Below are 139,437 nucleotides of genomic sequence, written 5' to 3'. Positions count from 1 at the left end.
AGTAGGGCAGCAGTCAGCAGTAGTGCACCTCAACCCTATGTATTGTGGACCTATACCAGTCCTTAAGGAATAGCAGACTGTACCTCACTCAACCCTATGTACTGTAGTACCCTAGACCTTACCAGTCCTTATAAGGACTTTTGTGGAACAAGTAGGTTGTGAATGATTAGCAGACTGTACCTCAGTCCCTATACTGATAAAGGACTACTGCAGCAGTAGGGCAGCAGTCAGCAGTAGTGCACCTCAACCCTATGTATTGTGGACCTATACCAGTCCTTAAGGAATAGCAGACTGTACCTCACTCAACCCCATATACTGTAGTACCCTAGACCTTACCAGTCCTTATAAGGACTTTTGTGGAACAAGTAGGTTGTGAATGATTAGTAGACTGTACCCCAGTCCCTATACTGATAAAGGACTACTGCAGCAGTAGGGCAGCAGTCAGCAGTAGTGCACCTCAACCCTATGTATTGTGGACCTATACCAGTCCTTAAGGAATAGCAGACTGTACCTCACTTAACCCTATGTACTGTAGTACCCTAGACCTACCAGTCCTTATAAGGACTTTTGTGGAACAAGTAGGTTGTGAATGATTAGCAGACTGTACCTCAGTCCCTATACTGATAAAGGACTATTGCAGCAGTAGGGCAGCAGTCAGCAGTAGTGCACCTCAACCCTATGTATTGTGGACCTATACCAGTCCTTAAGGAATAGCAGACTGTACCTCACTCAACCCTATGTACTGTAGTACCCTAGACCTTACCAGTTCTTATAAGGACTTTTGTGGAACAAGTAGGTTGTGAATGATTAGCAGACTGTACCTCAGTCCCTATACTGATAAAGGACTACTGCAGCAGTAGGGCAGCAGTCAGCAGTAGTGCACCTCAACCCTGTGTATTGTGGACCTATACCAGTCCTTAAGGAATAGCAGACTGTACCTCACTCAACTCTATGTACTGTAGTACCCTAGACCTTACCAGTCCTCATAAGGACTTTTGTGGAACAAGTAGGTTGTGAATGATTAGCAGACTGTACCTCAGTCCCCATACTGATAAAGGACTACTGCAGCAGTAGGGCAGCAGTCAGCAGTAGTGCACCTCAACCCTATGTATTGTGGACCTATACCAGTCCTTAAGGAATAGCAGACTGTACCTCACTCAACCCTATGTACTGTAGTACCCTAGACCTTACCAGTCCTTATAAGGACTTTTGTGGAACAATAGGTTGTGAATGATTAGCAGACTGTACCTCAGTCCCTATACTGATAAAGGACTACTGCAGCAGTAGGGCAGCAGTCAGCAGTAGTGCACCTCAACCCTGTGTATTGTGGACCTATGCCAGTCCTTAAGGAATAGCAGACTGTACCTCACTCAACCCTATGTACTGTAGTACCCTAGACCTTACCAGTCCTTATAAGGACTTTTGTGGAACAAGAAGGCTGTGAATGATTAGCAGACCGTACCTCAGTCCCTTTACTGATAAAGGACTACTGCAGCAGTAGGGCAGCATTCAGCAGTAGTGCACCTCAACCCTATGTATTGTGGACCTATACCAGTCCTTAAGGAATAGCAGACTGTATCTCACTCAACCCTATGTACTGTAGTACCCTAGACCTTACCAGTCCTTATAAGGACCTTTGTGGAACAAGTAGGTTGTGAATGATTAGCAGACTGTACCTCAGTCCCTATACTGATAAAGAACTACTGCAGCAATAGGGCAGCAGTCAAGTATAATATTCTTTCTATATTTGGAAGAAAGAATATTATACGTGTACAAGCCTATTACCATACCAGTCCTAAAAAGAACCTTTGTGGACCCAATAGTAACAGCTACTGATTAAACTGACTGTCCCTCACTGCCTCACACACAGCTTCTTCCTGTCCCTATTTAAACTGTCAAAACAGAGGCTGCTGGAACAATAACTTGAATAGCACTTTTGTGGACCTAAGGCCGCGTACACACGCGCGGACTGTTTGCCCAACCTTGTTCGTCAAACAGTTTCGGCAAACAGTCCGCTCAAAATTTGCATGAGCGGACTTGCCCACACACGAGCGGACTGTTTCAACGAACTGTTTGCCAAACAGTTCGCTCAACTTTTGAAATGAACGGACTCGCTCACGTAAGGAGGAGGCAAATCCGCCCATTTCGAGCGCGTGTACAGGTAGGCGGGGCCCGCGAAGGAGACGTCGCAGGCTCCGCCGCCTGGAATGGGCTTAAAGGGGACCCCAAACGCCGAAAAAAATCGGCGTGGGGGTTCCCCCAAAGTCCACACCAGACCCTTGTCCGAGCACGCTACCCGGCCGGCCAGGAAAGGGGGGCGAGCGAGCGCGCCCCCCCTCCTGAGCCGTACCAGGCCCTCAACATGGGGGGGTGCCTTGGGGAAGGGGGGGCCGCGCGGCCCCCCCACCCCAAAGCACCTTGTCCCCATGTTGATGAGGACAAGGGCCTCTTCCCGACAACCCTGGCCGTTGGTTGTCGGGGTCTGCGGGCGGGGGGCTTATCGGAATCCGGGAGCCCCCTTTAAGAAGGGGGCCCCCGGATACCGGCCCCCCACCCTATGTGAATGAGTATGGGGTACAATGTACCCCTACCCATTCACCTGTGAAATAAAGTACAAAAAAAACACAACACAGGGAAAAAATATTTTATTGCACAGCTCCGGGGGTCTTCCATCTTCGGGGGTCTTCTCGCCGGACTCCTCCGCTATCTGTGTGTAGCTCTTTTACTAGCGGAGGAGTCCGGCTTTCTTCCTCCCCGCCGCCGGCCTCTTCTCCCGACTTCGGGGGTCTTGTCCCCCTCTTCGGTTCTTCTGCCGGGCCACCGCGCCTTCTTGTAGCTCTTTTGCAGGCGGTGGCCCGGTCTTCTGTCGCCGCTGCCTTCCGTTCTTCTGTCGCCGCCTTCGGTTCTTCTGCCGCCGCCGCTGCCGTCGCCCGCCGCCGCCGCCTTCCGTTCTTGTTCTTCTTCTTGTTCTTCTTCTTCTTCTCCTGGAGATGTTGACTCGACGAGCTCTCCGGCCGGAATGCCAGGGACACGCTCCGCTGCCACTTATATAGTGACAATGGGGCGGTGTCACATGGTATATGTCACATGGGTTGGTCACATGGTGACCCCGCCCCCTTACGATGTCATAGTCCCCATGTGACATCAACCCATGTGACCAACCCATGTGACATATACCATGTGACACCGCCCCATTGTCACTATATAAGTGACCGCACAGCGAGGCTCTGGCATTCCGGCCGGAGAGCTCGTCGAGTCAACATCTCCAGGAGAAGAAGAAGAAGAACAAGAAGAACAAGAACGGAAGGCGGCGGCGGCGGCGGCGACGACGACAGCGGCGACAGAAGACAGGGCCACCGCCTGTAAAAGAGCTACAAGAAGGCGCGGTGGCCCGGCAGAAGAACCGAAGGCGGCGACAGAAGAACGGAAGGCAGCGGCGACAGAAGACCGGGCCACCGCCTGCAAAAGAGCTACAAGAAGGCGCGGTGGCCCGGCAGAAGAACCGAAGAGGGGGACAAGACCCCCGAAGTCGGGAGAAGAGGCCGGCGGCGGGGAGGAAGAAAGCCGGACTCCTCCGCTAGTAAAAGAGCTACACACAGATAGCGGAGGAGTCCGGCGAGAAGACCCCCGAAGACGGAAGACCCCCGGAGCTGTGCAATAAAATATTTTTTCCCTGTGTTGTGTTTTTTTTTGTACTTTATTTCACAGGTGAATGGGTAGGGGTACATTGTACCCCATACTCATTCACATAGGGTGGGGGGCCGGTATCCGGGGGCCCCCTTCTTAAAGGGGGCTCCCGGATTCCGATAAGCCCCCCGCCCGCAGACCCCGACAACCAACGGCCAGGGTTGTCGGGAAGAGGCCCTTGTCCTCATCAACATGGGGACAAGGCACCCCCCCATGTTGAGGGCACGCGGCCTGGTACGGCTCAGGAGGGGGGGCGCGCTCGCTCGCCCCCCTTTCCTGGCCGGCCGGGTAGCGTGCTCGGACAAGGGTCTGGTGTGGACTTTGGGGGAACCCCCACGCCGATTTTTTTCGGCGTTGGGGTTCCCCTTTAAGCCCATTCCAGGCGGCGGAGCCCGCGACGTCTCCTTCGCGGGCCCCGCCTACCTGTACACGCGCTCGAAATGGGCGGACTTTCCGAGCGGGAACAGTTTGCTCATTTCGAAAGTAGCCTACACACGGGCGGACTGTTCGCTCAAACACAGTTTCAGCGGACAGTTTTTCGGAATTTCCGAAAGACTTTGTCCGTCCAACTGTCCGCTGAAACTGTCCGCTGAAAGCCCACACACGGGCGGACTGTCCGCCCAAACACTGTTCAGCGGACAAGGTTGGGCGAACAGTCCGCCCGTGTGTACGCGGCCTAATAGTAACAGCTAATGATTAAACTGACTGTCCCTGCAGCACACAGCATCCTGTCCCTTTCTCTACACTGACAAAAGACACTCAGGCTGCTGCAACAATGACATGAATAGCAGTGCCTCAAACCTATATCCTGAACTACACCTAACACCTATACCATGATACCAGTCCTTAAAAGAACTTTTGTGGACCTAATAGATAGCGATTTGGGTCACTGAAGTCTCTCCCTGCTCCACTCAGCAACCTCTCCCTATAGTGACAGAAGAAAGAATGTAAAATAGCCGCCGGATCGGGTCTATTTATAAGTTAGGGGGAATATCCAAGTGTCCATGTGCTGTGATGTCTCAATTGGCTGTCCTGTACCCCATGATGGATGTGTCATCATAGGTCAAAGTTCTTTTACACAGTAAACACGGAAGTCCACCGGGCGAACGGCGGCAATAGTCCGCCGATCGGGCGGACGGCGAACAGCCGAAATTTGCCGCGAAACGACCGCCGGGCTAACCGTTCGGCCATCCCTAACTGCAAGTATGAAAAGTTGATGTGACAGATATATATAAGTAAGTAAATAACCATCTTCCAAAATTTATAATTCGAATAGAAAAGATTATAATAGAATAGAAAAAAATATAATTTAATAGAATAAAATAGAAAGACTATACAACTATCTTCTGAAATTCGAATTTGAATAGAATAAATTTGAATTTCGAATAGTATGAATTCAAATTTTGTAATTAATTCATTTTAAATTTGAATAGAAAAGATTATAATAAATTAGAAAATAGACTAGAGAAACGATAGAACAGAATAGAATAGAATATATTCTAATCTTTTCTATTTGAATTAGAAATTTTGGAAGATGTTTAGTTACTTACAGTATATAAATCTGTCACATTAACTTCTCATACTTGCAGTGTACCAGTGTAAAAAAACCCACAAATCTTATTTAATTTATATTTATCACATCAATGAAGTTGTCAGCATGCCTGATTGAGAATTCATGGATGTCGATCGCAAGGCAAGTGCATATGCTGTATGTCATTGTCCACTTGCCACAAGTTCTGTATTGTATTTGTCCACTTGCCAAGTCAACTGCCGCAAGTTGTGTATTGTCCACTTGCCACGTGACCTGGCACAAGTTGTGTATTGTCCACTTGCCACGACACCTGCCACGAGTGCCACGTGACCTGCCATGAGTGCCACGTGAACTGACACGAGTGCCACGTGACTGTCCACGAGTTCCACGTGACGAAGTTCCACTTGCCACGTCTCCTGCCACCAAGTGACCCCAGATATGGGCAATATGCCAAGTACTTTTCTGCAGCAGAGAATTACATTTTGCGACCCGAATTTGGGTCCACATATCTCGGGGTCACTTATAGCTAGAAACACCAAATTTGGTATGCAAACACAATGGAACTAGCACTATAAAGTTTCCAAATTTGGGGTTTCTAGCACCAAGTGACCCCGAGATACATGGCCCTCCGTTTGAAATAGTTGATTTGAATTTCGTCCGAATTCGGCTGAATTCGTTAGCATTGTAATTCGGTAGTTCAGATGCATCCGAATGTCTGAATAATGAAAATTTGTCCAAATTTCGATTCGGAACGAAACCAAATGCACATGTCTACTTAATCCCACTGAGCACTAAACTTAGTAATAATCCTGATTGGATCCTGTGGCTTACTCGCGGGTTGAGGGCAATTACCCTTATCAAGAAGGGCCCGTCTATCAACCTGTATAGCCCTCTTTTTGGCCTTCCTAATACAGGAAAGGGAGTATGCCCTCTCCCTGAATCTGCCATACAGGTCCCTCGACTCAATTCCAAAATCCTGTTCTTGAGAGCAAGTCCTCTTTATTCTGAGGACTTGACCAACCGGTATTCCCTGAATGAGTGATCTAGGATGGTCCCTAGTAGCCTGTAACAAGGTGTTTTCTGCAGTTAGTTTTCTGTAGGTTTTAGTAGAGATCATACCATTCTGTACTCTATGGTTAAGTCAAGGAATGGGAGAGTCAGGGAATGAAAGTAAAAAGTGAGTCTGATGTTCCATTAATCATTAATGTGGAGCTCCTGAGGAGTACCGGTCCAGATCATGAGCACCTCATTGATGTACCTCAGCTACATATGACTGTGGCTGAGGTACGATGACGAGGAGCACACAACCTGTTCCTCCCACAAGCCGAGAAGCAGACATGCATAGGAGGGGACCCAGGGTGCTCCCATAGAGGTCCCCAGGAACTGAAAGCAATTGTGCTCAAGTAAAAATTTGAGGATTTCAACAATAAATTTGTTCTGTTGTTCCATACATGGGAATTTCCTTTTCAGCAAGAACTGAACAGCCCTAAGACCTCACATGTGGGGAATCGACGTATATAGGGATTCTACATCAATCCCCACAATGAGGGCACCTTCAGGCAGAACCATGGCGTCCAGGCGTAAAAAAGAGCATCTTGTGTGTCCTGTACATACGAGGGAAGGTCATGGATTGGTTCCTTTATCAGTGCATCAATAAATTTACCAGTCTTCTCAAAGGGGCCATTAATAGCAGACACTATGGGTCTGCCGGGTGGGTCAGTTAAAGATTTATGACGTTTCGGTATGATGTAGAAAGTCGGGGTATTGAATTGAAGTACCCTTAGATAATTGAATTCCTTTTTAGTGATTAGATTTTTCTACAAACCCACATTAAGCTTGTAGTTAAGGGCCTTTTAAAAGCCAGCAGCTACAAATACTGCAGCTGCTGACTTTTAAATAGTGACACTTACCTGTCCAGCGCGCCCGCGATGTCGGCACCCAAAGCCGATCGCTCGCTCGTCTGTCAGGTCCTGCCGCCGCCATATTGGGTATGGGAATCAGGAAATGGAGCCTTTCGGCTTCATTTCCCGGTTCCCTACTGCGCATGCGCGAGCCGCGCGGCGCAATCCGGACGGTCCCCGCTGCCTCTGGGAGCTGTGTGTTTCCCAGCAGGCAGCGGGGCACTTGCTGAAGGGGGCGGGCGCTTGCGGAAAGGGGCGTAACGTACGCCCCTTTCCGCAGAGAGCTAGCCCGGAAGTGGGTGCAGTTACCTGGATTATCCAGGTAACTGCACCCCCCTCCCCCCTGAAAGGTGCCGATTGTGGCGCCGGAGGGGGGGGGGGATTCCGATGAGCGGAGGTCCATTTTAGGGTGGACCTCCGCTTTAACAATCACCAGGAAGGGATTGGGGGGAAGCTTGTGGTAGGTGGATGTATCAAGGAGCTATTTCTTTTTTGTTTACAAACTTTTTTATTAGGTACAAAAGATGGTACAAAATATGTAGTACATTAGTATAAATCAAATCACAGAAAGTTCAATATACACTTTAGCATATAACATACATATGTGGTATAAATAACTTTCATTGACAATAAAAAAAAGGACGAGTTTTTTTATTTTTTTATTTTTGGGGGTAACACTTTCGTTATAAAGGTAAGCAGCTAATTTTGAAGACTAGTTGTATATGGGAGCATTATTCAGGGTTGAAAAACTCATTGCTATATTCAAACCAGGGATCCCATTTTTTATTGTATATATGCGTGGTGTTTTGAACAGTATGAAATATTTTCTCCATTAAATTAATGTTCAAAATCCTCGTCTTGAGATGTATTAGTGGAACTGTAGATGATTTCCAGTGATATGCAATTAACCAGTGGATTGCTACACATATAGTATGGATTAATCTCATATTATGGGTGGGGAGATCTATAATGGGAGAGAAGAGGAGGCAATTGTGTAAGGATAAAACTATATTTTTATTTGAGATTTTGGAAGCAAACTTTTCTAATTGCTTCCATATATGGGTGATCTTATCACAAGACCAAAAGATATGTGAAAAAGATCCTATGGTTTGGCATTCTCTAAAGCATGTAGGGGAGGAGGTAGGGAAGATGGTGTGGAGTTTAATTGGGGTGTAGTACCATCTAGTAAATAATTTTAAGGCCGATACCTTAACAGCTATCGATTTAGTGTATTTATGTAAATTCTTTATACAAATAGGGTCCCTATAGGACTATAGGGTCCCTATAGTTGAGTGAGGTACAGTCTGCTATTCCTTAAGGACTGGTATAGGTCCACAATACATAGGGTTGAGGTGCACTACTGCTGACTGCTGCCCTACTGCTGCAGTAGTCCTTTATCAGTATAGGGACTGAGGTACAGTCTGCTAATCATTCACAACCTACTTGTTCCACAAAAGTCCTTATAAGAACTGGTAAGGTCTAGGGTACTACAGTACATAGGGTTGAGTGAGGTACAGTCTGCTATTCCTTAAGGACTGGTATAGGTCCACAATACATAGGGTTGAGGTGCACTACTGCTGACTGCTGCCCTACTGCTGCAATAGTCCTTTATCAGTATAGGGACTGAGGTACAGTCTGCTAATCATTCACAACCTACTTGTTCCACAAAAGTCCTTATAAGGACTGGTAGGTCTAGGGTACTACAGTACATAGGGTTAAGTGAGGTACAGTCTGCTATTCCTTAGGGACTGGTATAGGTCCACAATACATAGGGTTGAGGTGCACTACTGCTGACTGCTGCCCTACTGCTGCAGTAGTCCTTTATCAGTATAGGGACTGGGGTACAGTCTGCTAATCATTCACAACCTACTTGTTCCACAAAAGTCCTTATAAGGACTGGTAAGGTCTAGGGTACTACAGTACATGGGGTTGAGTGAGGTACAGTCTGCTATTCCTTAAGGACTGGTATAGGTCCACAATACATAGGGTTGAGGTGCACTACTGCTGACTGCTGCCCTACTGCTGCAGTAGTCCTTTATCAGTATAGGGACTGGGGTACAGTCTGCTAATCATTCACAACCTACTTGTTCCACAAAAGTCCTTATAAGGACTGGTAAGGTCTAGGGTACTACAGTACATGGGGTTGAGTGAGGTACAGTCTGCTATTCCTTAAGGACTGGTATAGGTCCACAATACATAGGGTTGAGGTGCACTACTGCTGACTGCTGCCCTACTGCTGCAGTAGTCCTTTATCAGTATAGGGACTGAGGTACAGTCTGCTAATCATTCACAACAGACTGTAACTAACTCACCCCAACTAACTGTAGTGTATGAGAAATTTGACTCTTGTTCCCATTTAATCATGTATGGGAGATTGTTTATGTCTGTAGTATTGGATAGGTTAAAGTATACTTCAGATATAAAGCCACGTTTTCTAGGTGATTTAAGGCAAAGGTTTTCATAAAAGGATGGAGCTTGAATATTCGTGGTTTTATAGTGTTTAATAAAAAATTGTTTAATCTGGAGAAATTTGTTGCATTCTGTTTCTGGGACTTGGTGTTTTGCCTTGAGGGAAGAGAAAGAAATGAAATTTGAGCCTTCTATGAAACAGAAAAGAGACGTAAGGTTATTATTAATCCACCATGTAAGATCTGCAGGATCATGAATGTAGAGGTAGAGTTTTGGGTCTCCTATAAAGGAAGCATGTGGAGGGGTTTTGGAGGTAAGAATACATTTTTGGTTATATAATTTCCACAATTGGTACGACTGAGAAACAATTTGACTCAAAGAGTCAATAACTAGGTTGGGAATTTTGTTTCCCCAAAGTAAACTTAAAATGGCGAATGGTAAAATGGAGTTCTTTTCAAATACAACCCATGGAACTTTTGGATTCGGAATGTGCCATTGTGTAATTTGCCTCCTCTCTCACAGTACGGTACTGCGTAACGTACGGTGTTGACAATCGATGGCTGGCAGGTTAGCCTCTACTCCATCACACATCCAGGGATTTCCTATCCTTTTCACAGTGGCATCTTCACCTCACTAGGTCTACCTTTAGTATAGGTATACCCATCATCATCTGTTTTTTGGGTTATATATTTCTTCTTTGCAGTTTACCTTTCAGTTTTTCTATACCGGGAGTTGTTCACAGTGCACCTTATCACATTTCTAGTTCCTTTTCTTCTTTTCTTTTACATTCCCCCCTCCCTCACTCTTTATCATATTATCCACATGCTTATCATATATATATTATTACTTGCTACAGCACACCCTTATGGTTTATATCGAATATCACAGCGTTGGAAGGGGGAATTCGGCTGTGCACCTCTCTCATTCTTGTCCCCTGGATGGCTTCATCCTGCTGCCGCTTTCGTCACTACCTCAGCTCCTGGGTGGACAGTGGTTCTTCATCCCCCAATATATTTGATCAGAATCTTTTTAACATTTACCTGTTTCTATCAGTATACCATATAACTACAGGTAAGAGTGTTAGGATCACAGGTTTTGTTCCCTCTCTTCCTATATCAATTAAAATATCATTAATTATTTATATATCATTTTATTATAGATATTTCCAACCAGCTGCTCCTGATGAGTGGATACAAATCCACGAAATGCGTCGAGCTTCTATATTTGCTGCTATATCACAGTATCCATATTTATACCATGGGTCTTTTCAAAGGGCTGAGACATTGATTTATCTTTTATTATAATATGTTCATTATGTCTGTGTCTATTTTGGGTGTACTGCTGACATTCATCGCTATCATGTGATGAGATATTGTATGCTATTCATTTTTATTATGAGATATTGTACCAATCATGTTTTGTTTATTTATTTTGTATCATTGATTCAATTAGTTACTTATCAATACACTGTATCTACCTATACAGTGTCCTATTTATTTTGTACCATACTTACTGATTTAATTAAATACTTTATTAAATATTGCTCTATGCCCATTACTGTCACTACAGAACATTGTATGTACTATAATTAATGTCTCAACCTACCCTGAGTGATGTATTTCATATAAAGTCCCCTTGTCCCTTTTGTCCCTCATTTTTCCCCTTCCTTTTTAAATTGTGCAATTTGGGTTAATCTGGCTGACAGGTAATATAACCAGTCCTCCTTGTCTTTGGGATCTATAAAGAATACATTTTGATAGGTGCGGGTGAGAGTCTGACCAAATGAATTTATTAATATCGGATTGGAATTTTGTAATAAGTGCTTTATTGAGTCTGATAGGGAGAGCCCTGAATAAATATAGAATTTTGGGGAGTAGCCTCATTTTGATTGCTGTTATCCTGCCCAAGAATGACATTTTATATGTTTTGCACATTTTTAATGTTGCTCTCAGCTTATGCATCATTGGAATGTCATTTTTAGTCCCTAAATCAAGAAAAATAGGAGTAAGGTGAACACCTAGGTAGGGGAGAGAATCTAAAGAACAGGAAAAATTGAATGAGGTACGTAGGGATTCCATCAAGGAGCTATTTCATGACTTCTTTTTCTTATTGGTCCTGGGTGAAGAGTACATTGCCACCCTTGTTACTACCTTTCAAAACAATACCGGTAGCCTTCAACGCCCTTCTCTCTTCCCTAGTTAAGTTATCAATGCTCCTATATTCCCAGTTGACCTTAGACAGGTCCTTCTGAACTTGGTTAAGGAAGAGTTCAATCCATTTATGTTTAGAAAGTGGGGTAATGTGATTTAATTGACGATTTAGAAGGTCGAACAGATTCACCCTCCCCATTCTCATGTAGAAGCAATACAAGGGCACCCATGGTCGCCTTTTCTTCTTTATCAGATTGATTTATTTTTGTTTTATTGTGTCGTGCATTGCGCCAATATCTAAATATGACTTTTCTGAGAAAGAGAGAGATATCCTTATATACCTCAAATTCCTTCATAGCTGATTTGGGTGAATATGAGAGGCCCTTTTGTAAAAGAGAAAAGATGATGTGCATTTAAAGGGAAGTTGGTTAGATTCACAACCTTCATGTCCTGTAGGAAATCAGGGCCCCCAGGGCTACTGATGGTCAAGGGATCAATTACTTCCAGTGTGTCCTGCTTATCAGTTCTCTTTGACTTTTCTGTGATTCTTTGACCTTTCCTTGTCCTGGAGATGTATGTGTCTGGGGTTTCCCCTTTGTAGTTTGTTTGGTTTTGCCTTTGTTTAGGCCTAAATTGTCTATAGGATTCTGACCCTTCCCTAAAAAAGTCACAGATTCATCTCTATTTGCCTTCGCTATCTGTAGAAGAATGAGACCTACGGCTGGGGTTGGACTTTTCACCTCTCCCTCTGCTCTTACGCGATCTGCTTCTACCCTTAAATGTGGTGGGGTCAAAGATATCCCCCTGTTCCCAATCCAATAGATTATGTTTGAATTTATCTTGTTTATTCATTTTTTGATTTTTTTGTGTATTTTCCACTTTTTTCTCATTCAAAGGGTTCTAATACACATACACTTACATCTATCTCAGCTTTAATCCAACTGTATTTGCTCCTTGTCTACAATCATCTGCATCACTTCAATAGCACATTTTACACAACCAGCCTTCCAGATTTCAAGGAAGCGCAGGGTGTGAAGGTGTCCTGTTGGGTAGACCCATTCCCTAAGATCTCTGGGGATTATCCCGTGTTCAATATGCAATTTCAATGAGGAAATATCCGATTTTCTATTCAAATATTTAATTGTACGTTTTTTATGATTTTTAAATAATGTCTGAAGTGAGTCATCACCACTACTGGGGACAGATTGCTCACATGAGAATGCAGACTGTATTTCCAAGTCAATTCCCACATGAAGGAAGTATGCCATGCCACCGCAGATATTAAAGGTTTTTATGGTCTTGCAGAAAATACCTCAATTCTTCCAGTGCTGTAGATAATTGCCAGGAGCTCCCAATCTCCCACATAATAATTTATTTCTGCTTAGGCAAGTTTTATGACAAGAATGCGACTGGATGGATCACATCTTTGAGACCTTTACGCTGTGATAGGACTGCACCAACTGCACTTTCTGATGCATCCACTTCTAGGATATAAGGCATGGTGGAATCTGGGTGACTCAGGACAGTAGCAGCACTAAATAACTTCTTTAAAGTCTCAAAAGCACCTTTTGCATCAGCAGTCCAGCAGAAAGGGAATACCTTCCTTGGTGAATTGTGTGATAGGACTGATGATGGGCGAGAAGTTTATAAAAAAATTTGCAGTAAATGTTGACGGATCCCGCAAACCATTGCATGCCCTTTTTATTTGTGGGGGCTGGCCAGTCCAGGATCGCTGACACCTTTTGTGGGTCAATCTCGATTTTATCTGTAGAAATAATTAGGCCTAGAAATTAAATGTTTTGTTGCTCAAAGTCAAATTTTTCGGCCTTGGCATAGAATCCATGCTGTCAGAGCCGACGCAGCAAACTTTTCTTATGTCCCCAGTGTACCCCTAATGACACAGAAAATATCAGGATGTTGTCCAAATAGACAATGGCAAAGATATCTAGAAAGTCTCTGAAGATATTGATGAAATACTGGAAGGTGGCTGGTGCATTGCATAAGCCGAATGTCATGACTTAGTACTCAAAATGGCCAAATCAAGTGCGGAACGCAGTCTTTCACTGATCGCCCTCCTGCATATGGACCAAGTTATAGGCCCATCTTAAGTCCAATTTTGTAAAAATAGTTGCAGATTTAATTCTCTGGAATAGTTTAGGTACCAAGGGCAGAGGGTAGCGGTTTTTCACTTTACTTTTATTTAGGTCATGATAGTCCAAACATGGTCATAGAGAATGATCCTTCTTCTCCACAAAGAATATGCCTGCACCAACAGGTAGTAGGAAGGATGAATCCTTTCTTCAGTTTTTCGTCACTGTAGTCTTTTAAGGCCCCAAGTTCCCATTCAGACAAGGGAAAATACCCCTTTGACTACAGAGAGAAGCTCAATGGGGCAATTATAAGGTCTGTATGGGGGGAGAGTATCTGCCCCCCATTTACTGAAACCGTTCAGGTACTCATGGTAGGGCCTTGGAACTACTTGGCATACAGTGCCTTGAAAAAGTATTCATATCCCTTGAAATTTTCCACATTGTCATGTTACAACCAAAAACTTATTTTATTGGAATTTTATGTGATAGACCAACACAAAGTGGCACATAATTGGGAAGTGGAAGGAAAATGATAAATGGTTTTCATTTTTTTTTACAAACAAATATGTGAAAAGTGTGGGGGGCATTTGTATTCAGCCCCCCTGAGTCAATACTTTGTAGAATCACCTTTCGCTGCAATTACAGGTGCAAGTCTTTTTGGAGATGTCTGTACCAGCTTTGCACATCTAGAGAGTGAAATTTTTGCCCATTCTTCTTTGCAAAATAGCTCAAGCTCTGTCAGATGTAGAATGTCTGTGAACAGCAATTGTCAAGTCTTGTCACAGATTAACAATTGGATTTAGGTCCTGGATTTAGAACTTTGACTGAATCATTCTAACACATGAATATGCTTTGATGTAAACTATTCCTTTGTAGCTCTGGTTGTATATTTACTGTACAGTACTGGAAAGTGAACCTCTGCCCCAGTCTCAAGTCTTTTGCAGACTCTAATGCAGACACATGACCGGTTTTCCTGTTGGAATAAACTCCAAAGGTTTCTTCGACGGAGTTCTGCTGAAACTGTCGTACGTACACACGATCACACCAAAGTCCAATCGTTAAGAACACAGTGACATACAGCACGTAAGACGGGACTAGGAAAAGGAAGTTCAAGACCCAGTGTGTCACCCTTTGGGCTCTTTCTGCTGATCTTGTGTTAGTAGAAGTTTGGTTAGAGACGATTTGCGCTTTTCAGACTCATGCTTATTACGATCGTTCTACTGTTGTTCAGTTTGTGCTTGTGGGTTTGTATCTGGTTTTCAGTGCGTGTAGTCAGTTTGTATCTGTATTTCAGTGCATTCTTGTCTGCATTGGCAGCTGCTTTGCCAGTACTCTGAGCCTGGGTGATAGAGGATGAGGAGGATGAGGAGGGCTTGGTCATCCACTCTACCAAGTCTTCGGCATGTTGCAGCTCAATGCGTCCAGCTGCCGAAAATAAAGACAAGCGTGTCCCATGGCCACGTGCTGATGAGGATGCACTGCGTCCATGACCAGCACTGTTGCCTCTAGACACAGAGCCTGCTTGCCCTCTTTTATTGGCTCGTGACTGTCTGCCTCTCCTTGTTGGCCTTCCAGACATACTAATGGCCTGCAGGGAGATGTAGCTGCACAAAGCTGGGACGTATATACTGATTATACTGCAGCTAGCAGAATCAACTGCCTGCCTGTAGTATTATTACTATGAGAACACCAGCATTTAAGGTAGCTTTAGGTGCACACTGAGCAGATGACACAGTACACTGACTGTAATTACTGCAGTTGCTTGCGGTATAGGATCAGCAGAACACCAGCAATTGGGGTAGCTTTAGGTGCACACTGTGCAGATGACACAATACACAGACTGCAATTACTGCAGATGCCTGCCTGTGGTATAGGATCTGAAGAACACCAGTAATTGGGGTAGCTTTATGTACACACTGTGCAGATGACATAATACACCAACTGTAATTACTGGAGCTGCCTGCGATATAGGACCAGAAGAACACCAGCAATTGGGGTAGCTTCAGGTGTACACTGTGCAGGGAGAACAATATACCGACTGTAACTGCTACAACTGACTGTGGTATAGGTCCAGAACAGCACCAGCAATTGGGATAGCTTCAGGTGTACACTGTGCAGGTGGCACAATACACTGACTGTAACTGTTACAGCTACCTGTGGTATAGGACCAGAACAACAAAAGCAATTGGGGTAGCTTCAGGTGTACACTGTACAGGTGGCACAATACACCGACTGCAATTACTGCAGCTGCCTGTGGTATAGGACCAGAACAACAGGTGTACACCGTGCAGGGGGCACAATACACTGACTCTAACTGCTGCAGCTGCCTGTGGTATAGGACCAGAAGACCACCAGCAATTGGGGTAGCTTCAGGTGTACACTGTGCAGGTGGCACTATACACCGGCTGTAATTGCAATAGCTTAAGACACTGTCTCTCCGTCTGTCTCTCTCTATGAGCTACGCAACACACTACGCAAGGCTGCCGTGCAGGTGGCCTTATATAGTGTGGGGCGTGTACTAAACCCACTGAGCCATAATTGGCCACAGGCATCCTGTCTGTGGCCAATTATGGCTCTCTTCGCTGACAGCGCTGTGATTGGCCAAGCATGCGGGTCATAGTGCATGCTTGGCCAATCATCAGCCAGCAATGCACTGCAATGCCGCAGTGAATTATGGGCCGTGAATGCCACTTGAATTTTGAGTGATAATGTTCGGATTTCACCGAACCCATGTTCAACTCGAACACTCAGCTCATCCCTAACTAGAAGCTATCCATTTGCCTGCTCAAGTGGCAGTGATTAAATGCAAAGGTCACTTAACTCTGAAGATTATGTTGCAAGAGGTAATTCGTTGGCAGACCAGGTGGCTAAAGAATTCGCCCAGCTGCCATTGGCTGATGTTGCTCCACTTGATTCAATGACACTCATGGTACCACTGTCCCTTCCTGAAGACACCTTATTGAGAGAATTATGAATGACATCCTCACAGGGGGATGTAGAATTCTGAAAGGAGAAAGGGTTATCATTAGACCAAAAATGGTCTAATGAGAAAAAGAGGGGTAGTAGGTTTAACTGGAACATAGTGCCCCATTAATAATAATTCAGTTCCATGGTATTGGTGATAGAGGCAAAGCAATTATCTTGCAGGAGATCAAGAAAAGGTTTTGTATTAAAAACCTGTAATAGTAGGAGAGGAAGACAGCTGAGCAGGTGCCTGACTTGTGTTGGGAACATTGTACAAGGACCAAGACATGGTAAGCATAAACATTTACCACCCGCAAGCGGTCCATTTCAGGAACTCCAGGTTGATTTTACTCACATACCGAGAGGACAAAGGAGTAAAAGTAAGAATCTATTAGCAATAGTGGATAAGCTAAGGAAGTGGCCAGAGGCATTTGACACAAACAAGGAAGATGCCAAAACAGTTGCCAAAATTCTGTGCAAGGTAACGATCCCAAGATGGGGATGCTTGGTGAGTATTGACCAGCCTTTGTCTCAGCAGTTACTCAGCAGATAGTAAACTGATGGCCATAGAATGAAAGTTTCATATCCCATGTCACCCCCGAAGTTCAGGGGTCGTTGAACCGGACCATTAAGGACAAACTGAGAAAGTTCACGAGAGACATGTATGTAAAATGGGAAAGTCACCTCCCTGCAGTTCTTGCTGAAATTAGGATGACTCCAAAAAAATTACCAAATTGTCACCCTTTGAAATTTTGATGGGTAGACTATTCTCCACCCCTTGGACAACACAACCCATGGGCTTAATGCCTGGTGATCTGCAATTGAGACCAGAGGAATTTGTGGTGGTAAATTTAATATGTGTTTTGCTTTACCTTCACAGGAACCAGGAGACAGAGTGCAGGGATGTGCAGTCAGGGGAGGCATCCCTATCTATTCCTATAAACATTGCTCTTTCAGCTTCTTTGTACCATTTTAAATAATTATATTTATTTATAACAAACCCAACACAACAAGATATTATTACTGTTTCTAAACAAATAGTTTTTATCAATACCATAATTAATGAAAAAAGAAAGAAAGAAAGAGTCTACATTTTATGAAGCTTAAAAGAGTATAATGTACTAATTTCTATATTTGATTCCAAACAAACATGCCCGAGTATTCAATTTGGGCTTGAATATAATTATGAAACATTTTGGGAGAAATATGCAACCTAGAAGTCCAGCACTTGAAGCCAATATGGCGAATATCTCCACAGCCACCATAAATTTCCCTTTAGTGCTCAGATAGGCTGGAATCATGGCAATCCAGACACTGCAGAACACCAGCATGCTGAAGGTAATGTATTTGGCCTCATTAAAACTGTCCGGTAATGTCCTCATCATAAATGCTACAACAAAACTCACAGCTGCCAGAAACCCCATATAACCCAACACAGAGTAAAACCCAATAACAGATCCTTCATTACACTGAATGACGATCTTGTCCTGATAAGAGTGAGTGTCCATTTCCTTATAAGGGTGAGATACAGACATCCAAATAAGACATATTATTACTTGAATAGAGGAACACACAAGTACTATGGAATTGGCCAGTGTGACCCCAATCCATTTCCTCCAGTAGCTGCCTGGCTTGGTGGCTTTGAAAGCGATATAAACCATGATTGTTTTAGCAAGAAGAGAGGAGACGGCTATGGAGAAGAGGACTCCAAATGTTATGACGCGGAGTATACAGGTTATATCCAGTGGCTGACCAAGGAACAAGAACACACAGAGGAAGCTCAACAAGATGGAAACAAGGAGAACAAAACTCAAATTTCTGTTATTAGCTTTAACAATGGGAGTGTTCAGATAGGATATAAAAATCCCAATTACTAAGAAAGTCACAATGGAAAGTAAAACAGAAATGAATATAAATATTATAGAGATATCATCTGCGTAGGGGAGAAATTCCAGAAGTTTTGGAATACAACGATCCTTTTTCTCATTGGGCCATTCCTCTTCTGTGCATTTAATGCAATTCTCACTATCTGCCAAAGAGCAAAAAAATATCAGTTGTGTTAAATAATGAAATTGTAATTCTAAGGGAGGAAATACTTCTTCTTCTCTTTAGACCAGTACAAATTTAATTTTGATATACAGTGGGGAAAATAATTATTTGCTCCCCTGCTGATTTTGTAATTTTTGGAGAGAGATACACAGCTCCTTCTAAGTGTAGCATTAAAAGAAACCTTTTATCAACCATATGAATATTACTCACAGTGGGAGTATAGCAAAAGTCATGTAGATACTGTGGAGGAATCATATCACTCATCAATCTGGATGGAAAGCTGCCAGAGGGATCTGATCGGGTAAGTAGAGCAGGGTACCAGTGGATGAGTCTACTTCCTGATAGCAGTGGAACGCATGGTCAGGCAGATGCGATGTCATCAGTCAGAGATGATGCAGGATGTGGGAGGCGATGCATTTGCAGAGCATGTTCTTCTTCTACAGGCCATAGGGAGGGCCATATTGAAAAAGGCTATTTATGGGCAAAGCCATTTTTTGCAATATATTATATTATTATTATTATTATTATTATTATTATTATATAGCTTTTATATAGCGCCAACAGTTTGTGCAGCGCTTAACAAAATGAAGGCAGACATTACAGTTACATAACAATTTGGTACAAGAGGAATCAGAGGGCCCTGCTCATTAGAGCTTACATTCTAAAAAGAGAGGGTCAATTGATACAAAAGGTAATAGCTGTGGGGGATGAGCTGATGGAGGAAGAAAAACAGTGTATTAGTTGGAAAAAGGATAGGCTTCTTTAAAGAGAAGGATTTTCAGGGATTGTCTAAAAATGAATAGATTAGAGCACAGTCGGACAGATTGGGGTAGGGAGTGCCAAAGGATGGGAGAAACTCTGGAGAAATCCTGGAGGCGAGCATGGGAGGAGATGACAAGGGAGCTAGAGAGCAGGAGATCTTGGCAGGACCGAAGAGATTGGCTTGGTTGGTATTTTGGGATTAGGTTAGTGATGTAGCTGGGGGCAGAGTTATGGATGGGTTTGTAAATTATTGCTAATACTTTGAATTTTTTTCATTGAGTGAGTGGAATCCAGTGGATGGATTGGCAGAGAGGGGTGGAGGACACTGAATGGTTGGATGAGACTCGCAGCGTCATTCATTATGGACTGAAGGGGGAATAGTCTATGTAAAGGTAACCATGAGTAGGGAGTTGCAGTAGTCGAGGCGAGAGATAACCAGGGAGTGAATAAGAAGCTTGGTGGTGTAATTAGCTAAAAAGGGGTGTTAAAAAGGGGCACTGACAAGTTGCAGTCGTGCGACGTTGTGCTCAAACAAAACGTATGCCCTTTTTTCCCACCTATAGAGCTTTTTTTTGGTGGTATTTGATCACCTCTTTTTTTATTTTTTGCGCTATAAACAAAAAAAGAGTGACAAAAAAGCAAACACACAAACAATATTTTTTACTTTCTGCTATAATACATATCCAAACATTTAAAAAAAATGTATTCATCAGTTTAGGCCAATATGTATTCTACATATTTTTGGTAAAAAAATCCCAATAAGTGAATATCGATTGGTTTGCGCAAAAGTTATTGCATCTACAAAATAAGGGATAGATTTATATACTTTATTTTTTTTCAAATGTTTTTACTGGTAATGGCAGCAATCTGACATTTTTAGTGGGACTGTGACATTGTGGCGGACAAATCTAACCCCAACTGACACTTTTTTGGGGACCAGTGACATTTATACAGCGATCCGTGCTAAAAAATGCACTGATCAATGTATAAATGACACGGGCAGGGAAGGGGTTAACACTAGAGGGCGATCAAGGGGTAAACTGTGTTTCCTGGGTGTGTTCTAACTGCGTGGGGGATGGGCTCACTGGGAAAACACAGAGATCGCTGTTCCTGATCACTAGAAACAGCAGATCTCCATGTTACCCCCTGTCCGAACAGGGATCTGCCTTGTTTACATAGGCAGATCCCCGTTCTGCCTCTCTGTACCGCGATCATGGGTGACCGGCGGACATCGAGTCTACCAAACCCACGCATGCACTCCCCCCGGCATGCACACGCCCACAGTATCTCTTGCAGGAAACAACGTACATGTATGTAGTTTCGCACAGCCGGGCCGCCCTGCCACAGTATATGTGCGATGGGCAGTCCGGAAGTGGTTTAATGATAGAGACAAATTCAGAAAAAACACATGATACAAATGTTATAAATTGAGTTGCAGTTCAGTGAGTAAAATAAGTATCGGATACCCTACCAACCAACAATAATTCTGGCTCCCGCAGACTGGCTACATTAGGTGCTCAAGTGGTACACAGATTAGTCCTGTCAATGTTAGAAGGTGCTCCTAACGACAACTCGTTATGTGTTTTAAAGGCACCTGTCCATGGAATCTATTGCTTCCATTTATTGTAAAGGCTACATTCACCTTTTTGGGCAGAATTTCACTTTTCATAATAAATTGAAGAGTTTTCAAAAGTAATTTTTGCCCAAATCATTCCAATGTGCTTAGCCTTCACTTAAAGTACCTCATCTATAGAAACTTTACATTTTCCCCTGTCTATTTGGATTTTTCCTTTACATGTTTTTTGATTCCATCACTTCCTTTAGATCACCTCCCATCATGCACTGCCTTGTTGCATCACAGGATAGGGCTTGGTAGGGCGTGTTCACTGCTCTGGACCACACCTCCCTCATTACTATACCACCTCTTCTTTTATTTCCACTCACCTTCTGTACAGTTTTATTGTACAATATCCTTTAGATCTACCTATCAGCTATGTAGTTCAAGGGTCTGCATGATTTGATACAAATTGAATGGATTGTTCAAGTGGGTCCACCTATTCCATTCCATTTCTATTCAGGTTTAACTTTTTAGATAGATAGATAGATAGATAGATAGACTTTACTATAGATAAATAAATAGAAAGAATATGTAGTGCTGACATCCTTGTGTATTGATATGTGTTTGCATACTTTAATATATAAGTCTATGGACATTACCATGGTTCAGCATTTAAAGCCATCTAGTGACTAAATATGGGTAATGCACTATTATGAGTATTTACCTCAGAACAAATACAAAAGACTTATACAGGAAGTAACTGTTGTATTGATTGAGAAGGTTGACCTTATTACCCAGGAGTCTGTGTGACCTATCCATGAACACTCCCTTAAGCAGTGCATGCTGGGTAGGAGATAAAAGGGACCCGAGCGGCCATTTTAGGGCTCTTGGGATCACGTTGACTGCCTGTGAGGATCTGCGAAGAGGTTTCCCGGAGACAGCAGGCCACAGCCATTGCGGAGCGCAACCCCGCTTGTTTGTGAAGTGACCTGACGGTGCTGGAGAGACAGTGATCAGATTGAGAAGGTCCAGCGACACTCATCGGAGCATCAGAGGACCGGATACATCCAGCGGAGCGGTACGGAGAGACAGGCCCAGCTGACAGAGAAGCAAGCTGCAGTCATCGGACCAGAGTTACCACACGGAGCTCCGATCCAGTTGTTGAGCGGGTTAAGGCCCACCGTTTGTTAACTTTTACACGCAGTTAGACTCACATACAGGCCTCACTGGAATTCGTAGTTCCACGGAGGAAGAGCAGAGCAACTGACACTGAGCAGGCTTGAGGCCTATCTACTCTGGCGCTTCAAGCGTTGTAAATTAGTTATTGGAGCCACACCAGGAGCACCTCAACCTAACTTTTGATAGACTGTGGATTACAAATCGCAAAGGAGTTACTTTAGCTAGCGAAGAAAGAAGATCGCGGACTAAGTACTTTAAGTGAGATCTCATGCATAGCTTTTAAAGTAGGGGGAGCTCCCAGGTATAAATATAAATATATATATTATTTTAAATTGTTCCTATTGAAATATATTGTGCTGTCATCCTATGTTGGGATGACAGCACAATTTCTGTAACCACCTGTTTTGAATATTCTACAGTAAAATATAATTCTGGTTAAGTATCCAGTGTTATGGTATACTGTTTTTCCCCACAAGGTGGAGCCAGTGGATCCTGAGGTTACAATACAGGTATTTTGCATTTGTATTATATTATACTGTATTGCATTGCACGCAGCTGTGCCAAGGAGATTGAGTCAAGTTAGCGGGGTTATTGGTAGAATGCAGGCCCAAATCAAACCAGCAGCTCCTTCGGGGGTCAGTGCTACAAATATATATATATATATATAAATAGATATATATGAGAATACAACATACCAGTGGTATTGGATATCTCTCCCTCTGAACATGGGACACAGTCATAGCAACAAGGGTGGATAGATTTTCCTTGCATTTTTCTGGTTCCTGGTTGACAATTAATCGAGCATTGAGATTCTGGCTTCTAAGCATCAGTAAAAGAAAAAAAATTGGTTTAAAAATTCATTCATCTGTATTATTCACTGTTTCCAGAAAAACTGAGATAATAGGGGCTGACTAAAAAATAAATAGAATATTTAATCTGCAAGAGAAGTTGCACATTGCAAGGGAGTTTCCCCAAAATTTTGCAATTTAAAGGAGAAGTGTAGTCTAAGCTCGTTTGGCTCTACTTTTCTTTTGGTTCATAGGAGCCATGTCCCCAGTAAAACAACAATATAGTGTGCAGTCAGCCTCTGTCACCTGTCCCAATGTCATCAGTGCTCATGCTGCCACACACCATAGCAAAGTCCTAATCAAAGTTACACACACACCATGATCACCGCCATACCCCATACCAGCATCATGATCAAAAAAAATCCCTTAACAGCACCATGGTCACCGCCATTTGCCTTATCACCACCCTGATCGCCCCCATACCTCATACCAGCACCATGATTACCATCACACCTCATATCAGTGCCCTAATCGCCGCTATACACAATACCAGTGCCCTGATCACAACCACAACATACCAGTGTCCTGATCACTGCCATATGCCATACCAGTGTCCTGATCATCGGCAAACACCCTACCAGTATTCTGATCACCACCATATGCCATGCCAGTGTCCTGATTACTGCCATACCCCATACCACCATCCTGATAACCACCATAACCCATACCAGCATCCTGGTTACCGCCATATTCCATACTAGCGCCCTGTTCCCCACCATACCCTATACCAAGTGTTCTTATCACCACCATTTGCCATACTAGCACTCTAATACCTGTCATAATCCATACCAGCATCCTGATCACCACTATACCCCATAACAGTGTCCTGATCACTGCCATACCCCATACCAGCATCCTGTTCATTGCCATACCAGTGTTCTGATCACCGCCATATCACCAGTGTCAACAGAGCTATTGTGCCCAATTGTTTGCACTGTTCTGGTCCTCCAGGAGCTCCAAAAATGTGATAGATGGTCGGAAAATTAGATGTGTAATTAGTCTAATTACGCATCTAATCTAGTCTAATAGACTCCAGATCTCTCCATAAAGAGGATCTGTCATATCCCATGCTGTCACAAGTGATGTTGTGCATCCCTTGTAATTGCAATAAAGTTGATTAAAAAAATCAAAGTGACAGTGTATAAATGTTTTTCTTTTAATAAAATAAATAATACTTTTTTTTTTAAAGCACCCCATCCACTTGTGTTCACACACAAATGCAAACACCTGTGTCAGCCTCACAAGTATATGTAAACACTTTGCTACAATGTAAAGTAGTGGGTGTACAGCTTGTATAACAGTGTAAATTGGCCGTCCCCCCAAAATAGCTCAACACACAGCCATTAATGTCTAAACCGCTGGCAACAAAAGTGAAAAGTGAAAATGTCCAATTTGGGCCCAATTAGCCATTTTCCCTCCCCAGTGTCATGAGACTCATTAGTGTTACAAGGTCTTAGGTGTGAATGGGGAGCAGGTGTGTTAAATTTGGTATTTATTTATCGCTCTCACTCTCTCATACTGGTCCCTGGAAGTTCAACATGACACCTCATGGCAAAGAACTCTCTGAGGATCTGACAGAAATAATTGTTGCTCTACATAAAGATGGCCTAGGCTTAGAGAAGATTGCCAGGACCTTAAACTGAGCTGCAGCATGGTGGCCAACACCATAGAGCATTTTAATAGGATAGGTTCCACTCAGAACAGGCCTCGCCATGGTTGAACAAAGAAGTTGCATGCACATGCTCAGCGTCACATCCAGAGGTTGTCTTTGGGAAATAGATATATGAGTGCTGCCAGCATTGCAACAGAGGTTGAAGGGGTGGGGGGTAAGCCTGTCAGTTCTCAGACCATACGCTGCACACTGCATAAAATTGGTCTGCATGGTTGTTGTCCCAGAAGGAAGCCTCTGCTAAAAATGATGCACAAGAAAGCCAGTTTGCTGAGGACAAGCAGACTAAGGACATGAATTACTGGAACCATGTCCTGTGGTCTAATGAGACCAAGATAAATGTATTAGGTTCAGATGATGTCAAGTATGTGGCAGCAACCAGGTGAGGAGTACAAATAAAAGTGTGTCTTGCCTACAGTCAAGCATGGTGGTGGGAGTGTCATGGTCTGGGGCCGCATGAGTGCTACCAGCACTGGGAGGCTAAAGTTCATTGAGGGAGCCATGAATGCCAACATGTACTGTGACATACTGAAGCAGAGCATGATCCCCTCCCTTCAGAGACTGGGCCGCAAGGCAGTATTTCAACATGATAACAACTCCAAACACACCTCAAAGACAACCACTGTTTACTAAAGAAGCTGAGGGTAAAGGTGATTGACTGGCCAACCATGTCTCCAGACCTAAACCCTATTGAGCATCCATGGGGCATCCTCAAATGGAAGGTGAAGGAGCGCAAGCATCCACCAGCTCTATGATGTCGCCATGGAGGAGTGGAAGAGGACTCCAGCGGCAACCTGTGAAGCTCTGTTGAACTCCATGCCCAAGAGGGTTAAGGCAGTCCTAGAAAATAATGGTGGCCACACAAAATATAATAAAATATTTTCAAAAATGTGAGGGGTGTACTCACTTCTGTGAGATACTGTATATACAGTGAAAACTGATAAATACATGAGTATATATATATATATATATATATATATATATATATATATATATATATATATATATATATATACATATATACATAAGTGCAACTTGTCTGTAAACTAATTTAGTATAATAAAGTGCAAATAGTCCAGAAATCTGCTCCAATGAGCCAATTATAAGTCCAAAAGAAAAATAGTCTCATCCAAGTGTTGATCCACCATGATGTGAATGAAATAAATCCATACCCAAATCCATCCCTGCGCGTTGCGTCACAACCACGTGACTTCATCGTGATATAAAGTGCAATGGGTCCGTAAACTAGTGTTGATGTGAATAAAACAAATCCATAACGTGCATGTGTCAATCCCCCACCTGTGAGATCTAAATGCTCAGCTCACGTTTCGATCCCTGTTACACTAGTGGGTCATAATCAGCTGTTCCCCTCTGGGGAAAATTAAGGTCTCTGCAGCGATCTATCTCCCCATTTCTCCAAAATTCTCCTGTCAGCTCTCCTGTCACAGGAACAGATAGCATATGGTGATTCCATATGAAAAACAAAGAAAAATATCTAGTGCTCTCCGCATGAATATTGATCCCAAAACCAAGAAAAAAATAGTAAACTCATATAAATTAGCACTTAATCAGTGCTAGCTGGTACAGACATATCAGTAAAACACTTCCGAGATGACCGTGGGATGATAGTCAATCAAAAGACTCCATCCCAATATACATGTATCATCCCTGGGCATGGACTTTCACCACTGGTGAAACAGGGGTCATAATGTGAGCTGAGGATTTAGATCTGGTGGAGGATTGACACATACACTTTATGGATTTGTTTCATTCACATCAACACTTGGATGAGATAGTTTTTGTCTGGATTTATAATTGGCTAATTGGATTTGCACTTTATCATACTAAATTAGTTTATGGACACATTGCACTTTTCTTCCCCTGATGAAGCAGTGTTAATTTTGGCAGCAAATTTCAATTTAGTTTTAGTCTTAGTCTTAGGACTAAAATGGCATTTTAGTTTTAGTCCCATTTTAGTCTTCTGCAGTTGTTTTAGTTTTAGTCATATTTAGTCAACTAAATCTCCAGCACATTTTAGTCGACTAAAATGTTCTACGTTTTAGTCTACTAAAATCTCCAGTAGATTGTAGTAGACTAAAACTCATTTTAGTCGTCTAAAACCTAATGGGTGTAATTAAATTGTAATGAATTAATGAACATTTCTCTACAATTTCCAAACTCATTATATACTGCTGGAGTGAAAAATCGAATATGTTATTTATTATGGTATTGAGGTATGAACATGCACTACAGACCAGTGTTAATTTTGACCTCAAATTTCAATTTAGCTTTGGTTTTAGTCTTTTGACTAAAATGGCATTTTATTTTTAGTTCCATTTTAGTTTTAGACATATTTTAGTCATCTCAATTGTTTTCGTTTTAGTCGTGTTTTAGTCGACTAAAACAATATTCATTTAGTTGACTAAAATGTTTTAGTCGGTTTTAGTCAACTAAATTAACACTGGCAGAATTCAAACATGATAATGACCCCAAACACACCTCCAAGACGACCACTGCCTTGCTAAAGAAGCTGAGGATAAAGGTGATGGACTGGCCAAGCATGTCTCCAGACCTAAACCCTATTGAGCATCTGTGGGGCATCCTCAAAAGGAAAGTGGAGAAGCGCAAGGTCTCTAACATCCAACAGCTCTGTGATGTCATCCTGGAGGAGTGGAAGAGGACTCCAGTGGCAACCTGTGAAGCTCTGGTGAATTCCATGTCCATGAGGGTTAGACCTGGAAAATAATGATGGCCACACAAAATATTTATACTTTGTCCCATTTTAGACATTTTCACTTAGGGGTGTACTCACTTTTGTTACCAGCGGTTTAGACATTAATGGCTGTGTGTTGAGTTATTTTGAGGGGGCAGCAAATTTCCACTGTTATACAAGCTGTACACTCACTACTTTACATTGTAGCAAAGTGTCATTTCTTCAATGTTGTAACATAAAAATATATAATAAAATATTTTCAAAAATGTGAGGGGTGTACTCACTTTGTGAGATACTCTACGTGAGGCTAAAAAAATGGTCAATGTTGGTAAATTGAGTAAGTTTATTATACCATAGATGACAAAAACATCACATGAAAGTTACATACATATAATTATAGTCCTCATATTGACATACTGCAAACAATATAAAACATGATAAAACAATATGAGGACTGTAATTATATGTATATAACTTTCATGTGATGTTTTTGTCACCTATGGTGTAATAAACTTACTAATTTCTTCAACATTGACCATTTCTTTTAGCCTCTCAAATATTCCTCATTTAAAGTCTCAGTATGTAAACAGTAAAAAAAGGTAGGACAGACCATATTGGCCCCATAAAGAATGAGGAAGGACATCTTTTTTACAAAGGATGGGGAGATGATGAAGGTATTACATTTATTCTTCTCCTCTGTCTTCACGAGGGAATAAGGGGGCTTCAAACCCAAAACTGCAGTGTTTATCCTTATGACACATCACAGGAAGCAACTCCATGGTTAACAGAGGACATTATTAAAATTAGAACTGGGAAACTTAACATTAATAAATCCAGATGACTTGCTTCCGAGGGTACATAGGGAACTCAGTCAAGTAATTGCCAGACCATAGTTCCTAATTTTTACTGACAGTCTACTGACTGGAATGGTACCAGCTGATTAGAGAAAAGCCAATGTAGCACCAATATTTAAAAAGGTACATCCCTGGGAATTACAGACCAGTTAGCCTAACATCAATAATATGTAAACTCTTGGAGGGGATGATAATGGACTATATACAAGATTTTAATAATGAGAACAGTATCATTAGCAATAATCAGCATGGATTCATGAAGAATCATTTTTGCCAAAGCAATCTATTAACCTTCTATGAGGAGGTGAGTTGCCATCTGGATAAAGGAAGGCCTGTAGATGTGGTGTATCTGTATTTTGCAAAAGCATTTGACACAGTTCCCCATATAAATTTACTGCACAAAATAAGGTCACTTGGCATGGACCATAGGGTGAGTACATGGATTGAAACCTGGCTACAAGGGGGAGTTGAGAGGGTGGTGATAAATGGGGAGTTCTCAGAATGGTCAGGGGTGGGTATTGGTGTCCCCCAGGGTTCTGTGCTGGGACCAATCCTATTTATTTTGTTCATAAATGACCTGGAGGATGGGGTAAACCATTCAATCTCTGTATTTGCAGACAATACTGAGCTAAGCAGGGCAATAACATTTCTGCAGGATGTGGAAACCTTGCAAAAGATCTGAACAAATGAATGGGGTGGGCAACTACATGGCAAATGAGTTTTAATGTAGAAAAATTTAAAATAATACATTTGGGGTGGCAAAAATATGAATGCAATCTATACACTGGGGGGAGAACCATTGGGGGAATCTGGGATGGAAAAGGACCGGGGGGTCCTAGTAGATGATAGGCTCAGCAATGGCATGCAATGCCAAGCTGCTGCTATCAAAGCAAACAGAATATTGGCATTAAAAAGGGGATCAACTCCAGAGATAAAATGATAATAATCCCCCTCTAAGACTCTGGTCTGGCCACACCTAAAGTATGCTGTCCAGATCTGGACACCAGTCCTCAGGAAGGATGTACTGGAAATGGAGCGAGTACAAAGAAGGACAACAAAGCTAATAATTATTCTGTAGGATATTAGGTTGTGAGCACTGAACATATTCTCTTTGGAGAAAAGACGCTTGAGACGGGATATGATTTAAATTTATAAATACCGTACTTTTGACCCCAAAATAGGGATAAAACTTTTTTGCGGAATGGAGTTTAACAAGACTCGTGGCCACTCATTAAAATTAGAAGAAAAGAGGTTTAACCTTAAACTGCGTTAATGTAATGCCACGTACACACGCATCCGGCGGACTTAGTCTGGCGGACAAACTGCCGGACTGTCCGCCGGAATGTCTGAACGAGCAGACCTGCCCACACACGGGACTTTCCGCCGTACTTTTGAAATTAACGGACTTGCCCACACGTGGAGGAAAGTCCGTTCATTTTGAACGCGGCTCCAGGTAGCAGAGACTAGCGAAGGAAGTCAATGTTGCTGCCTTTGGCGGCGAGATTGACACATCGCTGGCCCCGTCACCTGGTATGGACATAAAGGGGAGGCCCTACGCCGAAAAAAAGGCATGGGGGTCCCCCCCAGATCCATATTAGACCCTTATCCGAGCACGCTACCCGGCCGGTCAGCAAAGGGGGTGGGGAAGAGCGAGCGCCCCCCCTCCTGAGCCGTACCAGGCCGCGTGCCCTCAACCTGGGGGGTGCTTTGGGGAAGGGGGGCGTTCGGCCCCCCACCCCAAAGCACCTTGTCCTCATGTTGATGAGGACAAGGGCCTCTTCACGACAACCCTGGCCGTTGGTTGTCGGGGTCTGCGGGCGGGGGCTTATCGGAATCCGGGAGCCCCCTTTAAGAAGGGGGCCCCCAGATGCCGGTCCCCCCACCCTGTGTGAATGAGTATGGGGTACAATGTACCCCTACCCATTCACCTCTGAAAAAAAAGTAAATAAAACACAACACACAAGGATTAAAAATAATTTATTGCACAGCTCTGGGGTCTTCTTCCGTCTTGGGGGGTCTTCTCGCCGAACTCCTCCGCTATCTTCTGCTCTTTTACTAGCTCTTTTACTAGCGGAGGAGCCCGGCTTTCTTCTTCGTTGCCGCCGCCGTCCGGGGGTCTTCTTCCAACTTCGGGGGTCTTGTCCCCCTCTTCTTTCCAGGCCTTCGCGCCTTCTTCCAGCTCTTTTACTGGCGGTGGCCCGGTCTTCTGTCGCCACTGTCTTTGCCGCCTTCTGTTCTTCTCTTCTTGAGCTGTTGACTCGTCGCTGTCTCTGGCCGCAATGACAGGGACGCGGCGTGCGGCAACTTATATAGGGACATTGCCAGGTGATGTCCCTGCACATTATGATGTCACAGTCCCAGCATCCTCTGGGACTGTGACATCATAAAGGGGCGGGGACATCACCCGTTGACCCTGCCCATTGTCTCTATATAAGTCGCCACGCAACACGTCCCTGTCATTATGGCCCGAGACAGCGACGAGTCAACATCTCAAGAAGAGAAGAACAGAAGGCGGCGAAGACAGCTGCGAAGACAGCGGCAAAGACAGCGGCGACAGAAGACCGGGCTACCGCCAGTAAAAGAGCTTCAAGAAGCCGCGGAGGCCCGGCAAGAAGAACCGAAGAGGGGGACAAGACCCCCGAAGAGGCGGACAAGACCCCCAAAGTCAGAAGAAGACCCCCGAACGGCGGCGGCGACGACAAAGAAAGCCGGGCTCCTCTGCTAGTAAAAGAGCAGACGATAGCGGAGGAGTCCGGCGAGAAGACCCCCCAAGACGGAAGAAGACCCCCGGAGCTGTGCAATAAATTATTTTTAACCCTTGTGTGTTGTGTTTTATTTACATTTTTTTTCACAGGTGAATGGGTAGGGGTACATTGTACCCCATACTCATTCACATAGGGTGGGGGGCCGATATCTGGGGCCCCCTTATTAAAGGGGGCTCCTGGATTCCGATAAGCCCCCCGCCCGCAGACCCCGACAACCAATGGACAGGGTTGTCGGGAAGAGGCCCTTGTCCTCATCAATATGGGGACAAGGTGCTTTGGGGTGGGGGGGTGCGCAGCCAAAGCACCCCCCCATGTTAAGGGCACATGGCCTAGTACAGCTCAGGAGGGGGGGGCGCTCACTCTTCCCCACCCCCTTTGCTGACCGGCCGGGTAGCATGCTCGGATAAGGGTCTGATATGGACCTAGGGGGGACCCCCACGCCGTTTTTTTCGGTGTAGGGCTTCTCCTTTAAGTCCATACCAGGTAACAGGGTCAGCGATGTGTCAATCTCACCGCCGAAGATGGCGACATTGACTTCCTTCGCTAGTCCCGGGCTACCTGGAGCCGCGCTCAAAATGAACGGACTTTTCTTCGTGCGGGAAAAGTCAGTTCATTTCAAAAGTACGGCGGACTAGTACACACACGGCTGTATTGTCCGCCGGACTGCGAGTCAAAACTACTTTCTAAGTCCGCCGGACTTTTGGGTAAAAAAAGTCAGCCGGAGCCCACCGGACAATTCGATCGTGTGTACGCGGCATTAGAGCAGCAAGGATGTGGAGTTCCCTTCCACAGGCGGTGGACTCAGGGGGGGGGCATTAATAGTTTCAAGAAACTATTAGATAAGCACCTGAATGACCGCAACATACAGGGATATACAATGTAATACTGACATATAATCACACACATAGGTTGAACTTGATGGACTTGTGTCTTTTTTCAATCTCACCTACTGTGTAAGTATGTAACTATATGAAGCCTCTGCCTTAAAGTGACAGAGAGCAATCATATATGTTTTATTTTGCCAGTGTATTGTTAGATTAAAATTGAGAGAATTTTTAAATTGTGTTTAAATGGAAATGATCCAAAAAATGCACTGCATGCTGTTTACTTTTAACCACTAGCCAACCAGCCGCTGCAGTTATATTGAGGCAGGTTGGCTTGGCTGTGCCAATCCTTGTAGTTGTACACTGCTCCTTTAAGATGTGACAGCAGGCACGTGCACGCTCCCGGGACTGATGTGCGTGCCCGGCAGGCGCGATGACTGCCGGGCACCTGCTATTGCTTGTAACAGAGGGACAACCGAGATCTGTATGTGTAAACAATCAAATCCCGGTTCTCTCAGGGGAGAGGAGAGAGATTGTGTGTTCATACTAAGTATGGACACCGATCTTTCTCCTCCCCTAGTCAGTCCTTTCCCCCCACAGCTAGAACACACCTAGGGAACACTTTTAACCCCTTGATTGCCAACTAGTGTTAACCCCTTCCCTCCCAATGACATTTATACAGTAATCAATGGTAATTTTTAGCTCTGATCGCTGTATAAATGTCTATGGTCCCAAAATAGTGTCAAAAGTGTCTGATCTGACAATATCCGCAATATCGTAGTCCTGATAAAAATCACTGATTGACGCTATTAGTAGTAAAATCTACCGTATATACTCGAGTATAGGCCGACCCGAATATAAGCCGAGGCCCCCAATTTACCCCCAAAAAAACTGGCAAACTTATTGACTCGTGTATAAGCCGAGGGTGAGACATGCCTGTCCATCCCTGTGTGTGTGTCCGTCCATCCCTGTGTGTCCGTCCATCCCTGTGTGTCCGTCCATCCCTGTGTGTCCGTCCATCCATCCCTGTGTGTGTGTGTGTCCATCCATCCATCCATCCCTGTGTGTGTGTGTCTCCATCCATCCATCCATCCATCCCTGTGTGTGTGTGTCTCCATCCATCCATCCATCCATCCATCCCTGTGTGTGTGTGTGTCTCCATCCATCCATCCATCCGTGTGTGTGTGTCTCCATCCGTGTGTGTGTGTGTGTGTGTGTGTGTGTGTGTGTGTGTGTGTGTGTGTGTGTGTGTGTGTCCAGCCTACCTGTGTCCCGAGCCTTTGTCCCGAGCCTCCGTCCCGTGTCGTGCCTTGCCTTCGTCCCGTCCCGTCCCGTCCCGTCCCGTCCTGTCCCGTGCCGTGCCGTGCCTTGCCTTGCCTCCGTCCCGTGCCCTCTTCGTCGGCGGCCATTGTAAAATTCAAAAGCCGCGCCTCCTCCTTCGCCTGTGATAGGCGGAACACTGAATTTCCCAGCAGCCTGTGTTCCGCCTATCACGGACGTCGTATCATCCTCGTCCGTAGTACGAGGATGAGAAGATGCCCGTGATAGGCGGAACACAGGCTGCTGGGAAATTCAGTGTTCCGCCTATCACAGGCGAAGGCGGAGCCGGAGGCGCGGCTTTTGAATCATAGAATGGCCGCTGTCTGTCTGCTCGACACGCTGATCGAGCGGGCAGACAGCGATGACTCGAGTATAAGCCGAGGGGGGCACTTTCAGCCTCAAAAAAGAGGCTGAAAATCTCGGCTTATACTCGAGTATATACGGTATCCTCTATTTTGTAGACACTATAACTTTTGCGCAAACCAATCAATATACGCTTATTGCAATTTTTTTTACCAAAAATATATAGAAAAATACATATTCATCTACAAATGTGTTTCTTTATATAAAAAAAAAAAATCGGGATATTTATTAAAGCAAAAACTACTAAGTATTGGGGGTTATTTACTAAAGAAAAATCCCCTTTGCACTGCAAGTGCACTTGGAAGTAAAGTCGCTGTAGATACGAGGGGGACATGTAAGGAAAATAAAAAACAGCATTTTATCTTGCACATGATTGGATGATAAAATCAGCAGAGCTTCCACTCATTTCAGATCTACCCCTTAGATTTAGAGCCACTGCACTTCCAAGTGCACTTGCAGTGCAAAGTGGATTTGCCTTTCATAAATAACCCCCATTGTGTTTTTTTCAAAATTGTCGCCCTTTTTTTATAGCACAAAAAATAAAAACCGCAGAGGTGATCAAATACCACCAAAAGATCTATTTATGGGGAAAAAAGGACATAAATTTTGTTTGTCGCATGACTGCACAATTGTCAGTTATAGCGATGCAGTGCCGAATCACAAAATATGGCCTGGTCAGGAAGGGGGCAAATTCTCCTGGGGCTGAAGTGGTTAATGTCTAAGAACTAAATATTTTAAACGTGATGTACCATACTAATGTGCCACTAAACTTGTACACGATAAACGTGATAAAGTGCTTAAAATGCAAAAGATATATATAATGCAGGTGATTTTGAAATTTTTGCCAGCACCACAAAAATAAGTGATTTGTAGTGAAGCAGCGCTAAATAACTCTACAACAATACTAAAATGTAAAGTGATAATAATAATAAAGTGCTAATACTATTCGTGGATACCTCTAAACCAATCCTAAGGTATAAAGTGCTAATAATAAAGTGCTGATAACAATCTCACTTCCCAAAGTGCAATAACAATGACATTAGAAAATCATAAAATCAGCAGGGATGAGTAATCCAAAATGTATCCAAAATAACTACAGGTACTAAGCAATAGTCTCTATAGAAGTGCAGCAAAGAAAGGAAAAAAAGTCCAAATGCAGGTAATATAAAAGCTTGTGAATATCCTTCTCCAATCCACACCCTGTGTGTGCTAGCCTCTCACCTCAAGGGAAGACCCCAAATGGCTCTAGTCATGCATCAAACAGATGTATAACAGCGGTGCTATACATCCAAGGGCGGACTGACCAATCGGGCACTGCCCAATGGCCCCATGCCACTAAGGGGCCCCATCAGGGTTGCCTGCCTCAATAATACCTGGGACAGTATGGAAAAATCTGTGTTTTTAAAAAAATCCCAAGATTATAGCTGCCCCGCCTCTCCAGTACCTTTTCATTGTGTGTATGTGTATTCTGTGTGTGCATACTGTGTGTGTATATTGTATGTCTGTGTGTGTATACTGTATGTGTGTGTGTGTATACTGTGTGGCCTCATAATCTCCTATTGCCCAGAGGGCCTATAATCTTCTCCTATTGCCTGGGGGCCCTATAATCTTCTATTGCCCAGGGGCCCCATGAGTGGTCAGTCCTCCCCTGTATACATCCGTTTGCTTACTCATCCCTTTTGATTTTTTTCTGATGCCATTGTTATTGCACTATTTTGCACATTGGGAAGTGAGATTGTTATCAGCACTTTATTATTAGCACTTTATACCTTAACCACCTTCAGACCGGACCATTTTGCTGGTAAATGACCAGAGGTCTTTTTACAATTTGGCACTGCGCTGCTTTAACTGGTAATTGCGCGGTCATGCAATGTTGTACCCAAACAAAATTTGCGTCCTTTTCTTCCCACAAATAGAGCTTTCTTTTGATGGTATTTGATTGCCTCTGCGATTTATATTTTTTGCGATATAAACGTAAAAAGACCGCAAATTTTGAAAAAAAATGATATTTTCTACTTTTTGTTATTAGAAAAATCCAATAAACTCAATTTTAGTCATACATTTAGGCCAAAATGTATTCAGCCACATGTCTTTGGTAAAAAAAAAGTCAATAATTGTATATTTATTGGTTTGCGCAAAAGTTGTCACATCTACAAACTAAGGTACGTTTTCTGGAATTTACGCAGCTTTTAGTTTACGACTGCCTATCTCATTTCTTGAGGTGCTAAAATGGCAGGGCAGTACAAAACCCCCCCAAATGACCCCATTTTGGAAAGTAGACACCCTAAGGAAATTGATAAGTGGCATGTTGAGCCCATTGAATATTTTATTTTTTTGCCTCAAGCGATTGAATAATGCCAAAAAAAAAATTTTTTTTTTTTTTTACACAAAGTTGTCACTAAATGATATATTGCTCACACATGCTATGGGCATATGTGAAATGACACCCCAAAATAAATTCTGCTGCTTCTCCTGAGTACGGGGATACCACATATGTAGGACTTTTTGGGAGCCTAGCCGCGTACGGGGCCCCGAAAACCAAGCACCGCCTTCAGGCTTTCTAAGGGCGTAAATTTTTGAGTTCACTTCTCACTACCTATTACAGTTTTGAAGGCCATAAAATGCCAAGATGGCACAAAACCCCCACAAATGACCCCATTTTAGAAAGTAGACACCCCAAGATATTTGCTGAGAGGCATTTTGAGTCCATGGAATATTTTATATTTTGCCACAAGTTGCGGGAAAATTACAAACTTTAATTTTTTTTTATTTTTTTTTCACAAAGTTGTCACTAAATGATATATTGCTCACACATGCTATGGGCATATGTGAAATGACACCCCAAAATAAATTCTGCTGCTTCTTCTGAGTACGGGAATACCACATATGTGGGACTTTTTGGGAGCCTAGCCGCGTACGGGGCCCCGAAAGCCAAGAACCACCTTCAGGTTTTCTAAGGGCGTAAATATTTGACTTCACTCCTCACTACCTATTACAGTTTTGAAGGCCATAAAATGCCAAGATGGCACAAAACCCCCACAAATGACCCCATTTTAGAAAGTAGACACCCCAAGCTATTTGCTGAGAGGCATGTTGAGTCCATGGAATATTTTATATTTTGCCACAAGTTGCGGGAAAATTACAAACTTTTTTTTTTTTTTTCACAAAGTTGTCACTAAATGATATATTGCTCATGCATGCCATGGGCATATGTGAAATGACACCCCAAAATAAATTCTGCTGCTTCTCCTGAGTACGGGGATACCACATATGTGGGACTTTTTGGGAGCCTAGCCGCGTACGGGGCCCCGAAAACCAAGCACCGCCTTCAGGCTTTCTAAGAGCGTTACAGTTTTGAAGGCCATAAAATGCCAAGATGGCACAAACCCCCCCCAAATGACCCCATTTTGGAAAGTAGACACCCCTAAATTTAGGGGTACACTAGTGAGACTAGGTAATAAATGGCGGGTGCCCTGAAACTATAAAAAAAATAACTAACCAACCAGCGTCACCTGTAACAGTTATATGGTGATCACTGGTGAAAGGGTTAACTAGGGGGCAATCAGGGGGCTTTATGCGGTAGTATATGGGGGTCCCTGGCGCTATAAAAAGCTGCGGCGAACCTAAATACCTACCTGCCTAACTAGCGTCACCTGTGACACTAATACAGTGATCAGAAAAACGATTGCTTATTAGGCTGGGTTCACACTGGAGTGATGCGGGAACGCCACGAATCCGCGGCGGGTTCCCGCATCACATGCCTCCCAGCGGCAGTTCACACTGCCCTATGCGAACTGCTGGGAGTGTCAGTGAAATGTTAATGACACCCCCAGATCAGTTCGCATATCGCAGTGCGATCTGCAAACTCGGATCGCATGGTGTGAACACCCATGCGATCCGATTCTGCTGCGGACCAAAAAAAGGGTGCCGTGCGAGTTTGCGGCGGGTGCGGTGGGTGCGACACGAATTCAGCCATACTATCTGTATGGCTGAACTCGAATCGCACAGAGATCGGATGTGATTTGCACTGCAGTGCGGTGCGAATCACATCCGTTCTCATAAACCGCTGCAATGTGAACCCAGCCTTAGTGACACTGGCGACGGGGGGGTGATCACGGGGTTAAACCTTTATTGGGGGGGTTAGGGGGGTACCTTAGAACTAAAGGGGGCTAACCCTAACTGCCCTAACAGTTATTACAGTCACAAATAACACCCGCCGGGTGATCAGGGGGTTAAACCTTTATTAGGTAATAAATGGCGGGTGCCCTGAAACTATAAAAAAATAACTAACCAACCAGCGTCACCTGTAACAGTTATATGGTGATCACTGGTGAAAGGGTTAACTAGGGGGCAATCAGGGGGCTTTATGCGGTAGTATATGGGGGTCTCTGGCGCTATAAAAAGCTGCGGCGAACCTAAATACCTACCTGCCTAACTAGCGTCACCTGTGACACTAATACAGTGATCAGAAAAACTATCGCTTATTAGGCTGGGTTCACACTGGAGCGATGCGGGAACGCCATGAATCCGCGGCGGGTTCCCGCATCGCATGCCTCCCGGCGGCAGTTCACACTGCCCTATGCGAACTGCTGGGAGTGTCAGTGAAATGTTAATGACACCCCCAGATCAGTTCGCATATCGCAGTGCGATCTGCAAACTCGGATCGCATGGTGTGAACACCCATGCGATCCGATTCTGCTGCGGGCCAAAAAAAGGGTCCCGTGCGAATTTGCGGCGGGTGCGGCGGGTGCGGCGGGTGCGACACGAATTCAGCCATACTATCTGTATGGCTGAACTCGAATCGCACAGAGATCGGATGTGATTTGCACTGCAGTGCGGTGCGAATCACATTCGTTCTCATAAACCGCTGCAATGTGAACCCAGCCTTAGTGACACTGGCGACGGGGGGTGATCACGGGGTTAAACCTTTATTGGGGGGGTTAGGGGGGCACATTAGAACTAAAGGGGGCTAACCCTAACTGCCCTAACAGTTATTACAGTCACAAATGACACCAATGCAAAAAAAAAAACAAAAAAAAGCAATTGGTGTCACTGTGACTGAGGGGGGGCAGGAGTAATTGGGGGGGTGATCGGGGGGTAAAGGGGGGGTGTGAGTGTGCCTGGCATGTTCTACTGTATGTGGGGTGTGTTGGTGCAACTCACCGAACCTCTCTCCTCGGTGCCGGAACGAAAAATACCGACACGGAGGAGAGAATACATCACTTCCTCTCCTGTGTTTACATTACAGGAGAGGAAATGATGTCACCGGACATTTTCATTCGCCGGGAGCGATCGCGAGGGGGTGGCCATGAATGAATGGCCGTCCCCTCGTCCGGGATCGCTCCCGAACGAATACCGACCGCCGCAGGCACCGGGCGGGGGCCCGATCGGGCCCCCGACCGGCGGGCAGGCAAGGACGTACATGTAAGCCCTTATGCCTGCCCGTGCCATTCTGCCGACGTACATCGGCGTGCGGCGGTCGGCAAGTGGTTAAAATTGGTTTAGAGTTATCCATGAATAGTATTAGCACTTTATTATTAGCACTTTACATTTTAGTATTGTTGTAGAGTTATTTAGCTCTGCTTCACTACAAATCACATAAGAACTATATATCCCATGGTACCATGCTGCCTGCAAGCAGTGATTCCTGCAATGACTCCGTCTCCTGAAACTCCTCCCTCTCAGAACCTCTTTAGCTAAGAAGGCAGGCTCTGTGGAATGTGTGACACAGCAGTGTCTACTAACAGAATTCAAGGAAGAATTCAAGGAAGGAAATGTGTGGGGATCTTCACAAAGTAAGTTTACAAACTGTAACATTAATAGGAGCAGAGTAGAAATAATTGAAATATGAGGTGGAAATGAATAAATGTTTTTACATTGTAACCATATATATAATTTTAATAATAAATCCACGTTGTGATAACCTGTTGCACATGTTCACCTAGGAGTCATGGGTTGATTATTCCTGTGTGAACTATTTTACTAATTTGTGTAAAATGGACCCTCGCGCCACTATGTGCTAGACGTGAAATAAATCTACGTGCATAACAAAATATAATGTAACAATCTGTGGAATAACGAAAGTGCAAGTGCTACTAAATAAAACAAAAAATGCAGCGGGACAAAATAGTAAACACAAACTATCACTTGAATAATGAAAAAGAGAGTCCTGCGCAAATGATGCCACAAAAAATAAATAATGTATAAAAAAGTGTGAAGAAAACAAGAGTCAATGTAAATATTTCAAAAATAAACACACCAATAGTGTAAGTGTGTAGTGAAAAAGCACTGGAGAAAGAACAGGACCAAATGTTCCAAAGGATCAGGCTCCCAGAACTCTCACCTCAGAGATGGAATAGTAAGGCAAAAGAAAGTAATTCCAATGGACTTCTCCTTCACTTCTCTGTGCACAATCATCAACTGGTATAAACTTCTACCACTAGAGGGCCGATTCAATCTCCTATGAGTAATGCTGCAGCATATGTATCCTCGTGGTATGAAACTTAAAGAAAACACAGAGGGGAAGGGGGAAGGGAGAGAGAAAGGGGACTCCAATAGTGTAGTGGTTTCCAAAACTGAATAAATGTATTTAAGAGAAAGCAAATGGACTCTCACATTTAAAAAGAAAATATCAAACAGAAAGAGATCTGGCGTGTACAGCCAGTCTTACGTTCGTTCCGGTATTCCTACGGCCACTCCCTCGGGAATACCGGAACGAACGTAAGACTGGCTGTACACGCCAGATCTCTTTCTGTTTGATATTTTCTTTTTAAATGTGAGAGTCCATTTGCTTTCTCTTAAATAAATTTATTCAGTTTTGGAAACCACTACACTATTGGAGTCCCCTTTCTCTCTCCCTTCCCCCTTCCCCTCTGTGTTTTCTTTAAGTTTCATACCACGAGGATACATATGCTGCAGCATTACTCATAGGAGATTGAATCGGCCCTCTAGTGGTAGAAGTTTATACCAGTTGATGATTGTGCACAGAGAAGTGAAGGAGAAGTCCATTGGAATTACTTTCTTTTGCCTTACTATTCCATCTCTGAGGTGAGAGTTCTGGGAGCCTGATCCTTTGGAACATTTGGTCCTGTTCTTTCTCCAGTGCTTTTTCACTACACACTTACACTATTGGTGTGTTTATTTTTGAAATATTTACATTGACTCTTGTTTTCTTCACACTTTTTTATACATTATTTATTTTTTGTGGCATCATTTGCGCAGGACTCTCTTTTTCATTATTTTACTAATTTATTTAAGTGGCAACCATGATAAAAGAATAGGCACATAATTCATGAATTCAAGCTTATGAATTTTATAGATTTTTTTTTATAAATAGCATAAAGCAGAAATAAAGTTTGCTATACTCACCTCCCCACCAGTCACACAACATCCATAAGCAATATCTGCAACATATTAGCCCGGTCTTCTCCCAGGCATGGTATTTTCAGCTCAGCAAACATTCTAAAGATGTTTGCAAGTCGGCAGGTAAGAGGCTTTTACTGCAGGAGGGACATAGGGGTTGATATTTCAAGGGAACTTTCACCTTGCAAGGAAGTTTTTGCTTATCTTAGCGAATGAGGTGAAGCTCTGATGGCTTCTAGTATCCAATCACATTCGAGCAAAATTATCAAAAACACCAGTTTATCCAGTTCCATGTGTATGTTACCCATATCTCTGTATATTGCTTTCACTAAAAAACACACACAAATATTTTTTTTTTAATTATTGACACTCCTCAATGACGCCACCAGTAGTGGAAGGGAGTTCCAAATCCTTACCGTTCTAACAGTAAAGAACCTCTTGCACAGTTTAAGATTACACAGCTTCTCATCCAACTTCACTGAGTGGCCATGTTTCCTCTTAATGCCCCATACACATGAGCGGATTTTTCGATATCAAAGGTCCGACGGAACAATTCGGGCAGACCATTCGATCGTGTGTGGGCTGCAGTGGTCTTTAGATTTGTAAAAATCCGACAGACTTTAGAAATGGAACATGTTTCAAATTTTTTCGCCGGAACTCCGCCGGACCCAGTTCCTACCGAGAAATCTGCTCGTGTGTATGCTAGTCTGACGGACAAAAAACGACGCTAGGGCAGGTATTGGCTACTGGCTATGAACTTCCTTATTCTAGTCCGGTCATACGTCATCACATTCGAATCCGTCGGACTTTGGTGTGATTGTGTGTGGCCAAGTCTGTTCATTAGGAAAGTCCGTCAGAACTCTGTCAGAACTCCGTCAAAAGTCTTTCGGACCTAGTCCCTCGAAAAGTCCGGTCGTGTGTACGCGGCATAAGAGACCTAGGACTAAATAGTTTTCTCCCTATGTTATAATTACCATTTAGATATTTGTATATTGTGATAATATCTTCTCCTAAACATCTCTTCTTCTCCAGGGAAAATACGTTTCATGTTTGTAGTCTTTCCTCATAACTGTGGTCCTCTAGCCCCCTTATTAGCTTGTTGTCCTTCTCTGGACTCCCCTTAGTTCCGGCACATCCCTCCTAAGGACTGGCCACCAAAACTGCATGGCATATTCAAGATGTGGCCAGACCAGAGTTTTCTAAAGTTGTAAAATTATAGTTTTTTCTCTTGCGTAAATACTCTTTAATGCATGCTAATAGTCTTCTAGCTATGAGTAAGCACTTCCCGTAGCATGAAATGCATCAGTTCTTGTTTGTATCACTTTGCTGTGGCTTGTACAGTGTGATCCCGATTTTTCAATAAAAGGCAAAATAAATTTTCTTTGGAGTGCGGCTGTCCAGAGTTTTCCGTTCATCTTCAATAGTCTTCTAGCCTTGCTTGCTGCATGCAACTTAGCATTGCATTCTGTTTCTGAGTCTGTGATCTACTAGGCCCCCCAGATCCCTTTTTATTTTCAATTCCACCAGAGCTTCTCTTCTAGTGAGTAACTTGCATTAATATTTTTAGCCCCATGAGCATTACCTTACATTTCTCAATAGTAAACCTCATTTACTAGCATTACTTTACATTTCTCAATAGTAAACCTCATTTGCCATGCAGTTGTCTACCCCTTTATTTTATGTTTCTTGTAATTTCTCTATATCCTGTTGTGAAGTTATTGCTCTTCTTATCTTTGTCTCATTAGCAAACACTTTGATTGAACTATTTATGCCAACCTCTACATCATTTAAGAACAAATTGCACAGAATTGGACCCAGCACAGAGGCCTGAAGCTCTCCATACTGTTTACTACCAATGATACTTGCTACTAATGGCACTATTTTTATCGGCAGATTTTTGGATATGGTCTATTATCATCCCATCCAATAATTTCTATACTACTGATGTTAGGCTGACTGATCTGTAGTTTCCCTGTATATATCTTTTTTGAACACTGGTACCTTGTTAGCTTTTTGTCAATCATCTGATATAATACCAGTCAGTAAGCCATCCCCAAAAATTGTGAATTATGGCCTGGTTATAACATGGTTACATTTTTTTAAAGCAAAGTTCCATCCAAAAATTGAACTTCTGCGTATCTGCTTCCTCCCTCTGGTACCACATTTGGCACCTTTCTGGGGGGAGGGGGGAACGGGTATCTGTTTTATGACAGGTACCAGTGGTGGCTGGTGCTCCATTTTTTTTGGGGGGGGGGCGAAAACCAAGTCCCAATCCCCCATCACTTGCCTGCGATAGGGCCTATAGACAGACAGATCAATAGATACATAGACAGACAGATAGATAGATAAATAGACAGACGGAGAGGTGTATAGATACAGATAGATAGATAGAGAGATGGATAGCTACAGATAGATGGACAGACAGACAGACATAAAGATAGATAGATAGATAGATAGATAGATAGATAGATAGATAGATAGATAGATAGATAGATAGATAGATAGATAGATAGATAGACAGATACAGAGACCTGGTGAAGGTGAGGATATACTGTAAACCATGGCTGTAGCAGGACACAGTGCTGGGACCCCTCATGGTATACAGGAGATATGTGATGAAATGCCCCTTCAGATTTTCAGGTGAATGGCTGGAGGGTGATTCCTGGGCAGAGAAGAAGCAGGACACCCTCCCCCTCCCTCCACCTTCAGTCCGATCACAGGATGAGAAGGTGGACAGCAGTACAAGGTGCTGCTGTATATGGGTGGACAGATGCTCAGAGTGTTAGATCACAGTACTTGGCTAGGCTGGCTTCTTCATTCACCGAGCCGATTTCTTGCTGACACAGAAACAGGAAGTGATGCCACTGCCCAGGGAAAGCACCGCCCATGTCCTACGTCGGTGCCAATCAACAGAAAGACATCAGAAGAATGACACATAAAGGAGTGTTGAGGCGCACTGCATAGCGCCACAAAACATCACCAAACCCCACAAATGAAGCCTCTCATCTGCAATTACTTGATTGCAATGGCGTCACGCTTCCCATAGTGCGCCCGAACACAGTGCACTTAAAGAACTTTTTTTTTTAGAGGTCCTTTTTTTCATATAATTAAATGATTATTATTTTTTGACTAGCTTTGGGGGGCGGTGCCCGTGCGCTCCCATGTATGGGCCGCCACTGACAGGTACCCTTCCTCACTTCCAGGAGACTGCACAGTGGCGCCGGGTCAGTTAGAAAGTGCAGCGTGCTTCCCACAAGTGCAGTAGGGGACCCACCTGTGAAGCCGAAAGGCTTCCCTTTGTAAGAATGGCGGTGGCAGCACCCGATAGCCAATCCGAAAATTGGATGGGTTGCAGACATTGCAGGCTCCTTGGACAGGTAAGTTTCCATATATTAAAAGCAGCAATGGTATTTGTAGATGCTGACTTTACTTATTTTTTCCTAGACAGAACTCCTCTTTAAGACTCCTTTCACACTGGAGGCATTTTTCAGGTGCTTTAGCTCTAAAAAACACCCGTAAAGCACCTGATAAAAGCCTCATCTACAATCCCAGTATGGAACCCCCGAGGGCTTTCACACTGGGTTGTTGCACTGACAGGACATCAAAAAAAGTCCTGCAATTAGCTTCTTTGAGGTGCTTTAGGAGCAGTGTATACACCACTCCTAAAGTGCCCCTGCCCATTGAAATCAATGGGCAGCGCCACCAAAGCGTCAGCAAAGCACCTGCAAAGTGCCTCGGCAGCAGCGCTTTGCAGGCACTTTTAGCCCTTTATTCGGCCACTAACGGGGGTTAAAAGTTAGCTCCCGAAAATGGCGCAAAAACAACGGTAAAGCGCTGCTAAAACTAGATGCATGGGCGCTGGCAGTGTGAAAGGGCTCTTAGAACTCACTCGTGTAAGTCATCAGGTCAATGGGATTTATTCACATTACTGTAAGTCTTCTGTAAATACTAGCTTCTGTTAGCCACAAGGGTACCTTCCATGTTGTGTTACTAACAAAACTGTCTTGTTTATTGTACCCCTCATTTTCCTTTGTAAAAATTGAGGAGAAGAATGTATTTAACAGTTGTCTTCTTCAATCGCTTGTAACTAACTTCCCCTGATTATTTTTTTAACTGTCCTGTGATATGTGTCTCTTGTGGTCTATTTTTGCTGCACTGATTGTGCTCCTACATTTCGTATTGCATTCTTTGTAGTTTTGGAATGCCAATAGCGACCCTTCAGCTTTATATTTTTTAAAGGATAGTTATTTTTCATTATTATGCCTTTTTACACTAGTATTTAGCCACCTACTGTAGGTTTACCTTTAGTTCTTTTATATTTGTTGCCCCTGTAATGCACTAGCTAATGCCATTATGTAATATTTCCTTAACACTTCAATTTTTTCTGCGTTCTTTGTTTCTAGAATTTGATTCCATTTAATATCATGCGGGATAGTGTACAGCTTAGTAAAGTTTGCTGTTTTCAAATGTAGTGTTTCTGTCCTACCCTTGTGTCTCCTATGATTTATGGGGAACGTAACTACTCTGTGATCGCTGTTCCCTAAGTTATCCCTTACTTTCACATCTGCAAACAGCTCTGTATTTTTTTCTAATTAGGAGCTCTAGTTGGGAATTCTTTGCAAAGTGAATTTCCACAACATTCACCAAGCTAATGGAAAATGTCCTTGCAAAGTGATAATTCCCTTGCAAACTGAACATCCTATTTGCATCTTCAACTATCATAGTATGCCTCTTCTGCAATATTTTGTTTCCATTTAAAGGTGTGATTTAATTTATGTGGATTTGTGTATAAGGAGAGTGCAAAAAATTCTTCCATTTGCAGCATGAAAGTTCTTATACAATAGCTGACCAGTTCACTGCAAAGTGAACACCACATGTGTCACCTCCTCACCTTATTGCTGTGTCTGTTCCACGTTATGGCACTGTAGTCAAATTTGAATTGTTGGTCATCTTTATTCCATGGAATATGGCATCCAACAGGAGTAGCAACCACTCTATATTTTTCAGGCTGTTTAAAATTGACTACTTCAAAATAAATGTCAAAATCCCCATTTTTATTAAATAAAGTTTTATTTTTGTAAACACTCACTGGGTCTTTGAGTCGTTTTACATATTTATGCAACTAAATGGTAAAAATTCAAACAATTAATATTCAAATAATTAAAGCAACTTGTTAAATATCTTACCAATATGTTAAAACTATCTATCTATTTATATAAAAATAAAAAAAAAGAATTGCATCGCTATTTTTCAAGCGACGTTGCACGTACAGTCATTCTGTGCAAGTTAACCAGCTATTGAGAGAATGGGGCAAAACTAAATATTCTTATGATATTTTCTCCTCTGGTTAAATGTTAAGACCATACATGACATAAATCAGCTGGTGCTTACGAAAAGCCATGTCAATTCTGATCACGCCAGTATTACTGTGTTGCAATATAGATTGTTGCATGCAGGGCAGGACTTAGGGTGGTGGGGGCCCCTGGGCTTGAGTCACTTTCGGGCCCTACCTTCTATACATTACCATATTTATCGGCGTATAACACACACCCCAAGTTTAGGAAGGGATTTTAAGGAAAAAAACTTTTAGGAGGGAAGTTTAAGGAAAAAACTTACATTTAAATGCCCATCAATGCAGCCTTATCAGTGTCCATCTGCAGCCTTGTCCATCCATCTGCAGCCTTGTCAATTGCAGCCTTGTCATTGCAGTCCTGTGTATCTTGGCGGCTCTCGGGTCCTCTCGCAATTTTCTATGGAAGTGACGTTCCGTCGCCACCATCTTGGTACACCCCACACTCGTCCACAGTAAGGATACACTAAAAAGGGGTAAAGCGGAAATGTTGTTACACCCACCGGAGTTTTGCATTTTACACGCATTTATAACAGTAAAGTCAGTTTATATAGTGAAATACAGGACTCTGTCTGACTACTTAGATCTTGAATTTTAAAAGCAGCAGCAACCCTGCTCATCTCACAGGTTTGCTAATCTGTCAGAAGTTTATTGCTTTTAAAATTCATCTAAGTAGTCAGACAGAGTTGTAAGTCCTGTATTTCACTATATACTAACTTTAATGTTATAAATACGTCTAAAATGCAAAACTCCGGTGGGTGTAACAACATGTCTGCTTTACCCCTTCTTAGTGTATCCTTACTGTGGACGAGTGTGGGGTGTAGCAAGATAGCGGCAACGGAACGTCACTTCCATAGCAAACTGCGATGGGTCGCCGAATATGTTGTTACAGAGGCTCTCGGGTCCTCTCGCAGTCCCGAGCGTAGTGTACTCGGTTTGGCTCACAGTCATGCCCAGTCCCTGTGTTATGTCCATCATAGGGCGGGACTGGGCGTGACTGTGAGCAGAGCTAAGCCGCGTACACTCGGCTATATATCTTGGCGGGGCCCGCGGGGCCCCCTATTAGGTGGGGCCCATGGCCTTGAGCCCAGTCAAGCCCAATGGTAAGTCTGGCCCTGGTTGCATGTATGTAGGTGCATGTAGATATACAGAAATGCTGCAATTAATAATCGCATAAACTGTCGCTGATGATTACCTTTGCCAGATGAAAACAATGTTGAAAAACAGAAAACATACTTATACTCACTGCTTTGACTATGCATGCAGGAGGCTAAGATTTTGAAATACAGAAAAACAAAAGATGTATGTAGGGTTTTCTACTTTAATGATTATATAAAGAGAGAGTCTCACTTCATTTAAATTTGAAACAAATAAACCTCAGCATCATCCCACAGTGGAATGAGAGACATGGCACCACTGAGCAACAGAAACCCACCCGTAATGTTTGGATAATGGTAGTAAGAGTTCAGAGAAACTGTAAAAGGATAGCAGTACCTCTGTTTAGGATATGACTGTTTCCTGTCTCCTCCAGAGTAAAAGGATATGAATTATGCCTGTGATGAGAATTTAGCAAATAGGCTGTTTACTTTGCAAGGGAAGTTGCACTTTGCATAAGAATTATTCCTAGACCTTAGTGAATGCTATGAAAACGCACTGTGCAAAGAATGCCTAATCATGTGCAAGGAAAATAAATATAAAAACTAAATTTTTGCTTGAACATGATTGAATGATGAAAGTCAGCTTCACCTCACTCAATAAGCCCTGAAAAAAATCCCTTATAAAGTGCAACTTCCCTTGTAATATAAACAAAAACAAACAGCAGCAATCCAGGTGAGGTCAATAGAAATGTAATGATGCCAATAATTCCAGTGCATGCCACAAGGTGCCTGTCCGGTTCATGGCCCGAAAACACAAGATAGAAGAAGGGCAGATGACCGCACATAAGGGTGTGAACACTCCAAAAGACGTTATTGTAGTTCTATTAAAACACAGGACATCACGGTAAAACAGGGAAGGTAATAGTTGACATGTTTCATGCAGGCATGCACTTAATCAGGATTAACAGCCACGCAACAGGAGTCGTTCTACATTTTTTGCGGACTCTTCTTCTTTAAGATGGCACCACAAGCTCTCTCTCTTCTCTCCTTCTCCACTCAGCCATATTTTATATATTACAGTTAGGTCCATATATATTTGGACACAGGCACAATATTTCATAATCTTGGCTCTGTACTCCACCAGAATAAAATTTAAAACAAAACAAATGAATTTGAAGTGCAGACTTCCAGCCTTAATTCAAGGGGTTGAACATAAATATACAGTGGTGTGAAAAAGTGTTTGCCCCCTTCCTCATTTCCTGTTCCTTTGTATGTTTGTCACACTTAAGTGTTTCGGAACATCAAACCAATTTAAACAATAGTCAAGGACAACACAAGTAAACACAAAATGCAATTTGTAAATGAAGGTGTTTATTATTAAAGGTGAAAAAAAATCCAAACCATCATGGCCCTGTGTGAAAAAGTGATTGTCCCCCTTGTTAAAACATACTATAACTGTGGTTGTCCACACCTGAGTTCAATTTCTCTAGCCACACCCAGGCCTGATTATTGCCACACCTGTTCACAATCAAGGCATCACTTAAATAGGAGCTTCTTGACACAGTAAGGTCCACCAGAAGATCCTTAAAAGCTACACATCATGCCGAGACCCAAAGAAATTCAGGAACAATTGAGAAAGAAAGTAATTGAGATCTATCAGTCTGGAAAGGGTTATAAAGCCATTTCCAAAGCTTTGGGAATCCAGCGAACCACAGTGAGAGCCATTATCCACAAATGGCGAAGACATGGAACAGTGGTGAACCTTCCCAGGAGTGGCCAGCCGCCCAAAATTACCCCAAGAGCGCAGCGACGACTCATCCAAGAGGTCACAAAAGACCCCACAACAACGTCCAAGGAACTGCAGGCCTCCACCATCAGGAAAAGACTGGGCAAAAATGGCCTGCATGGCAGAGTTCCAAGGAGAAAACCACTGCTGAGCAAAAAGAACATCAAAGCTCGTCTTAATTTCTCCACAACACATCTTGATGATCCCCAAGACTTTTGGGACAACATTCTGTGGACCGATTAGACAAAAGTGGAACTCTTTGCAAGGTGTGTGTCCAAGTATATCTGGCGTAGAAGGAACACTGCATTTCAGAAGAAGAACATTATACCAACAGTAAAATATGGTGGTGGTAGTGTGATGGTCTGGGGCTGTTTTGCTGCTTCAGGACCTGGAAGACTTGCCGTGATAAAAGGAACTATGAATTCTGCTGTCTACCAAGAGATCCTAAAGGAGAATGTCCGACCATCTGTTCGTGTACTCAAGCTGAAACGAACTTGGGTTCTGCAGCAGGACAATGATCCTAAACACACCAGCAAATCCACCACCGAATGGCTGAAGAAAAACAAAATGAAGACTTTGGAGTGGCCTAGCCAAAGTCCTGACCTGAATCCCATTGAGATGTTGTGGTATGACCTTAAAAAGGCCGTTCATGCTCGAAAACCCTCTAATGTAACTGAATTAGGACAATTCTGCAAAGATGAGTGGGCCAAAATTCCTCCAGGACGCTGTAAAAGCCTCATTGCATGTTATCGCAAACGCTTGGTTGCAGTTGTTGCTGCTAAGGGTGGCCCAACCAGTTATTAGGTTTAGGGGGCAATCACTTTTTCACACAGGGCCATGATGGTTTGGATCCTTTAATAATAAACACCTTCATTTACAAATTGCATTTTGTGTTTACTTGTGTTGTCCTTGACTATTGTTTAAATTGGTTTGATGTTCCGAAACACTTAAGTGTGACAAACATGCAAAGGAACAGGAAATGAGGAAGGGGGCAAACACTTTTTCACACCACTGTAGGAGCTGGCAATTATCCGAAAGCTGAGAGGCCAGCTTTGAGAAGGAAGGGCTGAGCCTAGCCCTGACACTGGGGTGCTTTTGAAGTGTGTTTTGGATCATTGTCCATCTGTACTCTGAAGCGCCATCCAATCAACTTTGCTGCATTTGACTGAATCTGAGCTGACTGTATATCTCTAAACATTGCAGAATTCATCTGGCTGCTTCTGTTTTCTGACACCTAATCAATAAACACCAATGACCCAGTGCCACTGGAAGCCATGCATTCCTATGCCATCACACTGCCTCCACCATGTTTTACAGATGATGTTGTGTGCTTTGGATCATGAGCTGTTCCAAGCCTTCTCCACACTTTTTTCTTACTGTCATTCTGGAACAGATTAATATTAGTTTTATCCACCTAAATAATTATTTTCCAGAACTGATCTGGCTCTTTTTGATGTCTTTTGGCAAAGTCTAATCTGGCTTTTCTATTCTTCAGGCTCATGACTGGTTTGAACCTTGTGGTGAACCCTCTGTATTTGCTTTCATGAAAGCTTCTCTTTATTGAAGACTTTGACAATGATATGCCCACCTCCTGGAGAGTGTCCTTCGTTTGTCTGGATGTTCTGAATGTGTTTTTCTTTACCATAGAGAGGATCCTGGGATCATTCACCACTGTTGTCTTTCATGGATGCTCAGGCCTTTTTATGCTGCTGAGCTCCCCAGTGCGTGCTTCTTTTCTCAGAATGTACCAAACTGTTGATTTAGCCACTCCTAATTTTGCTGCTATCTCTCTGATGGATTTGTTTCTTTTTTTAAGCCTATTGCACTTCCATGGAAAGCTCTTTTGAACGCATGATGTAGGTTCACAGCAATAGATTTCAAATGCAAATACCACTCTTAGCCCCTGTACATACGGTCGGAGATTTCCACAAACAAATCCGTCGGATTTTGCCCGTCGGATTTTGTCCGTCGGATCTTGTCCGAAACTGTTGCATACACACGGTCGGACAAAGTTGGCGAAAAATCCGATCTTTCAGAACGTGATGATGTAATTTCGTTACGATGGGACTACATTCAGGCTAGTAGCCAATAGCTTTGATGTAGGAATTTGATCTGAGCATGCATGACACTTGGTCCGATCAAAATTCTCTACACATGATCGGAGTATGTCCGACCGGCCCAGTTGGTCGGGAAATATTTCCAACATGTTGGAAAATTGGGTCCGACGGATATTCCGACAGAATCAATACGATGCATACCCCACACAGTTGGATTATCCGACGACACGGTCCGATAGGACACATTCCGACGGATTCTCCGACCGTGTGTACAAGGGCTTAGAATCATAATTTTATCTGCTTAATTAATGAAGATATAACAAAGTCCTTTATTAAAAAAAAAAAAAATATATATATATATATATATATATATATATATAGTGTCCCTCAATGTAAATGTAAATCCATCATCAATAACGGCACCCACTGACCCAAAAAAAATTAAAAACACTCACGCTGTGAGGCCCCTGCTGAATGCTTGCTCTGCACTACGACATTTCTTTAATAGGTAAGGGGCGAGCCACCTGGCCACATCACCTGTGACACCACCCCCTTTTGACGTTACGTGCCCAGCATGCACCAGCCTGTGACGTTAGAAAGGGCGGTACCACCATTCGAAAGTCAGTTTTACTATAGTCCGAAAATGACACTGTGTTATCATTAGAACTTTGTTTAGAGTAGATCAGTTTCAACAACAAGTTACAAACAAAAATGTTAAAATCCCTAATAGGGATGAGCTTCGTGTTCGAGTCGAACGCACGTTCGACTCGAACATTGGCCGTTCGGCCGTTCGGCGAATTCCGAACGTTTTGGCCGTTCGCGTCAAAATTCGAGTGACGCGCGCGCGGACCACAATGCACTGCGTTGGCGCAGTGCATTGCTGCCCGATGATTGGCCAAGCATGCACTGTGACCCCGCATGCTTGGCCAATCGCAGCGCCGGCAGCGAGGAGAGCCATGATTGGCCACAGGCATCCTGCCTGTGGCCAATCATAGCTCAGGCTGTGTAGTGCACGCCCCACACTATATAAGGCCGCCTTTAAGGCGGCCTCCTGTAGTGTGTTACTTTGCATCTGAAGCAGTGGGTGTTCTGTGTACCTTCAACACAGTACACCCCAATCGTTTTTGGCTGATTTCCTATCTTGCTGCTGTGTAGTGGTTGTTGTCTGTGCCCTGACTGCAGTATACACCACTATATTCACCTCACCTATATAGCTAGTGATCTAGCTCTAACCACTTAACAACTGCCCATTGCCGATTAACGGCTTCAGGGCAGTTGTTTAACTCAGAGAGGCCGTTAATTAACGGCCTCCCAGAATTCTGCTCTCGCGTGCCCCGAGGTGTGCGCACTCGAGAGCATCCGTGACCGCCGGGTCCATAGGACCCGGCGCATCACGGTAAACGGCCGCTCATAGCGGCCGTTTACCACGTGATTGCTCCGTCAAATGACGGAGTGATCACTTGGAAACAAACCGGCGTCATGTTATGACGCCTGTTCCTACCTCCCCTTTCTGTACCGATCGGTACAGCGGAGGGGAAAGAGATCGGTGTCAGCAGCGATGTGGGCTGCATCTGCAGTGCCCACATCGCTGCTCACCGAATTTAACCCCTCAATTCCCTGCCAATACTCTGCAATACCAGTGCATACTCTGCAGTACCCTGCTATTACTCTGCAGTACCCCGCCATTACTCTGCAGTACCCCGCCATTACTCTGCAGTGCAGTACCCCGCCATTACTCTGCAGTGCAGTACCCTGCCATTACTCTGCAGTGCAGTACCCCGCCATTACTCTGTAGTACCCCGCCATTACTCTGCAGTGCAGTACCCTGCCATTACTCTGTAGTACCCCGCCATTACTCTGCAGTGCAGTACCCCGCCATTACTCTGCAGTGCAGTACCCTGCCATTACTCTGCAGTGCAGTACCCCGCCATTACTCTGCAGTACCCCGCCATTACTCTGCAGTGCAGTACCCCGCCATTACTCTGCAGTGCAGTACCCCGCCATTACTCTGCAGTGCAGTACCCTGCCATTACTCTGCAGTGCAGTACCCTGCTATTACTCTGTAGTACCCCGCCAATACCCCGCCAATACTCTGTAATACCCTGCCATAAATTGCCATACCCAGCCATACTCAGAGATACCCAGCCATACTCGGTGATACCCTGAAATACCCAGCCATAGACGCCCCCCACCCCTCACCGCCCTCCGGTGCTTCTACCAACTCGCCAGTACGATCAAAGCCAGAATCTTTTTTTTATTTTTTATTTCAGGCTTCCCAGCCTAGAGGTGAGATGTGGGGTCATATTGACCCCCCAGATTTCACTGTAAAGAGGACCTGTCACCCCATATTCCTATTACAAGGGATGTTTACATTTCTTGTAATAGGAATAAAAGTGATCAAAAATATATTTTTGGGAAAAAAAATGTCAAACTAAAATAAATAAAGTAAAATGAACAATAAAAAAATAAAATAAAAATTAAAGCGCCCATGTCCCCATGTGCTCGCATGTGCCACACATGTGAGGTATCGCCGAGAATGTTAGAGCGAGAGCAATAATTCTAGTCCTAGACCTCCTCTGCAACTCAAAACATGTAACCAGTAAAAAAATATTTAAAGCGTCGCCTATGGGGATTTTTTAAGTAGCGACGTTTGGCGCCATTCCACGGGCATGTGCAATTTTGAAGAGTGACATGTTTGATATCTATTTACTCAGCATAACTTCATCTTTCACTTTATGCAAACATTGGGCTAACAAGTGGTTAATAATAGAGCTTGCAGTCAGTAGTGTTAGGAGTGCGTGCTGTCTGCGTGCTCTGTACCCAGTACATACCGCTATAATATAGGGCAGGCCCCTACTTTCAAACATCCAACTTACAAACATCTCCTACTTGCAAACGCAAGGAGACAGCAGCAAGTGAGATGAAAAAAGATGGACGACAAAACAAATTATACAGGGGTGATAACCCTTCACTATGTTTTCCAAAAAGCTTAAAGATAGTTTTTTTGACTGGAGCTACACTTTAAAAATGTACCGGTTGAAAATGACAAACAGATTCAACTTAACACAACAAACCTACACAGTCCCTGTCTTGTTTGCACCGCCTGTATACTGCTGTTCTGAGTATATAGGGCCTGGGGGCCACACGCATTTCCTTTTTTTAATATGGGTACGGGGTTCCCCTTAATATGCGTACAAGACCCAAATAGGCTGGTAATGGGCAGGGAGGGCTACCCATGCCATGTTTCTCAATGATTTTCAACCATATTGCAGGAACCAGATATAACATTAAAACCGCAAGCAGTTTTAAATGGTGTTATTTCCGTTTAATGTCATTTTGTGCAGGGACTGTTCTAAACACGGGAAACACGTGGCACTTCACAGGCATACTACAGACACCCCCCAGGCACCATATTTAAAGGAATATTTCACTTTTTTTTTTTCACTTTAATCGTCATTAAAATCAGTGCTCCCGCCAAAACGGTAGTTTTTAAAACTTTTTTTTGCAGTGACCCATGTCCCCTGAGGCAGGAGGCAGGTCGCCAAACCCTTTTTAGGACACTATCTTGCATATTAGCCGTTAAAATGAGCACTTTCCAATTCGAACGTTCGAGTCCCATAGACTTCAATGGGGTTCTAACGTTCGTACCGAACGCGGGGGTCGTTCGCAAGTTCTGGTGCGAACCGAACCGGGGGGGTGTTCGGCTCATCCCTAATCCCTAATGACTTCAATGTGGAAATGAGGGCAGAAACTTAAACCTTTGTATAGCAATTGTTTATCCGAGTCAGTGAGGTCATAGGAAAATGGGTTAATGATTTCCAATTCAGGTCTATCTCCCCCATTGGTGAAAAAATGAGTTAAACACTACTGTATTATTTTTGCAGATGATGAAATATCATAGGGAAAGCCCTTCTCTCTTTATATTTTAGAAGATATAAAAAAAAAAAAAAAATCAAGAATACCTAAAAAAAAAAATCTGAATGCTACAATTTTACCTGATCAAACCGGCTAATGTTAAATTTAGCATTAAATCTGCATTGCAGAAATGTAGCTGTGGCCAAAGCTTGCACTGCTAAAAACATCCGTACAGAGCTCCCTTGAAACAAAAACTCCTTAACGCATGATATAACATCCGGTAATGAGACTTTATTACCAATAAGTGTAGCGTTTTGTAAATAAACATTATTCCCATTTTGATTTGTTGATACATTGTATAATGTAATGGACAGCTCATAATTTAGCAGCTTAGAAAGTGCAGGCCTTAACAATAGTGAGTTATCAAGCACAGCTCGAACTCTAGGGAATATTATTTTTGTAATACCTAACTTCAAACCTGCATTAAAATGTGGGAATAAGCTATGTAAATGTAAATCAGTATAAGCCCAAGTGGGTGGGAGAATAATCACAGTATTTGGATTGATTTCATAATAAAATTTTAAATAAATATAAATGTGGTTTATGAAGGACCCACAAACAATCACAATATTGCAATGCACATCTCTAATTTTGTTTTTCCACTCTACAAGCTTAGAATAATTTACAATAATTCTTGTTTCCAAAGCCACACAAATCCCCTGGGCACTCAGATATCTCTTTAGAATTCGTGCCTCATTCTCTCCGGTATCGTTATCTGATAAAAATATTCCAACCCACGTCCAGCCAAAATGTTTCACTAGTTTGGCAATTGCTAAATAATGGACGTGATCATTCTGAATGGTCTTAAACACATGAGGATAAAGCCGTCTGTCGGTTAAGGTGTAGTCTGTGGATCCATAGCTGATCTGAAGACAAGGGGAGAAACATGTTATTTTATTTTGTGGTTGAATACAAATTGAGCCGCTATGACTAGATTCTGTAGAAGTGGCATTGTGAAATTATTTTTCACTGGATTTGTTTTCACTATGGAAGGTAAGAACAAGCAAATAAAATATGAGCTGCTTAATTTTTGGTTTATTTGTTATAAAAAAATCTTTTTTTTGCTTTGAATAGAGTAGGGAATGGTTAGAAAATAGGTTGGGTTTTAAAAGGTAAAGTCCAATGAGAGCTCCAAACAGAAGTCCAATGTTTTTTATGGTAGTTCGCCCTGGTAGTTCATTGAGAACTACAAGCCAACAGTCGCAAAGGCTGTCAGTAATTGTGGTTCTCCCATTCACGGAGCCCAGCTTGGCAGCATTTTTTTTAAATTGTGACAGTGAGTGCAGGGAGAAGATTCCCTGCTCGCTGTAACAATAGAGGGGTTGAGGGGCATGGGGGCTGCTGCAACAGTAATATGTTACACGTTACACCCTGAATACGGGTGTAACATAACATGTTATAGAAGGTGAATTTATCCTTTAAATGGTCTCAGGTAAGTAGACACCAAATACTGTAGATCAGGAGGGCAGGTTAAACCAGTTTTAGTGAATGCAACAATATCTGCTTCCTGGAGTTCATTTAAGTACAGGCAAAATTCCTAAGCACTGATCAAAAAGGGAGCACCTTTGACCCTCAAAATTGCATTGGATTGTTTTGGTTATGAATATTTTTTAGCATTAAAATCCTTGGACTATTAGAGATTTATCTGGTGCTCATTTTGTATGAGTGTGGATTCTCAACTCTGGGTTCTTTCCCTGTTTCTAAGTGGAGTCCCCATTTTATGGAGTGCTGCTAAACTGGAGCCAGTGTGCTCAGTGAAATTCTCAGTGACCCTTAGAAAATCGAAATCCAGCGCCCCATTTGTTTTAGTGCTAATAGCTGACAGTATCCCTGCTGGGAATATTTTCACTCCACAATTTGATTTTTACCAGGACTGAACATTTGAAGAAAAATCCAACATTTTGAGGTATACCTGAAATATAAAAAATGAGGAGAAATCCTTCAATGGCTATACTTACGGGTTGTGACAGTGGTGACTATGGAGGGATTTTCTTTTCTATTGTGTCTTCAAGATAAAATAAACTTTTCCCAATGAAACACAAAAGAAAAATAAAAACTGACAGGTGTTTTAACCCTTCCTAAAATCTGATTTGGTTTTAGAGCTGACCAACAACTTCATGCCAGTGTTTGGAAGGTGGTTACTTCCACCTTTCCTGAAGAAAGTCCCCTGCAGAATGCATAATATTTTTGAGCCTCCCCGTTCATTCATTATTACAGATATTACGCAGTTTCTGAAATGTAGTTCTGATTCTCACACTTAATTTATATCTAAAAATGTTTTTATTTTTTTTTAAGTTTAATGACTTCAGCTCTTGCATCTGTGTACTGTACACTTTCTGAATCAGAGCAATTGTTATATTTCTACTATGGGTCTGTTTGTTCAGTGATAACTTTGTCATTATTTAAGATAACAAAGTAACGCATACATTTTTTCTTTGAGGGGGGGGGGGGTTGAATGAAACAACTTGTCATTCTTTTGGCAATGTTGTCTTAAAAAACTTTCTCTATACAATCTATAGTCAAAAAAATTTTTTTTTTTGTTTGTTTCTATTTTTACGGTGTTGTTTACTATAAATAAAAAGCATATATTTTATACTATAATTTGTTCTATTTAGAATGACACCAAAATGGTGTTCTGGTATTAAGCCTGCTAACAAAAGAAAAAAATGTAGTTAGAATGGACAAGGGTATATCTATGACTATGTGCCTCACACTACAATAGAATATGACGAATTAAAAAATCTTACAACTAAATATTTTCATGAATTGGAGGTTGTTCTGAAAAAAAAAAAACAGAATATAAATTTAAATCTGAAAATTATATTTTTATTAAATCAGAATCCAATGATTGCTACTTTTTATGCCTTACCCAAACAGTGTGAAAACAAAGAAAGACCCCAGACTGACCCATAGGGGTTGGTTTACTAAAGCAGGAGAGTGCAAAATCTGGTGCAGGTCTGCATGGTAGCCAATCAGCTTCTAACTTCAGCATTTTCAATTAAGCTTTGATGAAAAAAAAACCTGGAAGCTGATTGGTTTCTAAACTCACTGAAGTTAAGGTATAAACTCGAACAGTTTACATCCCTTAATTAAAATCTTTACATCCAAAAGTTACCCCCATGGGACTTTAAAGGTAAAACAAACATAGTATCATTGTGTTAAAAAAAGTTTATTCATAATCATAAAATTTAAATAAAACAAATTAGGGGGTGTGACTAACCACCAAACAAGATGAATGCTTGATCTCCCAGCTCCAGCGCTGACCAGAGAAGCACAGCAGTAATGTCGCTTTATAGAAGGCTCTCTCACTAGTGGAGGACACCAACATCCAGGACAATTTCCCCGACATGTCCCGCAAATTTAAAGAATACCGGCAGCCTAAGAAACTGACAGTATTCTTCTCCCACCAGCTGAGGAGAGAAGTCCAAGATGGCACCCGCGGCCCTGCACTCGGAACTGATGGCCTCTACACAGACCTTCCCGTTGCAGATGCCTCAGAAATAACCAGCCAAAAAGAAGCCTTACACACCTCTCCTTCATCCCCAACCTCATCGGCCAGCAGCAGTCCTGCCAAGTTGTGCCTGGATTCAGATCCCCAAGGAAAGAGGTGAACCCTATACAGGAGTATATTCCTATGCAATCAGCCCATCCTTCACCTAAAACAGCATTCCCTACATCCAACCAGCCAGTGCTAGACACCACTATGAAAGAAATGTTAATTTCTTTCCAATCCTCCCTGCATAATGACATCTCCTCCATGTTCACTAAATTCTCAACAGAGATGCACTACATGGGAAAGAGGGGACATATTCCCCTCATCATATTGAGAACCATATAGGAGAGGTGACAAACAATGAATGACCTTGTAGATGTACATTAAATAACACGAGATGAGCAGCAGTGGATGAGGGCCAAGATGGGGGACCTTGAGGACAGGTCTTGCCATAATAATGTGAAAATAAGAGGCATACCTGAGAACATTCTCCCACCAGATCTTAACAGCTACATTAGAAACTTAATCGCAGCACTTCTCCCAGAGCTTTCATCCATGGAATCTATTATTAATTGCATAAATTGCCTCCTAAAACCCCCTCACCTTCCCGATGAGGTCCCCTGTGATGGCCTAATGAGAATCCATTTAATTCACATAAAAGATCAACTTTTTGGTGAAGACACCTGGGTCAACTCCCAGCCCCATATGCCAAATTCCAACTATATGCTGACCTCTCTCAATATACATGCTAGCTGAGGAGACAACTAAGCACCATTACTAAACCTCTCAATAAAGACAAGATCCCCTACCAGAGGGGTTTCCCTGTTAAAATAATGGTTACCCAAAATGGAGTAAAACCCAATATCTTCACAGATCTACCAAGCTACTAACCATCTACCTGCACCAAGATAAGCATTATCTATGTAAAAGATAACCTTTCAGACTGGTGTCCTGTTCATTGCAATTAGTTTCACAAACTCACACTCAAATTTGCTCTGCAGCCCTTGACATTACTGCTGCTCCTTATATTTAGTTATTTTGTTTTTTTGTGTTTCTTTTTATTGTTCTTATACTGTGTTTTGCTTCTTGCTTGTGCAGGTGGACTGCCGCAATATTAAAATCATCTTTGCACTTTCTCCCCTATCTGCAATTCCAACCCTGTGAGCACAAGATGAATTACAAGTCAAACTTCATCTCGATACTTTTCCAGAGACCCCCAAAACCTGAAGAATCTCCTTCAACCGCTCCAAGTCATCTGGTCCTTTAGTATCATCCAACTGTGAGTAACTAAATCAACTACACTTCTCATACCCTCCAAGGTGCCCAAGTTCCTTTCGCTCAATGCCAAGGGACTAAATCACCCAGCAAAAATAGCATCCCTCTGGCGTACAGCATATGGCTCTCATTGTGAAGTCCTTTGCATAAATGAAAGGCATTTTACAACAACCGAAGAACGATGCAAAAACAAAAACCTTCCACACACCTTTAAGGCCTCAGGACCTACCAAAAAGAACAGGGTATTGATAATATTCAAAAACACTATCTACAGCGCATGCGTGGCTTTCTGAGATGGTGGAAGCGTGACTCCTGAGCTTCGCTCCCGTCCGGTGATCCACGACCCCCGCATGGCCTCCAAAGCATACAAAAGCATCAGGGGTAAGACTCCATGACTCCCTGACTCCCCCCGGCATTGCATGAGCAAAATTGGAGACCAGCGGGACCAGTACCAAGCCTCACGACAGCCGCGGTCCACTTCTGCCATGGACCGCTTCCTGACTAGGCCGTCATCCCCGGCCTCGATTTCACAGGGAGGTCCGGAGGACTACTCCAGCACCCTGATGGCGGAGGATGGATCGCAGCAGGCCTCTCTCTCTCACCCTGCTAAACCACCCCAACGGGCCCTCACCCGGGAGATGATGGATCTCAAGCTCCAGGCCCTGGCTCAGCAGGTAACCAGAGACATTGCCCAGGAAATGGGGAGAATATCTAGAGAGCTTAGGGGAGAAATAGACGCCCTGAGTGAACGCACAGCCACATTGGAAACAAAGTTTGATGAAACCTTGCACTATGTGCAGGCTCTTGAAGAGGAGAATGCCCTCCTTAAAAACTCAGTGTCCCAATTACAACTCCAACAGGAGGACCTTGAGAATAGGGAACGACGCCAGAATATCAGAATTGGCGGAGTCCCAGAAACGGTCGCTGACAACAACATTAGGCCTTACCTTCTGGGCCTTTTTAACACTTTGGCTCCTGAAATTGTGGACATTGATTGGCGCCTGGATAGAGCACACAGGTCCCTGGCCCCAGACCTTGTGACATAGTTGTTACGCTTCCACATTTATGAAAGCAAAGAGGCCCTGACCAGGTAACAGATCAGGCATTGACTACAAAGGGGATAAGATTCCGCTGTTTAGTGACCTCTCCCCCCGATCACACTGGCCAATCGTCGCTCTCTAAGACCCATCACCTCTCACCTCCAGCTGCATAAGGTCTCTTACTACTGGGGCTTTCCCTTTCGCCTCAATGTTACCCAGGATGGAGTTCAACACATTCTCTGTGACCCCCCAGGAGTGGGAGGCATTCATTAATCGATTGGGCCTTCCTCCGCTCCCTCCGGAGGTGGAACAAGCTATTCCTACTACTCCATGACCTCTATCAGCGCCGTCCAGGATGTGGACCCCAGTAAGAGGAAAGGGATCAAGGGCCTACTCCACACCTCAGCGCTCTCAACGCTCAAGGCTACCCCCCTGATTCGGATCAAATAATCTTATGCACCTATCTTTTTATCCCACCTGGGATCTCGACAAATAGTCGAACCCCCCCTTGGGGGAGCCCACTGTGTTCTTGGTTTGTTTTACGTAATCTTTCCATGCAGGCACCTGCAAATTTGGCATAGCTACTGTTGCGTTGGCATTTGCCGTTCCCTTAGTTGTTTAACATCTTTTATACATCCACTCATCACTTTCTTTTTTTTTCTGAGGATGACACAGCTGACCATCTCACCCCCATAGTTTTTTTCTCTCCTGTGACTGCCGCTTATCTGACACTTTGAAGAAGAGTTAAAACAGTTAACGTTGCAAATGGATCATCGGAGTGGGTGGTCGTGAGTCCCTCACCATGTTGGAGGCTGCTATGCTCCCCTTTAGTTCCTCAGGCCGAGGCCCAGGTTTCCTGCGTAGCCCCGGCTACTCAGGCCTTTTTTTTATGTTTTTTCCTTTTTTGTTTTTTGGGCCATACAGGCCTTCTTGTTTCTAAGCTGTCCAATCTTTTATGATCCCTTTTTTTGGATCACCTCAAGACTGATCTGGTCCTACTGCTTGATTTTTTTCTTTTTTATGTCCTTTTGTTTTTATTTTTATCGTTTTTATTATTATTGTTTTCTCCTTTCCTTTTACCATAACAATGATCATCTCATTACTGGTGAACTCTTGGTCAGGCTTAGATCTGGCCCACGGCTACTTAAACATGTCTCTACTGCAGGGCTTCTGCCCAATGTTTTGAATTTTTCTTAGCTAGATCATAATGCATATTTATGGCTTTGAAACTGTTATCTTACAATGTGAAAGGTTTGAATTCTATAAAAAAAAGGTGGATGGCCTTGAAGGAGTTTAGGACCTCCGGGGCGAATGTAATCCTGGTTCAGGAGACGCACTTCCGCGCCGGGGGATCCCTGAAATTTGCCTCCATGCAATTCCCAGTGTCATACTTGGCCTCTGACTCATCTGGAAAGGCGGGAGTGGCGATTCTGAGCAAACGCTCCTGTCCCCTCCAGATTAAATCCACTCACTTGGACCCTCGTGGTCATTATATAATTCTGGAAGGTACCTATCTATTCAACCCTGTAACTATCATGAATGTCTATGCCCCTAACACGGGTCAAATTAAATTTCTAACTGAGACATTTGAAAGGCTAAATAGAGTTTTACATCCCTTCATGATAATTGGAGGGGATTTTAATGCTGTTCTCTCGCCCACTAGGGACAAGAAATCCCTGTTCCATACAGTGTCCTCTTCCGCTCCACAATCCCTAGCCACTTCCTTTAGGAAATTGATCCAGAACTATCACCTATTTGATGTCTGGCGAATTAAACATCCCCTGGGTAGGCAGTACTCGTTCTTTTCCCCTCCCCACAAGATGTTTTCCAGGCTGGACTACTTTCTGATATCTGCCACATTAATTTCCCACTCGGTAGGTTCTGATCTGGGTCCAATTACCTGGTCGGATCATGCCCCTCTGTCCTTGGAACTATGTCTTTCCACTGCGTTTCCCAGGAAATGTCATTGGAGGCTTAATGAATCCCTATTAAAACAACCCGAAACTAAAACCGAACTTCTTACCGCTTTAACAGAATACTTTCAGTTAAATACAGGTTCCGTGCCCAGTCCGTCTGTCCTTTGGGAAGCCCACAAAGCTTTTTTTAGAGGACAATGCATCTAAATTGGATCTCGGAGGAAAAGGGACTCGGCCCTGTTAAGATCCTCAATCTGAACTAGCAAGTGCTGAATGATCTTTGATTTTAGCTCCTACGATGGATCGCCTGCGCACGGTAACCTCCTTGCGAAATCTCATAAAGTCCTTGGACATGTCTAAAATTGATAAATCACTACTCTGGGCCAAACAAAAATTCTACGAATTTTCTAATAAACCACACAGAATGCTGGTTTCCAGGCTTAACCCTAGGCCCTTCCTCTCTTTCCGAGACCACTTTAAACGTGCTGATGGGACCCCCACTCACTGCCCGCAGACGATGACTCAAGTCTTTGGCGAATTTTACGATAAACTTTGTAACTGCCTCACACCAGAACATCATCCCCCATTCGACCTAACGACTTTTGAAACATTTATGACCGATCTCCATCTCCCCAAACTCACCGAGACAGATGTACAGACATTGAATAATCCCATTACTGTGGAGGAGCTTGCTTCTACTGTCAAGTCCCTCCCATCACATAAATCCCCAGGCCTGGATGGCCTCCCCTACTCCTACTATAAGACCTTGCTCCCGACCCTCTCCCCACACCTGACCTCTCTTTATAATTCTATCCTCCAGGGTCTACATCCCCACCAACAATTTCTACACTTCTATATCACAGTAATACCTAAACCGGACAAAGACCCTTCACTCCCTGACAGCTACAGACCAATCGCACTTTTGAATTCAGACTATAAGCTCTTTACTAAAATTCTTGCAAATCTCCTTTCCCAATTCCTGACGAAATTGATAGACAGATACCAAGTGGGGTTTGTCCCCTCTAGACATGCTAGAGATAACACCAGATGAACTATCAACCTCACCGACATACTTAAAAGAGTTAAACGCCCCGCCCTGATTCTTAGCCTTGACGCCCAAAAGGCTTTCGATAGATTAAGCTGGCCCTATATGTTTGCGACCCTTAATAAATTTGGAATTAGAGGCCCCTTTATCTCAGCTCTACGCACCCTCTACTCTAACCCCTCTCCCCAAGTCCAAATGGCACTTTTACATCTCGTCCGTTCCCTATGTCCAATGGTACTAGGCAAGGATGCCCCCTATCGCCCCTCCTCTTTATACTCTGCCTTAAGCCTTTAGCTGAAGCCATTAGATCTCACCCAGACATACGTGGGGTTCCCATGCGACAAAGGGAATATAAACTGTCTCTCTTTACCGATGATGTGCTTTTGACTCTTACTAACCTCCACACCTCACTCCCATCCCTACACACCCTCCTCTCTCAATTCGACTCCCTATCAGGATACAAAATTAATACATCAAAAACTGAAACCTTACCCCTACATCTACCCCCTGCTGATCTCCCCTCACTTAAAAACTCATACCCCTAGCGTTGGTGCTCTTCTTCTCTTAAATATCTAGGGATTCAAATTACATCAGGCTATTCTACCCTTCACTCAGCTAATTATGCCCCTATGTTTAAATCTATCAAACTGATGCTAAATCGATGGAACCCCCTCCCTATATCATGGATAGGCAAGATCAATGTGTTGAAAATGACGGTTATGCCAAAATTGTTATACCTCTTTGAAACCCTCTCTGTGTTTATCCCTGTGGCTCAACTGAAACTCCTCAAGCAATGGTTCCTGAACTTCATTTGGAAGGATGGAGCTCACAGGGTGGCCAGTTCAGTCATTTTTTCGCCCAGAGGTCAGGGAGGTATGGGAGCCCCGGACATTTATAAGTACTACTTGGCTTCTCATCTCTGTGCGGTGGTAACTTGGTCTAGTATGTGCCCCCGGAATAGATGGGCGGAGATAGAGATGGGTTCCTTGTTTTTCCAACCCATCCCTGCTCCTTGATTTGGTCTCCTACCCTATCCTCAGATCCCAGGCTCCGTGACCTCTGTCTAGGCCCCATGTTGTTTACACTTAAAGTGTGGCGATCCTGTTGTGTCAAGTTCTCTTTAGCCTCCTCCTGTCCCCCTCTCTCTAATGTTCTCTATAATCCCCTGCTCCCGGACAGCTTATCCCACTCTCGGATGTTTTCCTGGGCCAAGGCAGGTCTGTTCCAGCTCCGTCACTTTGTACACCCTGTTACTCGCAAATTCTACTCATTCTCGGACCTCCAATCTAAAAGTCAAATCCCAAATCATCTGTCCTTCTCATACCTCCAAATATCCCACTACCTAGCATCCCTTTTGCCATCACTCACCCTAACTAAACCTACACATTTTGAGATTATCTGCTCTCAGGGACCGTACCAAATGCGACTAATTTCCGAAATGTACCGAATATTACAAAAAAATCTTCCGCTATCCATAGATCCCCATTCATACATGGTCAAATGTTCACACGCTACACAACAACAAATATCCCCCTCCCAATGGGCCAAAATGTCGACGTTAACCTCTAATATTTCCAGATGTGTGGCGCAAAAAGAGACAGCATATAAGGTATTATTCTTTTGGTATAGGACCCCTGAGGTTCTACATCGCTATGATCCCTCCCTCTCTCCTCTCTGTTGGAGATGTGGTAAACTTAGGGGTAGTCATTATCATATTTTCTGGCAATGTGAATTGATAGCTCCTTTTTGGTCTAAGGTGGTATCTTTGCTCCAACAGGTATTCAGTACCTCCATCCCGCTGGACCCGATACATCTCCTTCTAGGCCTCCCAGTCCCCGGTTTTGGAAAAGCCTCAAATAAATTGTCCTTCTTCATTCTATTAGCAGCCAAAAGAGCTATTCCTGCATGTTGGCTATCCACTTCCCCCCATCCCAGACCCAGCTGATACAAGGTATTTGTGACATCCACAGAATGGAGCGTATGTCAGCCTTGACAGAAGATGCCATTGATAGGTTTGGTAAGATATGGGATCTCTGGGATAGCTCAATCTATGGCTCCTCTCAGTGATAGTACCCTAGACGCTTTGTAGCCATCTCTCACAATTGGAATACAGGCTCCTTACCCTGACCCCCTTGAAATTTAACTGGGGCCTCTAAATGACCCCCCCTCTCATTTTTTCCACTCCTTTGACTATGGAGACAGCCTTTCGTTTTAAAGAAGCGATTTTTTTTGCTGGATGATCACCCCTTTACAGTTATATAACTGTCTGATGCTTATTTACCTCTTTTTACTTTATTTATTTATTTTTTTTTCCTTTTTATTTTCTTATTTTTATATTATTATATATGTTTATGATCTGTGTTGTACCATTTTACATTGTATAACGTCTCAAGTGATGTACCTAAAATACCGTACGACTTGTACCATTATGTTTGTTTTTTGAACTTTAATAAAAATACAATTTATAAAAAAAAAACACTATCTTCCTCATACTCCATAATTGCTTAGCTGATCCTGAAGGCAGATACCTCACTCGACTGTACCCTGGACAACTCCAGATGCACCACTTTAAATCTATACGCGCCTAATTCCGGACAAATTATATTCCTGAATAAACTAATGAAAAAAATCAACACATTTTGCCAAGGCCACATAATTAAAATTGGCGACTTGTGCCAGACAACCTAATGAACGCTTTCCTCCCGTACAACCAGGCTTTCTTCTCCAATGGGGACTTTCATAAGGAACAATGACTTGTACAATATATGGAGATGTCACCATACTAACGAACATGACTACTCTTTTTTTTTTCTTACCCCTACAAACCCATTTACCTGAATTGACTATTTCCTGGTAGACACGTGGATTTTACCCACCATATCAGAATCCTCTCTGTCCACAATTACATGGTCTGACCATGCGCCCATCACTATCACCATTGATAAATTGCTGTCAAGTCCTTCTACGAGGATATGGAGAGCTAACTTATAAATCCTCCATTTTCCCTTCTATTCTACTTACATACGTGAAAAAATAGAGGATTTTTTTTAAATGAACAATGGTACTACCTCTGTCAATGCCACCCTCTGGAACGCACATAAGGCATACATTAGGGATTATTATTCAACTGAGTGCTAGAGAGAAGAGGAAGAGATCACAGCACCTAGATATCCTCACAAATGCAATTAAGGACATAGAAAACAAAAGACCAAGATCGGGAACAAGATCAGGACCAAGATCAGGAGATCTGCCCACCACCAGCAGCACCAGACCCTAGGAAGAAGAGCCCAGTACATGTACAGGAAATACACACCCAACCCCGAAGAATCCAGCCCCAGTCCTACTTTTCCGATGCCCTGGCAAACCCCTTATTGTTGCCTGCCAACTCAGGATCCGCTATCATCCCCCCTTTCACCACACAGCCAGGTGTGCAGCCTGACATTACAAATTTTTCTCAATTCGATTATTTTTCTTTATTTTTCCCACAAGATTTTCTGCAGAATATAGTGGATCAAACTAATCTGTACGCATCCCAATTTATTGCTGCCAACCCCAATTCTTCATACACCTGCATGTACCAGTGGCGACGTGTCACACTGGATGAATTTAAATTGTTTTTGGGCCTTACTTTCAATATGGGGCTTACAAAAAAGAACAAAGTCCATGCATATTGGTCCACCAACCCCATCCAACACATGCGCATATATTCCGCTGTCATGTGTTGGACAAGATAGAAAATGATTATGCATTTTCTCCCCTTCAATGACAATTCACAGTGCCCTCCCTGAGATCATCCCAACCATGACAAATTTTACAAGATACGCCCCCTAATCAATTCCTTTTCCCAGCAATTTAGAGAAGTTCCCAGGCCAAAAAATTTGTGTGGACGAGTCTCTCATACATTTCACTGGCCGACTGCACTTCAAGCAGTATATACCAAACAAGAGAGCCAGGTATAGGCTGAAATTAAATAAATTATGTGATCCAGCCACTGGATACATCTTTACATTCCGGATCTACGAAGGCAAAGACTCCCAGCTCCAGCCCCGTGATTGCCCCACATATATTGGAACCAGTGGGAAAATTGTCTGGGAGCTGGCATACCCCCAGTTTGAAAAAGGATACTATTTATATGTTGACAACTATTATACCAGCCTGCCCCTTTTTCATCATCTTTACAGTAAAAAAAAAAAACAGCCTGAGGTACCTTAAAAAAAAAATGGAAGGGATTCCCACAAAATCTGTTGAAATTGCAAAACAGAGAATCGGCATTCATGAGGAATGAGGAGGTGTTGGCCATGAAGTGGAGGGACAAGAAAGATGCCCACATCCTCTCTACTATCCACAATGATACCGTGGTGGAGATCCAAAGAAGACACGGCCCCATTGTAAAGCCCAAATGTGTCCACGACTACAATATGTACATGGGGGGTGGATTTAAATGATCAAATGCTACAGCCCTATTTATTAACCAGAAAGTCCCATTATTGGTACAAGAAAGTTGTGTTTCCCCTGTTTCACATGGCCCTTTTTAATTTGTTTGTCTGCTACCAAAAAGCAACTCAAATTCAACAAATCACCTACCTCAAGTATATTGAAGATATCGCCACTGACCTCATTTACCAACAAGGTCCCATCCCAGGAAGCATTCACTCTAATAGTGATAGCCTTCCCACCATAGAATCTGGAAGAAGACGCCAAAATAAATGCTGTGTATGCAGCAGAGGAGTAAGAAGAGATACCAGCTATTATTGTCCCCAATGTCTCTCCCAACCTGGCCTGTGCATCAAAGATTGCTTCAAAAATGATCATACATCCATCCAATATTAGTTCCCCTTATTATTAACAGACTGCCATTTCCCCATTTGCCTGCTACCCTGTTACTACCTTCCATATCGATTAACTGACCCTGGCCTGTTTGCCGACAATGTCTTTGCTTGCCAATTTAAATCATGTTTCTGACTTCCACATGCACCAGCCTCAGCTTGTTTACGGACGATACCTCTGCCTGCTGATTTAAACCATGTTTCTGACTTCCACGTGCACCGACCTTGGCCTGTTAATTGACTATGTTTTTGCCTGCCACTTGGACTGATCTTTTGGCCATCTATTTTAGTACACAGGGGTCTCACATATGTGAGGGGCTTCAAAATAGGAAACCAACACTCTGAGACACTTTACTTCAATTACCATTTAATTGGTTCACTTCCAAAATTAGTAGGAAGGGTGTATATTGCGATAGAAGGAGCACAATATCATTCAAAGTTTTTTTTTATATCTCACGTTTTAAAGGTATAGTGTCTAAAAGACCCCAGATCTCTCCATGGAGAGGACCTGTCATGAACCATGCTATCACAAGGAAAATTATTAATCCCCTGTGATAACAATAAAATTGATTTAAAAAGTTAAATGTACAGTGTTAAAAAAAAACATCGAAATAAAATAAATAATACAATACGGGCGTGAACACAAATGCGAACACACACATAGGTCCCGCATGCATTTGTAAATAGTGATTGGTGAAGGTCAGTGTGAGAACAATGATTCTAGAGCCAGACCTCCCGTGTAACTTTAAACTGGTAACATGTAAAGGCTTTTAAATTGTTGCCTATGGATAATTTAATGTACTGTAGCTTGTTGCCATTCCATGTTTTTTTTTTTTTTTAATCATGACGCGTTTGGTGTCTATTTACTATGTTTAACATCATTGTTTATATTTTAGCAAAAAATGGGTATTGTGTTTGTGTTCACTAAAATTCACTACAATGTATTTTTTGTTTTTTTAAATTTGAGTTTGAAAAACAGTGTGACATTAAAAATTGCAACACCAACCAGTTTATTCTCTAAGGCAGGGATATGCAATTAGCGGACCTCCAGATGTTGCAGAACTACAAGTCCCATGAGGCATAGCAAGACTCTGGCAGCCACAAGCATGACACCCAGAGGCAGAGCATGATGGGACTTGTAGTTTTGCAAACAGCTGGAGGTCCGCTAATTGCATATCCCTGCTCTAAGGCCTCCACTAATTATATACAGTAGGAAGGAAGTTTGCACTGACCTGTGTGTATCTGTACAGTCCGAGGATTTGGGCTATTGGGATTGTTGTGGTTGAATACTGGTCTCCAATAACACCAGCCAGCTTGCCACCTTTTCTACATGAATAATTAGGAATTGTCTTGCCTGGTCCTGATAATATATTCAATACACTCCTTATAGCTTTCCTGGGATCAAACCAAGAATCATATAGATGGTAGCCCAATGAGACATTGATTGGAGTATATAGAGTCTGGTTTATATCTTCCATAACAGAGGTGAAAATTAAAGCATATATGTAAGCTCCAGGCATTAATCTATGGGGGGGGGGGGGGGGGGAAACGGTTTATGGGAAAGCAGCTAAATGTGACCTCTGCCCCCAAATTAACTACAAGTTACATAGTTACTTTACATCAACCAATAAAAGGGGGACAGAATGTATGTTTAAGTTAAAGAAAAACAAAAAAGAATAAGACCCCCTCCCCCAAAAAAGACAGCAAATGTGTGATTGAAAAAACAATTTATTATTTATTAACTTTAACACTAGTCACTTTTAATTGGTCTAACAGTATATATATATATATATATATATATATATATATGGCTAAAGATAAAAATTAGTAATCAAAGAAAAAATAAATAAATAAATAAATAAAATTTAATTAAAATAAAAATAAAAGCAAGAGGCCATCATGTAATCCGTAATGCAAAAAGTGGGGTTTGAACACAATGCTTCAATAACATGACGACTGTCTGACAAAGGAGGGCTTCGTACCAATATAGATTTTCGAGAGAGAGAGTGTGGGCTTTGAATAGCTGTTAAGACAATAATGCCGCGTACACACGAGCGGACTGTACTTAGTCCGTCGAAACACATTTCAGCGGACAATCCGCTCGTGTGTGGGCTTCAGCGGACTTTTTCAGCGTGCAGTCCGACGTACTAAGAATTTAGTTTTTTTCGAAATTCTGTCCGTCGTACTTTGGTTTCAGCGGACAGTACGGTCGTCAATATGCTAGTTCGACGGACTAAGAATGGCGCATGCCCAGAAAGGATTTACACGGCGGAAGGGTGCTTTGCTGTGTCTTGGACTTCCTATTTCTAGTCCCGTTGTACGTGCTGTACACGTCATCGCGCAAGCTTTCGACAGACTGTTTGTGCATCCGTGTGTGGTCAAGTCCGTTCAGTGGAAAGTACGACGGACTGTCCGTCGGATTGTATGACGAACTAAGTACGCCATACAGTCCGCTCGTGTGTACGCGGCATAAGAGAACATAGAGTACCAACAAGGTAGGAAACATTGGGGAGTAGGAATTCTAGAGAACGCTAAGGGATAGCTGATGACCGGGTGGTGAGGGGCATTGAGGTCGAAAGAGGTAGCCCATGGGCCGAGGCGTCCCAGTTTGCCCAAATCACGCCGAACTGGTCAATCCTATCCTCCACCATAGCCGTCATATGTTCCATTATACGTATGTCCTTGATGCTTTGTATCAGCTGAGCTTGGGTTGGAGGCTGGGTGGATAACCAGTTAGAGGGTAAAGCTCTTTTAGCTGCTAGCAGAACATTTAAGTATTGCATTTTGATCATACAATTTTATGATAACACCCACCAGAGGGTATAACACACTGTGTGATATTTTAGGTTAAAATTTCACCCACACCTTATTGGTATCACTATAATTTCACTCTTATGCTCTTCATTCATATTTTTTCTTCCATCAATAAGAGTGTAAACACAAGCCAGAGGGTGGGACTCACTGTGCAGGGAAATAGGGCATTGGGATTATATACCTGTCATATTTCAATATTTTCTGCGAGTTGGCTCCATCCTGTTTTGGGTCTCTCATTTTATTACCTTTCTGCTACTGTCTTTTACCAATTTTCAATTGTATATTGGAACAGCGCCACACCTGCACTCCGTTTTCTTTTTAATCTGGTACATGTCACTTAGATAAAAGTAGGGGCAGCAGTTCCTTTAAGGATAACCGTTGTTTCAATAGTTTTCCTTTGCGTGGAATATATTTTTTCTTTTTCTGAAATGCCAAACATAAACCTATGAAGAAATTCCCTTCCAAAGTATACCTGAAGCCAACGCTTTATTTTTTCTTTTAATTTTGGATAGAGTAGGGAATGGTTAAAACCAGTGGCGGCTGGTGTTTTTTTTTTTAGGGGGATGACAAACTACCACTCAACCCCACCCGCTGTTTACTGGCCAGCCCAGAACTTACCCCATTGGCGGCGGGGGCAGGTGGCAGTGCTGTACAATGGCTCCATGTCTTCTCCTCCATGGCAGCTTCCAGCCTCCTCCTAGGCATCCAACAGGATCGCCTGTCCTTTCAGTCAATAGGGTGACCGGTGTCAAAACTGGCTTCCTGATTGGCTGGGAGGAGGATCAGTGTTACAACAGCAAATATGAATTTGCTGTTGTAACACACCTGGGTGGGATCATAATGCACGCACTGCGACCAGAGCCCACCCTATATTGAAGCCTATTAGAGCCTCTGGTTTTTATCGGTGCTTCAAAAAAAAACAGCCCCCCACATTGGAATCCATGCACTGTGTCCTGAAAAGGGCCAGACGCATGGATGGGGCGGCGGCGCCTGTGCACCCTTAATGGACGGGTCGCCCCTGGTTAAAACCCCTGTCAGGTTTTTTCTTCTGCTCTGTGTGTCATTGGGGGATTTACCTTCAGTTCCTGTCCTGTAAACATAACAGGAAGTGAGAGAAAATCTCTCCAAAGTGAAGAAAATGCCCTCTTAGAAGTTGCCTGCTATGTCATCTAGGGGATAGGCTATTTTCTTTTTTTAATTTAATACTTTTTCTATGTTTATGTATTAAGATATTGTTACACAAGTAACAAAACAAGGTTAAAAACACATAACATCATAAACCGAGATATCTTACTTTCACTACCCACTCCCTCGCTCTCCACCCATAACTGCCCCCCCACCCCACCCCCCCCCCCCACCCCCGCCCCTGCACCACTCGGTCTTCAACCATATAACACAAGCTATAACAACAGCTTTATTGGCTATAAGCCTATCAAAAAAAGAAAGGAAAGATAGGGGCGTGTAAAACCCTCCATAGGAAAAAAGAGGGGGAAAGAAAGGAAAAGTGGGGAAAGAGAAGGAGAAAGAAAGAGTAAAAGGAGGGCAAGGGGGAATGCTATATACCCCTCTGGCCCTATAAGGGTAAACCCAACTTGCCCAGCCAGGGTCTCCACATTCTCTTGAACTTCCTATAGTTACCTTCTAATAAAGATCACTCTCTTGTTCCCTACTATTAAATTGATAGTCACGACCCAGTTCTCTACAAGTGGGGGGGCTATGTGCTTGCCAGTGCTGGGCAATTCATTTGCTTGCCTCAAATAGACATCTTAGCCCTGCTTCAATAATGTCCTTCTGAACATTACCCCCCTCTATATTCCCCAGTAGGCAGGTCTTAACTGACGGCTCAGTTGCAGTCTTAAAGGTTTTGTTTATCCTATCTACAATCTCTACCCAGTATCTGAATAACTTCGGACATTTCCATAACATGTGAATAAAATCTCCAGATGCCCTGCACCTAGGGCACTGATCCTTTTGCCGCCACCCAGGTTTAAACATTTTTTAGAGGTATAATATACTCTATGAATTAGGAACAGGTGGGATACCTTCTGTGAGGGAGAGATTGAGAGGAGTGTTCCTCGTCTAAGGTTCTGATCACATTCCACTATAGTCATTGGCCTGACATCTCCCTCCCATCTCTCTCTATTCCTGGAGGGACCAGCTCGATCTATTGTTCTAGCTTCTAATCTGGTGTATAACACAGAGATTAGACCTTTAGATGAATCCAAAGTCATAATATTGTTGCCAATATGGGAATCTGGGTCCATTCAACTGTTTGCGATCTAAACTGCATCTGGATAGCATGCTTGATTTGGAGATATTTATAGAATGAGCTATTTGATAAATTAAATTCCTGTTTCAAATCTAGGAATGATTTCATAGAATTGCCCACATATAATTGGCTTAAATGATTGATACCCTGGCTCACCCATTCAATAGACCTCTCTATATCACTTAGTTCAACAATATTTCTATTGTTCCAAAGAGGAACATATTCTGATATCTCTCTATATCTTTTTTGACTGCCATACTTTACTAATTCATTTTATGATCGAGCATCTAAGGGTAAATTAATCTGCCTCTAAGACCTCTGTCAGTGTGCTATGCAGGGCCCCCATCAACATCATCCTAGCGCTGGGATTCCCCCCTCTAGGGGCTCCACAACTCGCTAGATGCTGTAGCTGGGATGCCAAATAATATGACCTTGGGTGTGGAACTGCCATACCCCCTTTTTTGAGAATTCCTGAGGGTATCTAGCTACCAAGTGGGTCTACCGGAAGCAAGGCCGATTTATCCCAGTTGATGACCAGACCAGAAAAATATTAAAAATTTCCAACCATTTGTATGTCTGTTTTTAATGATGTTTGGACATCTCCGAGGAAAAAAAGGGACATCGTCTTCAAACAATGCTATCCTGTCCTATTCTGTCTGCCTCCAAAATCCCTGCATATCCAGCTTGGATCTAGTCATAATTGTTAGCGGCTCCATTGCAAGAGCAAATAGTAAGGGGGATAGGGGACAGCCCTGTCTGATTCCCTTCTCCAACTGGAACAGATCAGAGTACTCATTATTGATTTTACTCTTTAGTCAGTATAGACTATTTTCACCCAGCTAATGAAGTATGGACCAAACCCGAATCTCTCAAGCACTTTGAGTAGGTAATCCCAATCTAGGCTGTCAAATGCCTTGGCTGCATCCAGGGCCAAGATGGCCCTGGAGCCGCCATTGTCGGTTGGAATCTGCATATTCAAAAAAACTCTACGGATGTGAATGCCAGTTGACCTATTTGGAATGAATCCTGACTGATCGGGATGAATAAGATTCTGGATACATCCATTTAGACGGGTTACTAGTATTTTGGCCAGTATTTTTACATCCATACATAATAATGATATTGGTCGATAAGAGAAGGCTTCCAAATGATCTTTCCCCTCCTTGGGTATAACAACGATAGGGGCTTCTGACATTGAGGTGGGCAGTTTCCCATTGTTAATGCCCATCCCAGCGTCTTCAGCAGCTCTGGAAGCAAAGCCTCACCATAGCGTTTATAGATCTCTATTGGCAGCCTGTCAGGTCCTGGCGACTTTTGGTTTGGCATCCCAGCTACTGCTCGCTGCACTTCATTCAGGGTTACTGGTGCATCCTTAACCGTTTTATCCCTTTCTGAGAAAATCAGGATTATTATTTTCCCAAAAAAGCGGCCATTTTTTCCCTCCCCATACACTTATAGGACCTTTAGAGGGAGCTATAGTATTCTCTGAATGTATGCATTATAACAGTTGGATCAGAAGAAATTTCTCCACATGGAGTATTTGATCTAATCAATAAGGATAGCATACAACCAACTTTCTCCCCTTCTCCAAATTGGCACCGTCGCTGTAATATGCGCCTGTTGTCTGTCTTTCTCATGATAGTCATTTTGTAAGCTTGTTGTTTTTCTAGTCATTCCTTCTGTCTATCTGGGGTTGGGTCGTCAACAAATTGCCTCTCTGCCAGTATCTCCTCATTTTTAACTTCCCTTTCCCATTCCCTAGACTTGCCCTTGACTCTTGCCACCTGTTGGATAAGGAGACCTCTAAAATAGGCCTTCAAGGAGTCCTAGACCACTCCAACCAATGTTGTACCTTCACCAGAGTTAGCGATCACCTCCAACCAAGAGGGGTCAATTTTCCATTCACTCAAATGGGCCCTGCTCTTGGCATTAATTGTCAGTGTGAGAGGGAAATGGTTGGAGACTCCTCTTGGGCCATATTCTATATTCCTTATCAGAACCTGGGCTTCACTGTTAGCTAAAGCAATTTCGATTCTAGACAAAGTAAGGTAAGAGCTTGAATAACAAGAATATTTTTTTCCAGCGGATGCCATATGGCATAAATCACATAACCCCATTTCGTTGAAGAAACCAGCTAATCGGCCCTCTCCCAATCCAACAGAACTATTTACTGGTTGAAATCTGTCCAAGAGCTTGTCTAGAGCTTCATTGAATTCCCCCACCCTATAGCTGAGACTCTAATGCCGTGTACACATGATCGGACTATCTGGTGGACTTAGTCCGGTGGACCAGAGTCCGACGGACAATTCGACCGTGTGTGGGCTCCAGCGGACGTATTCTTCCCAAAATTCCATCGGACTTTGAAAGAAGTCTTGACTCAAAATTGTCCACCGGACTGCCAAATCTGTGTGCTAGTCCACGAAGTAGTAAAAATTGTATTGTTGGTCAAGTATGTCTCCTGCAGACAGAGAAATCCAGGCCCACTCCCCTCAAGTGCCGACAAAACCAAAGCTCTCTTGGTTCGATCCCCCAAACCTCGGACGTTCCAAGAGATTAGACTAAATGTTTTATCTTGCATGGAATCTTATAAAATAATACTATAAAGTAAGAAAAAACTATGCCAATGAAAAAATAAAAAATAAATAAAAAAGTAAAACATTAATACATCCAGTGATCCATTTCAATCTCCTCAACCTTAAGTATTTACCCCTATATGTGTACTTTTCCCTCTCCTCATATCTCATCCTTTTGTGTGTTAAATCGTATTAATGTAAGTGGTGCATGGCCTTTATCTCCTACCCTGCCCACTCTACCATCCCTACCCATATCCCCTGGCTCACTCACCTCCCTCCCTCCCATATCACATGTCCCCAGCCCAACAGGGCTTCCCCTTGGGGGTACACCACCTGTGACCTTACCATAACATTCCCAATACACAATCCAAAATAGCAATCTTGACATATTTAGTGGAAGGTGAAACCAATATAGGAGCCATACCTGCTCCCTGACACTCATATCTATATACATCTGAACATTCAAATCAAGGTTAATTTGCTTTCCTCCACTCCTAATGTTTCAATAGATCATTATTATTAGTGTGGTGTTACTGCAGTGAAAGAGAAAAGGGTGATACTACACTCACTCACCCCCCCCCCCCCCCACAACTCATAATCAAATCAAGTCAATAACTATTCCATAATTATTCCATGCTTCCAAAATTCTACTCGGCTATAAGTCCTTCTTGTTTTCCACCAGTCACTGGGCTGCATCAGCCGGGGTATTGAAAAAGAATGTCTCGCCAAGTGCTGTCATCCTTAAGCAGGCCGGGTACAATAGTGCATATCTTATATTTTATCAAACTTTGCTTAATTGAAGTAAATTTGGCTCTGCGTTTTTGACGATCTAGTGAAAAGTCAGGATAAAGGGAATCCTTACCTCCCTAAAAGTCGATTTCCCCCATTTCTCTGGCCTTCAGTAGCAGGGTCATCTTCTCATTATAATCAAGAATTTTCATAAGTATCAGTCTAGGGTGGTCACCTGGCTGACGAGTTTTTATAGGAACTTGATGAGCTCTTTTGATCGCACATAATGGCGTAAAAGAAGTGGCCCCAAAAATTTCCCTAAACCACCCCTTTAAAAAGGCTATTAGATTGGAACCCTCACTACGCTCGGGAAGGCCTATCACTCTAACATTGTTTCTGCGACTCCTATTCTACATCTCATTGAGTTTAGCGGCTTGTATATTCATTAATTGTTTGAGCCCTTTAATTTCTCGCATCAATGGACCCAAATCATCTTCAACACCACTTACTTGTTCTTATAAATCGGATGTTCTCTGCACATTTTTACAGAGCTCTTGCCTCATGGAAAGTAATTCCTCCTTAATGCATTTTAACTGGCTCAAAACTAGAAATTGAAACCTTACAGTCATTAATCGCATTAAGTACTTCTCTCAATGTAGGTTCTTCATTCAACATTTCAGGGCAAGATACAGGGGCTGGCTCAGATGTTGCAACTGAAATTGCAGACACAGTTCCAGATTTCCCTCCCCCTGAACCCTTAATACTCACAGTTTTGGAGGTTGAGGGGGTGGATGGATTTGAAGAAACCCGGCCTTGGCTCTTTCTATCCATGGAGGAATTCTTCTGCTCTTTAGGATGCGAAGTTGCCTGCTGAGAACACCCCTTAACAGGTGACAGGGAGGCTAAATTAGCATAACGCTCCAGTTTAGCGGCTGCAGCGGCTGCCATCTGATTGCTCTTGTCCTTTGCAGACAGTGTTAATTGAGGCCCCTCTTGGGGTGGATGTTCCTCCGCTGCGCGTTTTTTTGACATAGCAATTTTCTCCTTGCTTTTACTCTCACACTCCTCCCCTTCCTCCCCTCTTCCCCTCTCTTTGGGGGGTGCTTCACAAACCCCTGATTCTTGCTTAAACTATTTTGTCCTGTTATTGCGGTGGAGGAAGGGGGGGTGAGGTGCCGTCGGTTGTCCTCCTCTGCCTTGGAGCTGCACTCTCTGCCAGCTGATGACTGTGTGCCCCACATATCCGACAGGCCAAAACAACCCGCATGACCCTCCAGAGGCCGGTCTGTGTTAGAGAAAGCCAGCCCAGTGACACAGGCACCAGCCTCCATGATCTCGCAAGATCTCTCCACCAAAGTCTCTTGCACCGCCTCGCACCGGGCTCAGACTTTCCACTGCAAGAGGAAAGAATGCCCGGATAGCAGCATGAGAGAGGGAAGGGGGGAAGGGAGGAGATCAGGCACTATCCTGTGCACCCACATGAGAGGGAGCAGAGAGGAGAAGAAGCACCTCACACGCTCTCACTCACACACACGCTCTCATCCTCACCAACATCTGGTCATGCCCCGGGGCAATCAGAATAGGCTATTTTTTAACTGGTCATCAGACATCGGTGTACCTGAAAGTCAAAGTTGGAAAGCAACATGGAGTAGGTCTCTTGCCCAGGGCATGGCACTATCTCTTATGAAGGGTAACTTACCTGACATGTATAATATATTGTGATTGTGTGCGCCTGTGCTAGGGATGAGCCGAACACCCCCCGGTTCGGTTCGCACCAGAGCTTTCGAACGGACCCCAAATTCGTATGAACGTTAGAACCCCATTGAAGTCTATGGGACTCGAACATTCAAAATTAAAAGTGTTAATTTTAACAGCTAATATGCAAGCTACTGTCCTAAAAAGGGTTTGGGGACCTGGCTCCTGCCCCAGGGGACATGGGTCAATGCAAAAAAAACTTAAAAAAACGGCCGTTTTGGCGGGAGCACTGATTTTAATGACGACTAAAATGAAAAAAAAAAGTGAAATATTCCTTTAAATATTGTGCCTGGGGGGTGTCTGTAGTATGCCTGTGAAGTGCCACGTGTTTCCCGTGTTTAGAACAGCCCCTGCACAAAATTACATTTAACGGAAATAACGTCATTTAAAGCTGCTTGCGGTTTTAATGTTATATCTGGTTCCTGCAATATGGTTGAAAATCATTGAGAAAAATGGCATGGGTAGCCCTCCCTGGCCATTACCAGCCCCTTTGGGTCTTGTACACATATTAAGGGGAACCCTGTACCCATATTAAAAAAAGAAAATACGTGTGGCCCCCAGGCCCTATATACTCAGAACAGCAGTATACAGGCGGTGCAAACAAGACAGGGACTGTGTAGGTTTGTTGTGTTAAGTTGAATCGGTTTGTAATTTTCAACTGGTACATTTTTAAAGTGTAGCTCCAGTCAAAAAAACAATTTTTAAGCTTTTTGGAAAACATAGGGAAGGGTTATCACCCCTGTATAATTTGTTTTGCCGTCCGTCTTTTTCAGAGCACGCAGACAGCACGCACAATCTCCTACCGCTGACTGCAAGCTCTATTTAAAACGAGCAAGATAGTTAGCTATATAGGTGGATATAGCGGTGTATACTGCGTTCAGAGCACGTAGACAGCACGCACAATCTCCTAACACTGACTGAAAGCTCTATTTAAAACGAGCAAGATATTTAGCTATATAGGTGGATATAGCGGTGTATACTGCGTTCAGAGCACGCAGACAGCACGCACAATCTCCTAACACTGACTGAAAGCTCTATTTAAAACGAGCAAGATATTTAGCTATATAGGTGGATATAGCGGTGTATACTGCGTTCAGAGCACGCAGACAGCACGCACAATCTCCTAACACTGACTGAAAGCTCTATTTAAAACGAGCAAGATATTTAGCTATATAGGTGGATATAGCGGTGTATACTGCGTTCAGAGCACGTAGACAGCACGCACAATCTCCTAACACTGACTGAAAGCTCTATTTAAAACGAGCAAGATATTTAGCTATATAGGTGGATATAGCGGTGTATACTGCGTTCAGAGCACGCAGACAGCACGCACAATCTCCTAACACTGACTGAAAGCTTTATTTAAAACGAGCAAGATATTTAGCTATATAGGTGGATATAGCGGTGTATACTGCGTTCAGAGCACGCAGACAGCACGCACAATCTCCTAACACTGACTGACAGCTCTATTATAAAAGATAGATATATCGCTAGATATATAGGTGAATATAGCGGGGTATACTGCGGTCAGGGCACGCAGACAACAACCACTACAGAAGAGCAAGAATGAAAAATCGTCCGATAACGATCGGTGTATACTGTGTTGAAGGTACACAGAACACCCATTAACTGCTACAGATGCCAACACACTACACAAGGCCGCCGCGCTGGCGGCCTTATATAGTGTGGAGCGTGTACTACACAGCCTGAGCTATGATTGGCCACAGGCATCCTGCCTGTGGCCAATCATGGCTCTCCTCGCTGCCGGCGCTGTGATTGGCCAAGCATGCGGGGTCACAGTGCATGCTTGGCCAATCATGAGCCAGCAATGCACTGCGCCATCGCAGTGCATTGTGGGCCGTGAGCGCCACACGAATTTGGTGCAAACGGCGCATAACACCCGGAATTCGCCGAACGGGCGAACAGCCAATGTTCGAGTCGAACGTATGTTCGACTCGAACACGAAGCTCATCCCTAGCCTGTGCCTATTTAGGTTGTTCCCGGGGTGTGCTCGGTGCTGTCCAGTCTGCAGCTCCCCGTGTTCTAGTACCTCGTTTGAAGCTCCTGATTTCCTGACTACCCTGCTTGACCTTTGGATTGTCCTGTTTGCTGCCTGCCCTTGACCTCAGCCTGTCTGTGACCTTGAACCTGCCTGCTCCACTGTACCGCGCTGCCCGCCTGTTGCCAACCTTGCCTGTGACCCGGACTTTGAACTTGCCTGATCCCTTGTACTGCACCGCCTGTCTGTTGACTACTGTGCCTGTGACTGGACTTGCCTCACCAGCTCTTGCTCTGCAACCGCTGCCAGTGTCCAGCTGCCTGGACACCACCGACCCATATGCATCAAGCCTTTTGGGACTCTTCTCCTGCAACAACCTGACAGCGTCTCATACCAATCTGTGCTCCCGTGCCTCCTGTCCATACTACCGGGGGCCGCGAAAGAGACATGTAAGGGAAGCTTTCCCTTGCTATCTCGGGCTCATCAGTCAGGTACGTGAAGTCTGACAGATATGTCACTCAAACACCATGAGGGAGCACAGCCGAAGGCAGGTTTTTCTTTGTTTTCCAAATAACGTTATGGAGATAATTATGGCGGAGCAGTGTGACAGGATTCAGATTGTCTGTGATGTGTTGCTGGTCTTGTCCGCTAAGTTATACACCTGCAGTCAGGGCATCAATCAGAAATTGGGGAGTCCCTTACATAGCTTTGGCCTCGGCCCCCCCAGGCCTGACCAGCAAAATTCCCCAGGGCTCACCCACTGGCTGTCCTTCCAAATTCCCATACCTGTACACATTCAGCCCCCTCACACCTGAATGCACTAAGCCCCCTTCATACCTGTACACACTCTGCCTCCCCACACCTCTATGCACTAAGACTTCCTCATACCTGTGCTCACTCAGCTCCTTCTTTACACCTGTTCACACTCAGTCCTCATACCTCATACCTGTATGCACTAAGCCAGTGATGGCGAACCTTGGCACCCCAGATGTTTTGGAACTACATTTCCCATGATGCTCATGCACTCTGCAGTGTAGCTGAGCATCATGGGAAATGTAGTTCCAAAACATCTGGGGTGCCAAGGTTCGCCATCACTAAGCCCTCCTCACACCTGTATGCTCTCTGCCCACACGCACCTGTACACATTCAGCTCCCCTCATACATGTAGACACTCAGCCCCCTCACACCTGTACACACTTAGGCCACGTACACACGGGCGGATTGTCTGCCCAACTAAGTTCGTCAGACAATCCGACAGACAGTCCGTCCAAATTTTGAATGAACGGACTTGACCACACAAGATGAACAGACAGTCCGCTGAAAACTTGCGCGATGACGTGTACAGCACGTACGACGGGACTAGAAAAACGACGTCCAATACACTGCAATGCAACCTTCGGCCGTGTAAATCCTTTCTGAGCATGCTCCATACTTAGTCCGTCCAACTTGCCTACACACGAGCGGACTGTCCGCTGAAACTAAGTTTGGACGGACAAAACCAAGTTTGGACGGACAAAATTACGGAAATTCCGAAAGACAAAGTCCGTCAGACTGTCCGCTGAAAAAGTCCGCTGAAGCCCACACACGAGCGGATTGTCCGCTGAAACGCGGTTCAGCGGACTAAGTTGGGCAGACAATCCGCCCGTGTGTACGCGGCCTTAGCCCCCCTCTCAAACCTGTAGACACTCAGCTCCCCTCACACCTGTAGACAATGTGTTCTCCCCACACCTGTAGACACTCAGCTGCCCCCTCTCCCACCTGTAGACTCAGCTCCCCCAAGCCTGTACACACTCAGCTGACCCCTCATACCTGTACACACTCAGCCCCCCACACACCTATACACACTCAGCTGCCCCCTCACATCTGTACACACTCAGCTGCCCCCTCACACCTGTACACACTCAGCTTCCCCCTCACACCTGTACACACTCAGCTTCCCCCTCATACCCATACACACTCAGCTACCCCCTCACACCTGTACACACTCAGCTTCTCCCTCACACCTGTACATACTCAGCTGCCCCCTCACACCTGTACACACTCAGATGCCCCCTCACACAGTACACACTCAGCTACCCCTTAGACCTGTACACTCAGCTTCCCCCTCACACCTGTACACACTCAGCTGCCCCTTCACACCTGTACACACTCAGCTGCCCCCTCACACCTGTGCACACTCAGCCCCCCTTACACCTGTACACATTCAGCTGCCCCCTCACACCTGTAAACACTCAGCCCCCTTACATCTATACACACTCAGCCCCCCTTATACCTGTATACATTCACCCCCCCTTATACCTGTGCACACTCAGCTGGCCCCTCACACCTGTACACACTCAGCTTCCCCCCACACATGTACACACTCAGCTGCCCCCCCCCACACCTGTACACACTCAGCTCCCCCCCACACCTGTACACACTCAGCTGCCCCCCCACACACCTGTACACACTCAGCCCCCCTCTCAGTTGTATATCTGTCAGGCTAGGGCTGGCCCAAGACATTGTGCTGCCTGGGTCCAATAATGAAATGCTGATAAATAAAACTAAAATTACATTTATCAGGAATTTTGCACTAAACACATAAGTGGGAACCTAGGTTAAGGGTTAATGTAGTATATAGATGGTTAGTGTAGTATACAGACAGGCTAAGTTATATACAGAGAGGCTAGGGTGTATAGAGAGGCTAGGGTATATACAGACAGGCTAGGGTATATACAGACAGGCTAGTGTAGTATACAGACAGGCTAGGGTATATACAGAAAGGCTAGTGTATATACAGACAGGCTAGTGTATATACAGACATGCTAGTGTATACAGAAAGGCTAGTGTATATACAGACAGGCTAGTGTATATATAGACAGGCTAGGATATATACAGAAAAGCTAGTGTAGTATACAGACAGGCTATGGGTATACAGAGAGGCTAGAGGGTACACAGAGAGGCTAGGGTATATACATAGAGGCTAGTGTATACATGCAGGCTAGTGTATACAGACAGGCTAGTGTATATATGTTTGATTCTTGTTTTTATGATAATAATATTGATATTCGATAACTCATATTGATGAGAAAAGTTCAAGAAAGTTTGTTTAGTTCTTGTGTAAAAACTCAAAAATGTATTTAATAAATAAAAATAGCAAAATATTACAAGAACAATAGTAAAGTATAGAATGTCATTAACAATGTATTATATTGTTAAGATGAAGATTCTATCAAATGTGTGTGTGTGTGTAGATGTGAAGCTGTGTTCAATATCTCGTGGAGAGTGTCTGCGGCTATCCTCATGGTGTAAGTGTGCCCCAAAACTCTCTGTTACTAGCTTTTTATGCCTAAATTCAGCCCCCACTTTCTCTTATAAAGGCTGGCTTAAAAGTTCGTAATTGACTTGTAGTCCTACAGAAAATTGCAAGCTTTCCTTTCAACTCACACAAGGGTGGGAGTTGACATTCCTGAGGTGTGGGCCAAGAGGAGCTTTATGTAAAACCATTTAATGTATACAATATAAGTTTCCTTTAACTTCTAAATCAAATACTTCATATATCAGTATCTATAATTACATTCATTTAAAATGCAATGTTCTTATTAATATCCTAATCAAGAAAAATTGTAATATAAAGGATCTCTTAACTAACACATTGAACTTTTACATCTTAAAATATGTGAATCCTTCCTTCTCAAGAAATGCTCATGAGCTTATAATAGCATATATATTGTCACAAACATAAAAGTCTATATAAATTCACATTTTCCATAACTAAAACACACATATATATATATATATATATATATATATATATATATATATATATATATATGCAAAATTAAATTATTATGTAAGGTAAGATCTAATCCATTCCTTCATTTGTTAATATTCGTTAATAATGAATATTAGATTCTAACATTTCCCTCTCAAAATGATTGATTAAGCAATCTTAATCATTTTCTTATCTAAATCCATTTATACTTAAAATGCATCACATTCGTATCCAAACATAACTTTAGATCTTAAGATGATTGATTTGAATATATTTTCAATTTTGATTCTATATAGGAAAAATGAAATTATTTCTTTTTTTTCACCCTTATTATGTTCTTTTTCTTTTACCAATTAATCAATCCCCTTAATTTCATAATTCATAAAGCTAACATATTACAATGTAAAAGTTAGTCCTAACTTTTCTATATGACTTTAGCAAACAATTACTGTTATCTTAATTAGCACCAGATGTTCCTTCTAACTAGAATGGCTCTATTGTAAGGATGTTTAACCCTTTCAACTCTGAAAATACACTATATGTGATTGTAAAAATTGATGTGTAAAAAATATCTCATAAACATATCACATCACAAAAATGTATATATATAAAAATTGCAATATAGCTGGTGGATTAGGTATGTCAGTATCAGTAGTCAAAAAGTCAAAAGTCAATTGTTTTTAGAAGTCTCTCTTTTATTAGAGATTTGGAGGTTTTTTTCCTATTATTCTTCTTCTTGCACTCTGTAAAGCTGGAAAAATGTTATTGAACATTAAACCAACAACAATAATTATAACAAATGAATCCCATGTTTCAAATCTTCTCCCAGAACTTATGATATTAATCTTCAAGGTTTTTTTTTTATCTGGAAGGTCTAGAAATATAAAATGTCTCTTCTTTTTGTGACTTACAAGTCAGATCCAACTTAGAACTGACTTACTTCATGTAACACGCGTTCCCTCTCTTGGCGGGAAATTACGTCATCAAGAAATAGAGTTGTCTTGCACGTGCGCAAACTTCTTACCAGTGCTGATAATTCCATGATTCCAAGTTCATTCAATGAGGCAGAAAGTTAATTTGCTGTTTCTATTACGCTTGGAAGCTTGACTGAATAGTCAATGTTTGTGCTTGTATTCCCTCTCAGCCAGCGGAAGGAGAAATATTTAAAAAATGTTTGATATTCGGACAAAATTAAGCTGGCAAAGGCTCACCACTGTTATATTCTCGTTTTTACGATAATAATATTGATATTCGATAATTCATATTGATGAGAAAAGTTCCAAGAAAGTCTGTTCAGTTCTTCTGTAAAGACTCAAAAATTTATTTAATAATAAAATAGCAAAATATTACAAGAAGAATATCAAAGCATAGAATGTCATTAATAATGTATTATATTCTTAAGATGACTATTGAATCAGATGTGTGTGTGCATTTAGATTAGGGATGAGCCCGATTATTTGAGTCAAACATAAGTTCGACTCAAACATCAATTGTTTGCCTGTTCGCCGAATATTTGGGGTGTTCTCGGCAAATTCGAAAGCTGCGGAACACCCTTTAAAAGTCCATGGGAGAAATCAAAAGTGCTCATTTTAAAGGCTTATATGCATGGTATTGTCATAAAGTGTTTGGGGACCTGGATCCTATCCCAGGGGACATGTATCAATGCAAAAAAAGTTTTAAAAACTGCCCTTTTTCTCTGGAGCAGTGATTTTAATAATGTTTAAAGTGAAACAATTAAAGTCAAATATTCCTTTAAATTTCATACCTAGGGGGTGTTTATAGTATGCCTGTAATGTGGTGCATGTTTCCCATGTTTAGAACAGTCTGAGAGCAAAATGACATTTCTAAAGGAAAAAAAGTAATTTAAAAGTTCTCATGGCTATAATGAATTGTCAGTCCCGGCAATACACATAAAAGTAATTGAAAAAAACGGCATGGGATTCTCCCACAGTATATTACCAGGGCCTTCAGGTCTGGTATGGATATTAAGCACCAAAATAAAAATAAATGGCGTGGGTGTCCCCCTCAAAATCAATACCAGGCCCTTAAGGTGACGTCATTGTGTGGGCCTGCCCTCAGTTATAAAAGAACTGTCACCTGAGAGGCCAGTCATTATAGCGGGTGCCTCCTATGGAGGCAGATCGGTGGCGGCGTGCAGCTTTTTTTTCTTTTTCAGTCCATCGGAGCGAGAGAAGAAGATGAATGGACTTCGCGGGACACTGTTATTTTTTAATAAAGTACTTGTCCCAAGGCATGTATTGTCATTTTTACCATTTTCACACCATTTTTGTGAAATTGTAGGGGTACATTTGTACCCCGTTATCCTTTCACATAGGGGGAGGCTGGGATCTGGGGCTCCCCTTGTTAAAGGGGGCTTCAAGATTCCCATAAGCCCCCCGCCGGCAGACCCCCACAACCACCGGGCAAGGGTTAAAGGGATGAGGCCCTTGTCCCCATCAACATGGGAAAAAGGGCTTTGGGGGGCCGCTACCCCAAAGCATCCTCCCCATGTTGAGGGCATGTGGCCTGGTACAGTTCAGCAGGGGGCGCTCTCTCATCCCCCCTCTTTTCTTGTGGCCTGCCAGGTTGCATTCTCAGATAAGGGTCTGGTATGGATTTTTGGGGGACCCCAAGCCATTTTTTTTTAAATTTTGGTGCTGGGTTCACCTTGAAACCCATACCAGACCCTTTGGTATGGATTTTGAGGGCGACACCATGCCATTTTTTTTTGACACGGGGTTCCCCTTAATATCCATACCTGATCTGAAGGGCCTGGTAATGGACTGTGGAGGAATCCCAAGGCTGTTTTTTTCAATTACTTTTATGTGTATTGCCGGGACCAACAATTCATTATAGCCGCGAGTACTTTTAAATGACTTTTTTCCTTTAGAAATATAATTTTGCTCTTGGACTGTTCTAAACACAGGAAGCATGCACTACTTCACAGTCATACTATAGACACCCCCCAGGTATGAAATTTAAAGGAATATTTTACTTTTGTTGTTTCACTTTAAGCATTATTAAAATCACTGCTCCTGAAAAACAGGCATTTTTAAAACTTTTTTTACATTGATACATGTCCCTTGGGGCAGGACCCTGGTCCCCAAACACTTTTTATGACGATACCTTGCATATAAGCCTTTAAAATGAGCACTTTTGATTTCTCCCATAGACAATTCATTATATCCTCAAGTACATTTAAATTACTTTTTTTCCTTTAGAAATATCATTTTGCTCTCGGACTGTTCTAAACATGGGAAACATGCGCCACTTTACAGGCATACTATAAACACCCCCCAGGTATGAAATTTAAAGGAATATTTCACTTTTATTGCTTCACTTTAAGCATTATTAAAATCACTGCTCCCGAAAAACTTCCATGTTTAAACTATTTTTTGGATTGATACATGTTCTCGGGGGCAGGACCCAGGTCCCCAAACAATTTTTATGACAATAACTTGCTTATAAGCCTTTAAAATTAGCACTTTTAATTATTGATGTTCACGTCCCATAGACTTTAACAGTGTTCGCGTGTTTCGGAAAAATTTTGGCCTCGTTTGTTCTGCTACGAACTGAACCGGGGGGTGTTCGGCTCATCCCTAGTGTAGATGTGAAGCTGTATTCAAGGTCTCGTGGAGAGTGTCTTTAGCTGTCCTCGTGGTATGAGTGTGTCCCAAAACTCTCTATTACTTATAAAAACTGGCCTAAGAGCTAAAATTTACTTGAAATATTGTAATAAAAAGGACTTATCTCTTAACTAACATATTGAACCTTTATATCTTATGTGAAGTAAGTATGTGAAATAAGTATGTGGATCCTTCCTTCTCACAGATGGAGGAAGGTGAAGAAGGGAAACCAACTAATTATTGCCATATGTGAGGTGAGCTCTCCCAAGAAATGCTTATGAGCTCATAACAGCATACATAATTTCATAAGTATAATATATATATACATATATATATATATATACAATTCAATTATTATGTAAGATTTAATCCATTCATTCATTTGTTGAAATTTGTTAATAATGAATACTAGATTTGAACAATATACAGACAGGCTAGGGCATATACAGGCAGGCAGGTGTAGTATACAAAGAGGCTAGGGGTATACAGAGAGGCTAGTGTGTATACAGAGAGGCTATGGTATATACACAGAGTCTAGGGTGTATACGGAGAGGCTAGTGTTCATACAGAGAGGCTAGGGTGTATACAGAGAGGCTAGTGTATATACAGAGAGGCTAGGGTGTATACAGAGAGGCTATGGTATATACAGAAAGGCTATGGTATGTACAGAGAGGCTAGTAGGTAAACAGAGAGGCTCGGGTGTATACAGAGAGGCTAGTGTATGTATAGAGAGGCTAGGGAGTATACAGAGTGGCTAGGGTGTATACAGAAAGGCTAGGGTGTATACGGAGAGGCTAGGGTATATACACAGAGAGGCTAGGGTATATACAGAGAGGCCAGAGTATATACAGAGAAGCTAGGGTGCATACAAAGAGGCTAGGGTGTATATAGAGAGGCTGGGGTATATACCGAGAGGCTAGGGTGTATACAGAGAGGCTAGGGTATATACAGAGAGGCTATGGTATATACACAGAGGCTAGGGTGTATACAGAGAGGCTAGTGTGTATGCAGAGAGGGTAGGGTGTATTAGGAGAGGCTAGGATGTATACAGAGAAGCTAATGTATATACAGAGAGGCTAGCATGTATACAGAGAGGCTAGAGTGTATACTGAGAGGCTAGGGTATATACAGAGAGACTAGTGTTTATACAGAGAGACTATGGTGTATACAGAGAGGCTAGTGTATATACAGAGAGGCTATGGTGTATACAGAGAGGCTATGGTATATACAGAGAGGCTAGTATGTAACCAGAGAGGCTAGGGTGTATACAGAGAGGCTAGTTGTATACAGAGAGGTTATGATGTATACAGAGAAGCTAGGGTATATACAGAGAGGCTAGTGTATACAGTATACAGAGAGTCTAGGGGTATACAGAAAGGCTAGGGTGTATACAGAGAGGCTAGGGTATATACACAGAGATGCTAATGTATGTACATTGGTATGCCACTGGGATGAGTACTGTCTGTATAACTTAGGCAAAACCCAGCTGAATTTACAAATATCTTACTTTACAAATACTTTAAAATATCCACAGCATGTGATGTCAGCCCTGCCTATTTCATTTCTGATGGTTTGAACCTCATCCCCACCTCTTCATCTCTGTAACCTCTCTTTGTGCAATGCCAGGGTGCACAGGATTTTATCAGCTCACAAGATTTTTTGCAGGATCAACAGGTATTTCTTGCACTTGTAACAAAAACAGATATAGCAGAAAACTTTCAATGGTATATTTAGTAGACCAAAAAGGAGCACATAAGAGAAGTTGATTGTTAGTGTTAACCTCCCTGGTGGTATTCCCGAGTCTGGCTCGGGGTGGAATTTCAGTACCATTAGCGGTAACCCCGAGCCATCACAGGATACAGGGAAAGTTACTTACCTTGTCCCCTGGATCCTGCGATGTCTCCCCGCTGTGTGCGTGAGCTGTGTCCTCGCTCGAGTCACACAGTGCCGAGTTCCGCCGAGCTCCGTTCCCTGCAAGCGTTGCGACGCATGGGGATGGAGAACGGTGCCAAATGAAAAAAAGTAAAAACCCAGTACACATACAGTACACTGTAATCTTACAGATTGCAATACTGTATAAAAAAAAATTAAACATCCCCTTTGTCCCTAGTGGTCTGCCCAGTGTCCTGCATGCACTTTTATATTATAAATACTGTTTTTTCTGCCTGGAATTTGGAGATTGTCCATAGAAACCAAAAAGTGTCCCTTTATGTCAAAAGTGGTTTTAGACCAGCTAGAAAACAGCGATAATTAATTAGAATCACTTGTAGAATTGAGCGATTTGTGGGGAAATTCGTCATCAAACACATAATCTAATGACAGTGACAATTCTGCAATTGAGCAAATTTCAGCGTTTTTGATTTGATTACATTATTGAATCATTTTTATTATTATTTGTTATAATAATTTATAGTTATTTATTATATTATAATTTATGATTTCGTGTTTCAAACTTTCTCATACCTGGGATGTCTACTAGACTCTGGTTTGGACAGATTTAAGTGAGCTATTCCTAAGAATTGCAGGCCTACAATATAAAACGCCAAATTTCCATGCAAAATAATTGTACCGCTTTCAGCACCTAAAATCAGAAGTAATCATACCGCCAGGGAGGTTAACAAATGTCACCTCAAAATATTCAAAACAGCCAAAAAAAATTATATACCACAATTATCTCCTTCCCACACTATAGTAAACAATTCTGTGCAACATTTATTATACAGGATATTTAAAATCCACGGTACATAATATAAAAACGCTCCCCTTGTACAGGACATTCCTCTAAACATCCAACCAGCAAACTTGCCATCCATTGACCTTCCAGGTTTCGTGTATGTACTGTATATCCCAATTATATGTCCTTTATAAGGAATTTAGTGTGCACTTGAGTCAAAAAAAATATCTCTCGCTTAAAAATGAGTATAGTAGCTCAGTATAGTGCCTGACAGGTATACCTATGGTGTCTGCCAAATAGTGTCCCCAAAATCAGATGCAGTCCATTCACCATTCAGGGGACAAATATTTTCTGTCCCAGAAAAATGGGGGATTGCACGGGAATATACACATATGAAACCTGGAGAGTTATTTTATACCAAGTTCAATTGCTGACTGGATGTTTGGGGGGAATGTCCCTGTATGAGAGCCATTTTTAAAATATGTACTATGGTTTTTAAATGTCATGTACAATAAATATCTTAAAAAAATATATAATTTTGTAAGAAGAAATTTTCTGTATAGAACAGTATAGTGAAGAGTACTGGTCTAAAAGGCTGTTGCGTCTATACTGTAGGTCAGGTACAGTATGTCGAATATTGTGTTTCTTTCATAAAAATAAAGTTTGAAAGACTTTTGAATAGTAATGGTCTTCAGTCACAACAAGCTGTGCTATGTAGCAAGGGTTTACAAATACTTCAACCCTCTCAGTTCCCGTACTTCTATACCCTTTGTGGACCAGACCAACTTTTACATTTTCACCATGGATGTGTTTATTTGGCTTTGAACTTTTTTCTTCTTAAGTTTTTCATTACTTAAGATATTAAAATAATATATATTGTTTTTTTGGGAGAAGAACTAGGCTTTCTCTTGGCAAGCGTGTTTTGCATTAGATACAAATATGTGTAAAATGCATTTTTTTCCGTTTTGAAGACTTATTTAAAAAAAAAAAAAGTTGTTTAGTTGTTTTACTATAACAAAATATATATAAATATATATATATATATATATATATATATATATATATATATATATATATATATATATATATATTTAAACATATACACATATATACATATACATTTTGTTCCACAATTTTACCATTTAAAATTACACTTAAATCATGTTCCTAGAACAAAGCATGGCAAAACTACTTTTTTTTTGTTTTGTTTTTTACTTTCTGCTTTTTTTGCTATATGACATGAAAAAAGTAACAAAAAAAAAGCCTAAATGCAATTTAAAACTAAATTAAGGGTGAAGGAAAAAAACAGTAGACAAATAATAGACTGATTTGGGTTAACTAAGGGGTTATTAAGAGGTTAAATAGCAATACAGTTTATTGAAAATAATTAACATGTATGTTTTCTTTAAGTGATATCATATGCATATTGAATATCATGCCTTTGATCTACATTTGAATCAAATAGTAAATACAATTAAACAATGTATTGATTAATTGTATGCAATCAATGAACAGCTGCATTTTGACGGCCACTTGTGCTGTGTAATACAAAACACTTACCGGCTGTCATTGTGATACAGTAATTGCTGATAATCTTATAAAAGTCATAGAAATGTATTGATAGTATAGCTTTCTTAAAACACATCTAGAAAAACAATCATATTCTATAAAATTGATATTAATGTTATACGTTATAAAACATGTTACAAGCAATCATAAGAGAAAAGGTCCCATTACAGGTACAGGTTCATGCATGAACTAGCTGTCCCCATCACTATGCCTTGAAGCCACCAAATGTAAATCACATGTTAGGATAAATTACAGAAGTTGCAGGATGAATGAGATATATTAACATCCTGCATCTAATTCATTCAAAAAATCACAACAACTTCCAGTCCCTTTGCATGAGGTAAAACGGAACAGCAAAACATGTCAGCATGAATTTTGAAAATTTCAGAATTGTTTAAAAACAATCTAATATACTTGTTGATACGGTCAATGACTGTACATTGTATAGTAAATGTACCAATATATTCATATGATTTAATATGAATGTTTGACATGTGGTGTGATATTCTGATGAATATAACTCAGTGGTAGCAGCATTTTTTAGTCCATGTCAGCCAGAACTGTGTTTTAGGCATTGTCGGCCCACTTTTATTAAACAAAGTTAAAGTCCAACAAAAAGTATTTGCCCACAGAGGGGTTTTTCAATAAATAAATAAGACCAAGCCACCTGGCTTCCTTTCTTCATCAGTGCTTAAGCCGTAAAACTTGACCTTTGGCCAAGTACGTGATAAGGGGAGAGAGGAAGGAAAGTCTGCCGGCTGTCTATCTCCCCCTGCAGGCTGGAGGGAGCAGAAAGCCTAATCCTCTCTCCAGCAAGTGTCAGCAGCTGCTCCTTGGTGACAGAAGTGAAATCACGACCACTGCTATCAGTGAGGAGCGGCTCCAGGACTGCGCCTGACTGGCCCACTGAGCCATCGGCCCACCGGAAAACTCCCTGTAGTCCCGATGGCCAGTACATGCTTGCCTGGCTTTCCTAGCTCTTTCAGCTCTCCGGGCTCTCTCAGCCTTTTTAGTTGCAGCTCCCTGCTGTACTGGCCTATGCTCTGGGACCTTTAGGTACCCTCAGTTCTCTGGACTTACTTAGCCGTCTTAACTCTCTCTTTCCTCCAGACTCACTTAGCTGCCTCTATCAGTCCTCTGGACAAGGAAATTTGTTTCTCCAACATGGAGTAGTGTCTCATGAGCAGGCACTAGTGTCACTTGTCTCCTAACGGGAGCCCTGAACAATTCCCAAGCCTGTCATTATAAGGACTGTATGCAGCTATACGCTCACCCAGCTGGTCTTTGGCAAAACCTTGACACTGGGCTGGAGACTTCTTTCCCCCTAAGCTCTTAGAAGTCACCAAACTCTGGAACCGAATTCAGGAATGCCAAAACCCAGGGAGAGGATTTTTACACAATGGCAGGGCCTCGCACTGTCACAATATGTTTTGTTTTAACAAATTTCTGCTATCAATAAATTTCTATGACTTTTATGAGATGACTTGCATAGCTTGGAGTACTAGAAAAAGTTGCTTATTTGTATACAAATTTAATACGTTTTTAAGGTAAGGCTCTTATACATGGGCCATCTGAGCTCATTCGGCATACCTGCAGTAATTCCTCCACCCAGACAGCCCAGGCTCACAGTACAGGCTGAACGGAAACTCAAACAGCCCAAGTGCAAGAGTCATTATGTACTGAATTGTTCAATGAAACATACTTATAAAGAATTTCTTTAGGCTTGGAAAAATAATCTAGTTTTGATTTTACAGAGAGCACTCCACCAATGATGACATCTCCATCCCGGAAATATTGGAATTCATCAAATGTGTCAGTAAACTTGAGCGTACAGGCTGGATTGTGTGTCTTTGACCTCCTGGTTGTCATACATTGGAGAATAAGACAGAATAGAATGATGATAGGATGAGAAGAAACCATAGCTATGATCACTGGGTTTTTGTCATACACACAACTGCAGTGTGTGTATCTGTGTGACAATACAATGATCTGACTCCTCTCCCCTCTCTTTATACTATTCAGTGTCATTGTTCTCCGTATAATGCCATCATCTTCCTTCTACTTTAAGATTTTTGTACAAGTAGTTTATTTGTAAGTGATTGAATATACTTTTCAATTTTATAAAAATATACACTTCTTTTTAAGTTAATTCAACAATTATGAAGCTACACATTTTCTTTGAAAGAAATCCCAATATACAAGGAACAACAATAATGGTCTCCAAAAATGCACATGTAAGCTACAACGTGATTATTCCATGTATAAGAAATAAATGTGAATGACTCATAAGGTTGTTTTATTATCTTATAGCCCATTATAGCTTATTTTTATTTTTATTTAATAATTTGTTTGCTATTTTTTATTTTTTAGGCAAAAAAGAGAAAACTTGCAAAATAGGCAACGGCGGAGCATAATCATCCAATATAAAGACAAAATGTTATCCACATGCAGCATATAGTATAGAACCAAAAACCCAGCGTAAGAATATCAGCACCGTTTTAATTAAATGACCATACAATACAGACAAACAAGTCACATATCATTAATATGAAAAAAGAAGACATAGGATGCATTTTGAACCTAAAGTAAATGTAGAAAGATCAAAACCTGAATTCTATGTTATAATAACATATAGAAAGGTAGGACGTATAGTCCGCCACATCAGGAGTTGCCTTTTCAAGCATAAAAGAAAGAAAAGAAAGAAAAAAAGAAGAGGTAGGAGATGGGGATATTATGCACCTCAATGGACAATCTCACATACCTCCAAGTGGACAGAAAACAAGGGAGACATCCCCCTCGACAAAACTACAATTCTATAAAATGCCAGGGATGCCAAATTTTAATAAATTTAGGTATAGTGTTGTGGAGTGGAGCCGTCAATTAATCCATATTGTGTACATAGTGAATATGTTTTTGCAGATCAGTTTGAGAGGGTGGTAATTGCTGCTTGCATTTTAAAGCTATTAAACATCTAGCTGCGGTAAGGATATGGTTAATCAATTTGGCAGCCGACTTAGCCGAGTTCAGCAGAGGAAGCCCTAAAAGACAATGTACTGGGTCAAGGGGGATTGGAGAGCCAAACAGGGATTCCAGAAGAGAACAAGTTGGTTCCCAAAAGGAACATATTTTAGAGCATTCCCAATAAATGTGGTACAATGTTCCTATAAACTTGTTGCATCACCAACAAGTAGAAGGTAATATTGAATTAACAGCATGTAGAATTTCAGGTGTAAGGTACCAAGGAAACAAAATTGTATATTAATTTTCCTTATAAAGCACAGGGCCGTCTTTAAGGCAGGGCAAAAGGGCAGCTGCCCTGGGCCCTGTCATTGTTGTGGGGTCCAAAGCAGCTGCCTCATACTTGCCAACTATCCCAGTGTAAATTCCCTTGTCCCTTGAAGTTTTAGTCCTGTACTTTGTCCTGATATCTCAGTGTGAAGTGATGGTACTAATGCTGCCCAGCTCTGCCTTATTGTTGTCTACAGATGACTCACCTTCAGACCCTATGTTTACACATAAATAACCGGCATTCATATGTAAATATTGGCAGCATTACTAAGTAAATAGATGCGGCTGGCAGCATTGATATGTAAATAAAGGTGGCATTCATATGTGTATCATGCTCTCCTGCAGTGAGGAGAGATGTGCTGTAACCTCTAGAAACCAATCAGTAAGCAGTATTACTTAACAGTAATCTCTAGCAACCAATTAACAAGCATAAATCATTTGCTCTAACCTCTAGCAACTAATCAGTGAGCCGTAATGTGTGCTGTAACCTCTAGCAACCAGTCATTAAGCAGTAATGATATGCTGTAACCACTGGCAACGCAATTGCTGCCTGATCTGATACAGTAAACAGATTTTAAGTCTAGCTGCTATTTATTGTATGTCTCAGAGCAGGTGGAGAGCAAAATTGCATGGGGGGCCCCCCCAAGAAAATTTTTGCCCAGGGTCCAATCAATATTAAAGACGGCCCTGATAAAGCATGTATATGAACGTTTTACTGTAAATCAATTATGTTTATTCAATAATGTGTTAGTAATGAAAGAAAACGAAAAAAAGAGACTACATTTTTATGAAGATTTAAGATTATATTGGCTAATTAGGGTTTTTGTTTTCAAGCAAACATGCCTGAGTATTCAATTTGGACTTAAACAGGATAATGAAACATTTTGGGAGAAATATGCATCCTAGAAGTCCAGCACTTGAGGCCAATATGGCGAATATCTCCACAGCCACCATGTATTTCCCTTTTATGCTCAGATAGGCCGGGATCATGGCAATCCAGACACTGCAGAAGACCAGCATGCTGAAGATGATGTATTTGGCCTCAATAAAACTGTTTCACCATGAAAGCCAGAACAAAACTCACAGCTGCCAGAAACCCCATATAACCCAACATAGAGTAGAACCCGATAACTGACCCTTCATTAGCCCTTGTACACACGGTCGGACATTCCAACAGAAAATGTCCGATCGGACCATGTTGTCGGATAATGCGACTGTGTGTTGGCTCCATCGGACTGTTTGCGTCGGAATATCCGACGGACAACGTTTTAGAGCTGGGCTATAAAACTTTCCAACAACATGATCCGATTGGACTTTGTCCGATTGTGTGTAGAGAATTCTGATCGGACAAAGTGCCATGCATGCTCAGATCAACCTAGTCCCGTCATAACGAAATAATGTTGTCATGTTACGTACGATCGGATTTTCCAACAACTTTGTCCGACCGCGTGTATGCAACACAAGTTTCGGACAAAATCCGTCGGACAAAATCCGACGGATTTTGTTGTCAGAATGTCCAACCGTGTGTACAAGGACTAACACTGAATTATGATCTTGTCCTGAGTGAGTGTCCATTTCTTTAAACAGATGAGAACCAGACAACCAAACAAGACATATTATTACTTGAACAGATAAACACACTGATACTATGGAATTGGCCAATGTGACTCCAATCCATTTCCTCCAGTAGCTGCCAGTCTTGGTGGCTTTGAAAGCAATGTAAACCATGATAGTGTTAGCCAGAAGAGAGGATATGGCTATAGAGTATATGATTCCAATGTCATAACACAAAGTATACATGTTATATTCAGTGGCTGACCAAGAAACACACAGAGGAAGCTCAAAAAGATGGAGACAAGAAGAACAAAACTCAGGTTCCTATTATTAGCTTTAGCAATGGGAGTGTTCCAATAGGAAATAAAAATCCCCATTACTAAGAGAGTCACAATGCAGAGTGAAACATAAATTAATATAAATATTATAGAGATATCATCTGTGTAGGAGAGAAATTCTAGAAGTTTTGGAATACACCGATCCTTCTTCTCATTGGGCCATTCCCTTTCTTTGCATATCATGCAATATTTACTATCTGCCAAAGAGCAACAAATAGTATTTTAGTTTTAAACAATGAAACTGTAATTCTAGGGGGAGGTGGGGGGATACTTATATTTAGACCAGCAAAATGTTATTTGGACAAATAATTCCTAATAAATATAACAAAAAATCTATCCAAATTAATGCATGCACATATCTGAATCTCTCTTGATATTATCCCTGTCTTGATAATCCTGTAACAAGGGGCATAATTTGGAGCCAATAAGGTTCTGCTACATTAACATGTGATAATCTGGGAAATACTAACAGGTTCAAAGAGAAGAATACATTTCACCCTTTTTTTTCAAATTACCAAAAAAAAATTCCCTTAAGTAAACATTGGGGATGATTTACGAAAGTCGTGCACCATCAGTAGAGGCACATGCCGAGGCGCAATGTACATTTTCATATTTACGAAACTGTGCGCTGGGAACATAGCGTGAATCCTCCATTTATTATAGCAATCTCAGCGCATGGGAGAATGCAATCTGTGCACCAATATGGACATGGCGCTCGGCATCTTCATTTCAATATTAACAGAAGATGGAGGTGCCAATATTATGGAGTGATATGAGGAAGTTTAGTAACAACTGCCCAAGTAACAAATATTCCCAAAATAGAATAAGAAAGTAACTTTTTCCGAGTAAGCCCGCTGTGCCTGCAAGTACGTTTAGAACTGCGCAAGATCAATGTAAGCCCTGCGAATGAGCAAGTGGCTTTTGCACTCGTTCAAATGCGTTTGTTCACTGTGCGGCCAACATCTTAGTAAACGTCAAGCAATGTAAATGCAATTGCATGAGTTGAACGGGTGCACCTCTAAACGTTACGTTTTTTTTTTTTACGCCGATTCACCTTTATGTATTTTTTTTATGATATTTGCACACAGGTTACCGTATATACTCGAGTATAAGCCGAGATTTTCAGCCTCTTTTTTGAGGCTGAAAGTGCCCCCCTCGGCTTATACTCGAGTCATCGCTGTCTGCCTGCTCGATCAGCGTGTCGAGCAGACAGACAGCGGCCATTCTATAATTCAAAAGCCGCGCCTCCGGCTCCGCCTTCGCCTGTGATAGGCGGAACACTGAATTTCCCAGCAGCCTGTGTTCCGCCTATCACCGACATCGTCTCATCCTCGTACTACGGACGAGGATGAGACAATGTCCGTGATAGGCGGAACACAGGCTGCTGGGAAATTGTGTTCCGCCTATCACAGACAGGGAGGCGCGGCATTTGAACAGGGGAATGGGCGCCGACGAAGAGCGGTGATCCTGGGACGGGACCGGACGGAGGCTCGGCTCGGGACGGGACGGGACCGGACGGAGTCTCGGGACGGGACGGGACCGGACCGGACGGAGGCTCGGGACGGGACGGGACCGGACGGAGGCTCGGGACGGGACGGGACCGGACGGAGGCTCGGGACCGGACGGAGGCTCAGGACACAGGTAGGCTGGACACACAAGGCCACACACACACACACACACACACACACACACACACGGATGGACACACACACACACAGGGATGGATGGATGGATGGACACACACACAGGGATGGATGGATGGATGGACACACACACACACAGGGATGGATGGATGGATGGACACACACACAGGGATGGATGGATGGATGGATGGACACACACACACAGGGATGGATGGACACACACACACACACAGGGATGGATGGATGGATGGACACACACACAGGGATGGATGGATGGATGGACACACACACAGGGATGGACAGGCATATCTCACCCTCGGCTTATACACGAGTCAATAGGTTTCCCAGTTTTTTGGGGGTAAATTGGGGGCCTCGGCTTATACTCGGGTCGGCCTATACTCGAGTATATACGGTATATTAGCATGCTACATTGCCAACATGTGACATGCACCTTGTTAAAATTATGTAAAAAGACTCTCTCTCCTCTATCTCCTCCTCTAATGCATATGTTTTCCTTGGGCTGGCTTTTGCTTTTAAAGGGGAACTCCACACTCCATTCTCCAATGCTCTTGTCTCCCCCTTGTAACCCCTTGGATTTCCATGGGATAACTTTTGCTTTTTAAGGAGAACTCCACACTCCACTCCATTCTCCAAAGGTTGTGAGCTGCCTTCACCAATCCAAACCACATCCTTTTTTGGAGCATGCAACAGGGACAGCAAGGAAAGGGGCGAGAAGAGCGATCGCCCAACCCTCTCCTGAACCATACAAGGCCACATGCACTCAACATAGGCGGCTGCCTTTCGGGCATGTTGGGTTCAGCCCAATACCAACCACACAGCACATTGTACCCACTAGTTTAAACTTCGGCACAAGCATAAGTTCGGGCCGAACTTTGGTGTTCGGATGTTCTTCAAACACCGAACAATATGCAGTGTTCGGGGCAAATTCGAAAGCCGCCTGAACACCGTTAGGCCGCGTACACACGAGAGGATTATCCGTCCAACTTAGTCCGCTGAAACGTGTTTCAGCGGACAGTCCGCTCGTGTGTGTGCTTCAGCGGACTTTTTCAGCGGACAGTCTGGCGGACTAAGACTTTCGGAATTTCCGTAATATTGTCCGTCCAACTTTGGTTTCAGCGGACAGTCCGCTCGTGAGTAGGCTAGTTGGACAGACTAAGTATGGCGCATGCTCAGAAAGGATTTACACGGCCGAAGGTTGCATTGCAGTGTATTGGACGTCGTATTTCTAGTCCCGTCGTACGTGCTGTACACGTCATTGCGCAAGCTTTCCGCGGACTGTCTGTTCATCGTGTGTGGTCAAGTCCGTTCATTCAAAAGTAGGACGGACTGTCTGTCGGATTGTCTGACGGACTTAGTTGGACGGACAATCCTCTCGTGTGTACGCGGCCTTAAAGTCTATGGGACACTAACATGAAAAATCAAAAGTTCTCATTTTAAAGGCTTATATGCATGGTATTGTCATAAAAAGTGTTTGGGGACCTGGGTCCTGTTTCAGGGGACATGTATCAATGCAAAATATTTTTTTTAAAACGGCAGTTTTTTCAGGAGCAGTGATTTTTTAAATGCTTAAATTGAAACAATCAAAAATAAAATATTCCTTTAAATATTGTGCCTGGGGAATGTCTATAGTATGCCTGTAAAGTGGCAAATTTTTCTCGTGTTTAGAACAGTACCACAGCAAAATGGCATTTAAAACTGATTGTAGCTGTCATGAATTGTCGGGTCTCGGCAATATAGATAAAACTCATGAAAAAAATAGCATGGGATCCCCCCAGCCCATTACCAGGGCCCTTTAGGTCTAATATGTAAATTAAGGGGAACCCTGCATCAAAATGTAAAAAAAATGGTGTAGGGGTCCCCCAAATCCATACCAGACCCTTATTCGAGCATGCAACCTGGCAGGCCACAGGAAAATATTGGGGGACGAGAGAGTGCCCTCCCTCCTGAACCGTACCAGGCCACATGCCCCCAACATGGAGAGGGTGCTTTGGGGTAACCCCCCAAAGCACCTTGTCCCCATATTGATGGTGGTTGTGGGGGTCTGCGGGGGTCTGCGGGTGGGGGCTTGTGGGGTCTGCAGGTGGGGGGCTTATCGGAATCTGGAAGCTCCAGGTGGCCCCCGCCCCCTCTGACGCCATGGGGAAGCCATGGGAAAGTCCATGGCATCAGAGGGGGCCGGGCCACCCGGGTACATGACCGGATGACCCCGCCCTCAGTTATATAAGAACTGTCAAAGGCAATGAAGCGTCATACGGTGGGAGCCTCTCATGGAGGCAGATCGGTGGCAGATTTTTTTTTTCTTTTTCGGTTTGGCGGCGGAGCGATTTAAGAAGATGAATGGACATTGTGGGACATTTTTATTTTTTTATTTTTTAATAAAGGGCTTGTCCCAAGCTGTGTCCTGTTTTTTTAACATTTTGACACTTTTTTTGAAATGGTAGGGGTACTTTTGTACCCCCTTACCATTTCACATGGGGAAGGCCGGGATCTGGGGGTCCTCTTGTTAAAGGGGGCTTCCAGATATCCATAAGCCCCCCGCTCGCAGACACCCACAACCACCGGGCAAGGGTTGTGGGGATGAGGCCCTTGTCCCCATCTACATGGGGCAAAGGTGCTTTGGAGGGCTACCCCCCTCTTTTCCTGCTGTCTGCCAGGTTGCGTGCTCGAATAAGGGTCTGGTATGGATTTTTGGGGGGACCCCCACACCATTTTTTTTATTTTGGCGCAGGGGTTTCCCTTAAAATCCATACCAGAACTGAAGGGCCTGGTATGGAATTTGGGGGGACCCCCATGCAATTTTTTTTTACATTTTGGTTCCGGGTTCCCCTTAATATTCATACCAGACCCAAAGGGCCTGGTAATGGACTGTGGGGGAATCCCATGCCTTTTTTTCCATGACTTTTATGTGTATTTCCGGGACCGACAATTCATTATAGCCGTGAGTACTAAATTACTTTTTTTCCTTTAGAAATGTCATTTTGTGCAGGGACTGTTGTAAACACGGGAAACATGCGCCACTTTACAGGCATACTATAGACACCCCCCAGGTACGAAATTTTAAGGAATGTTTCACTTTAAGCATTATTAAAATCACTGCTCTCAAAAAACGTCAGTTTTTGAAACTTTTTTTTGCATTGATACAAGTCCCCTGGGCAGGACCCAGGTCCCCAAACACTTTTTATGACATAACTTGCATATAAGCCTTTAAAATTAGCACTTTTTATTATTCATGTTCGTGTTCCATAGACTTTAACTGTGTTTGTGTGTTTGAACAAATTTTTTGCCTGTTCGCATGTTCTGCTGCGAACCGAACCAAGGGGTGTTCAGCTCATCCCTATTCAGCAGTCCTAGCCCCCCCCCCCCCCCCGATCACACAGGAGAACTGCAGCAAGCAGGTAAGGAAGGGGGGCACCTTAGCACCCCGTAGAAATGATCAGGCAGCTGTAAAGCCACTTGGATCACTTCTACAGGAAAACCCTTTGCTGGCCACAAACATTGATACCATAGGTGTAGCTGCAGCCATGATCCCAGTATAATCTCTTCAACCGGAGTACATCCGAAGGACATGCATTTGTTAAAAGGCATGGTGAGTATTTTAAAGACTTTATTTATTTATTTATTTTAAATTTGCAAAGAAAATAAAAATCATTTTTTTTGCACAAAATTGTCAATTTAAAAAAAATTGTATCACCTATAGCTGTACCTATTCCTAAATGCCAAGCAAGCCTAGCCTATAGGTATGTAGCTGCCCCCAGGAATGCCATGTTTATTGGCCAGGAAGTATAGGAGGCTGAGGAAAGGAAGAACAAAAGACTTACTTTGGTTTCAGGAGTGTATTTGTCCACAGGGGGTAGGTGGAATTGATGTTTTGCCAGAACATAATGAGTGGGACATACAGATGGGTCAGTTGGCAGGAAAATACATGGTCAGAAAACAGACAAAGGATTACTTCAGACAGCAGGCAGAAATGTAATCAATAAACAGACCAGGCTCAGTACTAGTGGCGGCCAGGATGAAAAAAAATTCTGGCTACATAGTTACATAGTTAGTAAGGTTGAATAAAGACACCAGTCCATCCAGTTCAACCTGAGTGAGAGTGTGCATATCTACAATTGTCCCTATCCCTGTACATTGTGTCTCATTAAGATGCTCATCTTTTATATTATTATTTTTATTTAAGGTGCCCATATAGCGCCGTCAATTTTGCGCAGTGCTCCACACTTACATCGCACACTCACATTGGTCCATACCCCCAAGGAGCCCACAATCCAAGGTCCCCAACTCACATTCATATAATAGGGCCAATTTTTGGACACTGGTCTTGCAGCACTGTGACTGGTGTGGTGGTAATTGGAGACACCATGACTGGCTGCACTATTAGAACTTGTTCACGTGTGGGGTTGGGGGGCAATAAAACCTTGCTTTGAGCAATGGTTTTACCACCCCCCAACTGCTACCGCTTTTAGCTGCAAAGGCACCACCCTCGGGTGTACACATGCCCCAGCTATGATGCTTTGCAGCCATGGCAGGAATTATACCCCTTGTCAAGTGAATGTGGGTGCTTGTGCAGGGTGCAAAGGGCAGACAGTGAAGAGGCAATAAAATACCTCCTCAGTACCTGTCAAATACTCTCTAAAGAGTGATTGCTCTTCAGAGACCACTGCACATATGAAGAAGGCCTTATGATGACACTGGTACGGCAATGATTGGAGACTGGCTACACAGGTCTGGTGACACAGTACTGCTGTGGCGATGTTTAGAGACAAGGGTTGGCTGCACTGACATACAGTGATATCAGAGCAGCCAGCCCTTGTACACGATTCCTGCCACAGTTTTACAATGTCACCATAATGACACTGTAGATAGATAGATAGATAGATAGATAGATAGATAGATAGATAGATAGATAGATAGATAGATAGATAGATAGATAGATAGATTCATTTTTTTAACCACTTGCTGACCAGCCGCCGTCATACTGCGGCAGGTCAGCGCGATCCCACGAAACCCTGTAGCTGTACGTCGCTCCCTTTAAGTGGGATAGCAGGCACACACGCACCCACTGCACAGCAGGGGTGCTAATGCTCATGACCAGCGGTTGCGTTGACAGCTGGCCATGAGCGATTGTGGCATGAGAGGCAGAACAGGGACGTGTGTGTAAACACACACATTCCAGTTCTGTGAGGAGAGAGAGATCGTGAGTTCCTACGAGCTGGGAACCATGATCTCTCATCTCCTATAGTCAGTCCCATCCCCCACAGTTAGAACACACACTTAGGGAACACAGTTAACCTCTTGATCGCCCCTTAGTGTTAACCCCTTCCCTGCCAGTGACATTTACACAGTAATCAGTGCATTGTTATAGCACTGATCGCTGTATAAATGCCAATGGTCCCAAAAATGTGTCAAAAGTGTCTGATATGTCTGCCATAATGTCGCAGTCCTGATAAAAATAACATAAATCTATTCCCTATTTTGTAGACGCTATAACTTTTGCACAAACCAATCAGGATACTCTTTTTGCTATTTTTATTACCAAGTATGCATATTGGCCTAAGCTGAGGAAAAATTAGTGTAGCGGCAGGCTCCTGAAGAGCAGGCGCTATGTGTTTTTTCAAAGTTAAACTTCACCCAAACTGCAGTTCGGTTTGGGTCTATTTGCTAAATTGGACTTCTGTGTCAAACTGACTGGGCTGTGAGATGTTCAGCCTGGTCACAGAGGGCACTGTCTCTTGTGGCGGGCGCGGAACTATGATCTGGTCAGGTGCTTCAGTTACTCTCTTTCAGAGCCAGGTCAGTGGGAGTGGCCCTCTTGCTGTGTCCTCTGGGAGAGGATATTTAAGATACAGACGTCACGCGGTTCGGGGTTCCGGTCCAGTAGGATGTGCTGGCTACTGGGTCCTGGTCCTCCTGACCAGCCCCCAGGAAGGCTATGGCCTGGGGTGCGGGTCCACCCAACTTTAATGCCTCGGGGCTGGCTAGCCCAAGGCAAGGAAACTAAAGAAGGATTCTGAGGTGGTTGGTCGCTGTCTCCGGTTCGGGAGAGACCCATTGTACTTCAAGCATTCCAGGGGAGGACTCTTTAGAAGAATACCACGCACGGGTTGGTTTTCTTAACAAGAGCCTGGAAGGGCTCAAGTTACCAAAAGAATCCGTCTTCTCGATATTGCCAAGCAGGCAGAGAGATCCAGGTATCCTACAAGTGTTCTACAGCTTAGTTTCCCTACGTGTTCTGCAGCAACGTCTGTGACAAAGACTTTGTTCCTGAGTAAACACCTGGTTGGCTGCTAGGCCTTGTGAGAGAGGGACTGTCCAACCTGAGTGTTCACCCAGCTCCGAATGGCTATTCTCTGTATGCAGTCAAAGTAAGCAAGTTCTTTAACGTTTTCTGGACTTTGGCATTGGGAGTACCTGAACTACCCTTTCCAACCCTCTGATTCCAAGTTGAAAGACTGTTCAATGGTTTGAGTTTTTGCAAATAAAATCCATTCAAGTGGATCTATTGTCAGTCTCAAGTTACTGGGTCATCTACCACAGGACATCCCCTAGACGTGTCACAAGGAGAACAAAAGGTAATGGTAAGCCCAAAAATAACCAGCAGCTCCTTCGGGGATTAGTGCTACATTAGCTTTTTTTCTTTTTTCTTTTAAATGGGGCTATTTATAACAGCAAAAATTCAAAATATTGTGTTTTTTTTTTTCCAAAATCTTCACTCTTTTTTTGTTTATAGCGCAAAAATTAAAAACCTCCGAGATGATCAAATATCACCAAAAGAAAGCTCTGTTTGTGGGAAAAAAAGGACGACAATTTTGTTTGGGTACAGCATCGCACGACCGCACAATTGCCAGTTAAAGCGACGCAGTGCCGTATCCCAAAAAATGGCCTGGTTATTGAGCAGCCAATTCTTCCAGGGCTGAAGTGGTTAAATATTGTCACAAGAGCAGTGTATGGTGAGATTGTACTGCTGTGGCAAGTGATCAGAGATACTAGTTGGCTGCACTGGCATACAGTGTCATCAGAGCAGCCAACTAGTTTCCCTGATTACTGGCCACACTACTCCAAAATGCCACCATAGGGATAGTGAGTCCTTAATGAGTTCAGGATACTGTGATCATTTTTTTTCAGACATTGAATGCTTTTTACCGTGCCAATCACTGCAGGAAGTGTTCAGTTTTATCTAATATCCAATCGCTGTGAGAGGGAACACTCAGCAAGGAAGTTCCTGCCAGGCCATTGCATATGAGGTGGTTAAAATGAATGAGATTCTTTTTAGTTTACAATTCAATTTTCGTACAGTGTCTTCCTAGAAAATATATTTCTAATTCATATTTCCGGCTGACAGAAGTTGACTTTCTGCCTCCAAATATGTCTCTATTAAAAATAATGGGATTCTCTTCTGCAAATATGTGCAATTTTTAAACCATTGCAGAAAATCTAGAGACACTAACTGCTTTTGATTCTACATGCAATCAGCTTGCTCTCTCCCTCAGAAATTGTGGAATAACCAATAAAGTCATCAAAGACATGCTGCAAACTTGCACTTTTTTTATTTTCTATTCTAAACAAATAGACACTCTTTTTATATTTCCGGGTGAAATATACCTGCTCAGTCCTTTCGAAATTGCAGCCTGTGGTCCAAACGGAAAACATTTTCCCTCTTTAGTCTCTTAAAGAGGAACTGCAGTCTGCTCACATAATCTGCAAAAAAAAAACATCTTTGCCATTCTGATGCTTCCCTCCAACCACTTTGCATATTATTTTATATATACTGTGATTCTGTACTTGCTAAATATGCTGCAGAAATCTCTCTCCACTAATTCTGGCTGCAACCATTTTAACTGTGGGCAGCTGAAGCTGCTGCCTGTTTACTTCCTGGATTTACACAGAAACACAGAGCCACACCTTCAGCTCTGCAGTCCTCATTGGCCCTCTTATGACTCATCCCCCTCCCTTCCTGGCAAACTCTCACGAGAGTGAGCGAGTGAGAGCTGTGCATGATGTCATAAGTCTAGGCTTTTTACCAGGCAAGAAACAGGAAGTGGGCTGTATAAGGTATTTACTGGCAGAAAAAAATAATGTTTTACTATCCAAAGTTAAAACAACAAGGGCAGAAGAATTAATAGATGGAAAGATGAAAAACATTATTGAAGTTCCACTTTAATCAAGAGATTAATGTTTTATTTCCAGATGCAATATGCACTCTCAGTCACTCAGCACTTGCAACCTCTCAATACTGGCTTAATATCAGCAGTATGCCTGCTTAATCCTTAAAAAATGGTATCCTGTCCAAAAACACTTAAAAGCCAGACTGAAACTGAAGTTTTTTTTACCTTTTCAGTCTCTCAACCAATGCACACATTTTTTTCCAGATTTTTTTTAGCCATATAGACTGAACATCTGTAGTGTATATCTGTAACATTTTTTCCATTTTGAGTTTTGTTTCACACAAGGGCGGCTTCAATCTTGTCCGGCATGGCTTGGAAAACAACTTCTGTTTAGAAGTCAATGCAAGCTGCTCCGAAGTCACCCCAAAGTAGTACAGGAACCTTTTTCTAAGTCGGAGAAACTTGAGTCACTCCTATTAGCCCTTGTACACACGGTCGGAGAATCCATCGGAATGTGTCCTATCGGACCGTGTTGTCGGATAATCCGACTGTGTGTGGTATGTATCGGACTGATTCCGTCTGAATATCCGTCAGACCCAATTTTCCAACTTGTTGGAAATATTTTCCGACCAACTGGTTCGATCGGACATACTCCGATCATGTGTAGAGAATTTTGATCGGACCAAGTGCCACGCATGCTCAGATCAAATTCCTACATCAAAGCTATTGGCTGCTAGCCTGAACGTAGTCCCATCGTAACGAAATTACGTCATCACGTTCTGAATGATCAGATTTTTCGACAACTTAGTCCGACCGTATGTATGCAACAGTTTTGGACAAGATCCGACTGGCAAAATCCGACGGACAAAATCCAACGGATTTGGTTGTCGAAATCTCCGACCGTGTGTACAGGGGCTAAGAATGGTTCCATTGCAATCCATACAGCATGACCTGTCAAGTCATCTGAAAAGTCGCCCCTGTGTGAACCGGCACTAAATCTCCTAAAAAATAAATACATTTTTAATTCCAGATGCAATATGCCTGCTCAATTCATAATTAATTACAGCCTGTCTAAAAGGGCTTAATAGCTGTTGTGCAGAACTGAAGAAATTTTTACTCTTCAGTCCCTGAATCAAGATAAAACATTTTTTTCCAGAATCATTATGCCCTCTCAATCACTCAGAAATTGCAGCCTGTCCATACAGGCTTAATATACTATATGTGGTGCAACATTGTAAAATGGTTGCCTTATCAGTCTGTGAACCAAGACACTATTTTTTTAATCTCTAGATATAATAAGCCAGCTTAGAAATTGAAGCCTGTCCATACAGGCTTAATATCTATCTTGCAAATCTGTATTTATACATTAATACATTAACATTCTAATTTCAGAGCTTGCTCTCTCCCTCAAAAAAATTGGCCTATAAAACAAAGACTTTAAAGATGTGCTTAAAATCTGTCCTTTTTATCCTCATCGGGCTCAGAATCAGAATACTATTTTTTATTCCAGATCTAGCATGCCTACTCAGTCACTTAGAAATTGTAGCCTGTCCATACAGACTTAACATTTGTGCCATAAATCTGTAATATTTTGCCATCTTTAGTCTTCTAAGAGTGGATATATTTTTAATTTAAATTGAAATGTGCTTGTTCTCTCTTTTATAAAACGTGGCTTATCCAATAAAAGCTTCAAATATGTTTTGCAAATGTGTGTGTGGGATTTTTTCTTTTGAAAGTTAAACAAAAGGACACTAATTCTATAGTTGCAGTTGCTCTATGTTTTCTTAACCCTTGAGAAGTTGCAGCCTGTCCGAAAAGGCTTAATAGTATTAATGATGTGCTGTACTTTTTTAATCTTCAATCTTTCAAATCAAGATAATATTTTTTTTCCATATGTAACATGCAAACGTAATTTGCTCTAAATTGCAGCCTATCCATACAGGCTTAATATCTGTCATGCAAATATTTACATTTTTTCCTCTTTTGTCTTTAAAAAAAAATACATGTTTTTTTTTAAGTTCCAGATACAATTTGTAATTGTTTTCTCCCTCAGAAATTGCGACCCATCCAATAAAGGTGTGGTAAAAATCTGTGCTTTTTTCTGATTAAATTTAAAACAATTAGACGCAACTTTTATATTTCCAGAAGTAATTTGCCTGCTCAGTCCCTAAGAAATTGCAGCCTGTCCAAAAAAGCTGTGGTTCAAAACTGCAAATTGTTTCCCTCTTCAGTCTCGGAAACAAGTCACTCTTTTCTTTTATTTCCATATGAAATGTGCACTCTCAGTCACTCAAAAAATGCAGCCTGTCCAAACAAGCCTAATATATGTGAACTGTAAAACATTTTATAATTAGCCCCTGAATCAAGATATATTTGTCTAATTATTAAGAAAGTAAGCCTATCTATACAGGCATAAAATCAATGGCGAAAATCTGTAAAAAATTTTAAACTCAGGTCTCCTAATAAATAACTTATTTTTATGTGCTTGATCTCTCCCCTATAAATGGCCATCTATTCAAGAAAGACTCAAAAGGTGTGCTCTGAATTTGTGTAATTTTGTGATCTTCAATCAGAGGAAATATATTTTTACTGTGAACCCATGTAGGTGGCTCTTCAGTATACTCTGTGCAAAAATGCAAATATGAAACTAAAATATATATTTTAGTTTCATATTTGCATTTTTGCACAGAGGTTATGTTTTGCACTGTGCAATTTAATATTGTCTGTTAGGTATAGGCACCACTAGCCATTTTTTGCATTATATGTATATTGCTATTATTTTCGTTATTCTTTTTGAGTATTAACAATTTTACTATACTGTACTATTAAATTTATCTTTTATATTATCTCGGGCTGGTAATGCTGTCCACTCTATCCTGTCACTTTTGTACACCTTCCACTTATCCTTTGAACAGGCAACATCACTCTCTTTAATACAGTGCAAATCTATCAGCAGTTTGCCCCCCTTATCTGCACAGATTAGCTGCATTGCTAGTATAAGTTACACTATATTCTTCTGTTGAATCAGTTAAAGCAGTGGTTCTCAACACTGTCCTTGAGTACCTCCAACAGGCCATGTTTTTGGAATTTCTCCTAGATAAAATTGTTGTCCAAAATACCAAGCCATTGACTTGATTCTAAGCACCCGTGCAAGATAAAGGAAAGCCTTCAAACATGGCTTGTTGGGGGTACTTGAGGACAGGGTTGAGAACCACTGAGATTACCAGCCCGAGTTAGTATAAAAGATAAATGACTCTGATATAATAGCACTACTGTTCAGATACCCAAGTCTGCGGATTTGTAGTTGTGCTGCTATACAGATGACGTCCATTGTTGTCTCTATTTGAAAAGCATGCTGTCAGGACATTGGTCTCTTTACATCAATGCAAAGCATTCTCTGATTGGACAAGGTGGAGAGGTGGGGCTGTGACATCACACACTCCACCTCATTTAATCAGAGAGAAAATTAGATCATTGAGAGAACGCAAAACATTCTCTGTATGGTGCCCTTGCTGAGCGTCAACCTCATGTGTTCACAGTACATCAAGGCAGCTCCTCAGCAAGGGGCCTGAAAACAAGTGGAGATCACCAGAGTAGCGATGTCAGCTTCTAGATGGATCCCACAGATATGGTATATGCATTGTTACATTGTTCCAAACTGGATCAATGTAACTATGTGAAAAAAGCCTGGAATTCTTCTTAAAAGTTTGAGATAAGACTAGAACTTCAAATGCCAGGGTGCCAAAGTTCTGAAGGGGTCCATTCACTGCAGTGTGGGATGTTGAAAGTGATCATGAGAGACTTTAGAGAAAGTGTATTTTGGGGTATCCTGAGCCACACCTCACCCTGCTTCCCTAATTGTGTATGCAATAAACTTGGTTCTATTTTCACCTCAACTAGTGACTGACACCTACTATTCTATATATTCTGGGCAAAGAATCTCACCTGAGACAGTGGTGTTGTTTTATGGGTGTGGGACACACCCGGTTGACCCTCGTTAGAGGGGTGACACCAGGTTTTTTTTCAGCTGGAACATGGCGTGATAGAGTTCCACCACCTCTGGCGCTTGCCACTCACTACTGTAATTTCTAAACACAGAAGTCAGGCTTCTGTATCTATAAGTCACAGTGCACGTGTCAAGGCTGCTGCGCTGAACCCCCTTTGTGTACTAAAGCTGGGCATGTATTGATTCTTAGCACCCACAGCATCTCTCAACCCCACCTGCCACACTAAGGATGGGGAAGCATTTTCTAGGTTCCTCCTTGACTCTGACGTATCTTATGACAGGTCACGAGGTGGAGCCTTGGAGGAGGGGCATCTCCTGCACTGCATCGAGCCACGCTGTATATGAGGTCTGTGTTTGGAGGGGAGATTTGAGGGAGAAATTAAAGCATTTAGTGTTATAATTGTACAGGAAGGAGGATAGGGGGCTGTGCTGGGGGGGGGGGGGGGAAATCCTGTCAAAGATGGTGATTTGGGGGTGGAACTCTGCACCCTGTACCTAGCACCCACCTGAACTCTACACCCTGCATATCAGTACAAATACCACTACAATACTATATGATTCTACAGCCTGTGCAGCATATATTGTTGCATTAAAATACAATTGGATTTTTTTATTTACTGAAGAACCAATAGAATAATCTTCAAAGTCTAGTTTTCTTAGATAGCAGACCCATTTGTGTGTTCAATTCTGGCCTGAACAGAATAATGAAACATTTTGGGAAAAATATAAAACTTAGAAGTCCAGAACTTGAGACCAATATGGTAAAGACCTCCACAGCCACCATGTATTTTCCTTTGGTGCTTAGATAGGCCGGGATCATGGCAATCCAGACACTGCAGAACACCAGCATGCTGAAGGTGATGTATTTGGCTTCATTAAAACTGTCCGGTAATGTCCTCACCATGAAAGCCAGAACAAAACTCACAGCTGACAGAAACCCCATATAACCCAACACAGAGTAGAACCCAATAACGGACCCTTCATTACATTGAATGACGATCTTGTCCTGATAAGAGCAAGTGTCCATTTCTTGGAAAGGATGAGAAATAGAAAACCAAGCAAGACATATGATCCACTGAACAGATGAAAGCAGCACTGCTGCGGAATTTGGAAGTGTGACTCCAATCCATTTTCTCCAGTAGCTGCCGGGTTTGGTGGCCGTAAAAGCAATGTAAACCATGATTGTTTTGGCCAGAAGAGAAGACACAGCTGTAGAGAAGATGGTACCAAATGTGGTGACACGCAGTATACAGGTTATATCCAGTGGCCGACCAAGGAATAAGAACACACAGAGGAAGCTCAACAAGATGCAGACAAGCAGGACAAAGCTCAAACTTTGATTGTTAGCTTTGACAATGGCAGTATCCAGATAGCAGATAAAGATTCCTATTATGAAGAGAGTCACTAGACAGAACAAAACAGAAATGGATACAAATATTGTAGAAATATTATCAGTGTAAGAGAGAAATTCCACTAATTTCTGAATACACCGATCCTTCTTCTCATTTGGCCATTCATCTTCTAGACATCGAATACAATTTTCACTGTCTATTTAAAATAAAAAGACTTTTAATGCATTGAATAGTTGCTGAAACTTAATTTAGAAAAGCCATATAGAGGTGAACCAGTGGTCCTAAAGAGAAAACCTTTCAAATGTTTGGGCGCAGATAATATTGAAAAGAGGGACTCAGGAATGCTACACTACTTTTTGAAAGACATTCTTTAAATATGTTCAGAGTTTAATATTACTTCAAGTGTATTGATCCCTAATTTTTTTTATTTGTAATGATTTTAAAGCTATTTGAAGTTGGAAGACTTTTGTTTCAAGTATCAGTTTTACTTGCTCTTGAGTTGCTATTGATAGCGGTCTTATACAGAGTTGTGTAGTTTGAACAATCAATAGGATAGATAAAAAGAAGGAGGCAATTATGTAGGGTGAAAAGAAAAGGTGTGTAAGTTTGGATGTGCAGTAGTGTTGGGGCTCTAAGGTCAGTGTCTCCAGAGTCAGAGGGATGGAATGAAGTGTGTTGGGATATGAGGCATTGGCATTCATCCATTAGAGTATATTCAGTCCAAAGGGTCCAGGTGGTGTGAAGTTTTGATTTTGTACCTTTTAATGCTGGTGAGATCTTTGCAAATTTGATATCATAAATTCTGTGGAACCACTGCCAAGCCACTTGGCTCTCAATTCAGCAGAACCTGGCATTCTAATCTCACATGTCCCGACCATCGTGGACACTCCCTCCTCTCCCCTGCAGCCAATGCTCACTGCCATAGGTGGGCCAGAGATACAGGACCAAACCAGAGAGGACTAAAAATAGGCAAGTATACAGCTCTTTGCCCGTCGGATCTTGTCCGAAACTGTTGCATACACACGGTCTGACAAAGTTGGTGAAAAATCCGATCTTTCAGAACGTGATGATGTAATTTCGTTACAATGGCACTACATTCAGGCTAGTAGCCAATAGCTTTGATGTAGGAATTTGATATGAGTATGCGTGGCACTTGGTCCGATCAAAATTCTCTACACATGATCGGAGTATGTCCGACTGGCCCAGTTGGTCGGGAAATATTTCCAACATGTTGGAAAATTGGGTCCGACGGAATCAATCCGATGCATACCACACACAGTCGGATTATCCGACGACACAGTCCGATAGGACACATTCCGACGGATTCTCCGACCGTGTGTACAAGGGCTTAGTGTTAGGCTGGAAATCTACCTTAAGGATTGGTAAGCTTCAATGTATTTTGTGTTGTTTATGGGTTTAATACTGCTTTTTTTTTTTCTTTGGGGGGGAAGATATGGTATATGTAAATAAGATGTTGGAACTGTTATACAATGTGGAATTGCTTTTTTTTTTTTAACCAATAAAAATTTTATAATAAAAAAAATACTGCTTTGAAGTACATTTTTCCTTATGAAGTTTGTCAGCTTCCCATATCCTTTCCCCTGCAACAACTGCTTACACTGCAGCTACTCTGTAGCCAATCCTTTTATAGTCAGACGGTTGGTACATAACACCACCCCCATTAGTGGCCTGTTTAGGCCAGTTGGCCTGAATTCAAAGCCTTTGCAGTGCTATAATGTTACGATAATTTTGGTGGATACATTTCTGCATTACTTCAACAGGCCATGAATATGCAGGATCCACCTTGAACTCAAGGTAGGCCCAAGCCTCCTCCCTTGTAACAAAAAGATACCTTTGGATGGAGACACTAAAGATTTAAGAACTCTAGAAGGTAAATGTAATGCTCATCTAGTGGAAGCTTACAATCCTTGTTACCCTCGTAGCACGTTGTGGATGATGTAATTACTGCATGGTGAGGGTCATCTCCACCTCCAAAACAGTATTACACACAGGTCTGATGTTTACATAAAAATGTTGCATAAAACCATGAAGTTTACCAGTTGTATTGGATATTTCTCCTTCTGAACAAGGGACACATTCATAGCAGCAAGAGTGAAATGTATTTCCTGGTTTCTTTCTGCTCCCTGGTTGACATGTTTCTGAGCACTGAGATTTTGGCATCTGACAACAAGAAACACACATATGCCATCAAATATCAAGGAAGTATATTTAAAAAACATCTAAAGACAAAACTTACACTATATAACCACATGTTAGTAGACATTAGACCATCACAAAAATTGGAAAATTAGAGAAAAGAAACTGCGCTACAGTAAGTACACACAAGGTGTACAGATAACTGGGAGTATAGGTCTTCTAAAAAAGGCCTATCGGAAGCTGCAACTCAGCTGCAAAACATAACTACAGTGGAAGAAGTAAATAAAAATAAAAGAGTTGCACTAAACCAAATAATATGTGTGACTAAACAATATGTGTTAATACTGTGGGATAAAACCATAAATCCATGTGTATATGTAACACATAACATAGGACAACAATCCCTATGAAGATAACACTAAATAATTGAAAATAGTGACCTTAAACAATGTGAAACCATTTAACATAAATCCACATATATATGAGCTATATGAATCATAAAAATAATCATATAACAGGTCACATCCAAATAGCAGTGAAATAGAAATTAGGAAATACAAAAGTTAAATAAAGTGAAAAATAATTGATCAGCTTTAGGTGTATCATCAGAAAAAATGATTTTCCACCCGTGCAGAACTAAAAATGTTGTTGGTATATTACATAGAAGAGATGAGAGGCTTCGATAGTGTAAAACCCACGGTTTAATAGGAAATTTAACAACAGATGAAGAAAACACGAGCCCTAAGTCAAGTGCGCCGGCCAAAAGCACATAGACAAACCCTAGGGTTTGTCTAATAATCCGTTATATGATTATTTTTATGATTCATATAGCTCATATATATGTGGATTTATGTTAAATGGTTTCACATTGTTTAAGGTCCCTATTTTCAATTATTTAGTGTTATCTTCATAAGGATTGTTGTCCTATGTTATGTGTTACATATACACATGGATTTATGGTTTTATCCCACAGTATTAACACATATTGTTTAGTCACACATATTATTTGGTTTAGCACAACTCTTTTATTTTTATTTACTAGACCATCACACCCATCTTAGTCTGCTGGACTTAAAAAAATAAAAATAAGACAGTCTCTGACTTTTCAGAGGCTAATTAAATGTTGCACTGGAGATTTGAACTTTGATTCAGTTCTTATATTTTTGGTTAATATTATTATATTCTTCAGGACCTTTGAAGAACCATCAATAGTTTATAAATTATTGGAGGGGGTGATAAGGAACTATATCCAAGAATTTACTGATGAAAACAGTATCAACAGTAGTAATCAGTAGTGATGGGCAGAACATCCCCAGTTCAGTTGGCAATAGAACTCCCAAACAGGGCAAAAGTTTGTTCCTGAGCCACAAACTCTATTAAATTGGGTCTCGAACATGAAAAATCAAAAGTCCCCATTCTGAAGGCTTCTATGCAAGTTGTTGGCCATAAAAAGGGTATGGTGGCCTGGGTAAATTGTTTTACATTTTTTTTTTGTTTTAGAAGCAGTGAATTTAATGGTGCTTAATTTCTTCAATACAGGGCACTTTCACCCCCTTCCTGCCCAGCCCAATTTTCACCTTTCAGCGCTGTTCCACTTTGAATGAAAATTGTGTGGTCATGCAATGCTGTACCTAAGTGAAATTTTTATAATTTTTTGGAGATAGAGCTTTTTTAATGGTATTTAATCATCACTGAGTTTTTATTTTTTGCTAATAAAATGAAAAAAGACCAAAAACTTTGTGAAAAAAGTAATTTGTCTCCTTCGTTTATGTGTGCTGATGCACTGATGGGCACTAATATGCTGCATTGACAGGCACTGGTGAGGCGGTACTAATGGACACTGATGAGACAACACTGATGATGTGGCACTAATATGCAGTACTGATGGGCACTGATTGGCATCACTGACTGGCATCAATGATGGGCACTGTTGGGGCTGCACTAATCATCAGGGCACTGATGATCAGTGGCCTGATTATCTGTGAAGGTCTCCCCTGTGAGGAAATGCCACTGATTAGCTCTTCTCTCCTCACACGCTTTCAGTGTGAGTAGAGGAAAGCCAATAACTGGCATTTCCTTGTTTACATGTAATCAGCTGTGATTGGACACAGTTAATCACATGGGTAAAGAGCCACGTCATCGGCTCTTTACCAAGATTGGGCATGCGCCGTGTCCCAGGGACACAGTGTGCCGCTGATCAACCACGCTGCGCACTCCCAGTAGGGTGGGTGGTGCTTGAAATCATTGTTTTTCCTCTGTTAACCATGGTTACCTGTAAGGAAACATGTGCAGGCATCATTGCTTTGCACAAAAAGGATTCACAGGCAAGAATATCGCTGCTACTAAGATTGTACCTAAATCAACCATTTATCGGAAATTCAATTGTTGTGAAGCAGGCTTCAGGGTTCCCAAGAAACTCCAGCAAGTGCCAGGACTGTCTCCTACAGTTTATTCACCACCAGTGCAGAGCTTGTTTAGAAATAGCAGCAGGCAGGGGTGAGTACATCTGAACGCACAGTGAGAAGACTTTTGGTGGATGTCCTAGTGTCAAGAAGGGCAGAAAAGAAGCCACTTCTCTCCAGGAAAAACATCCAGGACAGACTGATATTCTGCAAAAGATACAGGGATTGGACTGCTGAAGACTGGCCTAAAGTCATTTTCTCTGATGAATCCCCTTTCTGATTGTTTGGGGCATCCAGAAAAAAAAACCTTGTCTGGAGAAGAAAAGGTGAACACTACCATCAGTCCTGTGTCATGCCAACAATAAAGCATCCTGAGACCATTCATGTGTGGGGTTGCTTCTCAACCAAGGGAGAGGGCTCACTCATAATTTTGCCTAGGAATACAGCCATGTATAAAGAATGGTACAAAAACATCCTCCGAGAGAAACGTCTCCTAACCATCCCAGAACAGTTTCGTAAGGAACAATGCCTTTTCGAGCATGATGGAACACCTTGCCATAAGGCAAAAGTGATAACTAAGTGGTTGGGGAACAACCATGGCCACAAAACTCCCTGGGCCTTAATCCCTCAATTCTCAAGAGGAACAAAAAAATATATATTCTGACATATTCTAAGCATTGATTATGCAAGAATGGGCTGAAAAAAAAGGCTCAACACTGCAAATATTGACAATAAAGGCCATTGACACTTATGAAATGCTTGTAATCATACTTCAGTATACCAAAGTGACATCTGACAAAATAATCTAAAAACACTGAAGCAGCAGACTGTCAAAATTAATATTTGTCAGTCTCAAAACTTTTGGCGAGGGCTGTACTGCTCGAGGTACCTTGCTGCCCTCAGGGACTGTTTAACACCATTGGATAAAGAATTGTTCCTCTTAGATATACCTGTGTGTTCTTCATGGCTCACCCATCTGCAAGTAGTACCTACTACACATAGGGTTGCCACCTTTTCTTCAAGCCAAACCTGAACACTTTAGCGGTAGCATTTCTTTGGGGGGGGGGGGGTATACGCTATAAGATTGTAAAAGACTTGGGACACTTTTGGTGGCCTGAAAGAGAGTAGTAATGGGACATAGCTAAACACAGCAAACAGTAAATGTGGCTGAATTGTGAGTGTTCTTCGTGGAATGCAGGGGTCAAATATGTCCTGGGGAGAGGGCTAGTGCTAGCAGGGGGGTAGGGAGAGTTAGATAAGTGCTGGGGGGAAGTGGCAGTCTGGTGCTCAAAATTTTATGGGGGGGACGCAAACAAATGTAAAAATTCTAGAAAAAAAACATTGATTGCAGCCTCATTGTGCCCCATAAAATGCAGCCATTGTGCCCATCACATGCAGCCATTGTGCCCATCAAATGCATCCACTGTGCCCACCTTATGCAGCTTATGTGCCCATAAAATGCAGCCTCTGTGCCCATCATATGCAGTCATTGTGCCCATCATATGCAGCCATTGTGCCCATCATATGCAGCCACTGTGCCCATCATGTGCAACCTCTGTGCCAATCATACAGCCACTGTGCCTATCATATGCAGCCTCTGTGCCAATCATACAGACTCTGTGCACATCATATGCAGCCTGTGCCCATATGTGCTTGGGGCACTTGGTGGGTCAGATATGTGCTGGGGGAGGGGCTTTGTGATAGAAGAGGGCCAGTGCAAGGGGGAGGGTGAGGGGTAGCATACGTACTGGAGGGGTCCTTTGGGAAGGCAGAGAGATAGTGCTAGGAGGGGTTGTCAGATTTCAAATCCAATCCACACTTCTAGCATATCTTCCCCCTGCTCAAGCAAGCCCCCGGCACATATCCTCCTAATCCCTCGATCACTCCACATATTTTCTACCTTGTCCTCCTTTCCAGCCACTCTCTCCTCCATCTACATAATAAAATCTTTCTACCGACATGATATCAGTGTGTCCCTGCTCCCCCCACCTACTCTTGTGTGTACAGAATGGAGAAGGAGGAGGAGGGGAGGAGCTTTGATACACTAACACTATGCTCTGCTCTGCTCAACCAAGCTGTCAGGGAGAGGGGAGACATGTCACTCTCAGTGCAGTCCATGTGAATGATGTGTCCGGGTCTGGGGCAGAAGTAAACCCGAACACATCATTCAAAAACCAGACTGTTGGGGAGAAAACCATACAGGTGGCAACCCTAACTATACATGATGACAGCAACTTTTTCTGTGGACTGTAGTTATAACACACTTCCAGACTTAGGACAATGTTGGTTCTCCATAGATCTAGCACAGTATTGTCACCCTAATGCAAGAAGTACGTAGCTAGTGGCATCTCCAAGTAAAAATACATGAAAACAAGAAAACGAATGTAGCCACTATATCTAAAACTTAGTAAGCCACAGTTATATAATTTTTTGGTTTTGAGTTTAGATACGCTTTAACTATTCAACAGGCAGACTGCTCAAAACAATACTTTCCACTCCTGCCTCACACTTACTTTATTATGGTTGTGGTTCCATTTTATGGCTTGTGAGTTAATGAGAAGTTGCTTGTCCTCTGCAGCCCATGGGGTATAGTTCCCAACAGTAACAATATCAGCAGGAGGTTTAAGAGGGTGTATGCAATTTATTATTTCATACTGCCAACCACTTTCCCCTTGTTTATCAAAAAAAGTGCTTTGATCTAATATATCAAAGGGATTCCTAATAGTTTTCACATATCTATTTAACTAGAAAATAAATAGAGGTTTCCATTAAAGATTTATAAAATAAATATTGCAGATATTTTTATGCTTGTAAAATCTTACTTTACCCAGACCATTCATAGTCACAGAAATCTTCCTGTATGATTATATGTTCGTTTAACTTGCATTATTTACCTTTTAAAGCCTCCTTTGTGTTGCCATCCAAAGGCCATGATACTGCTGCTGGGCGCTGCCATCTTGGATATGATGTCAGCAGCCCTGGAAGGTTTGAAGCTGTCAATTTATTCCTTTACCCAACTTGTCCAGCCATGGGTGCCGGCCCTTTTAACTTATTTTCCCATGATCCAGTGGAATCCCAGAACCCCTTGGCCTACACAATCCCGATGATTATTAGACATGACCAAGGGATAAAAATTCCACTGTTTCCAGACCTCAAGTGCTCAGAGAGACCACGCCTGATGGAACAGTACCCACTGGGTATGTTAGCTGTCATCAGGTGGGGCACCCCCCTTAGTTGTTTCTGCTGTATGGGCTGCCAGATGAGAATTCAAGAGCGTACAGCTTCATCTCAAGTCCCAGTAACTGTGGAGGACATGGTGCTACCTGTACATAACAGATCTTTTAGCAGGATCAACAGACAATAAAACTATGTTTTGGGGTCCCTGATTTGCTTCAGCTTCTAAGGCACGCTATGAGAAGTTCACAGTGTGTAATGTGAAGTTACAGTAAGCAATTGCATTATGAGGAAGGAACCTGAAAAATTGTGGAATGTTGAAGTTCATATTTGAATGAATGGGTGCAAGGAGACAGTTCCCCAAAAGAGAGTCTCCAGAGCAAGGGGGAAAAAAGAAGGAAAATAGAGCATCGTGGTACCCTGAATAGATAAGACATCCGATAAAAATAAAATGTATTTGGGCGCATGCGCGGAAGCTCGTCGGATGGCAGCTTAGTCCGTGAGCTCCGCACCACCCCGGCCTCACAGCCTCTCTAGCGCCGATATTAGCACCTTTATACCAGGCGCTCACCCCTCACCTCAGGACTTTTCCTCTATGGTCGCAATGTTCGGCACCATGTTAGCCAGGGGTCTCTCCCAAACTGCTACCCAAATCACCTCAGCCATTCAAGCTGACTTACAGCAACTGGGAAATAGAATTGAAACGATGGAACTCAAAGCAGATCAAACAATAACCAGAGTGAATCAAAATACTGCCCGAATACAGGACTTACAAGACCAACTTGAAACTGCGTTCTCCAAAATTGACGACCTCGAAAATCATCAGAGGAGTCCCTGAATCCTTCCAGGACTCGGTCCTAGTGGTCCAAACGTTCATTAGAAAGCTCATTCCAGATATTCCTGATCACCGCCTCGAATTGGACCGCGCTCACAGGGAACTGCAACCCCCACGCCAAGATGGGCTCCCGAGAGACATTATAGTCAAACCACACTTTTACAAAGTTAAGGAGGAGGTCATGCAACGGTCGCAGGGTGAAGGGCCTCTTACATTCCAGGGCCACCCCATACAAATCTTTGCTGACTTATCACCCTACACCATTCAAAAACTGAGGTCTCTGAAACCGCTACTTCTTGCACTCTCCCAGAAATCGATCGCCTACCAGTGGCCCTTCCCATTTCGCCTTTCATTCTCTTTTAATTCTAAATCTTACGGCTTTTCATCATTTCAAGACGGTGAAAAACTCCTCCTTCAACTTGGCCTCATCTCACGGGACCCCGAATCATCTTCGACTGACAAGACCCCGAATACGTCCTCTAAGAGACCCCCTCCATCAAGCCCCATTGCCCCTGCATGGCAGAAGCTCCTGTCCAAAAAGTACAAAGATTCCAAGCCGCCTTAAAGACAGTATCAGGTCTGGGTTCGGTATGGACCTGCGTCACTCCCTTTGATCCTGGCTGATCCGGATCCTCTGATATACTTTTGGCTCTTTTCACTTTTAAAATAACCCTTTTTTTTGTACCAGTCCTGTCTTCCACACTGCTAACCTGGTTGATGTTTTATTTAATTCTATATCTCTTATTTTTTGATAGGGATGCCCCCCAATTTTTTGACCTGTTTTAAGTTGGATGTCTATTGTACAAAAGGGCTTCCCTTAGGTCCACTGCCAGTTCTCGGGGGAGATACTTCCCCCCATTATCCCTTCTTAGACCCACTGCTATGTTTAACTAAGGGGTTTCCCCCAGAACCCCCGGACCACTCCGGCTCTGACCTCTGTTAAAGGTCAATGGCCGGTTCGGTGGTCGGACGGTTCGCGCCATTTAGTCCCTAGGGACATTATTTAGGGCTTAGTCCATTATCATTTATTTAGGCTCCTGGAGAAGGCCGGGGCGGCTGTCCTGCACCTCAACGTATCTCTAACCGAGAGGGGGGCTCCTTTGGGTTCCTCTTTCGGATTGGAGATCTCGAGCACCCTCTATTCATGGGTGGTGCGCTACCAAGGTTATGTTTGGGGTTGGGTTGTATGAGGTGCGGGAATGGGTTCCCACACCTCATCTGGGTATTCTCGAGTATCTGTTTGTTGTCTATGTTTACTGACATCTCGCTTCTCTTCTATTTTCTCCTAGCAGATACATCTTTCTACCTTTCTTTTCCACCCCTCCTTCTCCCTCTTTCTGCCGAAGGTCACCTATCCAAGTGCGCTCTCAGAATTTGGCGGATATCGTTCTCACTACACAAGGTAAGTCCCACTCTCTCCCAGATGGTATCTCCCACCTGATCCATGCCTGTACATGACACTGCTTCTCCACCCCTCTCCATAGTTTCACATAATGTCCAGGGCCTCAATTCCCCTGTTAAAAGACGCAAACTGTTCAAACTTTACCAATCACAAAAATTTGCGGTTCTCTTGCTTCAGGAGACCCACTTCCCTAAATCGTTAAACCCCTAATTTCTTCACCAAAACTTCCCCCAATTCTATCTCTCCAACGTGGAAAACAAAACGAAAGGTGTGGCTGTCTGCCTCTCTAAACACTTACATTTTTCCATGTCACAGGTTACTACTGACCCATTGGGCAGATATATCCTGGTTAAAGGCACCATAGACGGGACGATCTATACTTTTGTCTCGTATTACGCGCCCAATAAGGGTCAAGACAAATTTTTCGCTTCAATGCTAGCCGCCCTTTCCCCGCAACTGGAAGGAGTTATAGTCTTGGGGGAGACTCGAACATAACATTCGATCTGTCTCTAGATAAATCGGGATCTGGCCTCCCACGTCCTAAGCAACCCTCTAAACAAAGTACTAGGATAGCCAAACTCCTTTTTGACTCGGGTCTAGTGGATGTTTGGAGGGAACTCAACCCCTGCACCAAAGACCATACCCACTACTCGGCCCCACAAAAATCATACGCCAGGATAGATCATATTTTCCTACGTGGTACTAATGTTCCATTAGCGTTAAAGTCCACTATTAGAGACTCCCCTATCTCAGACCACTCCATGGTTACACTTTCCCTCTGCAACTCTTGTAACACAAATAAGGAATTCAAGTGGCGTCTTAATGAATCGCTGCTTAGTAATCCAGCTCACTGCTCCATGTTGGAACGGGACTTAAAAGACTACTTCTTAAATAACGACACTGAAGATATTTCCCCTGCTACGCTGTGGGCAGCCCATAAGGCTGTAATAAGGGGCAAAAGGAGCATAGAGCCGAAATAACCAAACTTACTAAGGAATTGCAGGCGTTGTGTAAACGTAACAAACGAGAATGTACACAATCCTCCCGTCGTGATCTAGAAACTTCAAGAATCAAGCTTAACTTAGCCCTCACCACGGAAGCAGAAAAACACCTCCGATGGTCTGGAGCCAGGTTTTACATGCACAAAGATAAAATAGAATCTAAATTGGCCACCAAATTGTCACCCAAGTCACGGCTCATGGCTTTCCCCAAGATACGGTTACCATCGGGTATCCCGACACAAAATCCGCAGCGCATCCTGAAATGCTTCCACGACTTTTACTCTTCCCTCTATAAGGACGACAATCCCAGCCCTCTCCCAAGCGTCGAGAAGTTCCTGGAATCCCTACCCTTGCCCAAACTCTCCAGGGATCATGTGGAGCTCCTTGAACAACCCATTTCTTCCTCAGAGGTTAAGGAAACCATAAATAATCTCAAACTAGGTTCCGCTCCCGGCCCAGATGGCTTTTCAGCCGGCTATTACAAAAAAATTTCTGACACTTTAGCACCTTACTTAGTGAGATTTTTCAATTCACTTCGCCAAGGTACTCCCCTGGATAAAGTCTCAAACCTGGCATATATCTCGGTCATTCCTAAACCTGGAAAAGACCCGTCTTTGGTGTACAACTATCGCCCGATCTCATTGATCAATAACGATCTTAAACTTTTAACAAAAATAATGGCAAATCTTTTATCCTCATTCATTGCTCAGTATGTACACCGAGATCAAGCAGGCTTTATCCCGGGGAGACAGGGCCCGGACCAAGTGAGAAGAGCCATAGACATAGTGTCCCTCCTTAACTCGCAATGGGATGGAGGACCCACTCAAGAAGGGTTCCTCCTTTCTGTTGATTTACAAAAAGCGTTTGACACGGTCACCTGGCCATATATCTTCGAAGTACTTAGTAGGTGGGGTATGGGTCCAAATTTCCTAGGTACATTAAAATCCCTTTACTCCAACCCCAGCGCCCAAGTAAGATTGCAAGGTAGATACTCGGACATGTTTACCATCGAGAAGAACACCAGACAGGGATGCCCGTTATCGCCCCTGATTTTTGCCATAGCCATCGAATCCCTAGCCATAGCCATCCGTACAAATCCGAACATCAGAGGAGTGTCTTGCGGCGGTCAGGAACATAAATGTGCCCTATTTGCTGATGATCTATTCCTATTCGTCACACCCCCCCTCATTTCTACTCCCAACATTATCAAACTCCTGGAGCAATTTGGAGTTGCCTCAGGCCTCCGAGTCAATGTTGCAAAATCCGCTGCTCTGAACATATCCGTCTCACCGAACCTCCTTACACGCCTTCAAACTCACTTCCCATTTACCTGGAACTCCTCAGCCATCCCTTATCTGGGAATCAACTTAACCAGCAGATATGATAAGTTATTCTCCAGCAATTACCCATCCATGTTCAAAAAACTCGAAGCGGATATGTCCATGTGGTCCAAATATGATCTATCCTGGCTGGGCCGGGTAAACTCTATAAAAATGACCCTCTTACCTCGCTTGCTGTACCTTTTCCGTTCTCTGCCAATCCCAATCAGAAAAGCCCAAATTACGCGGTTCCAATCCTCTATCCTAAAATTTATCTGGGGTTCCAAAGGCAGCAGATGTTCCAAAGAAATTCTTTATAGACTCAAGACCCAAGGTGACCTTGCTTTGCCCAACATTTGGTGGTACTACCAAGCCGCACAAGTAGCTCAAATCTCAGTAGTGTATTCCAAGGGCCCTAAGCCAGATTGGCTCCTAATGGAGAGACACACAATTGATTATTTACTCTGGTCCACATCGCGACTTCGTCCTGCAATACTGGCCCCTACCCTTTCTCACTCTATGTCGTTGTGGGACAGGCTTCGAAAGCACCCAGCCTTGGTCTCTCCCATGCGCCCCCTTGCACATCTCTTTAATAACCCAGACTTCCCACCCGGACAAAATATTTTAGCGTTTAAGTGGTGGGTGGACAAGGGCCTATACAGAATTGGCCACTTCCTGCACACCACAGGACCTCTCACACCAGGATACTGTGTGAGTAAATTGGAAATGCCCTCTACCGAAAGATATAGACTATTTAAAATTTCCCACTTTCTACGCTCAAAATGGCCCCTCAACTCTATCCCCCCTTCACCGACTCAATAAAATATGGTGCCCCAACATACAGGATCAGAGGGGAGGTATCTCCATCATTTACAACTCTCTAGCCAAGGCTATTAACAAATCATTATACGCCCGACTTTGGGAACAAGACCTGGCAGTAGAGTGGGACTTGACCACGTGGTATTCACATTTCTCCAGATCCTTCAAAGGCATTATGAATATTTCTCTAATGGAAGCTAGCATTAAAATCATGGTGCGATGGTATCGTGTCCCAGCCTCTTTGGCCAAGATGTTTCTGGACACTTCCTCCCTATGTTTTAGGGGATGTGGCCTCACTGGCTCCCTAATCCACACATGGTGGACATGCCCTAGGATACGGAAATTTTGGAACGGATTTTTCCATCTTTTGAGGAAAATTACGGGAACGGCTGTTCCACAGATACCCGAAATAGCACTTCTTAATGCCAGTGTGGAAAAGACCCCCAAACACACCCAATCCTTAATTTTTTATATGCTCTTAGGAGCTATAATTACTATAGCTAAAAACTGGAAAAGGTCCACGGTACCGCTGCATGGCCTGAAACTGAAAATTTCCTGGATCATGGCCCAAGAAAAGATTGTCTGTAAACTACTAGACCAAACCCACAAATTCCAATTGATTTGGGAACCATGGGCGAACTACATTGGAGTCCCCATAATTCCAGGGACTTAGATGTCTGGGTCCGCTCTTCTCCCCCTAGGTGACCTTCTCTCTTTCCCTCTCTATTCTCCCCCTTTCCTATGGATCTGCTCTCTCTCCTACTATTTCTAGATCCTTCTCTTCCTACGCCGCTCCCTCTTTCCGTTCTCTTATGTAGAAACGGACTCCCCCCAGTGTTTCAGTCCCTCATTATGGGATCTAAACAGCTGGTACAGGCCTAGAGGCATAGCTGGGTACACTTATAATCACAATGGTTTAGTTTCTAACATCTCAGCTCAATATCTTCGTGACACGATTCTGTTTTCCTCAGATCACTACACACATTGATATCTGAGTATGCTTATTGTAGTTTTTAGTTGTTGGGGTTCAGCAGCCCCCTCCAGACTTTCTATGTAAACCTCAGAGATGGGGTTGGGGCGGGGGGCCTTCTCCACAGTGTGCTCCCCCTGGGGTGGAGAGTGGCCCCCCCTCAGCAGCCCATCTCCCCTTCAGCCATAGCTCTTTAGGCTGAGGGTTTAGTAGTGCATACTTTTAACACCTGATTACCTAGCTTGCTGTACCATTCTGGAAATAAGAGAAGCTGTTTTACGTTTTCTGTAACGTTTGTTATACACTGGTTTGTCTTTATGCACCCTCCGGCCCAGGTGGGGGCTGTATTATTCTTCTTCTGTATTGAACTCGTTTTTAAAACTCAATAAAAATATTGAAAAAAATAAATAAAAAAATAAATAAAATGTATTTATTAATACGCACTTAAAATAGAGTATCTAGATACAATGACAATAGCTGTGCAAAATTGTACATATTGATAGCATGACACTGGTACTCAAATGCACTCCATGATGGTGATTGGGAGTTGTATGGTTTGCCTCATTGAACGATCGTCCTCAACATGTTTCATGGCCATAAACTACTTCTTCAGAAGGAGCACAATATACAGTCTATAAATAGGATGATAAGATTTACATGTTAAGCACCAATCTATAATGCTTGTATAAAGTATCCCTGCGCTATCATCAAGGGCATAAGCTATCACTAAGGATAGGTTGCAGCAAACCACCGACAGGGGTATAAACCCTACCCCCCAAATAGTAATATTAAAAAATCAACTAAATGGTTTTGCGCTACCTTGAAAGATTAAACTATACTATAGTGTCTTAACAGTTGTGCTAAATAATAAACTATCAGAGATACAGTTTCCACCTATTAAGTAGGTGTAGCATACCCTAAACTAAACAGTTATATATTACACAGTGTATACAGAATAGTTCAAAATATTATTTTAGAGCTATTTTTAAGCGCAAGACACCTTGATATTTATTGCTGCTAGTTTATTTAAGCACTGGACACTTTATTTCACTTATTTGATTATTCACGATTGTATTTGCTTGAGGCACTTTATATATTTTGAACTATTCTGTATACACTGTGTAATATATAACTGTTTAGTTTAGGGTATGCTACACCTACTTAATAGGTGGAAACTTTATCTCTGATAGTTTATTATTTAGCACAACTGTTAAGACACTATAGTATAGTTTAATCTTTTAAGGTAGCGCAACACCATTTATTTGATTTTTGAATATAACGCTTGTATGCAGCCAAAAAAAAAAGACAATTAATTGGGGAAGTATAGAAATTGCATCACTTACCAGTGAAGGCCTGTAAGATTCTCGGTTTTACGATAATAATATCAATATTTCAATAATCCATATTGGTGAGGAAAGTTCCAAGAAAGTCCACTCAGTTCTCGTGTAAAAACTCAAAAATTGATTTAATAATACAAACAGCAAAATATTACAAGAACAATATCAAAGTATAGAATGTCATTACGGTAATAATGTATTATATTCTTAAGATGAAGATTAAATCAGATGTGTGTGTGTGTACGTAAATGTGGCAGCAATGTCTCGTGATGTGAGTGCGTAGCTCTCCTCATCGTGTGTGTGTCTGCCGCAGAATATGTTTAACTCCTTTTACACCTAAATTCAGCCCCCACCTTCTCCTAAAATCTGACCCCTCCTTCCTAAAAAGGTTTGGTTTGTCTTAATTGATTTGCAGTCCTACAGAAAATCGCAGGCTTTCCTGAGACATATATTTCCTCCCACTTCTCTCACGACGGTGGGGGTTATTCAATCACTAAACTTTGACATTCCTGAAGAGCGGGCCAAGAGGAGCTATATGTAAAACCATTTAACTTATACAATATCAGTTTCCTTTAACTTCTAAATCAAATACTACATATATCAGTATGTATATTATATTCATTTAAAACACAATGTTCTTATTAATATACTAATCAAGAAATATTGTAATATAAAGAAATTATGATCTTAACTAAAACTTTGAAACTTTTTCATCTTAAGTAATGTAAAACCTTCCTTCTCCCAGATGGGGGAAGGTGAAAGAAACCAGCTAATTATTTCCATATGTGAGCTCTCCCAAGAAATGCTTATGAGCTTCTAACAGCATGTAATTTCACACGTATAAAAATCGTATATAATTTCACTTTTTCCATACATAGAAGATATATAAATATACAGTATCTCACAAAAGTGAGTACACCCCTCACATTTTTGTAAATATTTTATTATATATTTTCATGTGACAACACTGAAGAAATGATACTTTGCTATAATGTAAAGTAGTGAGTGTACAGCTTGTATAACAGTGTAAATTTGCTGTCCCCTCAGAATAACTCAGCACACAGCCATTAATGTCTAAACCGCTGGCAACAAAAGTGAATACACCCCTAAATGTCCAATTTAGGAACAAATTGGCCATTCTTCCTCCCTGGTATCATGTGACCCGTTAACATTTAAGGTCTCAGGTGTGAATGGGGAGCAGGTGTGTTCAAGTTGGTGTTATCGCTCTCACTCTCTCATACTGGTCACTGAAAGTTCAACATGGCACCTCATGGCAAAGAAATCTCTGAGGATCTGAAAAAAGAATTGTTGCTCTACATAAAGATAGCCTGGGCTATAAGAAAATTGTCAAGACCCTGAAACTGAGCTGCAGCGTGTTGGCCAAGACCATATTGCAGTTTAACAGGACAGATTCTACTCAGAACAGGCCTTGGCATGGACGACCAAAGAAGTTGAGCTCTCCTTCCTTTTAGGCTACAGGTATCCATCAACTATGTCTATACTGCTAATCTTACAGAATTTTTGACATACTTCCACAGCATTGGCTTTTGAGCTGTTTGTATGTATGTGGGGGAAATCATACACCACTGTAGTCTCCATTAGGGGTTTTGCTATGCTCTCCCTCCTCCCCTGGCTTTAGACCTCCAGACCTTGGTTTAAACAGGTTAGTTATATGGATTATGTACTAATCAATGTGCCTATGTGGGGCCTTGGATGGCCGTATGTGTGCACATGTGTATGTATGTGTATGTATACATATGTGTATATATATATATATATATATATATATATATATATGTTAATGTTGATTTCTAGCTATATTAATCACTGATCTGGTCCCCCATGTCCACCGTAGGGAAATTTTGATGACTTTGCTGTTTGGCTTTGATCCCTTATGGGTCTTCACTGGTCAGCAATGCAATTTCTATACTTGCCCAAAAAAATTTTTTTGTTTTTGCTGCATACAAGCATTATAGATTGGTGCTTAACATGTAAATCTTATCATCCTATTTATAGACTATATATTGTGAAGAAGCGGTTTACGGCCGAAAAAAAGGACGATCGTGCACTGAGGCAAATCATACAACTCCCAGTCATCATCATGGAGTGTATTTGAGTACCAGTGTCATGCGATCAATATGTACAATTTGGCACAGCTATTATCATTGTATCTATATACTCTATTTTAAGTGTGTATTAATAAAGAAACATTATTTTTATCGGATGTCTTATCCATTCAGGGTACCACCATAGTCCATTTTCCCTCTTTTTCCCCCTTGCTCTGGGGACTCTCTTTTGGAGAACTGTCTCTTTGCACCCTTTCATTGACTATTGCTATTTTGGATGATGGTACCCCCATAATAATATTTTACCTTACTTAATTGGAGGTTTCTCTATCTATACTGAAGTTCATATTTAATTGTTTTACAGTGTATTACAGTGCTGGTACAAATCTATATCTAAGACACTGAAAAATGTTTCATTTACCAGAATAAATAATTTTGAGTTAAATGGAAGATTTTTCCTTTGAAGATATAAATTCATGTTGTGTAGAGCAGTGGCCAAGGCTTCAACTGCATAATACACCCTGGATGAGACTGATCCTGACAAGTATTCCATCATCCACCTCAAAACAACCTGTTCTTGCTCTGCGCCCAAAATCCAAGCAATAGATGTGATGTTTTTTAAGTAATCCCATTTTCCTTTTTGAGATGATGACCCGCAGTACGGCTGAACCATCCAATTTTCAACAAACCTCATTTCTGAGTATTTTGACATCTCTTTGTGATCAAACATCTTTTCAAACCCCGGAATCGCAAACGAGAAATGTTCTACAGCTAAATATGCTGCATTTTCATTGAATTGAGTATATGTAAAAAATTCTCCAGGGATCCAGGATGGTGGAAAAATAAAGACAATGTTTATTGGGGGGATGTTGTGTGGGCTCAAATACATAGCGATCTCTCCTGTAAAGATTCCACAAAATATAACAACTTGAGATTTCTTAAAGTTTAGAATTGTATATTTCTTATAATCGATCCATTCCCTAAGGTCCATTTTTATTATGAAGGCCACACAAATCCCGTGATCCCTCAGAAGTTTTGTTAGTATTTTTTTATCATTCTCTGCAGAGTCATCATTTGATTGAAATATTACAACCCAGGTCCAGCCAAAATGTTTTAACAATTTGCATATGGCTAAATAATAGACATGATTACTTTGGAGGGTTCGGAAAACATGTGGATAGATGTGTCTGTCACTTAAAGACCAATCCGTAGATCCATAGCTAATCTAAAAAGCAAAGCAGAAGACTAAAAGTGGTGTTCGACCCAAAAATGTAATATATTGCAGATTAACAATCCTTAGATGTTATGGCTGCATTCTTTTTCTCTTTTAGGCTTTTTTTCCTTTATTTTTATCGAGTGATCTGGCCAGTGACACACTTCTTGTCTTAGGGTGAAGGCATTCTGGATAAAGTAGTAAAGCATGGTAGGTAGAGTATTGGAAATGGACTTTGGAGGTGCCCAGAAAGCACCAAACTACAGCATGTGTTAAAATTGTACACATGTATTAATACAAAATGTAAAACATCTTCACATACATGGCAATACAAATTTTAAACATGATATCCTGGCCAGTAATGTATTGGCAGGAATAAAAGACTCCCTCCTATTGTCGAGATCCCCTTGTTATGCCAAGCTAACAATTTGGAACTGACATACAGTATATCAATAAACATATTCCATTGTGTTACTCACTAGAGTTAAAACTCCACTCTATCAACAATCCAAATAGGGAAAGGACATCCACTACAGAACCCCCCCGAGGTGTGAGTGGAGGGGCATTCCACAAAACCAGCTGGGAAAAAGGAAAGCAACGAGGGCTAAAACAATAACGGTCTCAAAAAGGAAAGCAGCAAGGGCTAAAACAATAACGGTCTCAAACTATGGTATGTAGACATGTACACACTGAAATATTTTGTTTCAGAATTTCGTTTTCATCCGAAAAATAAATTGATGTAGTTACTCCCGAAATTCCTTTTTATTTATTTTGTTTCGTTAAAAAATGCATTCATTCGAAAATCCGAAATAATTAAAGTCAAAACTTTCATTGAAGGCTTATTTATGGTGTCTGGCGAATGTTCTAAGAAGATTCGACAGAGCAGCAATCGTACATTTCCGGTTGAATGTTCTGCTTACAAGCTATAGTAGAATTCTTTTTTTTTTTTAACTAATTTCTCTTTATTAAATTTTTATACACAAAAATTACAATGACTTTCACGATTCACAAAGACCGTCATCTCAAACATATGTAATGAAAGCAAAGCCATGTATAACACTCAGATAACCACCGGCTTACCAACATTGCTATCCCCCAACCCCCCCACTTCGAACACACTCTGTTAGCCACCGCCACCTCGATCGTGGTTGATTGTTTGGAAGATGGTGGACGCCATTGGGGTCAAGAAAAAGGGAGAGGGCCGACACAAATAAGAGGCATTACACCGAGGGTGGTACAAGAGAAAAAAGGCCCCCCCCCACCCTCGCTACCCCAAGTCGGGCTAGCGGACACTAAGTCTATCTCTCGGGAATCCCACTCAGGGGGTATCCTATATAGCTCAACCAAGGGTTCCATAGAGCCCTAAATTTCTTTAAATTGTTTTGCTTAATAAACATTGCTCATTCACACCAAATTGTGGAGTTGATTGCGTTTACTCATGATTCTAATATTTTTCGCTTGCCAATTTATTGCTATTAGCCGCCTGGCCTGGTACAGGCACCTTAATATAGACGTCCTTGTTGGGGAGGGAACTCTACCCTCCTCTAGAATCCCCAATAAGCAGATCTTAGCTTCTGGTTTCAAGGTAGTCTTGAAGGTCCTGTTTATTCTATGTACATTTTCTATCCAATACCTGTACAATTTTGGGCACTTCCAAATCATATGGATAAGATCGCCTGGTGCCCCGCATCTGATGCAATCATCCCTGGGTTTCCTACCCATTTTCCACATCTTTTGGGGGGTATAATATACCCTATGTATAAGGAACAAATGAGACATTTGCTGTGAAGGAGATATAGACACCAGACTCCCCTGTTCAAGTGTCTTGTCCCATTGCTTCTGGGTTATTAACCCTACGTCCCCCACCCATCCCCGCCTGCTCTTGTCAGGTTCCTCCCCCTTCAAAGTTTTATCCCTAAGTTTTATATATAGCCTGGAAATCTGGCCTTTTATTTGCCTTCCATCAATAAGTCCCTGGAACAAGGGGGTTTCAGTCCTTGTAATAACAAGCGACCCATACTGTGCTAGAATTCCGTGCCTCAATTGCAGATATTTGTAAAACGTCTTGTTGGAGATACTAAATTCCTGCCTAAGATCTTCAAAGGATTTCATTAAATTCCCTTCATATAATTGCACTAGCCTGCTGATCCCCTGTCTCTCCCATTCCAAAGATCTATCTATACTGTTTAATTCAGCCAGGTTTCCATTGGACCATAAGGGGGTATATTCAGTCACTCCTACGTATCCCATTAGTTGCTTGCTATCCACCACACCTTCTTCGCTAATTCATTAGTAGAATGCCTATGTGCAAACGAGTTAGCTTCCAAAACTTCAACCAATAACTTGTGCGGTGCACTATCAATCATCAGTCTGTGGTTTGGGTGCCCTCCACTTTAGAGTCCAGCCTCAGCTAAATGCTGGAGCTGGGCTGACAAAAAGTATGATCTCGGGTGTGGTATCGCCATTCCTCCCTTCCCAGCGGGGAGCCTGCAATGTCTGTAACCTAATCCGAGCTTGCCCCTTCTTCCAAATTAAATCGCGAAACAGGGATTCCAGCTTCTTGAACCACTTCTGGCTGATCCAAGTTGGAGAGTTATGCAATATATATAAAATTTGCGGCTGCCAAATCATTTTAATTAAATTGCAGCGCCCCGCCGCAGAGAGAGGAAGGCAACACCAATTATCGACCTTCTGCTTCAATTTCATCAACAATGGTACTAAGTTCTCCTTGACATACTGGTTTACTTCTCCAGTTATCCAGACACCCAGGTACTTCAACTTTAGACACTACCTCCAAGCACGTAATTATAGGCGGTAGTACGTCCCCGGGTCTGGTCAACGGTAGGAGAGCTGATTTATTCCAGTTGATTGCCAGGCCTGATTGTTGCCCAAACTCCCCCATCATCTGCATTATATTGTCCAAAGTAGAGCCCATGTCCCCAATGAAGAACAGGACATCGTCCGCAAACAAGTCAATTTTGTCTTCCCCCCAACCACGTCGGAATCCCTGGATGTCCGAACGCGATCTCGTCAGGACAGCCAGGGGTTCTATAGCCAGAACAAACAGGAGGGGGGACAACGGACATCCCTGCCTCGTCCCCCTCTCCAGCTGGAACACTTCGGAGAATACATTTCCCATCTTGACTTTTGCCCTAGGTCTCCTATACAATAGCTTTACCCATTGAATAAATAGAGGGCCAAAACCAAAACGCTCCAACACTCTCCATAAATAGCCCCATTCCAGACTGTCAGAGGCCTTAATGGCATCTAGAGCTAGTATAGCTCCCGGTCCATCATTATCTCTAGGTGTTTGTATGTTGAGAAAAACTCTCCTAATGTTGGTGCTGGTTGACCTGCCCGGAATAAACCCAGACTGGTCTGGGTGTATTAAACTATGGATACAGTTACTCAGGCGGGTCGCTAGGGCCTTGGCCAGTATTTTTACATCGGAGCATAACAAGGATATTGGCCGATATGGTGAAACTTCCTGGTGGTCCTTACCCTCCTTAAGTATTAAAGTGATATTTGCCTCCAGCATGGAAGAGGGAAGTTCACCCTCCTCCAATGCATGGTTTAATGTTTCCAAGAGTTCTGGCAACAGCACTTCGCCATATCGTTTATAAATTTCTGTTGGTAACCCGTCAGGGCCTGGGGATTTACAATTAGGCATTTCAGCTACTGCGTTTTTTAATTCTTCTAATGTAAGTGGTAACTCAAGACTCATTTTATCCTGTTCTGATAAAGTTGGAATTGCTGTTTGATGTAAAAAATCCACGGAGTAGCCCTGCGTAACTGATTTATATAAATTTTTATAATAGTCAACAAGTACATTCGTAATAGCAGAGGGGCTAGAGACAAGGTCACCCTTCAATGTTTTAATTGCTTGTATCGATGTAGAAGAACTATTCGTTTGAACCAAAAGGGAGAGGGCGCGACCCACCCTCTCCCCTTCGCCAAAATAATGTTGCCGTTGAAATATGCGTCTGTTCTCTGCCTTCTTCAAGAGTGCCATTTTATATATCTGCTGGCTATCCAACCATACCTTCTGCCTATCTAGTGATGGATCCTCTATGTACGCTCTCTCCGCCTGAATAACATCGTTTCTAATTGCACTCTCCTGGGCACGGGTTTCCCTCTTAATTGTCGCAATTTACTGTATTAATATACCTCTAATATAGGCTTTTAAAGAATCCCAAACCATTCCAGGCGCCGCTGAGCCATTGTTGTCTTGGAAGAATTCCCTGACCCTATCCACCAAATAGCTAGATCTACCGATCAGTTCCAACCAGCCAGGGTTTACCCTCCACTCCTCAGGACCTGTTCTATCTCCCATGCTCAAAATGATGAACAATGGGGAATGCTATAGTAGAATTCTAATGTTGTATGACACTAGTAATAATTATATTTATTACTAGTTAACCAACATTAAAATTCTTCTATAGCCTATGGGTGGAGCATTTGACCATAAATGTCCGCTCGCGGTGACTGCTTCATCAAATCTTCATGTTGAATCTTTTCTCTCTATGTCGAATAATCTTGGACTAATGGAGATAGGTTAGGCACATTCAAACTTTTTTGCTATTGTCTCTATAATGTTGAATCTTTTCTCTCTATGTAGAATAATCTTGGACCAATAGAGCTAAGGTTAGGCACATTCGACCACAGGTTCGATTGACACAGAACACTATTGTCAACGTCATGTCAAATCTCCTATCTATTTGGAACTGTTGCAACAAAAATAAAGCATTTGTATATGTCGAATCCTTCGGTTTTCGGATTCTGCACGTTCGTTATCGTTTGTTAAAACGATAACGAAAATACCCAAAATTCGGACGAAAATGCATTCGGGCGAAAACTAATGCACATGACTAAGCCCCTGTACACACAGTCGGAGATTTCCACAACCAAATCCATCGGATTTTGCCCATCGGATTTTGTCCGTCGGATCTTGTCCGAAACTGTTGCATACACACGGTCGGACAAAGTTGGTGAAAAATCCGATCTTTCAGAACGTGATGACGTAATTTCTTTACGATGGAACTACGTTCAGGCTAGTAGCCAATAGCTTTGATGTAGAAATTTGATCTGAGCATGCGTGGCACTTGGTCCGATCAAAATTCTCTACACATGATCGGAGTATGTCCGATCGGCCCAGTTGGTCGGGAAATATTTCCAACATGTTGGAAAATTGGGTCCGACGGAGATTCAGTCCGATGCATGCCACACACAGTCAGATTATCCGACGACACGGTCCGATAGGACACATTCCGACGGATTCTCCGACCGTGTGTACAAGGCTTTATGGTATGGAGACTTGTGACGATATGGATGTACTTAGAATGTATACAAAAGTAAATGTTCATTTATCAAAAAATAAATAAAACAGTGCTCATATGAATTGTTGAAAAAACATGAGATAACCTAATATTCAATATAAGTATTTAACTAACATGACTCTAATGTATAACAAATAGTCATGTGAAGAATAAAAAAAACTAATAAAAACCAAAGTCTAGAAAGTGAAATAGTTCAAAGTCCATGAGTGAATGAACACAGGGACATGGTGATTTGAAATGTAGAATTTGTGTAGACAAGATTTGTCAGTAGACGATCCACCACCAATAAGTATAAGGCTTACCAGAGGGATTGAACGAAAACAGGCCTACCACTAATGAGTTTATCAAGCTTGTGGTGTAATACACCAGGGGGAAACCAGCAACCACATACACAACCTCCGGTTGGGGATATATATAAACCTGTGGTCCTTCACAGCAATGCTTCCAATGAATAACCCTCAGAAAGGTGATGCCACTGGCCAGAAAAATGATCTCTCCCAAATGATATAATTTATGTAAAGAAAAGGAGAGAGGACACATAGTGTAATTCCATCTCAGTAAAAGGTATTTATTATATAAAAAAGGAACACCCACATTCATGAAGATAAAAAAAGCTCTTAATATAAAATGTAGATTGTGACGCAGTGGAACCCGCAGAGCCTGTTCCGATGACAGAAGTACAATCAAATCACACCTGTTTATTAATAAAAAAAATAAAAGGTAAATAGGGAAAAGCGTAGTCAAGCATAGCCAGAGTCCGGTAGCCAGATCGGGTAGTCACCCAGTCCAAAGTTCATTAACCAGATCGGGTAATCAGCCAGGCCAGAAGTCAGGGATCCAAGGAGAGCAACTGCAAGCAGGATAAGAAGCCAGGAGGGGTGTCAGCAAGCCAGTCTTGAAACAAACAGCAGGAGATGGTTCCTTGTGATGTGACCAATGCGAAGGCAAAGGAAAAAGTGAGCTGGAAGGCTTTAAATAGGCAGGTCGACAAGCATCATCGGGAACAGCTGGTAACTGTGGAAAGAGAAGAGGGCTGGCAATTAGCCAACAGCTGAGCTGCCAGCCCAGAGGAGGAAGGGCTAAGCCAGCCCTGACAAAGACATCACCTGGGATCACCCGGAGGAGGGTGGGTGGAGCATTGAGCTCTGCCTACACTAGTCAAATTACACACAGCCGGTCTGGCCAGTCACTGGCTGCTTATGGGGCTGCCAGCTGTCGCCCCCCTCGCCGGCCAAGCATGCTCCATATACTGCCCATAATATTTGCAATTACAAGTGCCGCACTACAGCAAGCCAGATGCCGGGGGGTGCATTTGTGTGGGAGGCAGCCACAGGAGCCGGGACTTGGGAAATCAGGACGGGGCTTTTTTTGATGTGGGGGGGGCTTTTTTGCCGCAGTAACGAAGTGATAGGCTTCCTGGCCTGCCCTTTAGCAACCAGCTTTCGTAGGTGTTTGTGGTACAGTTTTAACAAGCCAAAAGCGATTGTCAACCATGCCGCAAACGTACATAGGGGGAGTGTTTTTATTGCCCATTAAAAGCTTATCAACCGCACCTAATAATGTGCATTATCACTATAAGAGAGTTTGGTAAGCGTCAGTATTTAGAGTGTGTGAACGAGCCTTGAGTCTTGCAATAGGGGTCACCATCTTTTCATTGGAAGTGTAGTATATGTGGTCATTTATGCATTGTCTGAAATGTGAAATTGTTTTGCTGACATAAAAACGCCTGCATATGCACATCATCAAATACACCACCCCCATAGTGTCACATGTTGTTTTGTTTCACATCTTGGATTAAATGTGATATTGTTTGGTATGGTAACCTGGATGGTTATGGTTACCACACCTAAAGGTGCCTTTTCTACATGATAGACCCTCCTTTTTTCTAGACACACAATGGTTCCTGACCAATTTTTCCCAAATTGATACAGATCTACCAATGACAAACTCCAGAGAGTCTCTCACATGTTTGGCCAAAATGTCATCCCATCTAAGACGATAATATTTTTAAAGAATATTCCAGATTTGACTATGCTGCTCACAAAATTCAGTACTACTCACTTTTAGAAGAATACAGTAGGGATGATCAAGTTGCTGCCAAGGCTCTATGATATGCTTTATTTAAAGTGATTTTCTGTACTCTTTTTGCCAAAAACCTTGTTTGTAGGCATTTGGCTTGAGTCTTGAATTCATTATTATCTGTGCAATTTCTCCACAAACGGACATTCTGTCCCTACGGGGTTCTGTTGACCAATGCCTGAGGATGTGAACTCCATGAAAGCTGGTGTCACACTTACCACTAGCACAAGTGGTCAGGTACTATAGCCGGCTTCTGTGTGCCTAATGCAGCCCCTTCTCCCATAAGGCAAGGAGGCTTACCGGTACTCAGTTGCCCCCAGGTCTTATACACAATGCTATAGTGCCTGCCAGGTTACTGTCATGGTTATGCAATAGAGTTTGCTAACCTGTTTCCATGTGTTCATCTCAAGAGACCAGCCGACCCTCACCTGACTGCTTTTGTAATCCATCCTCTGGCATG

At 42.5% G+C, this 139,437-nt stretch overlaps 1 protein-coding gene across 1 annotated transcript; it reads right to left on the bottom strand.

Moving 5' to 3' along the window:
* Positions 1-17,853: 17,853 nt before the first annotated feature.
* Positions 17,854-94,558, bottom strand: LOC143941268 (vomeronasal type-2 receptor 26-like). The gene is made up of 5 exons (XM_077463304.1): positions 94,263-94,558; positions 70,031-70,322; positions 55,284-56,069; positions 22,976-23,099; positions 17,854-18,761 (listed from the first exon to the last, which is right to left on the bottom strand). Exons 1-5 carry the CDS (start codon positions 94,478-94,480, stop codon positions 17,854-17,856), a joined length of 2,328 nt encoding a protein of 775 aa, XP_077319430.1. The 5' UTR covers positions 94,481-94,558.
* Positions 94,559-139,437: the final 44,879 nt, after the last annotated feature.

Source organism: Lithobates pipiens, unplaced genomic scaffold (assembly GCF_037356315.1).
Source record: "Lithobates pipiens isolate NorthernLeopardFrog02 unplaced genomic scaffold, aLitPip1_a1.2 Scaffold_3, whole genome shotgun sequence".
Classification (NCBI taxonomy): Eukaryota; Metazoa; Chordata; class Amphibia; order Anura; family Ranidae; genus Lithobates; species Lithobates pipiens.
Note: the sequence above shows the minus strand (reverse complement) of the source record. Positions and strands in the feature narration are given on the sequence as shown.

Bases quoted from the DNA above. Each gene is read 5' to 3' on its own strand.
- LOC143941268 (XM_077463304.1), bottom strand. From the start codon at position 94,480: ATGGTTTCTTCTCATCCTATCATCATTCTATTCTGTCTTATTCTCCAA. The intron at 56,070-70,030 runs GTCAGTGCAAAC...CCTTGTCTTCAG, and splicing joins GACTGTACAGATACACACAG to ATCAGCTATGGATCCACAGA. The intron at 23,100-55,283 runs GTAAAATTGTAG...ACTGATGCTTAG, and splicing joins ACATTAGCCGGTTTGATCAG to AAGCCAGAATCTCAATGCTC.